General features: G+C 36.8%; 1 non-coding gene across 1 annotated transcript; it reads right to left on the reverse strand.

Annotated features, from left to right (window-relative positions):
• Positions 1–8,615: 8,615 nt before the first annotated feature.
• Positions 8,616–8,807, reverse strand: LOC121169609. The gene has a single exon (XR_005885898.1). It is a non-coding gene; the product is annotated as a U2 spliceosomal RNA (small nuclear RNA).
• Positions 8,808–144,179: the final 135,372 nt, after the last annotated feature.

Raw genomic sequence — 144,179 nt, forward strand, 5'->3', positions numbered from 1 at the left:
TTTCAACCTATTTCTGCAACGCTAAATAATCTTTGTTATGCTTTCTAACACTATAGATTAATTTTCTCTATTCTTAATGTTGATACTACATATCTATTGGCAGTTCCTACACTCAGGGACTTTTCAAGAATTAGCCAAGCAATTCTATAGGAGTACTGAACTCTCTGTTGCTGATAATTATATCTATTATATGGATTTCAAAATAGTTGAAACTCCATTTTCCTGTTGATGAACATTTATTTTTTATTTTACTACTATCCATAAAACTGTCTTAATCATGCTCATAAAATTCTGTGTGTGTAGCCATCATTCTTGGGAGAGTTATCATGATGGGAAATTCTAGGAAGCTGTGGAAAGTACATGTTTAACTTTCTGATTAACCGTTAAAGAGTTTTATTGATTAACTATAACATTCCAGTGATAATCAAAGATGCAGATAGTTCACAAACTTGACAGATATTAGAGTTTTCAGTTTTTGACATTCAGTCATTCTGATGGGTGTAAAACGCTGTTAAATTTAGTTTTGAATTTGCATTCCCTGATGACTGGAAATGCTGAACACATTTTTCTGAGCTTATTACCATGGTGTTTGTTCAAGTGTGCTCTGTCCTTCTTTCCTTTTTTGAATTCTTGGGCTGTCTGCCTTAACTTCTTTGAGGAATATTTTGTATATTATGGCATGAACCCATTGCACATATATATAATTATATTTATAATAATATGATCATATATAATATATATAATCATATAATATATATAATCATATAATATATGATCATATAGAGATGGAGATAGATAAATATATACCATAACCTCTTTCCTTGGATTTTCTTTCCTTTCTTTTTGTTTGAATTATATCTTCTGACATCAATGACTTCCTAATGTAATAGAATTCACTTATCAATAATTTTTAATTTATAAGAATGATTTCTGCATGCTAGTAAATCTTCGCATAATTTGTGAAGATTAGAAACAGTTTCCGTCTTCCTAATTCAATGTATGAACAACCTCAAACCTTTTTGTTAAAGATTCATTATACTCATTTCAAAAGCAAAAGTACACAGAGAAATAGGAAGAGAGCTGGGCCAAGTACAGGCAGGAGCCAGGAGCTTCAGCGATGTTTCCAAGCGGGTGAAGTGCTCTAAGAATTATTTTGCTTCATTTTTACTCTTTTTTTTTAGATCAATAAAGAAGTTTGAATATGTATATATTTATCTCATGTTGAAAACGTTAATATTAAATCAGTAACTGACAGACTTAATTTATTTCTTTTAAAATTTACTTTTTGAAATATTAAAATTATACATATTTATTGGTTATGACATTTTAATTCATGCTTATAATGTTTATTAATCAAATAATAGGCATTAACACTTCCCAGTTTGTGATTACATTGCTAATACAGCTAAGAAGCTCTTCTATTTGTTTATAAAACATATACTAAGTTACTGAGAGGACTAGCCATGCTACCATACTATGCAGTACTAGAAAACTATTCCTTCCAGCTAACTCCGCTATGCTATTCCTTTTCCAAATCCTGTGTATCTTCTTACTTATCTCAGATTGTAGTAATTACTATTCTATGTTCAGATTCAGATTTCTTAAGCTTCTGCATACGAGGGAGTACATGAAGCATTTGTCCTTTTGCACTTTATTTCACTTAGCATAGTATTTTCCAGTTGTATCCATTCTGCTGAAAACGATCAATAAGGTTCCATTGTGTACATGCATCTTAAGATATTCTATGTGAAAAACAATTTTTTGTGAGTAAAAGAAATTTACATTATTTTCAATTCGTGTTGCAATAAGTTGTGCTTTTTGCTGTTTTGCAGTGGCTAGAATCTCACAGGAGATATTAAGCACCACTGATGAGAACACAGATATTTGCCTCCTTGATCTCAAAGGACAAGACTTTCAACATTTCTCGTTCCATATACAACTGTATATTTTCATGTACATCTATGATCAGGTAAAAATGCATGATATTCATATGTTAGTGAATTTTTACCACTAATTTGTGTTGACCTTTTTTCATTTTTCTTTTCCTTTCCTGAAAGAACAGTAGGGCCTTTCTCAACTCTATTAATGCAGGAAATTTACTTTTTTAATTTGTTCTCATTGTTCTTCAGATTTGCTATTTTTCTTGTTCTCTATTTTGGTTCATTTGTTTTTGACTGTGGTTCCAAATTTATTTGAATATTTGACAGCAGCACAGAAAGATTCAAATGTTTCAACCTGACATTTTGAAACTATCCCAGTGGAAGGCGGAACAGACTGCGAACACTCCAAAGCTTCGGCATTATCTTAGGGTCAGGATCTGCTTCAAGCATCTCATGATCCAGAGCTGAGACTTGCGGAACACAGTTAATTCCCCATTTTCTCAATATCTTCCTCAGTGAACCCTCAAGTTGGCAAAGTGTTTTGCTCCTTTGTAGGGGAGTCTTCTGTAATATTCATTGTGCCTCTGTCTCTTCTTTTGCTCTTGGTCATTGTCCTTCTGGTTAGCTGATTCTTCTCCTAGGGGCAGGTTTCTAAGCTCTGTCACCCACAGGTCTACAGTTCGATTTTACTTATTGCAGTTGATACATGGCTCTTTGTTTGCAGTCAGTTGTGCCACTCCCTCCAGTGAATTCCAGGTCTGTGTTCTTATATTACATTTGCACCATGGTTTCCATAACCCAAGCTCCTGGCTTGTTACTCTTCATTTCCTGTGATACCGTGCTGAGGCTGCACCATTGTCTTTGCAACCTTCCTCTCACTTCCACTTGGAGTAGGTTCCAGGATTAGGGAGATACCAGGAATCTTCCATAGCTAGGCTGTTGGTGGTGTTGATCTTGCCGGAACCTGTTGGCCATTAGGTATGAGGGCCACATGGATCTATTTTGACCTGCGCAATGTTGAAGCTGGTATTATTTTCCTGTGGGACCAGTGCAATGCACTGAGCTCAGTGAGTTCTCGCTGAGCTCAGCCCATGCACAGCTCACTGTTGTCCCTTGCAGTCTTAACTTCTTTGCTTCAGTGTAAGAAATGGCGCCTGGTGTACCACTACTAGAGTTCTTGATCTTCTGGTTGTCAGGTTTGAGAGCTACTTAGACCTGTCTTGGATGGAACCTATAGAATGAAACGTTGTTGCAGTTCACTGAGTCAGAAATTAGTTCACTCCCAGCTCCATTCATGCACAATCCTGCCCCATAGCCCTTGCCTCCTTAAAGAAAATGGTGCCTGATTCAGCTCTAGGGTGCTGACTGGGCTATGAAAGCCATGCTGTTCCCACACTGCCTGTCTGGGACCTGGTGCTCTGTCTCTGCTTCTTGTCAGATCAAAGAGACCAGCAGGCCGGGAAATTCTTTGTCTGAGTTCACCTTTAGAGCTACTGGTAAATGTCTCTTCTCAGCTTGTTTCTGGTGGAATTCCAGCTGCCAGTACAGTTCAGATCTCTGCCTGCTGAATGCTGCTGGGGTATTAGTCACTGCAACACCACACCGTTGTTTTTGCTGCTTTCCTGTGACTGTCAGTCTCCAGAAACCCCTCTGCTGTTGTTCTGTCCTCTTCTATTTCCTGGAATGTGCCATCTCTGCTTCACACTGGCTAATATTTCTCCATCTGTTTCAATGTGTCCTTACACTATTCTGCCATCTTGACTCTCCCAAGAGTCTTAATTTTCTAAGCTGACTTTCTGGATAATCTGAGGCAGTGTTTCAGTTGGTTGATTCTCCCCACCTTATACTCAGTCAATGAATGAGCAACTCTTGCTTTGTATTTTAGTGTTTTTTTTTCAATTTTTAAAATTGTGGTAAAATACACATGATATAGTTATCACCATTTTAACCATCGTAAAAACTAAAATCCAATAGAATTAAGTATTGATCTCTTTCATATTCATGATAGTAATCATGCATGAAATCTGCACTTGAGCTTTGAAGCTTTGTGGCTTTATCTTCCAAATACTAGTTGGAAAACATTTTGTGGTTTTAAGGATCCATGTGATTAGATCAGGCCCTCAGGTCAACACTACTGTGTAGCATATAACAATCATGATGGTGAAAAATTACCATGTTACGTTTTATATAATTAGTTTGTATTTAGATCACTACAAAATCCTTCTGTCAAGCAGAATATTAGTATTTTATGATATGTTTGAAACTTTAAGTGTTACATATTATTCATGAAAATTCTAATGCCATGTAGTAGCATATTATATATGTGTATAAAATAAAATATAGCTATCTAAAATGGTATAAACTGACTCTATCATGGATGATTCCAAAGCTTATTTTATTAATCATTTTAGATCTCATTTTGCTAGCATTTAGGTGATGGTATAACAGAAATCAACTCTAGTTAATGTTATCATAGCATTTTGTTGTGGATGAGGTTTCCAAAAATCAGTTAAAATTAAAATTTGTTACACTAAATATACTCTAAGATCTAAGAATATATATGAATGCTTCCTTTTGCTTTTTATGAGACCTTAGTAAGAATACTCTTACATAATATTTCAATTAATCCAATATAGTGATATAGTCCTATGATCAATATAATTTCTCATCAAATCAGTTCTTCACAAAATCTACTCTGCAAAATAGACAATGAATAAGTGAAGATTTTCCTTGAAGGAGAAATTGTTAACTTATGGTTCTGGAGTATGAGGGTAACCTAGGAAATCAATGCTTTGCACAATTAATAAATTTGGACTGAATTCAGTGTAGAGGTGGACATGACAATGTATGTATAGGAAGTTCATAAAATTTCAATAAACAAATCTCTTTGCTAGCCAAAATTTAATTAGATTACCATGAAATACAAGCTAACTTTATATAGTACACCTTGAACTTGTAACAACCAACAGAAGTAGAAGAAAACAAAAGAAAACTACATGGCTTACCCAGGAGTTAAAATAAAATTGCCCATGAAGATTATGACTTAGCAATTTTAAAAATAGCAATGCTTTGAAGTAAAAGTAGGCACTACTTAAAAAATATTGGAAGCTAAAATAGTTAATGCACTGTAGCACACAGGAATTCACTGGGCTGACCATGATTTGTTAAAGTAACCATGTAGGCTTCCTTGTAGCTTATGGATTTGAGTGGCTTTTTCTTCAGGGAAGCTAATTTTCTGACTTGTAGCTCTTGAATGTCTCTGTCTTCCTGTATTTTGCAATAGCATTTCAAGCTGAGACTTCGGTTTTCGTATTTCATCTGCGAGGTATTCAATTTAAATTTTTCCAGATTTCTGTGACTGACTACCATACACTTTGCATGTCAGAACTGAAACTGAAAGCTACGAATGTCACTGCAAGTACTCAACAGAGATATCATGATAAATACCTAAGAAATACCCTTTCTTGGATGTAGTGCGGGAACAGGGAAAGTAGTCACTGTGAAACAAGTCCTTGGTCTCTTTCACAACAAAATAAATACCCACTGGGGAGAAACAAAAGACATTGTCAGAGCTTTATCCCAGAGAAGAAAGAGAATACCTCCTACTCCATCCTCGTTCTCTCTTCCTGTCTGACCTAAAGGCTAAAAACCGTCAAGAACCTTTCGAGTTTCGTAGACTGGAAATACAGCAGCCAGGAAATGGAATGGGAAAGCAATCTGTAACCCTTGTGGAATACTCACGAAGATCGCAGCCCAGAAACAGACCCACCAAAGCCTGAACTGCAATCGCAAGTTTAAAGAACCTCCTTCTCCTCCTTTCCCTAGCAAAACATCTTCAGGGGCACAGTATAAAAATAATGGGTTATATTTGAAAAAAACTGCAAGATGCTAAGTTTTTCTTAAGAGCATTGTTTAGCAGCAGACAGAGGAAGTTGAAGCTACTGGCACCTATAATACAGAAAACAGTAAGTGTAAGCTGATTGCTAGATAGATAAAAATAATGCCTAATCATAAAAACACGCTTGCTTCGGTTCCTGGCAATCAATTATAGTGCTCTACATTTAACCAAAAACAAAAATGCACATAGAAAGTGAAAACATACACATGGAAAACACACACACACACATGAAACACACTGACAAAAAGCAGACTTAGAGGACAAAAAAAATCATTGTAGCCCAATTCTGATACTAACACACAGGAAGTTTTAAATATTAAGATATATTAATTAATAAACATTATATTAATACACCTAAAGAAAAGCACATTTTTGGAAAACTTTTTTTTTAAAGAAGTAAAGGTGATTGATGAAGGAGAGACAGGGAAAAATATACCTAAAGTTGTACTATGAAATATGAGATAAAATATGAAATCTGTTGTTTTCATATAATAAAAGTTTAAAAAGAAATGTAGAAATAACAACTAGAACAAAGTAAGAAGGCTACATTTAGGAATGGATATATAATATTAGCAAAGATGAAAGCCTTTGTCAGGGCATTCAGATGGATGGAATTCTTGCAGAGATGGTCAGATTTCAAAAGACTAATCAAAAATTGGAGATAAGATTATCTGAATCTATTTAATTTTTTTAAGATTTATTTTATTTTTGTTGGAAAGTCAGATATACAGAGAGGAGGAGACAGAGAGGAAGATCTTCCATCTGATGATTCACTCTGCAAGTGGTGGCAATGGCTGGAGCTCTGCTGATCTAAAGCCATAATCCAGGAGCTTCTTCGGGGTCTCCTATGAGGGTGCAGGGTCCAAAAGCTTTGGGATGTCCTCAACTGCTTTCCCAGGCCACACGCAGGGAGCTGGAGGGGAAACAGCACTGCAGGGATCAGAACTTGTGCCCATATGGGATCCCGGTATATGCAAGGCTGGGACTCCAGCCACTAGGCCACTAGGCTGTGTCCTGAGTTAAAAATGAGTTAACAGTATGTAGATGGACAAATGATAGCATTTAAAAAAACCAAAGATTTTCTTTCATGCGTTAATGCCTATCAAAGAGCATGCACCATGAAAAAAGTACTAAACTTCACTTAGATAAAATAAATAAATAAATAAAAACTTGGAAAATTCACATCAGTCAGCTTCTTTCCTTAGCCCATGGAAAGCACCTAAGTGGGGAAGTCCCTGTGCCACAGAGGCTATGCATGGACTCAATACAAGACTCACATGGATATTTGTATGTATTCTGTTCAGCAGTTTCTGTTCAGATAATGTTATCATTTACCAATTTTGTATTAATTTTTCATTTGAGAGACAGCAATAGACAAACAAAATGTCCATCCTCTGGTTTACTCCCCCAGTGCCTGTAATGTCTGCATTTGGACCAGAAGTCAGAACCCAGGAACTCAACTAAGGCCTCTTTGAAGGTGGCAGGAGTACAATCACCTACATCGTTGTTGCTGCATCTGAGCATCTGTATTATCAGGAAGCTAGAGTTGGGGCTAGAGGGTGAGCCCAACAGACCTCGCTATTCAGCCAGGTAGGTGCTAAAGCCAGTATAGCCAGGACCATCCACAGTTCTGGTCCAAATGCTCACTGGTGGGAGCTACTGCTCATCAGAGGGGTTTCCACATTTTCCTTACTAGGCCCACTCCACATCCCAGATTTTGCACTTTCCAGGAGGTTCAGAAGTCTAACAAGATAGGACTTACCCCCTGTTTCAGTCCCTGCCAGCTGTGACAGCCCCTGCCAGCTGTGACAAAGCTGACCAGCCTGCACTTACTCTGGCACACGAATGCACCAGTGGATATGGTCACATAGCCCAGACTGCTCTTCCCATAATCAAGTTCACATGCAGGCCAATGGGTGTTGTAGACCTGCCCAGTCTGGTCTGCCCTTGATCTCAACTCTCATGCTCACCAGCCAGAGCAGTAGCCCAGAAGATAGATATAGATATAGATAGATATATAGATATACATATACATATACATATATAGCCCAGTGGATACTTACTGCAAGCACTGGGGAAACACCTCATATTCCTCTCAAAATCTGCCCTAAGACTGGTTCTTTCTCATGCCAGTTAGTGTCATGGCATAGCCTAATGAGACCCACTCCTTGCCCTGGCACACACTCGTGGGTACTGTCATCCAGCCCTGCTAGATAGGCCTCCCCAGTCATGGTTTTTATGTGCATTGGTGGGCAGTGGTCAGTGGTTAGTGCTAACGAACCCAACTCTGTTCTCTCATGTGTGTAGGTGCCAATGGTCTGACCCAGAAAGATCCTTTACTCTCCCTCCTTGAAACCTCTGGGTGTCAGCCCCTTGCTTACATGCAAGTACAATGGCCTTGTTGGAAGAATTCCCCCACAAGTCATTCTTCACCTGCAAGGAACTTCAGTAGTCCTGCTTCCACACATTGCATACCCCTTTCTGGATCAATCCACAGCCTTTGCACCCATGAGCACATGGGTTCCCCAGGACAGTTTTCAGGATGGGTGACTTGCTGGCCTGGTGTCCTGTCCACACATCCAGGACTCCAGATCCAGTCCTCTGGCACATGTGTCAGCTTGGACCCTACACCTATGCCCACTTGGGACTTAAGCATGTTAATGAATGCCCAAGCTTAATCCATCAGCTCACATTACTAGCATTCCAGCCTGGAACACTAACACCACACTCCATCTACTCCCAATGGCCTGGAACCCAAGCACATGTGGGAGTTCCCAGGCCTGCTGCACTTTGTTGTCCTCCAACCAGAGTCCCCAGGCCCTTCCAGGATACCTAGGTACTGGTGGAAAGAAAGTGCCTAGGTGCCAGCTTCCAAAGCAGTCTTGATCAATACAACTTGAGGAATCCAAACCTCTGATTTCAAAATGTATTATGAACCTATTTATATTCAAACTGTGGTATTGGCACAAAACAGATAGACCAATAGACTGACACTACACTTGATCTTAGCCAAAAGGCCAAGAAGCGATAGACCAATAGACTGAAATAGAGATCTACGAAATATACTCCAGTATTAAAATCATTTTATTTTGACAAACATATGAAGAACACATACGGTTAAAAAAAAAACTTAATGTTCAACAAATCGTGTTGGGAAAATGCAATATTCACTTCTAAAACACAAATAAGCGTTTAGCTTATATCATATAAAAAAGTCAACTCAGAATGTGAGAATTGAAACTCCTGAAATTATTCATCCCTTGTTCGCCCATACCAAAATGAACATTCATGGAAATGTCCACACCATTGATCTGATCAATGATTTCTTGAAATTTATATTATGGAAAAAACCATGAATTTACAAAAAAAAGTTTGGACAAAAATAAGGTGGCACTACCTTGTTGTGATATGGTGGTGCAGGATCTAGTATGAACACCAAGCAAGATAAAATATTTAGTTAGAAAAAGCCCCTATTTTAGCATCACAAATTCTGCTAAAATTGAAGCATTTAAGAATAGACAAGAACAAAGATAATAATTGAAATGAAGCCTGCAGAAACATGATTCATATGAACTTGTGAGGACAAAGTTAATCTTGTTCATTCCATAACTGAATAGTGCCAATGATGAGTAACACAAATAACAGACAAAACTGTTCACATCTCAATTGATTGTGGCTTAAAGATTCTAGGGAGTAAACTTTGAAGTGCAGACAACTTCTTACACAAGGTGCAAAGCTATTATGCCCAAACAGTTGCAGACATAAGCAGAGTGCTAACTGGGGATTTTGAACAAATGGAATTGAAATCCTGAAGCAGTTCTTCAAAGCAGGGGAAGAACATATGTAATGAAGTGGGGCTTTACATACCGTCCTGAACATAAAATAAGCAATGGCAACAAGGATAGAAGTGGTTCAGTAAAAGCTAAAGTACTAAAAACACAGAACATAACAACAGTCTTTTGCATGCCGAAGGCATTTTGTGTATTGACTTTCTAAAATACCGAATAATGACAACATCTGTTTATTGGGAGAAAATTTTGAGAACATTAGCCAAAGATTACGCAGAGAATCCTTCTCCAGCCAACCAACCTTCTGCTGATCTCATTAAAGCAAGGGCAATTCTGTCAGAGTCAATAAAAAATCATTAAGCTTCTATCTTATCCTTGTGATTTGGAAAATTCTTACTTCTTTTCAGTCCGTGCTGTTAAATAATTATTTAAAGGGCATTCATTTTTTTTTCAGAGTATAATGTAGAAAGTACTGCATTAAACTGGTACAGTTTAATTTCTAATATCCTTAATTAATTAAAGGTGGATAAAAATGCAGACATTTCTTACAAATGTGTATTGAATTTGAAGGTGGTCATGTTGATAAAGTATGCATTTTTCTTTTGATATTTCATCTTATGTTTCTACAAACTTTCAAAGTTTCCTCATGCATGCAGTCTTTAGAGACTACTGGGAAATCCTTAAGAAAAACCAGCTTATAATATAGGATGATTGAATCCCCGAGAATAAACTATCAACACAGTTTGGAAAGGGCCTTTAAGGTGACGGTACTGCTCAAAGATAGCCCAAAATATACCACTTCAGACTGAGAGCGCCTACTGAGTGGCAAATATGTGAAAGGGCTTTTTTGAATCTTCTCTGTATAAAGGACTGACTCCTTAGAAGATAATGATGTATTGTGAATTCTATCACTAGATATCTCAGCACCAGAAGAGATGGCCGTATTTTCACAGAAAGGAAGACTTGGATTGGCACTAGCAACAACCCAGAAGAATTTGATGCTCGGCTATTTTCTATTTTTGGAGTCTATTCATCTCAGGTAAAAAATATTTACTTTTCCTCTAAATTGCCTACATCCTTCAGTTCCCTCTCCTCTATGGATAAGTTTTACATACTATGCAATCTCACCTAAGCTACTGGGTACTCCCTCTTCTGTATTGGCTTTGTAGACATAATTATTTTCTATGCTCTTTCCCTTGCTAATCTACTATTTTGGGGGTCTTTCTCATTCTTACTGATCTCTTGCAATTTGTTCTAATTGTTTTCTTAAATCTAGAGCTTTACTTCTGCCAAAAATTGTTGATAATCTCATTTATGTGCACACACATGTTATTACAGTATCATTATTGTGGGGAGAGATTCCCAGACGGAAATGGGAGTGAAACCACAGAAGGTGGCTATTATCTAGGTTCTCTGTTTCATTCAGCCAAATTCTAGAAATATTATGCTTTACTACTTTTATCACAAAAACTGTAAACAACCTTAACTTCTCCTTTGCCTCCTTTTAATCTTATCTGTATATTTGATTGTCTACCTCTTCAAGGAAAATTTCTAATCCCTCCAATTTAGCACCGTCTACTAGTGTTAATGAAACACTGATGTTTCTGAGAAAATGTAACTGCAATTATATAATTATATCACCTCATCACCTGCAACCAAATCAATTATTTGTGTATATTATATAAAATAGTTTAGTTCACTCCCATGATATATCTTTCCCTGTTCATAAAAGTGGCCGTAGTCCTTGAAAGAGTGTAAAATGTACTTGAAATACTCTTAAATCAATACTCTCAGGGTAATAATGTGTTTTCAAAACAGAATGTGTCTATTTACTCCTGCATAACAAATCACTCAAAACAAAAGGTATCCCTATCTGACATACTTCAGAAATTAATGCACTCACATGCCATGTGATGACTCCTTTATTAGTATGTTTGATGCCTGGCTTGGGAGGATTGTTATACTCAAATCCAAGCCTGGAATCACTTTATCCATGCTGCTAATCCAAATAATTGGCATGGGTTTCCTTACAACATGGTAGTCTCAAACATGACAGAGTTTTCTTTTTAAACTGCCTTTATGTACTGCTGGACATGTATGCTGTTTTTACTATGTAATTCTTGTTTACATATGCCTTTACATTGTTTTATTTATTCATTGTGTTTTGCTTACTTTTAAAATTATTTCAAACATCAAGAAAGAGAGAGAGAGGGGGGGGGAGAGAGAGAGAGAAAGAGCGAGAGCGCAAGTGTAAGAATGAAGTCGAAACTGATCCAGGAAAATGCAGCAATCAGCAGATGGCAAGGCCCAGTCTTTTCAACACCCAGCTAATATGTGCTACAGGAACGGTTCCATAACCTGCCTCTAAAACCTCGCCCCTTCTGCTCCAGCAGGATGGCAAAAAGTCATCACATTTCAGTTAGATAATACTGGGGTCCAGAATTCAACACTAGAACTCAATGAAACACAGGATAATTAGTACAAAGGCAGTAGATTAATACATACCAAGAACAATTTTCCTTGGACATTTGTTGTTATATTTGATCATCTTTTGTATATCAGTTCTATGCCTACAATTTCAGGTTTTTTCTTTGGCAATGGAAATCAGGAAAATACATTCTCCCAATTCTCTTGCCAAAAATGTTCTAATGTGAGGATTTTGTATTGTGATTTAGAAGTTTGAAAAGAATGGTATTCTTTTCAAATGGCAGAGATACACAGGAAAACAAGAAAGGCAAAATTTGGCTTCATCAAAAATTCCTGAAAGATTACTCACTTTTTGGTATCACACCCACACTTAGTGCGCCTATTACTATTCTGACAACCAACAGTGTCCATCTTGGACATCTTTACTCCCAAGAAAATATTTTTCAAAGTTTTTACAACAAATCGTTTCCTGGTATTATGTGGCTTCCTGGTAAAATGCATGTGGTATTTTGGGTTTTGCTGATGAAAGTCTTGCTGATATAAGGACTTGCATTTATCCAATCATCTCAGTAAGCTTATGACATCTGTGCTATTTCCATTTGAGAAATGAAGAGTTTGAAATTTGCAAAACTTAGCTTATGTTAAACAGATGAACTCAAGGTCAGATATAAATCTTGACCCCATACATTTTAGCATAGTAAAATACTGTTCATGAAACTAATGTAATGGATGTGAGCAACATATGGGCACTCTATAGGAATGTCACACTATGGTCATTTTTTGTTAAAGAATAGAGGGCAAACAGCGCCATAATAATCTGAGAAACATTTTTAAAACTCACTTTAAAAATTCACTATCCCTCTCCAACAAAGTCACTCAGAATCTTCCCCTGGGAGGCAATGGTGTGAGATAAAGATAAGTGCATTTAAAATAAACTTTGCTTTAGATACTTTCTAGACAGTTCAAAATAGAACTGAAATTAGATTAAAAATCCACCAAGTAAATGGCTTAAACTAGGCCGGAATATTCTATCCACATTCTTGTTCCCCACTTGCTGCCCTTGCTCCTGGGTATGGTGACTTATCAAAATGTGATATGTGCCCAGTTCAAATTGGGTTCCTGCTTTGGGTTTTTAGTTAGAGAGAATCAGTGACCTGAACTAAACAGGGCTGATAGCAAAGGATTCTCACACAGCAGCTTTTCAATAAATGTTGTTGACAGCTTACTTATCTTGTAATATTGTCTAAGAAGCTACGCCTCTGACTTCTTCCCAGTAAATACCAAAAAGTCTGTGCAGTAGCTGCCATTACAATATTGCAGTTCACCAGAATGAATGTAGAAATTCAAGTTACATTTCATTCAATTGAAAATGAGCCTTAGAATCTTAATCAAATCCTTCTCAGACACTTCCAGAGACCCAAGCTTGATGTGTCAAGTTACTCTTCAAATAGTCACAGTCTGCGTCACCAGAGTCTGTGCTAGACAAAAACACTTACCCATGCAACCTATCTTCGTTTTGTTTTCTGCCAGATCTCTGATTCACTATTAGCAACCTGTTTGGTATCCACAAAACTCTATTTCCCTTAAGGTAGCCGCTTGTTATGAAACATAAGGGAATCAGAAACAATCACTCCTTAGATTCCTGCTTTTATATGCTACCTTAGACAACAATATTGTCTATTTTCTCTAATGGTCATTGGCTGATTCATTCACAAACAGACCCTTATAAAGTATATATATCGTCTATAGTATTTGTTGAGAAAGTATTAAGATTTGAGGGCAAATTATTTAATAAATCTGTCCGTTCTGATGTTTTTTATATTTTACGTATGTTGTGAAGATGGGATGGGAGAGCAAGACACTAATTTAGATAGAAAAAAACAGTAATTAGAATGCAATGAATAAATCTAATATGAATCTGTGGGAACATATTTCATTCAAAAGTGTTAACTCACTAAAAAGAGTATTTATCGTGTGCTGGCATTAAAATATATTATAAACATAAGTTTCTGCCTCCAAGAGTACATCTGGGGAGTGAGAAACAAAAATGTATGGCAATGCACACTCTGAGATGTATCTGCTCTCTTTATCAGAGGAGGTCAAACACAGGATTTGAACTGGGTTTTGAATGTTGAGGATTTTGTCAGACTGGGTAAATGGCTAGCACAGTCCCATGGAGGGAAAAACATGTACAATGCAACTGAGCTTTTTGCATTCTTCTTGGAACTGTGAGTGTTACACTGTAAAGTACAATTACCTGAGGCATTGCCTCAAATCAAAACAACTTTGGGGTTTGCAGGACTAATCTTACAGAAGTTTGCCAAATGACAATAAACAGCGGGACTCCATTCTTCACAATACAGTTGTTCCTCCAGGAGTAATATCCCACTCTTTTCTTCAAACATTGAGTTTGAAAGCTCTACTATTGCTGCCGCTACAGCAACCCAGATCTAAATATATGTTAATCTTATTGCTACTCTTCCTGCTTCAGGCCTGAAATCTAACTTGTTCTAGACTACTTCTTTGATATTGTTCCTAATGAGCTCATTAACAAAGTTCCTATCACATTTTTCCGATGGTGACATTCCTAGATTTCACCCATTAGTCAAGAAATTGTCATGAAGCTTTCGTAATATTTCTGCTCTTTTGAGCCTGGCATGGTAGCCTAGTGGCTAGAGTCCTCACCTTGTCTGTGCCGAGATCCCATATGGACGCCAGTTCATATCCCAGCTGTTTCACTTCCCATCCAGCTCCCTGCTTGTTTCCTGGGAAAGCATGCGAGGATGGCCCAAAGTCTCAGAACCCTACACTCATATGGGAAACCAGGAGCAGGCTCCTGTCTCCTGGCTTCAGACCAGCTCAGCTCTGGCTATTGCGCCCACTGGAGAGCAGTGGATGAAGGATCTTTGCTTCTCCTTCTCTCTGTAAATCTGATTTTCTAATAAAAAATAAATAAATCTTAAACAATTGTTTTTTTTATTTAAAAATATTTCTGATCTTTTCTTTTGTCCTGAAATTTTATAGTCTTTGTTACTTACTTGTTGTAAATATTGAGAAAGTAGGAGAACTTTCCATTCAAGAGAAGTAGAAATCATTGCTTAATTTTTTCACTGCTATTAATCAACAAGCCGTCTAGTCAGCTTTGAAAATTTGTTGGAGAGGAGCAGATGGGACGTGGTGGCTAACAGCTTCTTGGTGCTGCAGTTGGTGTCACAGTACTTGAGTCCGGACACTCCCATAGGAAACTTAAATTGAATTTTCAGCTTCTGTCTTCTACTTGTTGTAATCACAGATTCAAATCCATGATCCATCACTAAGTTGCTCTATAACCTCCCATAACCCAATCACCCACCCCTTGCCTTAATCTCATCATCCATAGAGTATGGAACACGATGATACTTTTTGCCTTTTTTTTGCAATCATATGACAAAATATTCACTTAAAAACTAGGCCAAAAGAGTTACTGACATATAATAACTTATGACTCTGTATCTTAGCTATTGTGAATTGAGCAACAATAAACATGGAGTTACAGTTAATTCTCTCATATGCTGATTTCATTTCATTTGAATATCTCCAGGTAATGGCATGGCTGGGTCATATGATAGAACTATTTTCTGATTTCTAAGTAAAATCCATGCTGTCTTCCATAATGGCTATACTAGTATATACTCTCACCAAGAGAGAAAGGTACCCTAGTGCCTTTCCCCCCACATCTTGATTAGCATTGTTATGTTATTATGATAGTAATACAAAGAAAACGGATTTAACAGAATTCATGGATACAATTCTAAGAATATTATGATACTTCCATTCCTGCTTCCTTCCTTCCCCCTTATTGTATTTTTTGGTTCCTTCACTTCACCTATTTGCCTTACTTCTCTTCCTCAATAACTAACTTTGGTGGTTGTGTAATTGTGCAATGTCTTTATTGATGCACCCTATGTTAAAAGATGCTAATTGTGCCACCTTCACTATCACAATGAACAAATGTTACCTTATTTCTTCAAGAAATTAAAATTCCACAGAGATTCAATATATAAACTCTGTGTTCATATCTATGCATGAGAAAAGACTAGACTACTGATGTTTAAAGAATACAAAAAAATGACTTGAATTTGCAACAACATAATTTATTTACGAAAAACAGGGACAACACTAAGAATCATCTTTAATCAACACAATGTTACAATGATCAGCTATTAATCTCAATTTCTTTGTATGAATTGTCCATGTAAATGCTACATATTTGCAAAGACAAATTATGGCGGAGAAATCTAATAGGCAAATTTTCTTCAAGATGATGGTAATATGATATAAATCAGTTATTCTATCTTTTTAAAAGATTTGATTAATTTTATTGGAAAGTCAGATTTATAGGAGAAGGTGAGAGAGAAACAGAGAGACCTTCCATTTGTGGGTTACTTCCCAAGTGGCCACAATGACCAAAGCTGAGCTGATCCATAGCAAGGAGCCAGGAGCATCTTCTGGGTATCCCACATGGGTGCAGGGTCCCAAGGCTTTGGGGCCATCCTCTACTACTTTCCTATGCCACCAGCAGGGGTCTGGATGAGAAGTGGAGCAGCTGGGATACAAACTGCCCATATGAGATCCAAACACATGCAAGGTGATGATTTAGCCCCTAAGCCATAGCACCAGGCCTAATAATTCTGGTTTAGAAAAATCCAATGGATTGAACCACGGAAAATGAAGAACCTGATTTTTGTTGAGCATCTACATATGCCAAGAACTCTACTGCACTCTTGGTGTTCTTTGTATATGTATTTTAATTTAACTGTCAGATGAGAAAACTGAAGTACAGTTTTAAATAAATGTTCTGGGCATGGCACAGTGGCCTAATGGCTAAAATCCTAGCCTTGAATGTGCCAGGATCACATATGGACGCCAGTTCTAATCCAGGCAGCTCCACTTCCATTTCAGCTCCCTGCTTATGGCCTGGGAAAGCAGTTGAGGATGGCCCACTAGGGACTCTGCCCAAGCTAAGGGAGAGAAACAATATGAAATTGCTTGATTTTGAGTGGTTTTCAAAAATACATTTGTCCTGAAAATGTCAGAAGTTTTTCTCTTTTTATAGTATTTATTTTTACTGGAAAGTCAGATATACAGAGAGGAGGAGAGACAGAGAGGAAGATCTTCTGTCCAATGATTCACTCCCCAAGCGGCCACAATGGCTGGAGCTGAGCCAAAGCCAGAAGCCAGGAGCCTGGAGCCTCCTGCAAGTCTCCCACGCGGGTGCAGGGTCCTAAGGATTTGGGCAGTTCTCGACTGCTTTCCCAGGACACAAGCAGGGAGCTGGATGGGAAGTGGAGCAACAGAGATTGGAAGCAGTGCCTCTGTGAGATTCCGGAGGCAAGGACTTCACCCGCTGAACTCCCGTGCCAGGCCCCAGAAAGATTCTTATGGTCATGATTCTGATTTTGTTCTTGTTCTAAGACTATTTTTATTTTATGTATGGGGCAGTGTCATCTGCAAACATAGATAATTTGATTTCCTCCTTTCCCATTTGAATCCCTTTGATTCATTTTTCTTGCCTAATAGCATTTGCAAGTACGTCCACTACTATATTAAATAGTAATGGTGATAGTGGACAGCCTTATCTGGTTCCAGATCTTAGTGGAAAGGCTTCCAGTCTTCCCCCATTCAATATGATGTTGGCCTTGGGTTTTTCATATATTGCTTTAATTATGTTATATATTGTTCCTTCTATGCCTACTTTATTTAGTGTTTTTAACATAAAGTGGTGTTGGATTTTGTCACATGCTATTTTTTTTTTAGTATATTGGGACTATCATATGATTTGTTTTCTTACGTGTTTTGTTATGTTGTATCACATATATAGCTTTACATATGTTGAACCCTCCCTGCATGCCTGCAATGAATCCCACGTGGTCTGGGTGAATGATCTGTCTGATGTGTTTTTGTATTCTGTTGGCTAGTATTTTGTTGAGGATCTTAGCATCGACGTTCATTAGGGATATCAGTCTATAGTTTTCTTTCTCTGTGGGATCTCTATCTGGTTTTGGTTTTAAGGTATTTTTGGCTTCATACAATGAATTTGGAAAAATTGCTTCCCCTTCTATTGTTTTGAAGAGTTTATGAAGGATTGGGGTCAGTTCTGCTTGGAATGCTTTGTAAAATTCTTTGGCAAAACCGTCTGTGCCTGGACTTTTCTTTGACTCATTAAAGACACAACTAATGCTAAAGTTTAGCAAAGTGGCAGGGTATAAGATAAATGAAAAGAAATCAACAGCCATAGTGCATGCAAACAACCCCAAAGCTGAAGAATTAACCAGCATGGTGCTCTTCAAAACAGAGCAGAAAATGAAATACCTAGGAAAAAACCTAACAAAGGATGTGGAAGACCTATACAAAGAAAACTACAAAACATTAAAACAAGACATAGAAAAAACTTCAAAAAAATGGAGAAAAATATCTTGTTCCTGGATGGGCAGAATAAACGTCATCCCAATGGCCATATTACCAAAAGCAATATATACATTCAGTGTGATTCCAATTAAAATACCAGGAATATACTTAACAGAGAGAGACAAGGGAGACAGAGAGAAGGATTTTGCATTGACTGGTTCAATCTCCAAAGGGCGACAACATCTGCAGCTGAGTCGATGGTAATCTAGGAGTATGAGCCTTCTGGGTCTCCCAGATAGGTTCAGGGACGCAAGGACCCAAGTCACTTCCTGCTGTTTCCTCAGGCCATAAGCAAGGAGCTACATGGGAAGTGAAGCAGCCAGGACACGAAGCAGTGCCCATATGGGATATCAGCACCTCAAATGGAAGCATAGTTTATCATATGTCAAGGTGTCAGCACTGTATGATCGTTTTTCTAAAGGCAACTGCCTTAAATATCGAAAGTTACTACGGGCAGATATAATTCATCTTGAATATCAGATACGGACTTGGCATATATTTAAAGATATCCCTTTTCAGAAATATATGTTATTTTTTTTAGTGATGCCTAATTAATCATTTTTACCCTGGACTGTGTTCACGTATAAATTTCCTTCTGTTTTGGTCTCTCCTTTGTAGCTAATCAAACAGATCTATTCTTTGTATTTGCACCTGGTTATCTATGACTAATTAGCAATCATCTAGGTGTGACTATGTGATCGATTAGTGCTGTTTAGCATTACAAGCTTCAATTTGCAAAATGTTCTCTTAGGATTGCAAATACACCGTAATTAATCACTTCTGAAAAGATACCTGACCTCTGTCTTTTCACTTCAATAGCCAAACTAAACTATATCTGCCTGAATTTAGTGGAGTACTTACAAATAATTAATTTTGTTAAAAGCACTTAATTATAGTTCACTAAAAATATCACATATGGGAAAATGGGGAATCATTTTGCAGCAAGTACAGTTATCTGCCTAAGCATATCTTTCTTAAGAAGAAAAAAAAATGTTAGGCTGCTGTAGCACCTTTCTAGCTTTTTATGAATAAAAAACGTATGTTGGCCGGTGCTTGTGCCTGGCTTCTGTTGATATGGGTGAGCTCATAGGGGCCTGAGGATGTGGGATTTGAGGGTTGGGGCTGGGACCTGGCACCCACAGGGGTGTGCAAGCACCTGGAATTCGTGCCCAGGAGATTTCAGCACCTTTTCAATTAAGGGAAGAGTTGGAGGGGTGAGGGAGGAGAGCCCTAGGTTAGCATACTTGCATGGTGTGCTGGTGGGCCTGACTTGGGGAACTGTGAACATGTTTGGATCTTGAGCAAGGAGTAGTGTCCTAGGCGAGCATGTATGCCAGCAGCTTGGGTCCCTGCTGAGCAGACAGAGTTCCAGACCAGCACTCTATCCAATGGGAAGACCGCACCTGAGAAGACCCATCTGCAGAAATCCTGCACTCCTAGGTACAGGGATTGTCAATGGCTCCGAGACAGAGGTATTAGGATGTGTGGTTTTGGGGCCACAGAAAGAATATATTGCAGGTGGGAAATGGCTTCTGGGGGACTTGCACCAATAAGACCACTGTACTTGCAGGTAATCAAGAGGGCTGAAACCAAGTAGTTTCTGACTTATCAGAAATAATAGTTTAATGGAGGGGGTTATGAGAGGAATTGTTTTACTGAAAAAAGAGAGGATAACACATTGAGAAAAGTTTTAATCCTTATCTATGTGTTTCTTCCAAAGTTTCTGACACTTTACCAGGTGCAGAAACACTGAGATGTTCTGATTTTGAAGATACTAGACTTTGTTGAAATGGAGTAGACAAATGGTACGTGAAGCTCATTGTAATACACTCTGAATTTGAGATTTTGCGGGAACAATAAGGGTTACAAAACAGGTTACTGTTGGTCTGATCATCAGACGCATCTCAATGTACGCTTGCCTTCACATAGATGCTGCATCACATGTGCTCAAAAGGCTTTTCACTTCTTCAGTCTGTGGCAAACACTTCTGGATGTGTATACAAGTCTAGAACTTTAGGATTTTGCCTTTATTTATCTTCCCACTTCCATTTACTTTAAGTGAAGCCATTTGAGTTATTCTTTCTCTGGGATATTCTGTACTATGTTTGGAATGTTTGTATATTTCCAATATTCATTTTAGGTTTAAATGTCTTTAGGAGATGACTAGGCAATGGAGGCAGAATGCTCCTAAATGGGATTTGCACCCATGTGGAAAAGGCTAAAGAGAGAAACCTCACCCCTTCTTCCATATCAGGATCCTAAAAGAGCACCATAATCTATGAACCAGAAAATGGGACTTCACCAAATACATCTTCTTTGGTCTTTGACTTCTAAGCTTTCATAACCAAGAAATAATAGTTTTTAAGCTAAGCTTTAATCCAACATGCAGTATTTTATTATAGAATCCTGAATGGACTAGAAGACCCTTGAAGTTGCATTCTGTACCTGCAGTCTGAAAGCTGTGCTCACAGTAACATATGCACTAGTGGTAATGGTTCCAGCCATGCAACTTCATTGCTGCTCTCCAAATAGAACCAGGGAAATCCAAAATCAAGACCTTAAAGCCAAGTGAACTTCTCCCTCATACTCTCAATGTGCTTCTATCCTTCGTTATGGTTACTCTCCCACACATTATACACCAAATTATGAAATATTTTTCAGGTAGTAAAGTATGTTGTATCTTAATTTAACAGGAAAAGAAAATGCTGGCCAGATAAATGAGTAAACAAACAGATTATTGGAGCATTCTCTCACACTGACTGCAATTAAGATTTAAATAAAAATACACATTTAAAATTTAAATTTAAGTAAGGTGAACAAAAATCATGTTTTTATGTATACATACTTAAGAGAATAATGATTCTTCCCTCTTCCTCTCACCCAGGTGGCTACCCCTCTCTTCCGTTCTTTCTTATTTCTTCCTTTAGTTTTGCAATGACATACATTAGTTCATTTGATCATCATAAGCCAACCCCCCCCATTGGATAAAGAACTCAAAAATAGCAAGTAGGAAAATGACTGTATGGACAAGGACTATAAATCTAAACAAATCACAAACGTCATTTCTTTCTCTGACACATTGTATTTTTGTACTCTGCATATTAGTTACCATGCTGTGATATGTGATGGGCAGATTATTCTATATGTGATACAAACTGTGGAAATTAATTTACAAATATATCAAGAGGGTAAAAACACTTCTATCATTTTGCATTACACTCAAGTGCAGAAGCTGACTCAAGATACTATAATAGAGAAAAAAAAGAAATTCTCTTTAGGCCACATTAGCTTTCATTCTTTTAGCTTTTATTGCTCATTTTTAATTTACATGAGGTACTTTTAAAGGATTCTTAAAATTCTTTTCCTTTTAAAAAAGATTTATTTTATTTGTATTGGAAAGTCAGACATACAGAGGAGGATTGACAGAGAGGATGATCTTCCATCTGGTGATTTACTCCCTAAGCAGCCGGAGCTGCCCGAGTTGTGCAGACATAAAGCCAGGAGCCTGAAGCCTCTTCCGGATCTCCCACATGGGTGCAGGGTCCCAAAGCTTTGGACCATCCTTGACTGCCCTCCAAAGCCACAAGCAGGGACCTGATGGGAAGCAAGACTGCGGGGATTAGAATCTGCTCCCATACGGGATCCTGGCGCATGCAAGGTGAAGACTTCAGCCACTATGCTACCATACCAGGTCTGATATTTTTAGTGTTATATCTCTCATATTCAGAAGCACTGGCCTCCAGAATTTCAGCTTCCATTGTTGAATAATCACTTGACATAATCCACGAAAAATAATAATAAAAATTGTATCTATCCTTCATCACATAAATGCTTCTAACTAGGCTATGAAGAGTGGAAAATGGAGAAGAGACAGAGAAACAGAGAGAAAGAGCTTTGCACACATTCAGGAAACAAAGTCAATGGTGGAAGCACACAAAGCCAATAACCTCATAAATATTAGTATCATATCTTACAGAATTACAATTCAATTTCACTACAGTGTGGACAAAACTTACGCTTTATTAATGGTAACTACTTATTTGGGAATTGAACCTGGGAAACAAAGTTTCCCAAGGAATTATTGTACTGATTTACCATCTCCACTAGTTGAACCTTATGCATGTGGGTGGAGGAGAAAGAATGAGACTCTTACTTTGTCCTATCCAGTCAGAAAACTGAAAAACAAAATCATAATAAAAGTGGTTCAATTCAGGCTTAAGTTAAAACCTCTTTAAATAAATGACACCTTCTCCATCATATTCTTAGAATTCTGAAAATCATTTATTCTTTCTTGTAATTTGAGGACTACAGAGTATCATTCTCAAAGCTAAACTTGATCAAAGAAACACAATAAAAAAAGTTAAAAGAGATTACATTGAGATTATAATATAAAATGATCAGTAGTAGATGGTACTGCAAGTTTCAATAACTCATGCCAATTCCTCATGTTATCTTTTTCTATTTCATATTTTCTTAGTGAATAAGTACCTACTCATTTGATTTTTGATGAACAAGGGGTTACACTATGTATGAAGACATCAGATTGAAAGATGACATCTAGTATTTGCCTTCAAAAAACTGTCAATCCAATGAAACGGTTAAAAATAAACTTAAAGAATGTTACTTGATATAGGAAATATGGTAAGAGAGACACAGAATCTGTTCTCTGAAAGCTCAGAGTAAGCTTTTGTAGTAGAGGAGCATAGGAATGGGCCCCTGAGAATATAGCCTTAAGTATAGCTTTAATTTGTGTGCTGGGTTTAGAGACATAAGCCTATGCATAGACTTTCCAGATGGTACCTACTAAGAAGATATTTGTTTGAAAGGAGTAAAGATTTCTTACACTGAAAGCATATTAAGTCCCAGATGAAGAAAATAAGAGCTAGAGAGAATCAAGATGGTGTAATGGGGTAAGCACACATTTAAACAGATGGAGAAACATCAGCCAGCCAGGGTGAAGCAGAAAGGGCACATTCCATGAAATAGGAGAGGACATGCCGATAGCAAAGGGGCACCGGGAGGCTGATGGATACAGGAAAGTAACAAAGAAAACAGCGTGGTGTTGTAGTGACCAAATACCCAGGTGGCATTCAGCCAGTGGCAATCTGAATTGTACCAGTGGCCAGAACTCCACCAGCAACCAGGTGGGAGGGAATCCAAGAGGTGAACCCAGATGAAGTACTGCCTGTACTGCCTGTGTGTTTGATTTTACCAGGAGCAGAGACAGAGCAGCAGAGCCCAGAACCCTAGTACAGCTTAGTCGGGTGCCATCTTTTATGGGGAGGCAAAAACTATGGGACAGGGCTGTGCATGTGCTGAGCTGGGAGTGAACTCATCCCTGACTCAGTGAATTGCAATGATATGGCATGCTACAGGTTTCACCCAAAATAGGTCCAGAGAGCCCCCAGACCTAATGGTCAGCAGATCAAGAATTCCAGCAGTAGCACATCAGACACGATTTTGTACAATGTGGCAAAGGCTTTGAAACCACAGGGACAGCAATGAGCTGAACGTGAGCTGAGCTGGGAGCAAAGTCATTGAGTTCAGGACATTACAGTGGGAAAAATGGATGGACAATGGTACAACAATAGCACAGGATCATGGAAGGTATAGTGGTGAGCTAGAAACCTGTGCTACAGAAAATATGGTGGAAGACGAACAGAGTCCTGATCTAAAACTTGCTGGAGGGAGGGGCACAAGTAACTGCAAACAAAGAATCATGTATCAACTGCAATAAGTAAAATCAAACTGTAGACCTGTGGATGACACAGCTTAAAAGCCTGCCCTAAAGAGAAGAATCTGCTAACCAGAAGTGCAATGACCAAGAGCAAAAAAGAGACAAGGACACAATGAATATTACAGAAGACTCCCCTGCAAAGGAGCAAAAGCCTTTCCCAACCTCAGAGCCAACTGAGGAAGCCATTGAAAAAATGGGAGAAACGGAATTCAAAATACTTGTTATAAAGCTTCTTATCAACAATAAGAAGCACATGCAAGAATTTAAGGAATATGTCACAACGGAAATAGCAACACTTAAAAAAAATCAATCCAAATTATTGGAAATGAAGGATGCAATAGAAAGCAAATTAAAAATTCAGTGTAGTATAAACCTGACCCCTAAATTAGCCAGTAATCCTATAGGAAGGTACTGTATGATCAAATGTTTAATCATATGAATAGAATGTAAATGTATCACTGAGCAGTGTTTTCTAGTGTATCAAAAAATCTTTTATTTCATTATTTTACTACACTGTGTATTGTTATAATGTGTTTAATAGGGAACATGGTTAAGTGAAAGGAAGATAAACCTGGATGTTACTACAAAACAATTTAGTGACTGTTTAAAAGATTCAAATTTTATCTGTCTCTTACAGTTTGGATCTCTGTATGTACATAGTGCTAACAAAGACCTTTTCCTTCACTATATGCAAACAGGGTAACTAAAACAAGCCCACTTTGAACCCTTGAAGGTATGTCAAGGTTAATGACAATAATTGTGTTTACATTTTATGGTACCTAGTACTGACAAAAATATCAGTGGAAAGTCTCAATAGTAGAATGAAAGAGGCATAAAAAAGAAACTGAGAATTGAAAGATATTTCATGTCACAGTGGTGAAACAACCTGGAAGCAGAGCTGGGTCAAGCTAAAAAGTGTATTCAAGAATTGAGAGACAGTATTAAATGGCCAAATATAATAGTTATGGGATTTCCAGAAGGTGCAGGAAGAGAAGTTGGGTTTAAAATGTATTTAACGAAATAATAAAAGAAAAATCTCCGTAATCTGAAAAAAAGAATTGGGAGAAAAATTCAGGAGGGGCACAGAACTCGCACCATGTTTCACCAAAAGTGATCTTCACCATTACACATGAAAATCAAGCTCTCATAAATCGAACAAAATGAAAAGATCCTTCAATGTACTGAAAAAAAAACAATTGATATATAAAGGAAATGCAATTAAATTCACACCTTATCTCTCACAGGAAACTCTAAGGCCAAAAGAGAATGAGCCAGCATATTCCAGATTCAAAAAAGCAGGAAATTGTTGGCCCAGAATGACATACTCAGCAAAGCTTTCCTTTGTCTTTGAAAACAAAATAAGATTCTTCCATAGTAAAGTTAAAAGTATACACTCCTTCCAAACCTGCCATACAAACGATACGCAAAGATGTTCTCTTAGGAGAGAAGAGGAATAGCACCCACCAAAAACCAAAGGCAAATGTGAAGAACATCCCAGTAAAAATAACAACGGAAGACTAAATTGATTAACAACCCATTGCTAAATGACAGGACCAAATTACTATTTATACTAACCCTGAATGTATATGGCTTAAATTCATCAATCAAATGCAATTTGCTTATAGACTGGATTACAAATAGAAAACCCATTATTAGTTACCTACAGGAGATACTTCACCAAGAAAGATCAGTGATAATTATATCTCATATTTTTATGCTTTTGTTTTTAGTTTCATTTCTTCAAAACACGTTTTTCTCATTAACTTCTTCACTGACTCATAGATCATGCAGAAGAATCATTTTCTTCAAGAAGGTTCTTGATATTCATTTTCAACTCTTCAATGACATATTAGTCATTCAGTAGCATGTTGTCTAACTTCATGGCAGTGTAAATTTCTGTTTTTCTTCCTGTTGTTGATTCTCTTTTGTTGCTTTTTGTTTAAGGTAATGTGTAGCAACTGTAAAATGGAGCTATCATATCCAGTGGCATGTTGTTTAACTTCATGGCATTGTAAATTTTTGGTTTTCTTGTTAATTTTGTTATGGTTTTTCACTTGGGGGGGTTATAGTGACTGTGCAGTGGAGACTGATATGTCCAGGTGTGAGGATTTGGTGTAGTGTGCATCTCTACTCACAGACCAAGGATGGACTCCCACTGAAAGTGTTGGGTGTGTCTCGACAGTGAGATTCTGGACTCTCTGCCCTTGTCCATACCTACAATGGTGGACTTATGACTGTTTATGAGGAACTATACTGTTGTAATGATATGGGAGAATTCACTGTGTGTCTGTGCATGCGGTGGGGGAAAGTTTGGGGAGGATGTAGCAGAAATCCCAGGGCCTATGGAATTGTATCATAAAATAATAATAATAATAATAATAATAAAATATGAAAAAATGAAAAAAGAATATATCCAGTAAAATATAAGCAACTCAGAAAATTCAACCCAAAACAATTCCATGGAAAAATGAACAAAAGCCTTTAACAGTTCTCAAATTAATAATAATAAAAAAGAAAAATGTGTGTATCAAAAAAGAAAAACTATAAAATATTAATGTATGCAATGTCATTATAAATATGAATCAGATGCCATAGATACAATGCACACCATCATCTTCCCTTCAGCTAGAAGGAACATTTGAAAACAAAAGATGGATAACACTGTTTTTCTGCTTATTTTTTATTCTTTCTTTGGCAGAATCTCTTGAAATCTTAACAACTATTGGGTACTCATAAACTGCCATTACTACCTTTTACAGCTTAATTCTATGGAATTTCCCAATTGCTTTTTTTCACTTTCTCCAGACTGGGGTTCCTTACAGTAGCTAGTCATTTCCCAATTGAGACATTTCACTATATATTTATTAGTTCTTCCTTTTAAAATTCAGCTTACTTTTATTTATGCTCAGTTAAAATAGCACATTCCAGTCTCTGCTAATTAACTTGGCTATAAACCTTGCTCCCTCTACCTTAACCAATGCCTTTTATACATTTAACATGGATTGTATTAACCAATTATTCCAAAACAAAGACTAAAATTTACCAATCATTATATATGAGGCAGCATACTAATTAGTTAAGCAACACTTATTGAATTGATGTGTAAACAAATGACCATGTTAATAAATAGAATTAAGAAATAAATAACTAAATTTTCATAAAACATCAAATTCACTAATTTCCAATTCCCAGCTTTTGGAATCTGCCTATATTACTACTGGTAATTATAGGAAACCATTAAAGTTGCTCCAGTAATAATGCCTAGATATTACACACAACAAAGGAATATCATACAATATGTAAATAATGATATTCAAAATGTATTGAATGATTATCCTGTGCAATGACTAATTTCATATATATATATATAATTTGGATAGCTGTAATCTCACCAATATTTTACAAAATTGCAATCCAAGACTTATATAGTTGAGAGGACATCCCCAAGGTTTGTATGTGTTGAAATTTAAAGCTGGAGACTGCAAAGCACTGTACTTACACTGCCTGTTCTTAAAGTTCCCCAGAAGAGTTTTCACCTGAGCATGTTTCTCTGATTTGCAACCATATTCTTGGAACCACTATAAGTTCTCCCATCAGAAGCCTTGAATAAGATCTGTTCTGCAAATAGGACTGTTAGAAGAAAAAACGAGGTACCTAGATGAACTCCAATTTCAGATATACAGCAATTATTTTTTAATATAACTATATTACAAGTGTTTAATGAAATTAAATTCTCTTATGTGGAAATCAATCAAATGTAACTGATCATTATAAACATTCATTTGCTAAATCTGGAAACCTTACTAAAATCTTCCTATTCCTCCATTTTTTATCTCTAGGGTGAGAAAAGGCTTTCAGCTCTCTTTTGCAAATTTTTATTTCTTATCTTAGTAGAGTTTGGGTAGCTATTTTTACTTGCTGTTTCTGCTTTGCTGGTCCATTCTAAATGAGTCTTCTACCTCTTCCACAGCACAGCACTTTTTTCTCTTAATTTCAGCTTATTTTTATACTACACATATGAATTTTTTCTCACCTTTCCTAGTCCTATCTCCCTCTCTCTCTCTCCCTCTCTCTCTTTTCAGTATATTTTCTCGCCTAATCTCTCAAGAATACATAACTAATCAGGACCAAAAGAAATTTGGAAATATCTCATTTTATTTAGCCTCTCTAACTAGAGAATATATATATATATTTATCCCTTTTCCCCTCAATTCTGAGAAGTTTCTGTCTCAATTCTGAGGATGTTTCTCTAGATAGTTGATTCTCAGTATATAGCTATCTTTTCTTAATGATTTCTCATCATTTTGGTAGTAATTTGCTTAGACATTGCATTTATCCCAAAAAAGGGGACAATTAGCAGGTCACTCATGTTGACAATTTTCCAAAACACCACTTTCAAGGGAGGGGAAGAACAAGCTAAGTACTAGTTTCTAAACAGTGGTGAATTTTGAGAAGCCAAGATTGTATAAATCTGCAGACCATAAAGCTAAACAGGTTATCAGGATTTCCCTAATGTCATCACTTTTGAGTCTCAAAAAGCAAAAGTGATTTTCTTGGTAGAGAGTGGCTGCTCAGTTGCTTTACATGCCTATCATGTTGTGTCATTGGCAAAGGTGCTGTGGTAGAATCTGGGCTCCAACATTTACTAGCTCTGTGATACTTGAGAAGCCATTTATTCATCTGGCACTTTCAATTATTGCTCTCTGAAACGGAGATCATAATATTAAGTCATCTACCTCTCAGCATTGTTTTAAAGACCAAATGTATTGATGTAGGTGACAGCCCTCTGTAGACTGTCAAGTGTTCTGTGAACATCCGCAAGTGTACTTTGTAGCCTCTCCTAATGCAATAAGAATTGATGCTGGTGATTTTGCAGCAGCAGTTGTCCTCTGGGTTAATGCAGAGTCAGTGACTCAGCCCTGGGTTGCAGCCCTCTCATCCAGATGTAAGTTACTGTAAACAAATGATGTAGCACAGCTACACCAATCAGCAGCAATCATTAAAAAGATTAGAGGGTTTTTTTTTCTTTCCTAATAATAATCTATTTGCTTTAACCTGCTGACCAAATTCCTGTCTCCGTAATTTTCTTCCTCCTCACTATTTCTTAATGGAGTTCAAAAGGTTAATTAGTTGTTTGCAAAATGCTAAAGTACTTATTGAAAGCAATCTTGCTAGACAATATCTAAATGTAGACCTTTGGTGAATGACATGATAGACAGTTGATATAAAGAGCTAAGGAACTTGACATTTTTGTTATTAACCTAAGAATAAAATGAAAAAATATTGAATGTTTTCTTTTGCAAAATATCTCATTATTATGAACAACGGTAAACGTTAACACTAAAAGACCCTTTTTGATGAGTCAGCCTAAAACCATCAAAACGCACGTGTGCGCACACACACACACATATTTAACAATGAAATAGAATATCACTTTGTCATTGAAATTAAAATAAGTTGATATATGGGTAAGGCAATAATTTGTATTGGCATAAGTAGCAAAATATATTAGGACCCTGGTACATTCCTCAAAACTAGAAAACATTTTCATATTTATGTATTGGCATATTATACTAGAATTTATCTCTTACAGATTGAGATTTCCCTTATTTAGTGGAAATCACTTAATCATTTGTAGGTATATGATTGAATTTTCATTGTATAGCCATTTAGAAGTACCATATGGCTCTTTTATTTCTGTTGATATTTGGATTTGTTTATTTTGAGATGCATTTGTTAGACACAAACTGGAGGTTTCGATAGCAGAAGTAATATGAGAGATGATTGCAAGCAAAATATTTCTGTAAACATAGGCAATTGTTCCCATGGAAATAAATATTTAATTAGAAGTAAAACCAAATATCCATAATGCAAAAGCAGGACTCAGCCTCTTTATTATCTCCCCTAGCACCAGGTGTCTTTACCTATACTTCATCAAAAGAAATCCTTTGACTTAAGTGAGTAATCCAGTTGGTCTTGCAAGGGTCTAATTACCAGACTCCAGGAGTTGTTTACTTCTTCAAAGGATAAGAATCTCAATGATCATTGTGTCCAGCAATGACTTCTGTAGGAGAACCCCAGGTCTGGCAAAGTGAACTGCTGCCTTCAGGTAACCGTTCCCAGACCAACTGAAGCCCACCTGTCTGTCATGAATTTCCCAAAGAGCCCAGCATCACTGATGAAAGGAAGCTCATAAGCCTCACTGTCCAACCAGGAACTTGAGCATGAGCTGATCATACACCTTTCAGTCCCCATTTCATTCTGTAAAAAACATTCAACCCAGCTCAGTGGAATGGTTCAATTGGCTAATCCTTCACCTTGCTGTACTAGAATCCCATATGGACCCTGGCTCACATCCAGGCTGGTCTACTTCCCATCCAGCTCCCTGCTTGTGGCTTGGGGAAGCAATGGAGAATGATCCAAAGCGATGGAACCTTGGACCTTATTCCACCTTGGGAGAGCTGGAAGAAGCTCCTGGATCCTGGCTTCAGATTGGCTCAGATCTGGCCTTTGCAGACATTTAGGGAGTGAACCAGCAGATCTCTCTGTGTGTCTCTCCTCTTTGTAAATCTTCCTTTCCAACACAAATAAATAAATCCTAAAGAAAAAGTACCCCCAACTCCTCAGGAAGCCTGGGAATTAAACAGTAATTGCCCAGCTCCTTGCTCTGGTTTTGCAATAAATTTCTTCTTTCTTCCACCATCCCAATATTAGTGAATGATTTTCTGTGCATTGAGTGGGTAGGCCCAGCTTGGGAGTTTTACAGCAATGCCTCCAAGTAGCTTGAGGTGTTTTTCAGAAACAGGAGATGACTTAAAAATTTTGCATTTCCTTTGCATGACAAATACATGCATATGCCTATGTACCTATCTGTGTGTTTAATGCATTTCAGCACCATTTTTGTTATGCACGTTTCTTGTCTATCACTTCATTTTTCTTAGCAGGAATAACTTGGTAATCTTACTTGATGGGAGGGAGGGACATAAGAAATTGAATAATATTGATATGGAATTCCATTCTGTTTCCATTCAAGGCCTAGAAAAATTCCACAAAAGAAACCCTACAATGAAATGGTAATATAGAAAGTGAAATTGAAAAATAAAATTATGCTGACTACAAATTCAGTTGTGCTTCCTGACAGCCACTGAAGACAGGACACATGGTTGGAACCAAAAAAAAAATCCTATTTTATAGAAGAAAGAAGGTGTTAACATTTTCTATAGATATAATTTTTCCAACCATAAATTCAAACATAAATGGATTATTCAGTACTTCAGATAGAGACACTGAACAATACAAAATAAATTGTCTTCAGTAATGATGATATTGGGGTAAAAAAAAAAAAAGTGTTTGGATATAGTTAGCTTATCCTCTAAAATGCCACGAGAAAGCACAATCGAAATAAACACACTTCCTGATCTGACAAATGGCCTGGCCCATGAAATCATAAGATTTTCTGTTGGTTTTTCCAATTTGAAGTTGCAGAAAGAAGACTCTCTCCTGTATATATATATACAGGGGGGGGGGGTTGAGAATAGGAGTGATAGTTTCTTCCAGATTCCTATGTTGGTTGAGGGAGCCCAAGGACTTGGGTCATCTTCCTTTGCTTTCCCAAGTCTGTTATCATGGAGCTAAACCAGAACTGGAGCAACTGGAGTCCATATGGGATACTGTTATCATAGGTGATGGCTATTACTCAGTATGCCACAGCATCAGCCCCAATCAGTTATAGAACTACCAAGTAGAATAGACATGGAAAGTATGGTCCTTAAGACGTATGTCTTAAAGGTGGTATTTTGACACAGAAGAAATCATTGATTATATTCCTCAGCTCAACTACGGCAACTATGCGATGAGGGAACTCAAGAAAACTGCAAATACTAGGGAACCAATTATACACTAGACAAGATGTACAGTAATAGGGAACACCTCATGGTCACTTAAAATCTTATAAATGAGGCATGTATAGCCTTGTCTACTGAAATCGAAAATTACACAGGCTGACCTTTTCCTGGGACCCAACAGAACAATAAGCCTACTTAAAACAGGTATCTGTTAAGCCAATGGCTAACAGCCAAATTCCTTGAATATACTGTAGGTTTTTACTGTCTTCCCTTTCTTTCTCCCATTTACTTTTTAAAGAAAAAAAAAAGATTTATTTATTTTTATTGCAAAGTCAGATATACAGCTCCCTGCTTGTGGCCTGGGAAAGCAGTCGAGGACAGCCCAAAGCCTTGGGACCCTGCACCTGCTTGGAGACCTACAGGAAGTTCCTGGCTCCTGGCTTCAGATCGACACTGCACTGGCTGTTACAGTCACTTGGGAAGTGAATCATCAGGTGGAAGATCTTCCTTAGAACCAGTGCCCATATGGGATGCCAGTGCATTCAAGGCGAGGGCTTGGGATGCTTGGCCACTGCACCAGACCCTCCCATTCGCTTTTCAAGGAAGAATTGCATATTCCACCAAAAACAGTTCTTGGAAAAGAAAATGCTAAAGATCTCTCTGTTGCTAAGTTTCATAGGTATGTTTGACTTACATCATCTGTCTACCACTTATTGAGTATTTGATGGCTGCTAGCCACGTGTCAGGCACTCCACTGAGGAATGGAGAGACAGATATGACATCATAGCATTTTAATGATAATAAGAGTCATACAGAAAAAAGTATGAGATAAAGTAAACATACATAATTAAACAATGGGAAAATGATAGGGCTGACCTCTTAGTAATATTTGGCTTCTGTAACACTCTGCCTCTTTGATTTTCTTCCTTCTTTACTAACTGCTTTCTCTATTCCCTTGCTGCAAACACCACCTTTGTTTATTTTCAGCTACCTGCTGTGAACAATGTTGATTTAAACTGGACAATTTTGGTTCTGTAGTGCTACCCTGGCATGATTATTAATATCACACTCTCCCATAACTTTCAAAAGAAACCAGATCTTGACCATTAATGATATTTTTCTAGATGAGCTGATATGGTGCCAAAATAGTAATTAGCATGTGAATATTTGTTCTTGTTTAAGACTTTTGTCACCTACCACAGAGCCTGTTGTGCACAGGCGTGCACACACACACACACAGATACACACACACACTCCAAAGTTCCATTCCCACACACATCACTTCCTCTTCTGCATAGCAGTCAACTAATTACTTCTAAATTTCCTTAAGTCCCTATCTGTAAGTTTTTTGTTGTGTCTGACTGAATCCAGAATAAAGCAAAACCTCCATTGCTTTGTACCCTTGTCTTTATTTATACTATATACTATCATTTTGTAAGTGAACTCCACCTTATTTCGCTAAATTTTAGAGATATTGTGCTGCATGCATATTCTCTCTGCTTGGGTTTTATTTCTATTATTCCCTTTCTTAACTGATTTTATTTTAGCTTTGGAATTTGAAAGACATACACTGAGAGAGAGATATTTCCCAATTACTAATTAGAAACTAATAAATTTCTCTCCCACCTAAATGCCCCCCAACAGCTGGGACTGTGCCAGACCGACATTAGGAATCCAGAATTCTATCTGCATCTCTACATGTGTGGCAGTTTCCCAAATATTTGCTCCTTCACTTGCTGTTCCCTAGGGTGCTCTTAACAGAGCCAAAAGAAATGAAGATTCAATCATATCTGACTGTTATTCCAATGCAGATGTCTTTTCCCAAGAGAAGTTTATATATCTTTTTGGATAAATAAATAAATATATATATATATATATATATATATACTTTTCATAATGATTATCAGAAAATAAATCATTTAATCTTTAAGTAATTTAAAAATTTCTTCTTTCATGTCTATTGTATCTTATACAACACAAACTCAGTGAGAATTCCGTTTTTAAAATCTTTTTAAAGCTTTCCTTACCAGTATCTAGCACCATGCAAGGCATACTTCAGATGCTCAATAAATATTGCATAGAACAAGAAGTGAAGGGAGTAAGGACCAGTGGGTAGATGAATAGAAAAGGGTGGCTTTATTTACTTCCTCACTACAATAAAACAGCTCTATTTCTTCCAACCATAGAACATACTCTAGATCATAGATTTGATACTACTTGTAAAATTTACATGAGCAAAAAAAAAAAGCCTGTTATGTGAAGCCACGTGATTATTTTCTTTCTTTTCAGAAGTTTGTTCTATATTAAATACTTGTTACTTCAAACTTCAAGACACATTTGAGTTTCACTTTGATAAATAAGGTTATTTGTGATTGTACAACTATCCCAATTGGTTTCAGATATGTGAATTCTATTTTACTGACTGTGAAAAGAGTAGCCATTGCTATAAATACAATGACCTTGATATCTATGAAGAGCGTGTCAAGAAACTTTTGCAAATATAACAATTCCTTATAATTTTCTGAGAAGATTCTGGTTTTTGTTTCAACGACTTGTTCCACGTCAATCAGAGTAAACTTTTATTCTTGGTTTCTCAACTAGTTAGGACCATCTGTATATCACTGGTAGAAGAGAAAAGAGTTGGATGCAGTAATGTGACAAAAGGAAAAATAAACCAACTATGATGGTTCCATGACAGGCATCATTCAATTCCACTGTTTTGAGCTTCTAGTGTTAGAAGACTGAAGAACTGTAGCATTTATTTTTATAGGAAAATTATTAAAGTGTTAGTAAAGGAGTGATAGAAACAGTAGATATACAATTCAATGTAAACTAAAAATCTATACACAAAGCCAGTTCAATTTCCAAATAACAACTTACAAAGACAATTTGGCATTTCTGTAGGGGAATTTAGACATATTCTAGCTTCCTAAATGTTGGCAATACATAAATGTAACATTCTTACTATAAACAATTATCTCTTTCTAGTTGTATATATCTTTTTAAAATATCATCTAGTCTCAGACGGTGGCCTACAGATATCTCATTGCCTTGAATGCGCCAGGATCACATATGGACGCCAGTTCTAATCCAGGCAGTTCCACTTCCCATCCAGCTCCCTGCTTGTGGCCTGGGAAAGCAGTCGAGGACGGCCCAAAGCCTTGGGACCCTGCACCCACGTGGGAGATCTGGAGGAGCTCCTGGCTCCTGGCTTTGTATCGGCACAGCTCTGGCCATTGTGGTCGTTAGGGGAGTGAATCATCGGATGGAAGATCTTCCTCTCTGTCTCTCCTCCTCTCTGTATATCTGACTTTCCAATATAAATAAAATAAATCTTTAAAACGTTTCTCCTAGTCTCACTTGAAGTAGACATAAATAAATGGAAGTCAGAGCAAAGAATAAGCAGCCAGACATGGTTGTATTTCCTGTGGTAACTCCAGTGAGCAGATTGCTTTGTGGATATGTGTAAGCCAAACCTTCAGAAACTTCTAAAGAAACTCTAAAGCATAAGCAGTTTAAACCAATGCAATTCATATTTTGGTTTATTAAAATTAAGTATGTCTTCATTTAACAGTAACAAGTTCTGAAATTTCGGGGATATTTTGATTGCAAAATCCAGTAAGGTAAAAAGAAAAAAAAATCTCATTCAGTTTTTCAATTAGAATTATCATATAAAACGTGAATTAAGAAGAGTCCACTAGATTTAGGTGAATATTAAAGGAGTTACTACTTAAACTGCAATGAAAAATTGTAAATTAGTTATTGTACCAAGCTATTGGGTGGTTTTCAAAGACCATTGAACTGGGATATAAAATGAGTTTCTACTTTCTATTATACCACACTGAAACAATGAAACCACAAAGTCAGAAAAGACTTTATTTTTATGTGATTTCCAAGCATGGCAATAGACACTGTTTTAGTGATAATTTATTTATTTGTTTAATAATTTGAGTCTCAGAGTGGCAGAGGAAGTCAGAGGCAAGAGAAAGACCATCCTTCTGCTGATTAATCCCACCCCCAAACCTGCTAATCCCACGACTGGCCCAGCCTCAAGCTAAAAGTCTAAAAGTGTTTCTAAGTCTCTCATGTGGTTGGCAGCAGTCAAGCATTTGAGCCATCGCCCACTGCTTCCCTGGAGCATGGGTTTCCCACTGGAGCCAGAAGTTTAGTTGACCATAGACCAGCCGGGCCTTGTGCCAGCACTCGGATACAGGATACAAGAGTCCCAAATAACGGATTAACACACTTCACCATAGTTATGGTCTACAACCCACATTTTCAGCTATATTTTTACTTCTCTGAACTTCACACTTTGATTAGTGTATTTATAATATAGATGTAGAGAGTTCATCCTCTCTTCTAAAATGTTATTTCCTTGGAAACTAAGGTAATATCAGGTTAATTTTTATATTCAGTACTAAAGCTTGCTGTGGTTCAACTGATGTTCATTATTTATTTACTCTTTTTTATTGAAGACGCTACATAAGAATTTATATAACCTCTTTCCAAAACATCCATCTCAATGTGATAACATTTAAATTTAACATCTGTGCATCCTGGTACATTAAAATTGTAAGTTAAGTAGGTATAATCTACGAATGAAATGGGACATGAATGAAGAAGACAGCAAAGAGTCATTAATCCGAGAGAATCAGTGCTCAAGCTGGCACAGAAAACCTGAGTTCAACAACAGCAAACGTCGCTCTCCAAGCACATGATCACTGATGCGTGTATTACAGCAATAAGAGTAGGGTTGGATCCTGATGTTGAAGTGGATTAAATGGACCTAAAACAGAGTCTATGAAAGATGAATTTGCCCAAAGTATCCTCTGTATGTGATGAATTTCGATCTATCTGGATGTTTAAAAAAGAAATGAAAAATCACCAAGTGGCTCTTTGTTCTTTAACTGCCATTCTGGCACCACATAGCAAACAAATGAACCTGAGATTCATTCGGAATGGTGTCTTCTTCTAGGAGTTTTTTTTTTTTTTTTTTTCTCACACAAGCACATTTTATGGCAAGCAAATACATTTTTGAAGTAATTTTTAAAATAGGTATGTGCTGTTAATTTTAGGTCTGTCTAATCACTGCTTATATGCATATAAAGATCCGGGAGTTTTGTTTTTCATTGAAGGTAAACACCAAGGAAGGTATTGACTGAAATTGATACTAGGGGAAGCCCAAGCATTGATTTGAAAAGAATGAGATTACATTTGGACTTAGGTTTGGCTAGTCCATTTAAAAAAAACCTCAAGTAAGGCTTAGCAAGTTAGAGCTTCACAGTTTCTGTGATGTTTACATAAATCATTTGATTTATTTTATTGGAAATTCAGATACACAGAGAGGAAGGAAGACAGAGAGGAAGACCTTCCATCCATTGATTTCACTCCCCAAGTGGCCACAATGGCTGGAACTGAGTTGATCCAAAGCCAGGAACCAGGAGATTCTTCAGGTCTCCCATATGGGAGCAGGTCTCCAAGGCTTTGGGCCGTCTTTGACAGCTTTCCCAGGCCATGAGCATGGAGCTGGTTGGGAAGCAGGGCTGCTGGATAACAGCTGGTGCCCATATGAGACCCTGGTGTGTGCAAGGCAAAGACTTTAGCCACTTGGCTACCGCACGAGGCCCTACATAAATCTTAATGTCTATTTCACACTAATGGCCAACCTAAAATGTTTAAAGAAATAAAATATCTACTTGTTTCCTGGAGAGAGTGGTTTTAGCATAGTTCTATATCACATTAGTGATTTATAACTATTTGGAGGTCATTGTTTTTTCCATTTCTCTCCAGGTTCCTCTGGGCATGGTCCCAGACTATGGAAACACAGTGTTATATGTGCCCTCTCACTGAATACAAGCTGTTGGCTATAGACTGTGCCAATGGTGGAGAGAATTACTGTAGATGCACTGTGCATTACTAAATGAATAAGTCTTAACACGTTTGATGTAATTAAGGAAGATGAATACAAAATTTCAAGGACACGATATATAAAGTCATTCTGCACTGTCTTAACTCAATATACAGAAATAGTAATGACTGCAGTCTGCATTGATTTGTGTTAGCACCTTTTTGTTTTGGGGCTGCAACTCATTGGAATGCAGTGCAGGTAAATCAGGAAGTTCTAGCATAGTCCTGGTCAGGAAAATACAAAGTATCCAGAGCGACAGAGATTCTCCCACACTAAATTCTGTATTACTGAGCTTCAGAGAGGAAACCCAGACACTCACTGCATACTCTGCTCAATATACTAAAAATTAAACGAGACATTGAAATTTGGAAATTATGTTAGTTGTTAATATTTCCGATCTTATGTAAGTATGGTAACAATCAAGAGAGTTAAATATGATTTTATTTCCTTTCACAAATGAGTAAGATGAAGCTTGCATAGTTAACGTGTATGAAACCAGAAAATGAGAGATACAAGGTTTGAATGGAAGTGCTTCTATCTTAAATCCCTTACTTAAAAAAAAATTCTTCAGTTTCTCAGCTAACTCCCTGCTAATGAGATAAATGATGGCAACACAAACTAGATCATGGAACTTAGAGGTAATGATTAATCTAGAAGGAGTTAATACTGGAAAGCAAAGTTGATTTTGTGCTATAGTTAAAGACTCATTGGCTATAGAAGCAAATTTGTATAACCTCCTGAGTGTTGAGAGTGGTTGCGTGAGGAGAGAATGGGACTGATTAAATCCTGCTGCCAAAAATGCAAACAGGTCAAAGCACAAATGCATGAAAGAAAGGTAAATTCATTATAATGAAATGACTGCTTCGAAGCAATAAATAGTTCAAATTAAATTTTCAGTACTAGAAATAAAATAGCATTTACATGTGGTATAAAAAAGTAACAGATGATTCAAGTGGTTAGAACATATATGAAGCAATAGTAACAAGGGACAATTGATCAGGAGTCTTGATTCTGGGTGACTAAGGGCAGGACAGCAGGACTTCTTTTTTTTTTAATATTTTTAATCGTTATCTGTTTCTGCATGCTGCAAGACACACATGGACAAGGCAACAGCACACACTGATATATGCAGAAGGCAGGAATGGGGGTGGACCATGTCAGGCTGGGCCTCAGCACCCAGCAGCAGGCATGAAAGAAGGGGCTGAAGTGGTCCTGGAAGGGGAATTTTGGAAACTCTCATGTTAGATGGCAGCTCTTGCTGATGAGTTTGAGAGCCAGGGCTGGGGAGTGGGTCAAATCAGAGATGATTGCAGCACTCATTGGTATGCATGCGTGTCAGGTATGGGAGTGGGCCAGGCTCGGTTAGGTCACAGCACTCACTCCTACACATAAAAACCAGTATGGTGTGCAAGCCAGACTAGGCTAGACCACAGTATCTGCTGGTTCACATGACAGCTGTCACTGTAGGTGGGCCATATTGGGCTGGGTTGTAGCACCCTCCTCAAGCACAAGATTTAGGACTTAGAGCATGCCTCATAAGGGAACTTTGGAGGTTCCACTACTGATCAGCTACTACTGCTCCTGAGTGGGAAAGTCAGCTCTGGGAAAGGAACGGGCTGGGTAAAGTCTGCATAAGTGTGGGCTGGATCTGGGAATGGGCTGGGCTGGGCTAGACAGCAGCACTTGCTGGCACGCATGAGAACCAGAAAAGGTGTGGGTCAGCCTGGGCTAGGCTATAGCACCCTCCAGTAAGAGCTGAGAGTGGATGCAGGCTGGCTGGGCTAATCTGCAGCACCTACCAGTGACTGTAGAACTGTGGGTGGGCCCTGCCAGGCTAGGTTGCAGCACTCTCTGGCACATGCAACATCCAGAGCTAAGAAAGGACCTAGTAGGGAAACTTTGGCATCTCTGCTTCTAGGCTGCAGCTCTCACTGATGAACATGGGAGTGAGGACTGGGGCGGGGAGGGGCCAGGTGAGGTGGGGTTGTAGCAACCATTGTAATTTGGATAGGTCTGGGCAGGGAGATGGGCCATACTGAGGTATACAGCAACACCACAAGAGCCCGATGGGACGCAGAATGCACTGGATTAGGCCACAATACGTTTGGACATTCACAAAAACACAGGCTGGGGCCAGACCTGGTGTTGGTCACCTTAATTAGGTGGCAGCATCTGCTGGTATGCATGAGGACAGGGCCTGTGGTGGGCTGGACTGGATTAGGCCACAAAACCATTTCATTTGAGAAATGGAACTGAGGACAAGACTAACCAAGGCAGCTATATCCACAAGTATGTGCATTGACTGGTGCAGGGATGGATCAAACCTGATCCTGAACTAAATGGCACACAAGAGTCAAGTCTGAGAACTTCCACTGGACTCAAACTCCATCCTCAGGGAAAATCACAAAATACGTGGTCTGACCTTGGAGTACAAGTATCAGGACTGGGCCTCCTCGCTTGCTGGGTGTCATGCATTAGAGAGCATACACATAAAAAACATGACAGTCAGCTCATCTAAGCCAACAGAGGACACTGAGTGCCTCATCAAATGGTGGAAACCAGAACAGGTTAACCAATTCTCCTGGACAGGTTTTACAGCAAATGTCTAGATCTGAAGACACATTGAAGCAGGCTTGGTCAGAGAATAGACCTTAGTAAGATTTTCCTAATCCTAGTGCAATGAGGCTTACAATATCTCAGAACTATCAGAACATCCTTTCCCACATGAATGGTCCTAAGACAGCATCAAATGACTGTCTCCATCCCTGGACATTGATGAAGTTTGTCAACAAGGGCTGCTCACCACCAGCACTGAGGGGACACAGGAGGACAAAAACTATTTAAAAGAACCACACTATTTATCTCACATGAAATATTTATCCACACATCAACTCTCCTCAACCTTATCAGAGCCCCACATGGGCATGCATCCTTTTCAATTACATAAACAATATTAAAAATAAAATAAAAATAAATCTAATTTTAAACATTAAATAAAAAGACTTAATTGATTGAACTACTTTTACCTGGAAGACATAGAGAAACCCAGAGAGAAGGAGATCTCCCATTCACTAGTTCGCTGCCCAAATAGTCACAGTGGCTGCAACAGGGCCAATTCAAATCCAGGAGCCAGGAGCTTCTTCTGCATCTCCCATGCGGATGCAGGAGCCCAAGTGTTTGGGACATTATCCATTGTTTCCCAGTTATGTTAGGTGGGAGCAGCCACGATGCAAACTGATATCTGCATGGGATGGCAACAAAGCAGGTGGCGGCTTTGCCAGCTATGGCACAGTGTAAGCCTGGTAGGGTAGCATTTTTAAATGACATAAAGAATGCAGAAATATCCACATAGATATATTGTAAACATCAACTGAAAATATAGAGAGGCCAAAATTGTACCACATCAGGTTAAGCTACCAATTGCAACAGCAGCATCCTATTCTGTTCCAGTGCCATCTATTCTAGATTTTTCTCCAGATGATGGGAGTTCTTTCTCTCTCTCACACACACACTTTCAGATAACTAACTAAATCATAAAAAACAAACAAACAAAACTATAAGAGTTAGCATTGTGCCACTCCGGGTCAAATCAGCATTTGTTACACTGACATCCAATATTAGAGAACCTGACGATCTGGTTCTGATGCAATTTCCTACTAATGCACCTGGGAAACTAGCAGAAGATTCCTCAAGTGCTTGTATCCCATATTGGAGACATTGATGGAGGTGCTGGCACCTGGGTTTGACACATCTCAGATCTAGGGTATGTAACTCTTTGGTTTGCTCTGTCTCTCACTGTCTTTCAATGAATATATATATACATATTCTAAAAATATAAATAAAATTTGTGCAAAGTGGTGAATTTAGATCAATGCTGCCCTAATCTCACTACTCTATTTCCCTATTGAAATAAACAAGGTGCTGTACAAATTGTAGCTGGCATTTATTATTGCTGAGTTTATCAAATACACAGATACTACTTGTTAAAAGTTGGAGAAAAATCCTACCAGATATAATGAAGAGTAGATTAAACTAATAGAAGGCATAATGGGCTACTTAATGTTATTCTTTCTGAGAAAGTACAAGACAACTTTGGATCTAGCAGGAAAGCAATAAACTCACCTTAAGCTGTCTTCATTCAGAAAAGGAAAGATAAACTAAGAATAATGTGTGAGTCTCTGCATGTACAAACAAGAAATATGTGAAACTTATCAGTTTCAGCAGAATGACTCAGAATTTGAAAAACTAAGAGATTCTGCACTGCATGGTGGCTGGTCTAGGCAGAGTTACAACATTGTCAATGGTTATTAGAGAGAATTGCCCCAAATGTTTGTAGTTGACTGACTACAAAAAGTAGTTCATTCATCTTTTCATTCAGAAAAGATGAGTGAACGTTATTGTCTTCCTACCTTTTATGCAGATGTTGTCTTTATCAAGAGTGTTCCATGAGTCAAGTACTTTGCAGAGGACAGTAAATGTCACTGTTCTCATGATTCCACTTCTAGCGGAGCAAGATAGACAGTAGACAAACAAGTGATGTCCAGCAATAGAAGTGCTATATTAAAAAAAAAAAAAAAGAACAACTGAATCAGTATGGCAGCATTACAAGAAAGTGGAAGGTCATGAGGTCAGGGACAAGGAAGTAATATTTTATAGGGCCTTGCAGGAAACTGTAAAGAATGGCTTTACTCTGAACCAACTAGGAAATAGCTGGAGCCATCTACATATAAGAATGACATAATCAGACATTTAAACCAACAAATTAGGCTTCCTAAATAGATTAACGCCTTGCCTGAAAAAAAAAAACTTCATTTTAGAAATAAGAAATGAGAGAATTGTCTTCAGAAAGAACTGAGTATTAAGTATGGAAAATATGGGATCCAATTAAATATATGAAATTGGATAGAAACAAATATTCTAAGTATGGTTATAAATTTGATGATAATTTTTCTGTGAAACAGATGTTCTCCACAGAAGAAAAGGGCATAGTTACAGACAAAATAAAAGACTGGGGAAACATAAATGAGCAAATGAACTTGGCTGTTTTTCTACAATGGATAATAACAACATTCTATTTATTCTTTTTTTTTTTTTACTTTAGTAAAAAGTTCAATATGCACTTAAGAATATTTTGAATGGCTTTGAGATAACCACTTCTGGAATTAAATGCAGAATGTCGCTCTTTTAAATCATTATAGAAAATAATAATAAAAGTACTCCATGTAAGTCTTATTAATATTTTTTTTAAAGAAATGTCCTGAGAAAATCGAACTTAAATGGTCTCACCACAAATAAGCATGAAACTACGTGAAATGATGGATATTAGTTTGATTGCTATAATCATTTACAATGTGTATATGTATCAAGTCATTAGATTGTATATTTTAAATGTATGTATTTTAGAATCTGGAAAGTTTAATTTTTTTTTAAATGATAAAAGGAGAAATTTTACTACTTCTGGTTTACACTCTGATGCCCACAACAGCCAGAACTGGGCCAGACAGAATCCAAAAGCCTGCAATTTCATCTTAATCTGCCTCTTGCATTGTGGGAACTAAATTATTTTAGTCATCAAACATTATCTCCTGGGTGCACATTATTAGGAAGCTAGAATTGGCAGCTGAGCTGGGACACAAACTCAAACACTCCAATATGGGATTTAGGCAGCTCAGGCATTATCCAACTTGGCTATGTTGATCACCTACCAATAAACTATTTGCATGTTGCCTTTGTCAGTTACACCTTTGTAAAGCTGTTGGGTAAATGTGTGTGGGGGGGAGGAGCTGTCACGATAAGATACAGTAAGAAATAGCAGAAAGTCAGGCACAGTGTTAACGTGACACATGAAAATGTATACTTTCCTATTTAAAGAAAAGTGTTCTTATAATTTCACTTGTTTGTCTTGAAATGGACTACTTTTGAGGGAAGCAATGACAATAATATATAGAAAGTCCCATCTCAATACACACAATATGAAGTTTTTTTTCATTACAAAATGTGCAAAACAATAAACATAAAAATTAGTCACATGACCCAGCACTTCAAAATAAAGAAAATCTATAGCAGTAACATGCATTATCATTCATGAGAAATGAGCAGTTGGAGGGCTGTATGTATTACTAGGGTATCAAAGAACATGAAATGCAGAAGTTCAGTAAACTGAATAAAGAAATACAGGAAACAAGAAAAAGAATGAAGGAAACTTACAAAAACACAAGTGTATTTCAGTACAGCAGTGGCAATACTGTTATCAGAATATTAAATATTTAAAAATCAAGGAAAAATTACAAAAAATAAGACTATAAAAATGGTTATATTTTGATTTAATAAGTGTATATATAAATTATCAGGAATTGTTTGTACTTCAAAATATGTCCAGAATATGAACAAGTATAATAGCCTACAATGCCAGCATCCTCATCCAAGCCACAGAAGTCTTCCCAGTTTACTCGGAAGCAACACACTGGCTTACAAGGGTTAACAAGATTCGGGCTTCCACTAATTTTTCTCTCTCTCCTACAGTTACTACATACAACCACAAAGGACAGTCTCGATCTCCTTCACTGGTGTTCTGTTCTTACCTTTCTGTCAATAAGACCTTTGTTAGTGCTTCCTGCTATTCGGGTTTCACCAAACTTGAGAATCTTCATTCACTATTACTCCCTTTACTATTCTCTAGGTTGTTACATAGCATTTGCCATTATCTAAATACTATACAACTTATACATTTATTAAGTTGATCATATGTTTGTGCATACACACTCACACACATTTTCTAGAATGCAAACTCCAGGACATTGTTTGTTTTATTCACTTGCATAGTTCACATACCAGGGCACTATCTGACATGCAGTAAGTGCTTTATTAATGTTTATTAATGAATAAAAACACACTAGTGTATATAAATGCACATTTATAATTTCATCTTACATATGCTTGCATGCTTCTATGTGAGCAATAAAAAACATTGCCAAGATATGCACCAAGTTCCCTGTACTCTTGAACTCAGTGAGGATTATGGATTATTTTTACTCTTTTTTTGTATCTTCTAGATTTTTCAATAATGTACATGGATAAGTGTTATTCATGTAAAAGGACAAATGCTATTGTTATCATTTAATCTTTATATTTATTTGAAAGGTAAGATGAGAAAACACTCATGCAAGAGAGGAAGAGAGATCTTACATTGTCTGTTTGAGTTTTCCAATGCCTGCAATAGTGAGAACTGGATCAAGCCAGCTGGAAGCTCCATCAGTTTCAATGCATCACTCATATATGGGATGAGGCCAAAGAGTGTTCTATGAGCATAAAAGGCTGCCATTGCATTCTACAAATGTGTAGCAATTGAAAATAGTTATTATTTTTGTTTTTGTTTTTTGTTTATTTGTTGGTCTACTTTAAAAATAAATGTCAAAAAAATCAGTCCTCTCTTTTTTGACTGCCCAATGAGGAATAATGACGTGCCTCTTTGCTAAGTGGATCCCTTGCTCCTATAGCGTGCTCCTACAGATCTGAATTCTTACCTCTGCCCCAGGATTTCCCATAAAGTAATGGGAACCCATGTCAGCACATCTGTTTTCCAGCACAATCAATGCCTGCACGGAATAAATACATTTGTTCATCTCTCTAATAGAGAGGAGAATATATGTTGAAGGGCACGGGGACAGAGAAAAAACCTAGTTTTCATTCCAACCAAGGAGCTCAGAATCAACATCTAAATTAAGCAATATATTAAAAAGAGAACAGGCCATATTAAAGCACAATTCAGAGATTGGCATTCAGCAAACATGAGCTCCAATCTGACTTTGCTATTCCTTAGCTGTGTTGACTTGTAAGTTTATACAATGACAGCATATAAATGGGGCTCATAATGCCTACCTCCTAGAAGGCAGTAAGACAAAGGAGGCAATTAACATGAAACAGTCTAAATTGCTCAATGCTATGCAATATAAAAAGATGCTATGAAAATTTTAAAGAAAGTTTAGATTTGCAGCTATTACATGCATGAATAAGAACGTTTCTCTTCAATTTGGCCAAGATGTTAACAGAGAAAAGGCTTTGATCATAACTCTTAACAAATCCATCTGGAACTAAAGAAATACAGGTTGTGAGCTATCTGACTGCCTGGAACTGCATTTTTATGTCAAAGTGATTTTTCCTGTGTGTGCTACACAGTAGGAGTGTAACAGTTATCTATTTTACTTAATCTTAATTTGAACAATTATATAAAATCAAAGCACAAAAACCTAACAATTTATTAAGGTGCCACAGAATTTATTTTCCTTATTAGATTTCTTTATATAGGATAAATGCCTTTGTTAAGTAGGTACAATATAAATTTTGGAATTAATGTTAAAAACATTTATCTGCTGTCATCTTTGTTAGATCTATTTGATAGGCCATTGAAATACTTCCTGTTTTTTTCCCTGAAAATATCATGTAATTATTATGTATGAGAATTTAAACTAAGGTGATACACAGTATATATCTCTAATCCTCACAAATAATTCAATTTATTTTAAGAAGTTATTTCTTTTAGGTAAATAGCTAATGAAGGAAACAGTTAACTGTTATTTTGTTTTGGACATGCTCAAAGTTTATAACTAATGGAAGCCAGGCTTAGCATGGTAGCTTAGTGGCTAGTGTCCTCTCCTTGCATGCCTGGGATCCCATATAGCCACCAGTTTGCATCCCAGCTGTTCCGCTTCTCTTCCAGCTCTCTGCTTATGGCCTGGGAGAGCAGTCAAGGACAGCCAAAAACCTTGGGACCCTGCACCCATGTGGGAGTCCCAGAAGAAACTCATTCCTGGCTTCGAATTGGATCAGCACCAACCATTGTGGCTACTTGGGGAGGAGATCAATGGATGGAAGGTTTTTCTCTATGTCTCTCCCTTCCTTTACATCTGAATTTCCAACAAAAATAAATAAATCCTAAAAAATAAAAATAAAAAATAAATGGAAGCCAAGTGACAATGCAAACACAGGAAACGGACCTATTTTAGAAAGATAGAAAACTGTAAAGAAAAGAAGGTGAAAAGAAAATAAATTAAGTCAGATAATTGCAGTTAATACATTTGGATGTAAGAAGTATAAAAGAAAAGATGATTAATGCTAAGTGAACCCGAGGTGAATGAAGATAAACAGTGCGCTGGGCTTAATGGCAATCGGACAAGAAGCAAACACAAAGAAATGAAACAAATGAGATAAAGTGTAGAAAGAGTCCACCACTAATAGGTACAAAACAGAAGATAGGTTAAAACCTTGTAAATACATTGTAAGACAAAGAATATTATTCATGAAATGAGGAAAAATTTTTGTATGCTTTTAAAAATGCAAATATCTTCAGTTTTATAACAATGGATGGGGGAGAAACAAAGAAGCTAAGCTCTGGTACTCTCTCCTCTCTGGTGCCGCACCAGAGCCACTTAACGCATTTGACAGGTTATTGAAACCCAGAGATCCATTCTGTGTCCAACCTTACAGGGCTGATTATTAACATTTAAGAGTAAAATTCCTACCCTACCCATCCTGCTGATGGGAGACCTCCCTCTCTATCTCCTTGTTAGTTCCTTTGAATAATAATTATTGAATAATAATAATAATTATTATTATTATATTAGGGCAGAAAACCTGGTAAATTTCCAGAGGATATCAAAAGCAAAAATCTGAGTATGAACAAAAATAAAATAACATCTAAGTTACCTAAAATAAAATGAATGTCTATGGCGTATTTATGCCGTACACACACGTGTGTGTGTGTGTGTGTTTGTGTGCCTGCATATGCCAACAGTTTCAGTACAGCATAGATAACTTTTTTTTTCAACGTCTTAAAAGATTGCAAACAAGGTCTTGGCTGGAGTATGACCATTTGGGGGTTTGGACACTCTCATATTGAAACACTTGGATTCCTTGCGGCTCTAAGCAAGACTGGTTGCAGTCTCTAAGTCTTTGTTCTTAGAAACTTCATGGTTCCTTACCACATGATATTCTCCAGTGGCAGCTACAATAGGTACATTTGACTTTTTTTTAAAAGAAAATATATTGCTCCAGTCTGTTAGAATGAAGGTTTATTGAGAGACATTCCATAATCTTTGCCACATGGTGCCTGTTATTTGCAAGTCATCACTCCCAGCTGCACTCAAGTGGAGGACATACCAAGAGGCAGGTACTTCTGATTGTCTTAGGTTTGTTGACCATATGAATCCTTGCTGCTGGCAAGCAAAAATAGCTATGAAATATGCTGCCATCATCTGTCTGTGAATGAGGCAGAATGTTACTTGCTGAATACAAAAACAAGCACACTTTTTTCTCTTTCTGTTGTTTACTTTCTATCTATTCTCTTTGAACAAAAAATAATAACCTCTCATTTTCAGCAATGTCTCTATACTAAAGCAGTGCTTGTTGGTCTTGACCACAGATCAAAGCTCAGAAGCCTTGGTAAAACTAATTGAAAAGCTGTGAGGTCTGTTTAATTAGCCACTATCCATTGATTTTATGATGTTTTCTTTTATCAAGCAACACATACAACATTACTACTTACTATGATGAATTTCTACTTGTATAATTTGTATATAACTTTACTTTTGCCCCATTCTGATTTCATCAAACATACAAAAGTAGAGATGACAATACTTCAGCAAATATGAAGCTATTTAAAGGAAACTAAACAGTTCCACAACTTAAGATACAAACATGCAGCTGTTATGTGCAAACATTTTATTTGCTTTCTAAATGAGGCATTTTAAAATTATTTTACACTAGTAAAAGATGTGGTAACTAAATGAAAGAACCTTAATTTTATTTTCAAGAGAGAAACAACCATTCTACACGAGGGAATAAGAAGCTGAAATCATGTAAGCTGACAAGGTTACAATAGTTGTTTCAAGGACAATGTTTTCAGTATATTCAAAAGTTTTACAGTAGTATAGTCCTTCATAAACAGTTGTAAGTCCATCATTATTCTGTGATTTAAGTGTATTCTCACATTGCAGGCATGGACAATGGCAGAGAGTCCAGCATCCCACTGTCAAGATATATTTAACAGTTTCTTTGGGAGTCCATTTTTTATTTGGATATAGAGATGCATATTGTATTGTATCCTCACATTTGGATATACTCTTGTAATAATATAGGAGAAATCAGTGGGGACAGAAGGGACTACGGGAGGGGGTAAGGGAGACCCCAGATCCTATGGAACTGTATCATAAAATAATAAAATTAAATGAAAATTAAAAATAATAATACTCAATGTAAGGTACTTAAATTTAGATTGGCTTATGGTGTTATGAATCTGTTTTTAGATGTAAATAGTATTTATTTATGATCATAACTACTTCATTTAAGTGAGATTGCTGCCGATAGAACAGGTATCAAAAAAGTAGGGTTTATCATTTTTTTCACTCTTAGTTTACAATACAACACAATACAAACTATGTCCTATCTTAATGTCACAATGCACTGTCTCTCATAATAAATAAAAATTAAGGTAAAACAAAACAAATAAATAGAAAAAAGAAGGAAAAAAAAAAGGTTTACTAAAATATGCATAAGACAAAAATCCCTTGTGGTTTCCTAGCTGGAAGAAACTGTTTTGATAAAATAGATGAACCATACCTTTATATCATGGTGATGAAAACCTGGGCGATACACCCTCTGAAATGACTGAACCAAACTTATATTTGATGTTCCCTTTGTATTTAACATGGATTTTGTTACATCCTGAAAAGGAGGCTAAGGAAGGATGAGTTCTGGCTTTTGAGAAGGTACTACTTTGCAGTGAATTTTACAGGATATCCATATACAAAAATCAGTAGATGTGAAGATAATAATAATAATACAGATGTGAAAGTGACAATGCCTTCATTACTTACTTAAAAGGGTCGTGGAATATAATTTCAGAATTGCAGAAGATGAAAAAGTCAGTGATAATAATTGGTGGTATATTGAATAGACACCAGTTAGACAGTATTCTGTTTTAAATTGGTTACCAGAAAGTTGTCTGTAATACAGAAATTCACTCCTTTTTTTAATTTCAATTGTTTATTTACAAAATTAAGGCTATGGCTAGCATGGGTGGTGTATAAGATAGTCCCCCACTCTCAAAGTGTACACTCTAATTGTGCCTTTGCAAAGCTTACTATACGAAGATGAAAAGGCAGTTGATCTGGGCATTGTGTAATGGAAATTGACCAAATGAGGGGCAGCAGAAACTTGTTTTCTACAGTGAAAAATGGCTAAGTCAAGATCTAGAGGCAGGTGCCACAGGTGAAAAAAATTAGAATGTATTTATACAGAATCAGCATTTTTTCTTGATTATAAAGTCACATTTTACTTTTTTTGCTTTTATTATAATAAACCTCCTTATGAGGTATCCAAGCTGCAATTCCACAACAACCAACATTACATTGGAAAATGGCTCTTAATAGACTTTCAAAGGTATTAATTAAATTGAAGACTAGATTGCTTAAAGTTATACACACACACAAAAGAATCCCAGAATCTCTCTATCTTTACAAGTGATTCTCAGATCATATCTATTAATTTGAAGTTTTTCTGTTTGAAATTTAAAATGAGAAAGGAAAAATACAAAACCTAGACTGAGCAAAATCTCTATTCAAAATATGTGCCAGGTCCCAGTCTTTATTAAAGTTCTTATAATTTGATTAGTTAAATATAACTATAATGAACTTACTTCAGATTTGATTAAAATCCTGGATTTTTTTTCTTTCCAATTATATAGGTTCACATTATCTCTCTTTTTTTAAGGATTTATTTATCTTTATTGGAAAGTCAGATATACAGAGAGGAGGAGAGACAGAGAGGAAGCTCTTCCTTCTGATGGTTCACTTCCCAGGTGAGCACAATGGCTGGAGCTGAGTCCATCCGAAGCCAGGAACCAGGAACTCTTCCAGGTCTCCCATGTGGGTGCAGGGTCCCAAGTTTTGGGGCCATTCTCAACTGCTTTCCCAGGCCACAAGTAGGGAGCTGGATGGGAAGCAGGGATTAGAAACAGTGACCAAATGGGATGCCAGTCGAGGACGGCCCAGGGCTTTGGGACCCTGCACCCACTTGGGAGACCCGAAAGAGGCTCCTGACTTCGGACCGGCATAGCATTGGCCGTTGTGCTCACTTGGGGAGTGAATCATCGGACAAAAGATCTTCCCCTCTGTCTCTTCTCCTCTCTGTATATCTGCCTTTCCAATAAAGATAAATAAATCCTTAAAAAAAAAATAAATAAAAATATAAAAAAAAATTTTTGTCTTCTCATCTTATTCCTATTAGACACGAGAAAGACCATATTCATTTCTTTAAGAGCATGTGTGGCCACAAAACAGGAAAAGTTACTTAAAAAATCTATGGATATCCTAATTATGTCATTTCATTACTCTCATGGCTGAATATGTTTTTGAGTATGGAATGAGTATGTAAATGGAATTATTTACATTGAACCTTCAGTGCCACAAAGTTTTAGGGTAGATTTGTCTTATGTGTTCTTCAATATATTTATTTTTTCTTTGGCATATCATTCTGAAGGATTCAAAATGTTATACGGATCAGTAATCTGTGAATGAAACTGAATGACTTTATCTTTAGAAGGCCTTAAAGTTATATTTCATTATCATTTTTTTTTAAATAGAAACTACTGGGCCCGGTGCGGTCCCGCAGTGGCTAAAGTCCTCACCTTGAACAAGCTGGGATCCCATATGGGCGCTGGTTCTGATCCTGGCAGCTCCACTTCCCATCCAGCTCCCTGCTTGTGGCCTGGGAAAGCAGTTGAGGATAGCAAGGATCCCAAGGCTTTAGGGTGTTATGCAGTGCAGCCAGTGATTGCTCCTTCACCTCTCCTTATATAGTCTCCCCCCACGGGAATGTTGGCCCCGGATGTTGGATGCAGATGAGTCCAATTAGTCTTTTTAGCTACAAGCCCAGTTCCTGTTCCTGCCCATCTCAGTGAGTGCCAATTAACTCTTTAACTCACAATACTTAGGTATTCGCTCCTGCCCACCTGTGACTCACCTATCGACTGAGAGGAGACAGTATTGCATTGTGGTGTAACCACTCCCCTCTCAAGCCCCTTTAAAAGGCCCCTGAAGCAGGGCCTCGGTCAGGTGTTTCCATTACTCTGGCACCTGGACTCTTGGCTGATCCAGGACAGGTAATCCCCTGACCATGATCCCTGTATACTGCTTTGATTGGACTTGTGATCTGCTATCTTAGTATGTTCTGTTATCATCAAGCTTCGTTAATAAAGACTCCTTAATAAAACATGTCTGGTGTGATCTCGCTCACACCCCGTAACACTGCTTTTTCAGGCTACAACCAGGGAGATGGAAGGAAAGTGAAGCAACTGGGATATGAACCACTGCGCACACGGGGTCCCAGTAAATGCAAGGAGAGGATTTTAGCCACTAGCCTAGCACATGGGAACCTCTTCTTTTTAAAATAAATTCTTATTTTTCATGATACAAATCTTTAGGCTCAGGAATTACTCTTCCCCCCTCCCAAACTCTTCCCCCACTGTTTTCCCCTATATTGTTACAATGGTTTAGTCCCTCAAAAACAGTCACAAGCCCATAATGCTGCTATTTAAATATATCTTGATATTGAAGTTTTGCAGAATGCTATAAAGTCCAGCATTCTTTTTTTTTTTTTTTAAGATTTATTTTTATTATTTTTTATTGGAAAGGCGGATATACAGAGAGGAGAGACAGAGAGGAAGATCTTCCATCCGATGATTCACTCCCCAAGTGAGCCGCAACGGGCCGATACTATGCCGATCCGAAGCCAGGAGCCTCCTCCGGGTTTCCCACGCGGGTGCAGGTTCCCAAAGCTTTGGGCCGTCCTCGACTGCTTTCCCAGGCCACAGGCAGGGAGCTGGAAGGGAAGCGGGGCTGCCGGGATTAGAACCGGCGCCCATATGGGATCCCGGGCGTGAAAGGCGAGGACTTAACCACTTGCGCCACCGCGCCGGGCCCAAGTCCAGCATTCTAATGTTAAGATATTTTTAACAGTTTCATTGACTCCATCTTTTATTCAAAAGCAGAGATGCACAATGCCATATACTTGCCTCCATTTTACAAATCATATATGTATATATATATACACACATGCTTACCTATATATCTATCGATCTTTCATTTTGCAGGAAGGTTGCATTATATCTGAGAGAACATATGATATTTGTCCTTTTGCAAATGGATTAGTTCATCAAGCATAATGGTCTCTATCTGGGACTATCTTGCTGCAAATGATAGAATTTCATTTGTTCTATATGCATCTAGGTTGTTTCCATGTCTTCGCTACTGTAGATTGTGCTGTTTGCAGATGACTTTCTCATATTCATATTGCATTTCCTTTGGATATATTCCCAGAAGTGGTATAGCTGGACCATATGGCATATCAATTTTCCATTGCCTTAACACTTTGTACAGACTTCAATGGTGGTTGTATTAACCTACACTCCCACCAACAGTGAAGTAGAGTACCTTTCTCCCCACAAGCACACCAGCAGAGGTTATTAGTAGAGTTCTGAATGTAGGCCAGTCTCACTGGAGTCAAGTGGGTTCTCAGTGTGGTTTTCATTTGTATCTCCCTTATAGCTGAGCATTTTTTCATGTCTATTAGCCGCTTAATTTTTTCTTTAGAAAAATGTCCAGTTGATTTGCCAATTTCTTCACAGGATTGTTTGTTTTGCTCTCTTTGAGTTTCTGAAGCACTTTCTAAATCCTAGGTGTTAGTCCCCTATCCTTTTTATAGTATGCAATGCTTCTCTTCCATTCCGTTGGTTACTCCTTCACTTTGTTGTTTCCTTTGCCGTACAGAAGCAGCTTAATGTAGTTCTATTTATTTGTTTTGGCTTGGAGCACCTATGCTTCTGGTGATTTTTCTAAGAATTCTTTCCCAGTCTTGGAGAGTGCTTTTTATGTTTTTCTCATAATTTGGTGGTTTCTGTGTTTTAATTTAGATCCTTGATCAATTTAGAGCTGATTTTTGCATAATGTGATCGCATCTGTTGAAGAGACGAGGTTTTCCCCATAGATTATTTTTAGTTCTTTTGTCAGAGATGAGTTTGCTACACATGTGTGGGCTCACGTCTGGGATTTCTATTCTGTCCCATTGATATTTTCTGTTTTTGTACCAGTACTAGCCTGTTTTTGTTTTTTTAAGATTTTTTTTTTTTTGAAAAGGCAGATATAAAGAAAGGAGGAGAGACAGAGAAGAATTTCTTTCATCCAATGATTCACTCCCCAAATGACCGTAATGGTCAGGGCTCAGCCAATCTGAAGCCAGGAGCCTCTTCTGGGTCTCCCAAGTGGGTGCAGGGTCCCAAGGCTTTGGCCCACCTCAACTATTTTCCAAGACCACAAACAGGGAGCTGATGGAAAGCAGGACCTCTGGGAGGCTTTGGTCACCAAATTACTGTTTTAATAACCATGTTAGTGAGCATAGACAGTTGGGAGTCTTTGACACGTATGCATAACATTCATAGATGTAAACAGATTAGTCTCTATCATTGACTGAAGCATCAAGATTAGAGTTTAAAAACAGTGAAAATAAAGCTACTCCACAGAAGATACAAACAGGAGACTATGAACATTAAAATAGGGTACACAGGCTGTAAATCAGTCAGTTGCATTACCAAGAGTTAATTGATGATTTTATCCTCCTGATTTAATTGAGAATTTATATTTGTCTTTAATGCAACTCAATTCTCAGCAAACACTGTAGAATTCTCAGCAGAAGTTATTGAAAACTGTGACTAATTGAGCAAGCAATATATTAGAAAGAAGGCTATTTCAGCAATATATGCTCATCACATTTTATTTACCTTATAATTTGAATGACTTTTGATTCTAGAAAAGCGCAATAGTAATCTAAAAATATCTTACCAGATTTTCTATTTATGTCATGTGAATTCCTTGGTAGAGACATACAACTTGGGTATAAAGGTACTCACTTTAATAACATCTAACTAATTGGGAATTAGGGCACTAATGAAAAAACTGCATGAACCATACGGCAGTGGTGAAGAAATCTTTGGCTTGTAATGTCCAAGTGAGTAACAATACAGAACCATTTCCCATCTGTCATACTCTATGAAGATTTGCAACAGCCTTTGCTCAGATGAGTTGTCACTGAAGTAGAGTAAGCACTCTATTTAAACATCAGCTGTCCTGACAGAACAGGACTATCTAATACCATGACATCCTCTGATCATTGCAAAAGCATGGCGATGGTTATGTCCAGCAGGCCAATTAATGCTCACAACTGCCAAAAACAGTCCCACCACCAAGTTCATATATTATTACTTGTAACATTACTTTAACTATAACCAAAGGCTGTTTCCCTCTTAACTCTTACCTCTGGATAGTATAATACTCTTTTAGTATTTCTTACATAAAGTGAAAAACTCCATGTAATTTACAATTGTTTCAGTTCTGTTGGTAGCCTCTTCGTTTTGTTGATAGTTTCCTTTGTTTTGCAGTAGCTTCTTAGCTTGATGAAATCTTATTTATTTATTTCTACTGTAATTACTTATATTTCTGGAGTCTATTTCAAGGATGCAAGGGAAAGTAAATCAAAATATGAAGTTCCTATCCTCCCATATTTATACCATGTCAGAAGCTAAGATAATGACTGCATAATAAAAAATAGGGCCTGGCGCAATAGCATAGTGGTTAAGGGCCTCGCCTTGTATGCCCTGCTTCCCATCCAGCTCCCTGTTTGTGGCCTGGAAAAGCAGTCAAGGACGGCCCAAAGATTTGGGACCCTGCACCCATGTGGAAGACCCGTAAGAAGCTCCTGGCTTCGGATTGACTCAGCTGCAGCCATTGTGGCCACTTGGGGAGTGAATCATCAGAGGGAAGATCTTCCACTCTGTCTCTCCTCCTCCTCTCTGTATATCTGACTTAAAATAAAAATAAATAAATCTTTTTAAAAAAGTGCTGTAATAATATGATAGAATACTATTCAACCATGAAAAATAAAAGCACCCCCCCCATTTTTTTTTTTTTACAAACAAATGGATTCATTTCGAGACCAGAATTATGCTGAGTGAAATAAGCCAGTGCCCAAAAGACAAATATCATGTTTTCTTTTGCTTGTGGCAACTCCATATGTAGAGTATAACAAATATAGAGTGAAATTGAAGTCTTGGAATTTGATCACTGTTTATATCCCTTGTTTATACTCTTGAGGAACAATAGGCTTTCTACTCACTACTTGTTGAAGTATTTATTTAGTGGAAGATTGTGATCACAACGCAAGTTGAAAGTATGTCATAGCGATAATTAAAAGAAAACTAAGAAGAGGGGAGGAAGGTGCAGAGTATCATTATAGTCTTAAAACTGCATATATGAAATGCATGCATTCTCTTTCATTTGAATAAATAAACACATGAAAAATTTAAAAGAGTGTAGTTTTGCAAAAATGATTAACACTTTGGTGAACTAAAACCTATTGGGTTCAGTTATGATTTTTTTCTTGTTATGGGCAGACTGTGAACACAATCACACTCATTCATTTATCCTTTATACCATTTATTCTTACACACTGCAGTAGAAGAATATGTGGTATCTAGAACTTCAAAGCCTAAAATATTTACCGTCTGGCTGTTTAAAAAAAAAAAGAAAAGAAAAGAAAAGAAACTGTAATCCCTGTTGTATTCTCCCAGTGAAATGTGAGTCTGTAGAATAAAGGAAGAAAATGTTGAAAATGCTACAGACACATCCAAGATGCAGTGTGAAATGAACATATCAGAGGAAAGTGACTAGCATAAAGATGGCTAATATAATGAATACGTTTATCTGCAGTTGCACTTGTAGATCAATTAAAAGCACCTGCAAAACAATTTTGGTAGTGGAACCTAGGCTCAAGATAATTCTGAAAGTTTATCTGTACAGTGTCTATTTCTTTTAAACAAACAACACTATTGCTGCAGTTTCTGTGTAGCTTAAATCCTCAAGGATTTATGTGTTTGAGACCTGTTCTTAAGTATGGTAGACATCAAGAATTGCTGGGAGTTTTAAGAGGAAAAGCCTGACAGAAAGTAGTTAGTTCATAGGAGTTGCTTCTTTGGGAAGATTTTGATTTAGTTTTCAGCAGACTCTGGTTAACTCTTGTGAGATGGTTATTATAAAGATCGTGACTGTGCCTTTTCCACTCCTTTGGTTCCTGCCTCTTAATGTAACTAGTATTTTCCTCTTGTTACCGCTCTTATCATGATGCTATTTGTTCTGTTGTGACACAACCAAAGAGTACTCTTATAAGAGGTTTAGCCAATGAAACCAGCAGACTTTGCTCTCTCACTCTCGAAAGCCTCTTTTTATACACTAACAGACGTGTGTATTATGTTATGACAAAGGAAACTGACTACAGCAAGTTTTCAGTGGCTTTTGAAATTCCTCTTTTTGAGCACTTAAGAGTAAACTTCAATCTTTTATAATGTGGTCTGTAAAATGTTTTTTGACGTGGCTGAGGTTTGCTTCACATTTTTTCTGGGACATTGGCAGCACATTTTGCCTATTCCAAGTCATGTAATCTTTCTTTCAGTTCCTCAAATGTATCAAGCTTTTCTTGCTACAGACTCTTAGCACCTGCTGGTACCTGTCTGCTACCTTCAGATCACAATAGCAATTATACCAATAGGAAAAGTTCTCTGAACCAACATTAAAAAAAAAGTACTCTCCATCATAATGAAAATTTTACTATATTACATTTATTACTTTATTTTCTGCTTTGTGTAATTCTTTTAATTTTTGTCTCTTACGCCTGATGTGATGACTCAGTGGCTAAAACTTCGGCTTGCACATGCCAGGATCCCATATGGGTGCTGGTTCATGTCCCAGCTATTGCACTTGCCATCCAGTTCCCTGATAGTGTGGCCTAAAAAAGCAGTAAAGGATTGCCCAAATCCTTGGAATCCTGTACCCATGTGGGAAACCTGGAAGAATCTCCTGGCTTCTGATCAGGTCAACTGCCGCTGATAACCAGACGATGAAAGCTTTTTCTGTCTCTCCTTCTTTCCATAAATCTGCCTTTTCAGGAAAAAAAAATGAATATTCAAACAAGAACTTTCGTCTCTACCTATGCCTTACACTTATTGTACCATTCTGGTCCTTTGGACTTGATTTTAATGTTTTGTAACTATTTTAATTATATAAAGGAAATAACTTTCATGTAATTAATTAATTAATTAATTAATTTGAAGGGTTTATTTATTTTTATTTGATAGATTTACAGAGCAAAGAAGATGCACAAAGATCTTAGATCCACCGGCTCACTCCCCAAGTGGCCAACAATGGCCAGAATTCAGCCAATCTGAAACATGGAGTCAACAAGCTTCTTCCAGGTCTCCCATGTGGGGTTCAGGGTCCCAAGCACTTGGGCCATCCTCAACTATTTCCCCAGGCCCAAAACAAGGAGCTGGATGGGAAATGGAGCAGCCAGAACATGAACCAGCACCAATATGTGATCCAAGTGCATACAAGCCCAGGGTGGGATGGGGGGAAGGGAAGATAGCCACTACGCCATCATGCCAGGCGCAAATATTTAATTTATTTTTCTTTGAAAGGCAGGACACCAACTGTTACTCATATGGGATGCTGGTGCTACAGACAGAAGCTTATGGTAAAACAAAAACTTAGGGGCCAGTATGGTGGTTCAACGTGCTAATCCTCTGTTTGCTATGTAGGTAAAGATTCTAGCCCTGGGTACCATACTTCCTATCCAACTCCCTGCATATGGCCTGGAAGGAGATTGGAGAATGGTTAGTACCCTTGGGCTTTGACAATCATGCAGGAGACCAGAGAGAAGCTCCTAGCTGCTGGCTTCGGATCAACTTGGGGAGTGAACCAACAGATGAAATATTTTTCTCTTTTTGACTCTTTCTGTAACTCGGTCTTTTAAATAAAAAAAAGTAAATAATTAAATGTGAAAATTTAGTAAAATGGAATTGCCAGTAAATTCATGTAATGTAAAATAAATTGAAAATTTTAAATTCCTTACCACAGAATACAAAGTAGTCTATCATCTTTTAATAACATATAAAAGATCAAATGTCGTATCTCTGTGCTCTGTTACTATTAATTAATCACAGCTGAGAATCCATGTTTATTTCCAAAATAATAGCAAAGAGAAGGAAATCAACAAAGAAGCACTTTGACAACGTGCAGACAACTTAGATTAATGTAAATAAAAGGATATCCATATTATAGGCTTTGCTCATAGAATAAAAAAGAATATTAGGTCATATGAATGTTCATATGGCATTGTCAAGATGAAGATTCTCAAGCTCAAACACTCATAAAAATGTTGTATCTCAAAAAAGGGAATTGTCTTCCAATTAGTACTTCAGGAAGAACTTCATTACACGAAGCTTTTTGGTAAGAATCTGACCCATCTCATTTGGCATTAGAGATATGAAACGTTACTGTGTGTGTGCCAAAATTTACTTGATAAAATGAGGTTTCTAGCATTTAAAACCCTTACTATTTTTTTAAATGAAGTCATCTTTTCAATACTTTTTCTTTTTCTTACTTTTGTGCAATATTTATAGCCTTCCTGCCAAGTGTCAAAGGTAAAGAAGGTGCATGGGCCACAGGTGGTAATTTTGAGGACCGTTTATATCGTTACAAAGAGTCAAATCCAGCAACTTAAAGATCATGATTATTGTGTGTAAAGAAGTATTCAGTTATTTTCTTATACTTGGGTGGGGGAGGAACAAAGAAAGCAAGAGACGGAGAGTGAGATCTGTCATCTGTCACTTACCTTTCAATGCCTATAAAAGCCACGGGCTGGATCAGTCTAGAACAGGAAGTTTGAAACTTCATCCTGATTCTCCATGTATGTGGCAGAAACTCAAACAAACGAGCCATCATCTGCTGCCTCAGGGAGGCCACTAGCAGAAACCAGAAGTGGAATATTTGCTATTCAGATTAAACTTCAACAACATGGATTGTAGGCGTCTCAAGGAGCAACTTAACCCACTGCTCCCTAATCCTTGCCCCATGAATTACACTTCTTTCATTTAGCACTTAACAAGTAGCACTTAATAACTCTGTTAAGGATCTACTACATAGTGAAGGTAATTCTGACTTTCTTTGCTCTGATAAATCACATGACCCTCATAACAACTAAATGGGTAATTGTATAATGACCCTATTTTTAGAAACATGACCAACCATTGAAGGACTACACAATTCTTCAAGGTTATATAATTTCTTGAATACAACACTCCAGTCGAGGTAACCAAGCTCTAGAGCTCCCAGTCCTGATGAATATATAGCTTCTCTAGAACATGCCTGGGATATGGGAGAGACTCAAGCAATGTCTGTTGAATGAAAGCAAGGAGTGTTCACTTGTCAAAGCAATATGCAATAGCTCTTAGAAGGAATTGATTCAGCTGAAATATCCATGGAGAGGGCTGAACTTTGGTTATTTTTATTGAAATTAAAGTTCTCAAATAGCATTTGCACCTAATATCACCATTTGGTATTTTTAGCAGTTTGCTCCACTTAATGTTGATATTATGTAATTCTGTTTATCATCCAAGCATTGAATGAATATTGGCCTAGCACCTATTCCATGTCAAAGACTGTTAAATGCTGAGGAAACAGGAGGCTCATAGAGATGTTTAAAGGTCCTACCAGTCTCTTCTTTTGAAGCAAAATGTTTAGATTCAATAATAACGTTTCTTGTCTTCAAATTAAAGTCAATTAAAAACAGTTCTATGCCCAAAGATTACAAAATGCACAACTCCCCTGCCATAATGTATTTCTTGATAAATGAGGATGTTTTTTTAAATATTCTCTTTTTAAAATATTTATTTCACTTATGTAAAAGGCAGAGTTACAAGGATAGAGAAGGAGAGACAGAAAGAGAGAGAGAGAGAGATCTTCCATCTGCTGGTTCACTCCCCAAATCACTAGGACAATCCGAAAGCCAGGAACCAGGAGTTCCTCCCAGGTCTCACAAATGGGTGAATGGGCCCAAGCAGTTGGGCTGTCCTGTGTTTCTTTCCCTGGTGCCTTAACAGAGAGCTAGATATGAAATGTAGCAGCCACGATTCAAATCAGTTTTCATATGGGATGCTGTAACTATATGCCATTGGCTTATTCTAATACTCCAGATCATGAATCCCAAATAAGGAAATTTTCTTCAGTCAGCAAACAAGATCTCCTTGACTTAAACACATAGAGCTCTATTGATCAATACATAGTAAGTATATATAAATTTAAAAGTTTATATTTGTGGGCCCAATGCGATGGCCTAGTGGCTAAAGTCCTCACCTTGAATGCACCCAGGATCCCATGCAGGTGCTGGTTCTAATCCCAGCAGCCCCACTTCCCATCCAGCTCCCTACTTCTGGCCTGGAAAAACAGTCGAGGACAGCCCAAAGCTTTAGGACCCTGCACCCACGTGGGAGACCTGGGGGAGGTTCCTGGTGCCTGGCTTCAGATCGGCACAGCACCGGCTGTTGTGGTTACTTGGGGAGTAAATGATGGGACGGAAGATCTTCCTCTCTGTCTCTCCTCCTCTCTGTATATCTGACTTTCCAATAAAAATAAATAAATGTTAAACAAAATAAAGTTTTATTTGCCTTTTATCAAGTTAAATGCACTGAAACTTCTGATATTTACTCTCATTAGGCATGTACTCAACTCCCCATAAGTATCTAATGGCTAATATATTAGATGGTGGAGGCACAGAACACTTCCATCAGTGTAGAAATTCTTTTGTAAAGAGAAGTTTTCAAGGATATTAATTGACATAATATTTTACAACATCACAAATGCTTTCAAAATATTCATCCTATTCTTCCTATGATCAAAAAATGTGCTTTTTACTTTAGAAGCAAAAACAATTTACAGTTTCAATATGAAATTCTGTGTAAAGAACTTTTCTAATATATAACTTGAAACATTATGAAACAGATCTTTGCAATTTGGAATTCGTGTCAGAAATCATTCAGTTCATATGCTATCTTTACATTCAAAGTATTTGTTGACTCAGGTTTCAAGAGAAATATCTTAAAATATTAGAAAATGTCTTAATCACAATGCCTAAACTTTAAGCAGAGTTTTCAAAGACATTCTATACCTGTCCAATATTACATCTTTGCTTAGACTTAGAAATATCAATGGTATTCACAGATGCATATATAGAATCTTACAAACAATTGACACCCTGGAGATAAATCAAGAAACTTTTACTTACAAAAAATATATTAATTAAAACAAAATGTTGATGAGGATGTTTATAAGGTCCTTATATTTTCTCTAAAATATTTGTTAGGATTCAATTTTATTTTGCACTTGTGTTAAGTGTAGCATCACAGGCATGTTCATATTATTCAAACCAACTCTGTTTCTAGGGCTCAATTTTTATAACCTTGAATAAACAGGTCTCTGTTATCTTTTCAGCATTGATGGAATACAAGATACTCTGTTTAATTAAGATAACCTTTGACATTATTTTAGACTATCTATTCAATCTGACAGCTGTTCCTTCACTACACTAATACATTTCTCACAACATATTATCAAGTAAGCCAGGTAGGCATTGATTTTATTCATAATGTCCTACAACATTTTAATTTTTATTATTCCAATTATTACATTTAGTATTTTGACATTTCTCTAACTTCTTAGCTCCCAAGGAAATATATTGCTTGATTTTAAAAATGAATAAATTCGTTTTTCTTTTTGATAGTTTATATAAACAGAACATTGAAATTGAAAGTTATGTATAGTTATTGACATATCAACATTTATATTCTCTTTATGGCTTAGTAGGCATTCATTGTACGAATAGAGGTTTTAAAAAATAGTTATATTGTAGTAAGAACACTTAACATGAGATGTGCTTTTTAATATTTTAAGTGTACAATTCAATATAGTTCATTATAGGCATGTGTGAAGCCAGTAAGGTAACACTGCTATAGCCAAGAGCGTGTCTGCTACTTCCACAGCCACAGGCAAGTTTCCTTGCTGTTAAAGCTCCTGTATGGCTAATGTTGCAAGGGCACCCAGGAAGGCCCAGGAGCTGGTATATTTTCTGCTAGTCAGGAGCCCTGAAGAGTGATGACATATTCTGCTAGTCAGGAAGTCCAGAAAATGAAACAAGTCTGTTATGTAGCTGCCAGGTTACCTGGCACTGTCGTCTGTAATACATACAAGATGTGGAAGATACAGTTGGATGCAGAACTTTTTGCTGTAGCTTTTCCTCTAGCACAAGAAGGCTTGCTTGCATATTTCCTGTGTATTCTCACCCACTGCTGTGAGTATAGAGAATTACGAATCCCCAAAAGACTGCAGTTTTTCTTTGGTCTATTCAAGTTACCACAGGGACTGCTGAAATGCTGGCTGGGAACAGTCCATCTAGCTAGGGCTCCAAATGTGTTCCAGCTTCTGACTGTCATGACAGCCAGGTTTAGCTGCAACAATTTCAGATTGCAAATCTCTCTATCCATATTATAGCTATCTTACTAAGCAGAAACATTGTACTCTGTATAATTTCAACTCCTTATCTGCACCCACTCCTTAACCCATGGCACTCACCATTTATGTTAGAGACCTCACAGAATGAGAATAATACAACAGTTATATGTAAGTGATTGGCTTATTTCACTTCACACCATGTCTTCAATGTTTTTCTTGGTTGTGACACACTGCAGGATTTTCTTGCCTTTAAGACTGAATAATGTTCCTTTTTGTATATCTTTATGACAATCTATGTGCAGGTCTCATAGTTTCTTAAATTATTAATTCATCCATGAACGTATAAGTTATTTCTACAGCTTTACTGTTGTGAATAATACTGCAATGAACATTCTATTTTAGATACCTCTGCAACAGCAAAATTTCAATTCTTTTGAGTAAATAACCCCAACTAGTACTTTTGGATAGTGTGAGATTTTTTGTGGCATCTCTGTAGTGTTTTCCAGTGTGCTAAAAACTTTTGCACTTCCACAGTAGGAACAGTATAATCGGTTCCAAGTTTTCCATACCCTTGCCAACATTTAAGCTTTTTTTAATTGTTTGAAAGACAGAGAGATAGAAACAGAGTGACAAAAATATCCAATTACTGACTCATTCTTCAAAAATTTGACAGCAGCCAGGCATGAGACATGCCAAAGCGAGGAGATGGGGACTGCATCTAGGTCTCTCACATGGGTGCCACTTACCCAGCCACTTGAGCCATCTCTTGTTTTCTCTCATCAAAAGTATAGCAGGAAACCCAGAACCAGGAGCAGAGCCAGGACTCCAATCTAGTCACATTTAAATGGGATGTCTTAACCAATATCCCGATCGCTCACTCCTTGCCAATATCTAACTTATTGAGAGAGAAGAAGAGGCCTTTCAATCCCCGGGATTCATTCCACAAATGCCTTCAACAGTCAAAGACAGATGAGTCAGAGACCCCAGCGTGAATCTCCTGCATGGGTAACAGGATCATCTTCTGACTCCCCACACATTAGCAGGAAGCTGGATCAGAAACAGCGAAGCATGGACTCAAATTATTACTGAAATAGAGGATATGGATGTCCCAAGTGGTGATTCCATGTGTTATACCACCATTCATGCAGCATCTTTAACTTTTATTCAGAAACAGCCATCCACCACAGTCTTAAGTTTCCCTAATGACTAGTTGCACTGTGTATTTTATATGCCTGTTAACCATTTACATGACTTCTTAGGAAAAATATCTGTTGAAAATTTTAGCTCATATTTTATTCAATATATATTCCATTTTTATGACTGGCTAGTATTCCTGTGTGTGTGTGTGTTTTTCACATTTTCTTTATTCGGTCACTAACCGATGGACATCTGGGTTGATTCCATACCTTTGCTATTGTAAACCAAGCTACAATATACAGAGGGATACAGATACCTCTTTGATATAATAACATCACTACTTCCAGTATGTAAATTTCAAAGATTGGTATGGCTGGGACAAATTGTAAATTTATTTTCTAATTTCTGACTAATCTTCGTAGAATTCTTTATGAATTTTTCTGATGATTGTACTGGTTTACACTTCCCCCAGTAGTGTATTTGGATAACATTTCCCCCATACTCTCATTGGCATTTATTATTTTTTGAATTTTGGATGATAGCACTTTCTTTTTTTTTACTTTTAAAATTTTTCATGATACAGTTCCATGGGCTCAGGGACTTCCCCCTCCACTGGTACTCCTGCCCCCCCCCATATTATTACAGGAGTATAGTCCTTCAGCAACGGTCCTTCAGGAAAGGTCCAGGATAATAGCCCCTTCCAAGCTCTGAGGTAAAACTTCACTGTGGTTTTGACTTCTATTTCCCTGAAAACTAGTAATCCTGGGCATTCTCTCATGTGTCTGTTAGCCTGCTCATGCCCTTCATCCATTCTGCCTCATCACATACTACACATGTAAGGCAAATGCCAAAGTTAGAAACTGTCAAGCAATGTCCATGTCTCCTATTTTTTTTTTCTGTTAATAAACACTACATCTCCTGTTTGCTCTGTGGAATTTCCAATCCTCTGAAGGTTATAAGTGATATTCAATGTATGGATCTTTTGTTTGCTTAAGGAAACTCTGCTATTCATAAGACTGTGATTTTTTTTAAAAAATTTAACAGTGCCTAGAAGCCTCTGGTCACAATACTTTCCTCAAATTAACTTGTTTTATGTGTGCTTCTGTTTATGGAGAGATTATTTAAAATATATTGTCAACTTATTAAAATTAAACTGAAGTCATTGACACTATATTGCATGCCCGGGCTTAGCTTAGGTATCGCAGACATTGTTTTTCCATAAAGCACAACACAGCCGTACGTGTCTAAGAACAGAAGACAGTAATTTAGCACTGCAATTAGGAAAGCATTTCCAACAGTGACATTACTAAGAAAAAAAAAAAAACACAGAAATGCAAAAAGCTGATGCAAAACGTATCACGAAGAGACCAATTGGATACTACTTAAAATGAAAACAAGGATTTGATTCCTGACTTAAACTGGAAATGTGCACATGAAGCAATTGAATTTTTTACCATTCTGCACATGTCTATGAGTCCCTGCAAGTACAAATCTTGGAATTACAGCTGAACTTCAGAATGTTAATGAATTTGTAAACAGAATAGATGACTAATAAGCATCAATTGTATTTTGGAAAAAGTTACATAATGCTTTTCTACAGTTCTGCTTATGCATGTTGTTATAAGTAGTGTCACATGTTAAAACCTGTTCTATATTTGCACATTTCTCCTATTTGAAATATATTTTGTTTAGATATATTTATTATGTTGTGTGAATAAAATTTTCATTAGAATTATGTTATGAATACTATACATTTTGCCAGTAAAAGAAAAAAATGTCTCTGCCTTGTCCTATTTAATTTTTTTCACCTGAATTTCATTTTATCTGTTTATATTTTTATTGAGCATGCATTTTTTTCATGTGCATATTCCTGCAGTAATTTTACTCATTTTTCCTTCAAATAGATGTTTATCATACTAGAGCCATGCCCTTAAAACAAATGATTTTTTTTAAATGGGAAATCTCTAAATTAGAAAAATTTACCTAAGTCATGCTCAATTTTATTTCGATTATTTTGGGAAGTTTTACAAAGAATTTGACATTCAAATCTCTTTTTCATTTTCCACACTTTGACTGAGTCAACTGCCTTCATTTTGAACATTTTGATCTTGCATGACTAAAAGCTTTATACCCATTTCTCTCCTATTCTCAGTCTTTGGAAACTATCATTCTCGTTACTGTTTCATTGCATTTTACTAATTTAGATAACTTTCATCTTCCTATATGCTTCATTAAAAACACACTTTCATGAGTTTTTATTTATTTATTTTTATTGGAAAATCAGATATACCGAGAGGAAGAGAGACAGAGAGGAAGATCTTCCATCTGCTGATTCACTCCCCAAGTGGCCACAATGGCCGGAGCTTAGCAGATTCGAAGCTAGGAACCAGGAACTTCCTCCAGGTCTCCCATGTGGGTGCAGGATTCGAAGGCTTTTGGGCCATCCTTGACTGCTTTCCCAGGCCACAAGCAGGGAGCTGGATTGGAAGCAGGGAGCTGCCAGAATACAAATCAGCACCCTTATTGGATTCCAGTGTGTTCAAAGCGAGGACTTTAGCTGCTAGGCTACTGTGCTGGGTCCACTCTTATATTTAATATTTCACTAGTGATCATTTAGAGTATATCAAAAAAGGAAGGGCTTAAATATGAGAAATGTAACTAAATAAAATAAATAAAATATTGAAATACAAAATAAAATACTGAAATGCAACACATTAAACATTCCTCAAATGTATAATACATAAGTATTCATCAATAAATACAACTCAGAAATTTGGTTGACATGTGACATGTTCAACTGCTCAAAATATATTCGGTTTCATATAAAGTAGTGGTATGTTTCTCAAACATATTAATTCAAACCTTAGTTGTGCTAAAATATTTTGAGATTTGCATTTTGTTGGATATTTAAAACATGACTAATTTTCCAATCTACGTAAAAATTGCCAAGTATTTGCTTTTCAACATTCTAAAAGTAAATTGCTTGTTTCAGTAAAGCATTGCTTTATTTAATAATTTTATTTAAGTTAAACTTTTCTACTTGTAAGAGCATTATGTATCTTACTCAATTATTGCCATAGATTTAATTTTCCAAGTCAAACTCAAATTATAAATTGTTTGGGGCAATCCATTTTCTTTCTTAGCTTCTACACATACAAAACTTATATTGTTGAGTCTTGACACACATTTCCAAGAGCAGATAACCCTTTACTCCAGTTTATGCCGTTACCATCAATTATATCAACTTTGAATGACAGAGGCGATTGGAGAGAAGCATACTATGATCTTGGACACCTCTCTGATCTTCTCATTCACTCCATGGAAATAAAGCTGATGATGTCTATGTATAATTTTACATGAATTGACTAGTATTTGTAAAGTATCTCACCTATTTGTCTTTTAAAACACATATATCCAAAAAAAAAAAACTTCTTCAAAAATGGCTAAATACTTCTGGAGTCCTCAGTTCTACTGCATTTGTTATTTCACTACAAGCATAATCTGAACATAGGTAAAATTCATGGAAAATTGATAGCTATTACATTGTATTATTTATCTACAGAATTCTTTAGAATTTATACATGGAACTTGAAAGTCAAAAAATGAAACAACAAATAATTTCTTTACATAATAAAATATTAGTACAGCATCTTACCACTTTTAAGAGAATATATGTAAATTATTAATTTATTCATTCAATAAACTGACTACAGAATGCCAAATTTGTGTCAGAATTGTTGCAGATGCACTGAATAAACATAAAAATCCCTGCCTTCATGTAACATAAATTACAGTGAAAAAAAGTACAACAGTAAACAGTAAATATCACGGATGTAAATTACACAGTTTATCAGAAGCAAATGCTATATGGGGAATATAAAGGATTACAAACAAAACTATGATTAAGGAAATGAGGTATAATTTAATTTTCATTTAAACTGATTTATTTGAAAACCAGATATAAGAAAGCGTTTCCATCTGCTGGTTCACTCCCTAAATGTCTGCAATGTATACAGCTGAGCTGATCCAAAGCAGAAAATCCCAAACTCCATGTGGTTGATACGAACCCAAATACTTGACACATCACTACTGTCTCTAGCATCTACATTGACAGGAAGCTAAAATCAAGAGTTGGAATCAAAAACCAAACTTAAGTACATGAATGTGTGTGAAGCCACAAATGAGTGATATGATCTCTCATATGCTTTAATAAAATCACTCTGACAAAGTCTCTGTTGTTTAGACTAAAGGGAATAAATGGTGGAAGCAAGAGCATCATTAAAGAGCTATTGCAGCTTGTCTGGGAGGAGACATAGGTGACCTGCACTAGAGAATTAGTTATCAAAGTGCCAAAAAGCAGCGGCATCCTGAGAATTTTTATAGTTGTAGTAAAGATTTTGCTGACATTAATAGTGGGATTGTGAAGAGAAAGATAAAGGATAAATTTGTATTAATTTTGTCTAAATGGAATCAAGCTGACACTGATTGAAATGGGAAAGACTGTAGATAGAGCAGTTTTTGGAAAGAGAAGGAGAGATTCAATTTTGGACAAATAATGTCTGAGTTATCCCAATGGAGATATAAGCAGGCAATTAGGTATAACTACATTGTGTGAGGAGAAGTGTGACCTGAAGTTGTACATTCAGTAATCAAAAGTGTGCTGAGAACTGTAACATTGAACAAGTTCTTATAAAAGCTTCTGAGTGCATAGACAAGAACCATAAGGAGTAGATGCTGAATTATTCCAAGTTTCAAAGTTTAGATAATGAACAGGAGAAGGTTAAACGAGACTAAAAATCATAGCTAGTGCTGGTGTTGTAGTGCGGCAAATTTAACTACACTTTAGACACCAGTATTGCATATTGGAGTACGGTTGGGATCGTGGCTACCCAATCCTTCCATCAAGCATGCTGCTTACCTGCCTGGGAAAAAGCAAATGATGCCTCAACTGCTTGAATTTCCGCCACCTGGATGGAAGCTTGGATGTAAATCCTGGCTTCTGACTTTTGTGTGGTCCAGCCTGGCTGTCAGAATCCCAGGATAAGTGGATGGAAAAATCTCTCTCTCTCTCTCTCTCTCTCTCTCTCTCTCTCTCTCTCTCTCTTTCTCTTCTTCCCTCCCTCCCTCTGTGTGTGTGTGCATGAATGTGTGTGTGTGTTTTAAACACATGTATATTAAACTGGATCACAGCCAATTAACACAAAAACTAAGTAGAGAATAGTGATTTCCTGCATTTTTAATGGTTAAAAATGTTTCTACAAATAAGCAGAAATGAAGTGTGTCAGAGACCGATGTTAGACCAAGCACATAAGGACTAGATTTAGCATGTGAAGCCCATTGGATTTATTGATTGGATTAGAAAAAGCAATGATCATTGGTGATCTTAAAAACAACAATGTCTGGGAAATTATGTGTATTAGTGGAGTGGGATTCCTTGAGAAAAATAGGGAGAGAAGCAGTGGACCTAGTGATTATAAAAGCTCTGTGAATGAGTCTTCTGAGTCTCAAAACAGGTAGAAGAAATTGGGATTGAAGCTAAAATTAAGAAACAAAAATAAACAGTTTCATTTGTTCATTAGTGAGATGGGAAAAATGCTATCATGTTTTTGGTTGTTGAAATTTGTTCACAAATTGATTTACTAGGGTACTGCACAATTTTCATGGAAAGTGAAATTAAAAGTTTATTTAGCTGCAAAACATGAAATTCACATATATGAGAGATTTTCAAAAGGTTCATTGAAAACAGAGTAATGAGGAGCTCAATGAGTTTCACAAATATTTTGCTTCGGGCCCAGGCGCGGTGGCGCAGTGGTTAAGGTCCTCGCCTTGCATGCCCAGGATCCCATATGGGCGCCGGTTCTATCCCGGCAGCCCCGCTTCCCTTCCAGCTCCCTGCCTGTGGCCCGGGAAGGCAGTCGAGGACGGCCCAAGGCTTTGGGACCCTGCACCCGCGTGGGAGACCCGAAAGAGGCTCCTGGCTTCGGCATAGTATTGGCCGTTGCGTTCACTTGGGGAGTGAATCATCGGACAGAAGATCTTCCTCTCTGCCTCTCCTCTCTGTATATCCACCTTTCCAATAAATAAATAATAAAAATAAATCTTTAAAAAAAACAAATATTTTGCCTCAAAATGAAAATTGTATAATCCCATTTCTCGTGTGTTTTTAGACTTTTCATACTCTAGGTGAGCTGCAGTATATTCCTCTATTTTACTAATACATTTCTAAGCACAATAATCTTGTTCCTGTAATTACACCTTAGATCCTAGAGTTTGAGCTCTTTCGAGCCAACCATTGATGCTTTCTTTTTCTCTCTCTCTTCAGTGTCAATGGAGTAGATTCTCAAGGCCTTCTTTAAGAAAGTAGGAAGGACAGGAGAGAAAGGAGAGATACAGAAACTTGATTACAGATGCAAGATATGGAATTGTTGAGTGATAAATCCAAGAGCTTTGAATATTTTATACAGCTTATTCTAAGTAAGATGCCACAAATGGGCTATTTTCAGAACTGCTTTGTGAATCTTGGGCTACATTTTTACAAATGGCTTAGTTTGGCTGAACAAATGTGTCTTCTGTACATATGCAAATAAGAACAAATATGCACGGGAACTTTTTATTGTAATAACAATTCAAAGTGACACAGCAGACAATTCAAAGTGACACAGCAGCATCTGGATGGAAATTTCTCCAGCTGCACAGCTCATTCTTTATTGCTGGTAAAATACCAATTTTGGCCATAGAAATGGGCCTGGGAAGAAGGTAGGGACTACTTCATCGAACACCACAGAATGAGTTAATCACTATGGCCTCTGACTCTGTGAGTGGGAAAAAGAGAACTTGATTTTGAGGTAGTAGATTGAAAAAGGCTTACTTGTGATATTCAAAAGAACTGGCTTTAAGCTCTGAATTTGTCTGTTACTGTCAGGCTCTCAATGTATAAATCATGTAAACTTTTGGAACCCTAGGATCTTCTACTGTAAGTTGTGGAGAAGATATTTATTTCACAGGATGATTTGGAGTATTGAAGAAAATAATGCATGAAGTAAACTTTTGTAGCGGTTCTGTTATAAAATGCATTCAGGACAGGGTAGTGGTATTTGTTATTCTTTCACTTGATCTTATCCAAAAGGCACATTTTCTTAATAAGCTCAAAAAAGGAGTACATTAAGATAGGATAAAGTAATCATATAGGCAGAGTTCCATGAACCAGATCTATTTCATGGAATTTCCATTGCACATTTTATATTCTGTATGTCACAAAATAAATGGAACATAATGTGAGTTGTTGTGGTGGTGAGTGGGAGCCAACTCTCTCTGTAACTGAGATGACAACACTTTAACTTAACTCTTGTTATGTAAGACTTTATATATCAGTTTTCTAGGGTTGCTATCACAAAATACCACAAACTGAATTCCTTAAACAATGGGAGTTCATTTTCTCAAATTCAGGGGTGTTAGAAGTCTTAAGATTCAAGTGTCAACGGGTTTTTTTTTTTAATATCTCTTTTTGACTGTTCCATGGTGAACTTCTCCTTTTATTTGCACACGATCGTAACAGTGTGTTTTTGTTCCTAATTTGTAAGGACACTAGTCGTATCAGAATCTTTAAAAAAAGATTTATTTATTTTTATTGGACGGGCACATTTGCAGAGATGGGGATCCAGAGAGAAACATTTTCCATCCACTGATTCATTCCCTAAGTGGCTGCAATAGTCATCAGAGTTGAGCCAATCCAATGCCAGAAGCCAGGAGCTTCTTCAGGTTTCCCAGATGGGTACAGGGTCCCAAGGCTTTGGGGCCATCTCCAAGAGTGCTTAGTGAGAGGGTTATAGGGAAGATTCTGATATGAATTGTTGCCTTTAGAAAACCAGTGAGTGTGCAATGTGAAAAGGGTTCGGTCTAAGGTTCCATTTGGATCACACTAAAGCATTTTGAAACTGTATATAATCAAATTTTTGATGACCCCTACATTCCCACTAGACAGTTTTTGTATGACTACTATCTCAAGGTAAATAATAAGTTTAATATAATTTGTGCACTAGCTATACTGAAAAAAAATCAGAATTTCATAAAACTGTAAGTTAGACAACTTTTTCAGAGTTCCATATGTGAGAATGCATACTGGATAAGATCACTGAATCACTTGCTAAATTATACAGCCTCATAAATTCTGTTACTATCATCAAAAATGGTATGTCAATATTTTGTGTTCTGAATCATTTCAAGTTGAGTCTTTCTATGTAGGTACAAGTTGGCTTATATCATGAAGAATATCTCTCTCTCTCTCTCTCTCACACACACACACAAGTGTAGCAACTTATCTCTGATTAAGACATTTCATGATTCGAGCTACTTTATCTTAGAATACATCTGATAGCTTAAATCACCCACATTGTAACTGCAAAGCAAGGATCACTGGGATTATTGTTCTTGTCTCCTTTTTGGATAGATTACTATGAAACTAGATCCAACATTTCATTGCAATTTGTCTCAAAGAGAGTTTCATATGCATAAATGTGTGTCACAAGATGCAGATTTATAGGGATGGAAAATAATATTTCAAAGAATTTTCTGTATGATACACTGCAACATTTTTTAACTTATACTGCACACACCGCATTTATTACGCTAATTGCTGTTCACATCAAAGAGATCATGAAACAGAAAGCTGAAGAAATTCAGTGTATATTAAAGAGTAAATCATGAGGCTCTCACCAGTAATACAGTAAAAAGATTAACCTGAAAATTTCACATTATCTAACTGCTCAGACCGGAAGAGATGATGAGAGTCACTATTTTGAAAGAAACTATACATATGAGATAAACGTAAGTGCAACTTCAAGAGATATTTAGGAATTAAAATGACAAAAACTGATGATAGTCTTGAAAGGGTTATATCTTGAGGTCTGGTTTGGAAAATCACAAGGATGCTAGTTTGATTGCTACCACAGAGGTAACAACCTGAGGATTTGGAAAGTTTGGATGAACAGATCAGCTCAGTTTTCTATACCCTTAGCTTGAAATGTGTGTTAGATTCCAAGTGAAAATTCAGGATGCAGTTGCAATGATACAATTGCTTATATTATGAGAAACATAATAAGATAGATTTATCAATAATGTACATATGCCTTTGTACCATAAAATATGAGAATTTCAGGGCAGAATGAGTTCACATAAAACAAGATATTTAAAAAAAAGGATGTTTTTTGTTTGCTGTTTAATAAAAACAATTCATCAGTAGGGAAGATAATAAAGGAAGGTAACAAAATAGCTAAAGAAATAGCAGAAATACAAGCAGAAAAATATGTCACAAATAATCCTTTAAAAATGAGAAAGAATTATCAAGAGAAAGCAATTTCTTCCAATGAGATATGAGGAAGAAAGACAGTCTAAAAAATGCCCCCCATGGGTCACAGGTAGCTTTAAATAAGAGCAGTTCCATGAAGGGATAATGGAATAAGAGGTTCAGAGGTTAGGAAAAATAGGACAGGAATCCAGATTACTAGCCCACGTCTTTGAGTTAGCTAATAAGAAGACAAATGGATTTGCAGGTAAGAGAAGAGAGAACAGAGCATCTGAGGAAAATACATTTTTATGAGAGAAACGGATAAAAAGCAAAATATTAATAGGCAAGAGCTGGTTAAAAAGAAAGCTATGTTCTTTCTCGGTTTTATTTCATAGAGAGGCAGACCCATAAATACAATCTTTATAAGATAGCTCCGTTCAAATGTCATCAATGGCTGTGTTTGCATAGGGACAGAAGCCAGAACACAAAAATGCAATGTAGTCTCCCTTGTGGGTGGCAAAACCTAGATTACCTAAGCCATCATTACTGCTTCCCAAGGTCTGTACTATCAGGAGACTCAATTTGGGCTGGAGCCAAGAATCAAACCAATTGCTAATTGGAAGTGTCTTAACCTCTGGGCTAAATGCATACTCCAAAACTCATTTTTCTGGGGGGGGGGGGATTTCCTGCTGGCAGGCCCCATGACCACAGAGGGAATGAGGTAACTTTGTTCTTTAAATTTGTATATTGTTGCTGATGTTATGTTGGGGCTTTTAATTGATCAGGATTTTACTCTGTTGGCTCTACCTTCAGACCAGAGAAGGTCTCCCCAAGAAGTCGTTGAACTTATCTGGACAATAAGATGCTGGACTCTATGCTGGGTATATGCTTGCAATGAAGGAATCTCAACTGAACTTGAACTGTGGTAATGCAACAAGGTGGAGGAATCCACAATCGGGGGAGGGTTATGGGAGGGGTGGGAAGAATCCCAGTACCTATAAAACTGTATCACATAATACAGTGTTATTAACAATAAAAAAATTTTTTGCACAATAAACAACATTGTTTTCAGTTTTATTCCAAGAAAGCACAAGTGTCAGAGATAGAGATATTAATTAAGAGTTTTATCAGTGTGATATAACATGCGAATTAGCATATGCAAGTCACAAGAAAAGGCAGATAAATTCGGAGAAGATGGAGGATGTCATGACTAGAAACCCTAATCTGGTGAAATATAACCACAGAGAGATTGGTTGCATTGTTTTGCTAGCAGAAGTGATTATGGCCAGAAAATGAGATGTTTCAATTACTGACTTGGAATGTAATTCAGGTGTTAGTGAATGATCAGGCCTGTGGATAACTATATGCCATGGGACACGATGGTAGTAAGAATACTATCAATTGAGAGTCTAGAGGAAAGGACAAATTGTTCAAATGAATGCTTGAATAAATCTGCTTAATCTTAAGGTTTGTGATAAATTGTCAAGGCATTTATGTCTTACTTCAAACACAGGGAATAACCAAATTGTCTGTACATGACTGCTTCGAGAAGGGAGAATAATTTATATGGAGAGATCACGTGATCTTGCAAAAAGTTCAATTTTCTCTACAATGGTGGGAAAATAATCATAAAGAAGAAATATATTAAACTTGGTGGTGAAAATAGCCTTTGTTCAATATAATTATGGTCCTTAATAATTGCAAAATGTGCCTAATCAAGAAATACATGAAACTCTTCTTGCAGGAATAAAAACAAATGAATTCACAGTTCTGAACAAATCGCAGAAATGAAAAAAAAAAAAGATTGCTGAAATATGTCTCCAGAATTAAATAATAGATTCACAACTACTGTCAATAAAATTAAGCATACTAGGTTTTTATTTGGCATGGCACAAAGTAACCATTCACACATAATTCCTACACAAGCATACACACACATGACTCATTTAGAATGCCTTTTGCTTTCATATTTCACATATTTCTGATAAGAGGTATGGATATTCCAAGCTGTGGGTGAACACATTGTACCACAATATCCTTCCCTTTCTTTACTTCTCCTATCAAAAGAATATAATGCATAAACCAACTTTCAGTATTATCAACATGTTCATTTTGTCTGCTTTCTGTCTTTAGAGGGTTTTTTTTTTCTTCCTTATCAACAGCCTTCTTTAGATCTCACTTAAAACCTAAAAGGCCATTATCTTCACCATTTTCCCCACTTGAACTGTTGCACAATTTTATCCTTTGCTAAAACTGTAAGTTATTTGAAGGAAAACTTTTATTTGATTCACTACACTATCAAGTTGCAGCAAAAGCAACCAATCGATATGAGGTATCTTTAAAATTTTCTTGGAAATATGGAAAAGCGATGACTAGATTTCAACCTCATACCAAAAATTGATTGTTTTTCACAAACTTTGGAATTCCTCTTGTGTAATTCAAATGGTTGATACTGTTATAATTTTCTATCCTAGGAGCAGCATTGCAGAGTAGAATACTGGGCTGTCTACTGCCATGTGGCTTCTGGTTCAAGTCCCAGTCACACCTGTTCTGATTCAGCGTCCTTCCACTGTGCTTGAAGGCAGTGGAAGATGCCCTAACGCTTGGAATTCTGCAAATACATGGATAACCTGGAGGAAGATCCTGATTTCTGGCTTTGATTTTGGCCCATCCCTGATGTTTGCATGATGAGTTTGTTCTGTTTGCATTAAAAGCCAATTTCTTTCTTAATAATACAAAGCAACAATATTGTCATGTTTATTATGTTTTCATGAGCATGGATATTACTGGGATATTATCAGGAGCATGTCAAGCCTAATTTCCAGGGATATGCTTCTGGCTCATTGGTTAAGGTGCTGATTTGGAGAGCCACCTCTCCTATCTAGTGCCAGCATTCCAAGTCATGACTCCACCCCCATCCACAGCTTCCTGCTGATGCACACCCAGGGAGGCTGCAGACGGGGTGGCACAGTCTGATTCCTCCCCGTCACGTGGAGACCTGAATTGAATTCCTGCTTTCTAGTTTCAGCATGACTCAGCCCTGGTTTATGTGGGTATGTGGAGAATAAAGCAACTGTATAGGAAAGGTTTGTCTATCATTATTTTTAAAAGATTTTATTGATTTTCATTGGAAAGGCAAATATACATAGAGGACAAGAGACAGAGGTAAGATCTTCTATCCACTACTTCACTGCCCAAGTAGCTCCAACAGCCAAGGCTGTGCAGATCCAAAACCAGGAGCCAGGAGCTGCTTCCAGGTGTCTCACACGGGTGCAGGGTCCCAAGGCTTTGGGCAGTTCTCCACTACTTTCCCAAGCTACAAACAGGGAGCTGGATGGGGAGCATGGCTGCCGAGAGATAAACTGGCACCCATATGGAATTCTGGTCATGTGAAAAGTGAAGACTTTAGCCGTTAGGCTACCACGCTGGACCCGTCTATCATTCTTTTTCTGTGTCTCTCTGCCATTCAAATAAATAATAGCTAAAAGATAAGCACAGATACATAGAACATGAAAAATACATTACTTTAGAAGTTATACATTTCAAAGCAGCTATAAAACTCACTGTCAATGTGTCCTTAACTTTTATTATTTAATTTGTATAATATGAATATGATGAAAGTTATATCAACATGAGAAAATCTGGGAGTGGAACGAGAAGGTGAAGCACAGGATATATTTACAGCGGAGATGCTGTTTCGTTTGACACTCTAAAGACAGCTACATGACATTAAGCACTTGCCCAAACCCATAGTATTGTTCAAAACAAAGAACAAACTTTAATATCAACTACGAATTTTAAATAATATTATATTACCATTGTTTCTTCAATTGTAATACACGACACAGAGACAGAATGCGTGATAACAGGCAACACCTTAAGCCGGAAGAGAGAGTTCATATAGATACTCTCTACCTCCTGCTACATTTTTTTTTTGCAAACCTAAAACTTTAAAAAATAAAATATAATTTCAAACACATAAGAGTACAATAAATAAACTCTAGCTTTTTTCTTGAGAAAGCAGAGTTATCCCCGAAAATGCCTAAACTAAATTTTCTTTGGGCCTGGCGCGGTGGCCTAGTGTCTGATGTCCTCGCCTTGAACGTACCCGGGATCCCATGTGGGCACTGGTTCTAATCCCGGCAGCTCCGCTTCCCTTCCAGCTCCCTGCCTGTGGCCTGGGAAAGCAGTCGAGGACGGCCCAAGGCTTTGGGACCCTGCACCCATGTGGGAGACCTGGAAGAGGCTCCTGGCTCCTGGCATAGTATCGGCCGTTGGGCTCACTTGGGGAGTGAATCATGGGGCGGAAGATCTTCCTCTCTGTCTCTCCTCTCTGTATATCCGCCTTTCCAATAAAAATAAAATAAGTCTTTTAAAAATAAATAAATAAATTTTCTTTCTGGGAATTATTCGAAGTCAGAGTGGATCTACTTTGACATAAATAACAATCTTGTGTGTAAGTTGGCATCCCTTTGGTCCTGAGGTGCTTTGCTGAACAATGAGCTCTGCAAGTGTTGTTGCAAATGAAAGACTAGAAAATAGGGTTATTTTGACATTTTAGTTTTTCAGCTTTATTTGTATTTCATGCCCTAATTAATGCAGCATGAGTATAATTATTATCCTAGAATAAGAACTCCTGAAGGGGCATAGACTTTTCCTTCTTGCTGACTTTTAAAAATCATAGAAAACATATGAATCACATGAATAATAGTGTGTACCTATCATTCAAACAATGATGCTACATTTCATGTATACTTACGTATAGTTTAGGGAGAATTTTCAAGTATATTTGTCTATACTTAACTACTTTGTCCACACTAAAAACTAAAACCAAAGCCAAAATATTTTTTGGCATTTTGTTTCTGCTTCTTCTTTTTTTTTCTTTTCTTTCTTTTTTTTTTTTTTTACAAAATTCCTTGTAACAACATGACAGTATATCAAAATCAGTAGTCAATTAGCCAACATTTGTGCACTTGTTTCTTAATACCAGGATTCAGTTTTATTGCAGGCTACCAACAGTCCCGTGTCAAATATAACATTTCCAGCATCTTTTGCAGCTGAGATGACAAAATGACCAAGCTGTTTCTTTTTTTATTTAATTTTTAAAATTCATCTTACAATTCCATAGGTTCAGGAATTCCCCCAATCTTTCCCCATTCCCTCTCCTATCTCACTGATTTCCTCTATGTTATTATAATAGTGACTAAGTCTTTCTAATGAGATATAAAGGGGAAAAAAACAGTGTTTAAAATAGGCACTGGGTAAGATCCAGTATTTTCTTTTCATATTATACTTATTAGTAACTGAGGGATATTAGGATACTAGCAGAAAGAAATGAGCTTTCAGAATACTGAATATTTATTTTTAAATGAGTCATTTATTTTTGTTTATTCGAAAGAGAAGCAGAGAAAGAAGGATGGATCATCTACTAGTTAACTCCCTGAATGCTTGCAAAAATCAGAATTAGGCAAAGCCAGGACGTGGAACACAGAGCTAAATATGGATCTCCCCCATGGAAGACAGCATCCCAATGACTTGAACCACACCTGTGGCTTATTATGGTATTCAATAATAGGAATATGTAATCATGAGTGGCGATAAAGCTCTAATCCACACACTCTGATGGAAAATGCAGATATACCAAGCAGATATCCCAGAAGATAACTGGCTGCCAGCAAAGACAGAGAGCATTTATTTTTTTCACAAAGCTATAGTCACACATGGCTAAAAAATGTATTTCTTTGCTTTTGATGAATTTGCCCCCACCAGAACTCATGTTAAATGTTAAATGCTCATATAATGATATTGATAAGACGACGATAGATTTAAGAGCTAAGTAGGTTTGAGGGGCTCTATCCTCATGACAAGAATAAACTAGTTCCCTTGAAAATAAATTTTCTTGAAAGTAGATTGCTATAAATCAAACTTATCACCTCCTCTTCATCTTGCACACCTCTCTTCCACATTTGAACACATGAGCCACAGCTTCCCTACATGAGTTGAACTGCCATGAAATCCTTACCAAATGTTGCTACCACACTCATTTCCTTATTAATTATGCAGTTTCATGTGTTCTGACACAGAAACAAAAAAATGGACTAATACACACATCCACTTGCTCTTCAATACATCTGTTTTATCAACAGTGAATTACAGTGTTCTCTTCTTGTGACAGTATTTTATATTTATGATACCTATAACTGCTAAATATTTATTTCTATTGTTCAATAGTTTGTGGGTATTGTATGGAGAGCAATGCTTCTCAAAATATAGTTTCTACACTTTGCAATGAAATATATTTGTGCTTGTTAAAAATGCATATTCCTTGGCCCAGTGCAACAGCCTTGTGGCTAAAATCCTTGCCTTGCACTCACTTGGATCCCATATGGGTGCTGTTTCTAATCCCGGCTGCCCTGCTTCCCATCCAGCTCCCTGTGTGTGGCCTGGGAAAGCAGTGGAGGACTGTGCAAAGCCTTGGGATCCTACACCCATGTGGAAGACACAGAAGAGGCATCTGTCTCTTGGCTTTGGATAAGATCAGTTCCATGTGTTTTACAAGATTCTAGAGCTTAGTTCTCTCTCCTTGTTCTTATATCAAAGCACTGATTACTTCTTCCTCATATTCTACTGTTAAGCAAAGAAATACCACCTCTATTTGAGTTCAGAAAAAATTAAGCTCAGAAAAATTAAGGTATTTGTCCACATTCACAGATCAAGTAAAAAGCAACAATAAGAATCAAATGCATATTTGATTCCAAAGCAACAACTCTTTTTTACCATACTTGTGTGACATGATAGTCAATGTAAACAATGATATAAGAACAAGGAGAGAGAACTAAGCTCTAGAATCTTGTAAAACACATGGTAAATTGGGATTGTGTTGCAATCTCATACTTAAGCTACACTTGAACACTGATAAAATTCTAACTCTAAAAGACACAATGGGTTCAGACAAGTCATCAGTTGCTTAGGCTTCTCTACTTTCATTTTCACCTATGCTGCCTGTTTTAGACAGTATATTCCAGAGTGGTGTTGAAATTTATAAAACAGTGTAATTCTAAGGTGGTTTTGCATGAACAAAATTAAAAATACTGTCCTGTCTTATTAAAGCAGGACTATGGAAAACTATCTTTTTGTAAATCTCTGTGATGCTTTTTTCCAGTGTGTGTGTAAAAATAGTGTTTTCTGTTGCTGATACGGCTTAACAGTTCATGTATTTATGTTTTTACATTGTATGATATAACATTTTTATTTTGATTGTGTATATACACAGTTTTTCAGGTAAAATGAATCCATTAGAATGAATTGAACCAGATGGCCATGCACATTATTAGCATAGAATACTGTTTTCCAGAAGATAAGGTCCAAATACCATCTAGTTGAACAGGAGAACAGATTTGTATAAGTCATTTTGGATAATTCGTAGTTTTCTCAAAGAGGTCAGAACATCAAAATGATTCTATTTCCTCTTTACCTTATCAAGCACGCCTTGTAACTCAAAGCTCACAAGTCAAACCTTGTGTTAATACCTCCCAACCCTTAACCAAAAGGAAGATGCTTTCTTGAGCAGATTAAATGTGAAATAACACTTCTTCTCACTCTTTGAGGTAATAATTTTTAGAGTTCATTGGCAGTTTACAAAAAAGGATTAAAAACTTTGCAGCCAAAATTTTTCAAAGAAGTACTTTTAGGCATGAAACTTTCCTCATAAGTGACTGCAAAATTTGTTTTCTAGAGTTGACATTTAAGCAGAACTTTCTCTTGATGGCTTTGTAAATGACATCTTAGCCTTCGAAAGATGAGAAGCTTAGCATAAATAGGTTTCAATTATTATACTATTCATTGAGAAACCTCCCACTATCTTGAATGAGCTATAGCATCTCACATTAGTAAACATGTGTACCAGTATACTTATATAAACATTCAGAATGGCAATTAACACAATGGAAATAATATCGGTAGTATAAATGTATGATAAGTATATATATGCATATATGTAATCATGATTAATTCATACAAAGCAATTATGAAATGATTCAGAAATAGGAACATTTCAAATAAAACGTTGAAGCTCTGTTTTTACTTTAGTAATTCAAGAGAGGTACAGATGCAGATAGTTGTACTTTATGGTGTATAATTTTTTCTTTCTTCATACGAATTAGTGGTACTTGCAATGTTTATCATATTAGTTAAACCAGGAGACACGGTATAAAGTCTATGCATTAAAGGAGTAGGAAGCTTCAGTCTACTGTATTGTGATATTGATTAAAAGACTAGAGTGGGGCCCGGCGCGGTGGCGCAGTGGTTAAAGGTCCTCGCCTTGCATGCCCAGGATCCCATATGGGTGCCGGTTCTGTCCCGGAAGCCCAGCTTCCCTTCCAGCTCCCTGCCTGTGGCCCGGGAAAGCAGTCAAGGACGGCCCAAAGCTTTGGGACCCTGCACCAGCACTAGAGACCAGGAAGAGGCTCCTGGCTTCAGATAGGCATAGCATTGGCCGTTGAGCTCACTTGGGGAGTGAATCGTCGGACGGAAGATCTTCCTCTCTGTCTCTCCTCTCTGTATATCCGCCTTTCCAATGAAAAAATAATAAAAATAAATCTTTAAAAAAATAAATAAAAGACTAGAGTGAATTATAGTAACATAAAAATGAAATCATGAGGGTAGGAAGGAGGTGTAGCAGGCGAATCTTTAGCCCCATATCGGCGACAGTTAGAGTCCTGGCTTCTTCACTTCCAGACCAGCTACCTGCTAATCAACTCAGCTCCAGTGACTGAGGCCATTTGGAAGATCTCCATCTCTCCTTCCCTCTGTAAATCTGCTTTCTAAACAAAACTAAATTTTTTTTTTAAAATAAGATACACATAGTTTAACTTTATAGTTTATTAAACTTAGACAAGTAGCACTACCTACCCTCACCATCTTAGAGCACTGATTTGCTGTCTACATCTAGCCATGGATGACTTTTATGGGTGTTATAAGCTCACATAAACCAAATCATGAAAGTAAGTTTTTAATGCCTAGATTTTTGGTGGATCACCCATTTTTTGGAAACTTTATCCATGTCATTATGGTATAAGTACTTCATGCATCTTACAAAAATATTAAGTAATACCACATTGCATGAGTGAACTACAGCTGTTTCACTTACACGCTATTGGATAGATTTAAGAAGAATTTGCAATTTAGGAATACTATGTAAAAAGCTTCCATAAGCGCTTTTACGCAAGCTTCTACATAATCAGTTTGAATTATGAAGATAAATATCTTTGGATGAAGCTGCTCTCAGATTGTTTTCCATGTTTTTTCCATAACTTTTTCATGACTATCAACAAAGAAATAATATTCTAATTGTCCTGTGTCCCTCATCAGCCCCTGATGTTTAACAGTATTTCAAATTTTAATTATTCTAAGGGTATGTAATTGTATCGCTGTTTGACTTTAGCACTTCTGTTAGGAATAAGAATAGTTAGAATCTTTTCTATGTGCTTATTTTGAACATTTGAAACTTTTTGTACAAAACAAATTCTAATATTTTGCCTATTTTAAAACATTGTTTGAAGTCTAACTTTCTACATTTTTACATAAGTATTTTTAATACAAGTCAATGGTATTTTGAGTAACTTAACCTTTGTGAGTCGATTTTCATTTCGTTAACAGTATTTTGAATAACACAGGCCTCAGTTTTGATGATGTTGAAGTTCTTGCCATTTTTATGTTTTTGTTTTGATTCATAATATTAGGTTTTGATTGCTTCACAACAAAATGTGACAAGCTTGGTGGCTTTAAATAGGACACATTTATTTTCTCTGATTCTGTGAGTCAGCAGTCTGAACCCAGATAACTTGAGCATTCTGCTCAGAGTGTTAGAGTTTAAAATGAAGAAGTCAGGCAGGGCTATGGTGTAGAGATTGAGTTGGGAAACAATCTACTAACTCATGCAGATTGTTAGCAACTTTTTTTTTCCTTTGCTATTATTACAGGATAAAGCAGCCTGGCTTGTTTGTGACTGTCACATGAAACTTTCTTTCAGTTGCCAGAGGCTGCCAATAGTTCCTAATAGACACCCACGGCTCCACATGAGCTTTCCTAATATGGATAGGTTTATCAGGATAAAAATAGGACCTGTAGAACAAGTCTGTTACAAGATGAAGTTTAATATAACATAATCAAATGAGTTATATTTCAACATCTTTGCCATATTTCAGATGATGAAGTAGTTATAAATCCTAGTCCAACTTAAACGGATGCTTTATACCAATATTTGAATACCAGGAGTTGTCATTAATGGAAGTCAGCATATCATCCACCCTGTTTGTCAAAAGGAGTTTTTGCTTTTCATGCCCACTTGAGAGAAACTTTGCCTAGTCCAATATGATTTATATTTTCCTATGTGGTTTTTCTACAGGTTATATGATTTAAGATGTAAATTTCAGTCACTGTGTTTGTGTGTCTGACAGGAACAAAGGATCAAGGTTTGATTTCATACAGTTAACTTTTCAAGTTTTTGTTATTGTTGTTGTAGGTGAAAACACTTTTCCCAACTAAATTACCTAGCTATCCTTTTTACAACATCAACTGGGCATGTAAGTGCAGATCTGTTTCTCAATTTTTTCTAACAGTCTCAAACTCTGCAAGACAAATGAAAACTTCCAAAAAATATGTCAGCCACTTACTCTCAATTCTTGCATAAATGATACAGTTAAAATGGCATGAAATGTTATGGAGGAGATCTTTTGACTATCAGTTGAGATGTAATTTAGGAAATAGTAATCCCGTATTGTACAGCTGGTGTTTGAGTTCCATATCTAGTCCTAAATCCAGATTCCTGATAATGGACACCTACAGAGACAGCAGGTGATGGCTCACATAGGAGAATTCCTGCCACCCATTTGTGAGACTCTAAAATCCTGGCCTTGGCTTTGGCCTGACCCAGATTCTGCTGTCATGACTAATTAGAGAATAAACCAATAGATGCGAAACTAAATACTTGAAAATTATGCAATTGATAGTGGATTAATATCCAAGATCTATGAGGAACTCAAGAAACCAAATAGCAACAAAGCAAACAATCCAGTTAAGAAACGGACCAAATATAAGAACAGGCAATTTTCAAAAGATGGAATACAAATGTCCAACAGAAATTCAAAAAGCAGAAAGTTGCTTTGGTTCTTTAGTCATCAGGGAGTCTACAAGTTAAAACAAAAAAACAAAAAATAAAACAACAACAACAACAACAACAAAAAAAAACAGTGAGATTCACTTTACCACAATTAAAATGGGTATACAGAAATGTACTTAAAGTCGTTGTTGGAAAAATGGACAAGTAAATGTTTATGCAAGACAATATGGAAGTTCTTCAGAAATCTTGAAATGGATCTACCATATAACAGCTATCTGACTCAAGAGAATTCATCCAAAATAAATGAAACTACAGCTTAAGACTGTTATTTGTCCACTTGTGTTTACTAAAAATCAATTCACAGTAGCTAGAATACAGAACTGAAGAGAATGTAGTATGTATACAAAACGGAGTAGTACTAAGTCATAAAATGAATACATCCCTATCTTTTGCAACAAAATGGATGTAACTGGAGACCATTATGCTTATTAAAATAAACTGTTCACCCAAAGACAAATACATATTTTCTATGGTCGGTGGTACCTAAAATAGAGAGTACAAAGTGTATTCTGTTTAAGCAAAGCTGACATTTTGAGGTTTGGTTATTGTTTATAGTCTTAGTTTATATTCTTGAAGAACAGTTTTTTTTTAAATCTCTTTTTTGTTGAATTATTTATCAAATGGAAGACTAAGCTTGTGGTTGTTAATGGAAATGAGTGTACGCCATCATAAATTTTTTAAAAAGAAGGATAAATGAAAACTTCAAAAGAATGGTATATAAACTAATATTCAAGGATATGAAAAGAACGCAAAACATGCACTTAGCTTGCAGGCCGATCGCTGTGATACAGGTGCTGTGCCAGCTCCTGACTCCTGCTGGTGGTATAGAAACTCAAAATACTACTGAAGATTATGATGATTTAAAAACAAAAGCCAAACTCTAAATGACAAGTATTGCATGCAATCAATTGTATTTGGAAAATAATTTTTAAAAAGAAATGTGTATTGATATAGCTGCAAATATAATTTTCTAAAATATTGTTTTATATATTTGTCAAGCTAATAGTTGCAAATGTTATTTTACCAAAGTTTTCTTTTTCCTTTTCTGCTTTTTAAATAGTATGGCTATTTTTTTTAAAAAGAATTATTTATTTTTATTGGAAAGGTGGATATACAGAGAGGAGGAGAAACAGAGAGGAAGATCTTCCATCCCATGGTTCGCTCCCCAAGTGGCCACAACGGTTGGAGCTGAGAAGATCCAAAGCCAGGAGCCTCCTGCTGGTCTCCCACATGGGTGCAGGATCCCAAGGCTTTGGGCTGTCCTCTACTGCTTTCCCAGGCCACAAGCAGGGAGCTGGATGGGAGCGGGGCCACTGGGATTAGAACTGGTGCCCATATGGGATCCAAGTATGTTCAAGGCAAGGACCTTAACTGCTACGATATCACGGGCCCTAGTATGACTATTTTAAATTTTGAATGTTATGGTACAAATCCATAGGGTCTGTATTTTCATACAGTTTTAATGATCTGTGTTTATTTTGTAATTTACTATACATAGGTGAGATGATCATTTTTATTTAATTATTTTATAGCCATTGTCTACATTGTCCCTAAATTCTTATCTTTCTACCTCTAAAATTTATTGTTAACTGCAGTGTAAATCTAAAATAGGTTACCACCAAATTTAACAAAAATCGAAGCAAGAAAAAGGGAGGATGAATTGGAGAGAGGAAGTTGAAGTTACTGTGTTCTTGGAACTGTATCTACAAATATCAGTGAATTCTTTAAAAGAGTAAATGAAAATTAAACTAAAAGTCATAAAATATTTGTCTGTTATAATTTTAATGTTTTGTCTCAATAGTATAGGGCTCTAGCCTGATTTTTATATGTGATATCTCCTTAGCCATCAAGGGAGTTAACATGGCTACATGATTTCCCAGGAGGTCACTGAAATCAGATCTCACTATACAATGTTCTTAGTATGGCTTTGCCATAGGGTAAGTCATACAAATATACAGTTTCCTTAACAGAGCATGTATCAGCATAATCCATTTTCACTTTTTCCTACTCCAACCCTGCACCCGCGTGGGAGACCTGGAAGAGGCTCTGGACATGTGTATTCTGATGGGCACAGCTTGGTCTGTTGCGGCCAATTGGGGAGTGAATAAACGAATAGATTTCTCTCTCTCTTCCTCTCTGTATATCTGACTTCCCAATAAAAATAAAATAAAATACATCTTTAAAAAGTCAATCTTATAATACCTTGTGTAATATTTCAGAATGCTCCTTAACATTTCTCACTCCATACATCCTGTGTTTCATTTAACAATAGGCGTTTCACAGCTTCCTACATTTAACTTCCCACTGTACACTGTCAAATGCGCATGCAGCGTTCTTACACATACTTGAGGAAGCTCTCTTGGCACATCTTCCCCTTTACTCTACTGACTTGCAGAACACAGCTATCTGCTGAAATTCCGACCTCAATATCCTTGAGTGAACATTGACTACCATGCTTCACTTGCACTATAGTTTACTGCACTGCGTTTGAAAAATTGTCCAGTCAGTGAGGCAGAAGTTTCTAGAAGTCACTTACATGATTACTTTTTCTTATCATCATGGTTTTCTACCTAGCATTGATTGAAAAGCATTTTCTCATAGAATTTTTGCAGTTTTTATTGCTTGTTTGGGGAGAGTTGGTTTTTTTTTTTTTTTCGTATCACCGCAAGAATGGATAGGTTTGAGTATCATTTAAAAAATGATGCATACCTGTATTTTTTTTATATGAGATCCGAAAAAATAGAAGAACCTAAATTTTCACAACAGGGAAAGATACAACTTTGTTTAAAGCTATATGTTTCATCCTGATCAATGTAATTAATTAAAAAAAAAGAAAAATTTTAAAAAGCTACATGGTCAAATTATCTTTTAAATTTAAAATATATGTTTATACTAATTTATTGTAGGAAATCTTTCTGCTTCACAGTTGAATTTACTTCTAATCCTGTTTAATACCCAGAATATTTTTTTTTCTGATTAGGAGTCATAAATGCTAAAAAAAGAGAGAGAGAGAGAGAGAGAAGAAGTTATAAATGCTGCTACCTTTTCAAACAATACCTTACAGAGTAAGCAAAATCACTTCTAAAATATCCTTAGGGTGATGTTACAAAATACTTTTGCAATGTTACTAAGACTTCTCATTTATATTAGTGATTCATTTATTTCTATGTTATTAGTAAAAAGGAAACTACCTTTATGTCATGTCAAAACATAAAGTGCATTAGTGTATCTCTCCACTTATACAGTTCTAAGGCCCAATCATGTAATATTTACCACAGAGAGCACCCAAAAATCCAAATGATTATCAGTACAAATTAACTTTTAAAAAGCACATAAAATGGAGAGATTGTTGATTTATTTCTTCCTTTGTCAGAAAATGAATTAGAGTAGCTGTGGTAAAAGTTGATTTTGCATTAGATAAAACTGGGAAAGATTAGAAACCAATGTTGTATGAGACATTAAAAATGGCACTCTGTCAAAAAACGACTTTACAGTGATTTGGCTGTAAAACATCCCCTCATCATCAATACATTAGAAGAAAGTTTAACATATGGTCAACTACAGCAGTCTGAAACTCGGGCTTATTAACAGTGGCATTCAAAAGATGCTTCATAGTAATTACTTTAGTACTCAACATTCTGTAATGCATGGGATTACAAGCATGTTGGGTACTCTGCTACTTCAGAATGCTCTATTTCCAAATATTATGTAGCTAACTGAAAATACAGAATTTGGACAATTCCCTCAGACAGTTGAGAATTTGTATCTAGGAGACAGTTCATGGATTTCACTGGCATGATTTAATGTTCCGATATAATAATGATAATTTGTTAGTTAATATTGTAATTTACAATGAAGGATTACATAATCATTTGAATCTTGTTATATGACCTGTAGCCATTGTTCTTTAGTCAGTTATTATCATGCAAAATATGTATCCCTTTATGTTCACCTAATATATATGGGAATTGAGGTCCAACACAGGTAAAAGATTGGGTAAAATTTATACAGGTTATGTGCAACAAATTGAAAATTGAAGCCCCAAACTGAATCTAACCACTTAATTTTGAATGACTTAGTGATATTATTATTCTGCAGCAATAATCATTAACATATGATTTCCAGATGCACAAATGTGCTCGTTTTAATCTTTATACCAAATCTCTGACACATCAAACAAAAACCTTAAATTAAAAATTAAGGTACAATAGTGCACAATCTATATATATATATATAATACTTTATATATATAAGATTTGCAAAATGCTCTTATCAGTAATTTAAGTTGCTCTTCTTAACATAATCTAGAAACTTTGGAGAAGCAAACAAGACAGAATGAAATGAAAACAGAACAGAAGGAAATATTTGCAAAGTAATCTGATCTGATAAGATTAATATCCAGGATATGTAAGGAACTCAGCAAATTTTAAAAACAAATCAAATAGCCCAGTTAAGAAATGGGTAAAGGATCTGAGCAGGCATTTTCAAAAGAAGAAACACGTAGACAGTTTTCTGGGACCAGTATTTAAGGTAACTAACTAGAGAGGCTTGAGCGAAAGGAAATGTGAAGAAATATTAAGGTGATAATCAGAGAAAAGCACAGAATTATTGCATTCCAAAATTGAAGGATTGCTATATAGAGGAAATAGAAGGAACTAATATATGATAGATACCTTCTAAGAATAAGAATTTTGTTACAAAACAAATTTCAAGGTAAATAGCTTAATCGATTTGGGTATAAATGGAATATTCCCCAACAAAATAAAACCATATGTATAAACATAGCCAACATCATATTAAGTGTGGAAAAGTTGGAAGCATTTCCACTAAGATCCACAACCAGACACGCTTCCCACAATTACTCTGCCATATAGTCCTAGAAGTTTTAGCCCGTACCATTAAGTAATACAAACAAATCAGAGGGATACATACTAAAACTGAGGGAGTTAGCTTATCCCTGTTGAAGATCCCATGATTCCTTAACCCACTGTTGTTGTGGGTTTAAACTCTTACAGCCATTGTGAAGGATCGTGAGGAGGTTTTGCAGCTATTTGAAAATACATCTTCCATATGCTCCAACCATCTTATTCCTAGGGATTTATCCAACTGGAATGAAATCAGCATATTAGAGCTATGTGTACCGCCATGTTTTTAGTAGCCCAATTCAGATAGCAATAGTAGTAAACCAACAGATGCCGACTAACTGATAACTGGATAAAGAAAATGTGCTATCTAAACACTATTCACTACTCAACCACAAAGAAGAACAAAATTCTGTATTTTGCAACAAACTGAATGAGACTTGAAACTAATATGCTTAATGAAATAAACCAGTTTCATAAAAGACAAACATAATATTTTCCATGATCTATAGTAATTAATAGCTAGTACAATAAATACATTCTAGATGAAACTAACATGTTGAGATTTGATTGTTACAGTTGATGTCTATACTTTTGAAGAATGGAATGCTTTTTTTTACTTATTATTTCTTTAAATCTTCATAGAGTGTTTAGCCTATGATTATATACAGTGTAATGAATGTATGCTATGGTAAAAATTAAAAAATGTAAATAGGCAAGGAGGAAGGTAAGTGGGGAACATGTGCAAGATGGAGGGTAAGTTGGAAAGTGTGATTGTACTCCTAAATATGTATTATGAAATATGTCAAATTTGCTATGTAAGTTAAAAAATTAAAATAAAAATTTAAATTAATTTTGTTAAGTATTTTTGATACTCAAAAAATTCCTTGAGAAAATTATTATATCTACAATACAGGTGAGGAAATTTAAAACCTAAGGTGAATGAAAAACTATTGAAATCTTCCCAGGCTTTAACAGAGGCTGATAAAAGCTCAGAAAACACCTATTCCTTTCACGACAATGTAGTATAAAAAGCAAAAAGTGATTTAGAGTTATAAAAAGTAGATTGAATGAATGTCAATATCAGATATTGTCTTTAGACTCTGACATCAAGTGAAGTTCAGCAGCTCTTTATTATCTCAACTTTTTTGTCAACCCAATTGAAGTGGGTTATTATTTTCTAACAAAACAATTAAATCAACTCCCAACCCACCACTAAGAGGATGGAACATATAATGGAAGAAAAAAGACCCTAGCTAGGAATTAGATTGCACTAGGATAAAAGGCTTTGAATTCCTACCTTTTGGTTGCTTTATCTTTGCCGTACAAACACAGCCACAAAGCTAGATATTACAGCACAATTTACCCTGCAATTGCTCAATCCCATTCATCTGAAACAAGGGAACAAGGATACTCATCATGCTACGGTTGTCTCTGAACAAAAAGTTTCTGGCTCAAGTTCATTCAGCCAACTCTCCAAGTGTGCCTTAGCCCCTCTTTTCATACCAGTACTCTCCACTCCACATCCTCTTCCTTTATTATCTCAGCACATCACACCAATGCCTGCATATTAGAATTAACCAATTTGCTTTTTAGTTTTTTCAATTTATAACTCACTATACATATAAGCCAGACTAACATTCACTTTGTAAGTCAACAAATGTGCCCTACCTATAAAATTTCATACCATAGTTTCTTGCTCTCAGGAAACCCTGAACTGTCTTTAGTGGATAGAATGCTTACAAGTCCAGACACACCCTCAGATGAACTCTAAAATACCAACCTATTCCAATATTTAATAACAATAGCTTTCACAACATTCTTTCTGGTACAGTGTCTAAATTCCTTATAATAGAAATTATTCCATTCTTCCTGTTCTATTCTAAGACTGAGACCAGCTGGTGAACATTCTGTGTGTAGCATCTCTTTATAAACCTAGAGGCCACTATTAAATCCCTTCTGCCCTTCTTTTGTAAATTCAACCATCTCCATTCCATTAACCTTTTTTCATACCCCTTATATTTCAATTCTTTAAGTGATCTTGGTAACAATTTCTGAAACTTCTCCAAGTTCACAAATCCCTTCTTCCATGAAACTCCAAATTGAATGTCAGGACTTTTTTTTGAACCCTTGGATAATATAGACATTTCCCATTGATTGATTTATTACCAATATTTAGTCATTTGAGAAACTCTAGTAATTTTCTATTTTAATGAATCATGGTTTACAAACAGTGTCTCCAAGCTTCTTGTGGGCTTGAAGACCTCGAATGAATCTATCTGAATTCTTAGCATCCTTAGCTCAATTAGGCTATTCTATTCTGACGCAGCTTTTCCTTTGCAGTGTCTAAAACACTTGGATGGAAAACTTACGTGAAGGGCAGCCTGATGGCTCAGTGCCTAAATCCTCCTCTTGCCAGTGCTTGCATCCCATATGGGTGCTGGTTCGTGTTTCAACTGCTCCACTTCCCATCCAGTTTCCTGATTATGGCCTGGGAATGCAGTGGAAGATGGTCAAAAGCCTTGGGACCCTGCATAAGCATGGGAGACCAAGAAGAGTCTCCTGATGCCTAGCTTTGGATTGGCTCCACTCCAGTGATTGTGGCCACTTAGGGAGTGAGCCACTAGATGGAAGACTTTTCTCTTTGTGTCTCATTCTCTCTCTAAATCTGCCATTCCAATAAAGATAAATAAATCTTTTAATAAAAATAAAGAAAATTTATGTGAACAAATTTTACTGTAGGAATAAAGGAAGGGAGGAAGGAAAAAGTAAAGATGGAAAGAAAGGAAGGAAGGAAAATGAAGGAAGTAGCAAAAGAAGGAATGAAAGAAGGAAAGAAGGAATTTTGCCTGAAAGGTGTATCCAAGTGAGCTCATGTCCAAGTTCCTGATTGGATATTGGAATGCATTACTTTCCTTTGATTAGTCCGTGATTGTGTGCTCTTTCAAGACCTTATGATAACCAAGTAGTCTCCAGCTGACCTGACGCTCACAGGTACATTATTCCCTGACCTGGAATTCCTGCAGAAACCACTTTAGGATAGCACCAGCCATCACGGTTCTCATCTATGGGGAAACAAATTACACCTTGAGTCCGGCGATTAGAACCTAGTGAGGCCAGATTAATTCCTTTTGAAACAGGGCAAGCAAGGACACTTTGGGATAAGGGAGATAGAAAAGAGACTGTGTCCTACTTTTATATTTTAAGGGTTCTGTTTTACTACCTATAACAGTTAGTCGCAAAACTACCTTGTTATTTAAATTTTCATTCCGACCTCAACTCTGCAGTATCACATGATCTGCTTCTCTTAGTTTAAGTTGCAAATTACACCAGGGACACCAATTGTCCTCAATCTTCTGTGTTGTTCATATCACTTGATATCTCATGATAAATCACTTAAGCCACTTATCAAATTTATTGTTCAGTTTCCCTCCCTATAGGTCAAGCTTCATCACCATCTCACTATTTATCCTCAAAACAGTATCTGGCAATAAGTTCACAATTTTAATGAATAAATTGATTATTATTTTATGATTTGGCCAGACGTTTTGGCCAACGACTCAATACACACAGAGAAACACACACACACACACACACACACACACACACACACACGTTGTTATCATAATTCTATCAATGTTCTTTCTTTTTTTTAAGTTGGTGGTTTTTTATTGTTACTTGAAAGAGAAACACACAGAGACAGAGAGAGAATGAGAAGGAGAGCTCTTTATTTGTTGTCTCTATCTGTTGTCTCAAATGCACAAAAGAGCTGGCGCTGATCCAGTCCTAAGCCAAGAGTTGACAACTCCAGCTTGGTCTCCCATGTGATTGCGTCAGACCCAAGAACTGATCCTGTGTTCATTGACAGGAAGCTGTGTTGATGCATGGCTTGGACTCAATCCAAGCTGCTCTGACTTGGAATATGTGCGTTCCACATGATGTTACAATAAATCAACACAATGGATGGAAGAAGCCTCGATTCTTGCCTCACATGACAGAATTTTCATGTGGATGGATCAGTGAGTAAAAAGTAGGAGTTAAATCAGAAAAGCCTTCAACTTCAGTGGTCAGGAACAGGTTTTCAAGCAAGGAAAGAGCTGAAAATCTGGGGGAAGTTGAGTCTTATAAGCACTATTGTTGAAGAAAAAAAAATGGACAGGCTGTGAATTATTAGAAGTTTGAGACAAAGCTCATCAAAGGGCCCATTTCAATGATAATCTTGTCTATCTTGCTGAAAACAAAACCAGCAGAAGAGTGTGACTGGCAACTTCTTGTTTCCACTTACGACAATGGGAAACTCATAGGGATACAGCTGAGCAAAGGTAGCTTTGAGAGACAAGCATGTTTCATTCTCTTAAAGAGACTGTCTTGCTTCCTTGTCACTTTGTGGTAAAACTGGAAATTTGATGAAGTGGGATCCACATTCTAAAAACTGCCTATCAGATGCTTTTATGGTAAAACTAGAAACTCAGAGTGGCCTTGTACTTTGATCTTGCTAAATACAGCCCTTGGAGAAAAAGGAGCACCTTCAAAAAAACTCCCCCTTTTTGATTCTTATTTTTAATTTAGATAAAATGACTAGATTTTATGATACATATTCAAACGCATAGGCATTCTATCCAGCTCTCTCCCTCTAGTCTCTCCCTATTTTACTCCCTGATTTTTTTCACCAAATTATTACGATTGGCATATCCCTTCACCTCACAACAATAAGCTTGTCTTTCTGAAACACCCCGCCCTTTTTTTTCCACCAAGGACCTGATTCTATCTGCCAGTTAGCCTACCTAGCTCTGTACAGTGTCTTTACCTCTGAATGTATGCATTTAATTGTAAAATACACAGTGAGCTTTTGCTGCCTCAAACCATGTAATAACTGTTTCCCATGTACAGAAAATCTGAGACTTTTCTTCTAGGTAATGAGGTTCAAAATGTACAAAAACAAATTCACAATGGCAGGTAACATGCTTTAGGAATGCTTAGGGAAGACAGTTTTCTAAGGTTAATGCCCCAAAGGACAAAATAATCTATTAAAATTTTTGTTTTTGATGTATCTGACAAAAATATTCAACTTGCTTAACTATGCTCAGACTACACACTGTGCTGTTATAGCCTTCACCCTATAAATAGGGCCAATTCCTTCTCTGAGCTGTAAGTTAACTTGTCATTTACAATATGACTTCATTGGCAGTGGATCTTGATTTTCTTTTTGTTTGTTAATCACCAGTTTATTGGGTCAAAATGTTGTTCTTTGATTGCCTTAAATTCAAGTTCATTTTGTATTTGCAAAGATGAAATCTCTCAATTTGTTCATTATCAGTATTCTCTTCTATGCAACTCTGAGAGACATGAATCATACTACAATGTTAGAATTTCTTGCTTAATACAACTGAGGCTTGCTTCTGAAAGACTCATGAAACTCAGTCAAAATCAGTAGGAGCTCAGTAGTATAAAGAAAAAATAAAGCCAATCTCAAAGCCAACAAGTAATCTCTATTCTCCTGCTTAGTGACTCAACTCATACTAGCTTCCCCATCACATTTATAATGTGCAAATCAAGCTTCCCTCGCCCAAGGGATGTCTAATAGCAATCTAATTAGTCTGTCCTTTAGGACACCACTAACATCACTACTGCGGCACTTCAACCCTCTGCTGACATGGAAAGCAACACTTGTCTCAGGATTCTGGAGCTGTGTGCATCTGATCTCTCAGGTCAACAATCATTAGACAATTAAGGCTGCACAGTATATCAAATCTCCTTTGACAAACATGTGAACTGCAACAAAACCATGTGAGCAAGAAGTAGGTCCCTGGAAATCTATGTTCAAACATTTCAAAAATTTTAAAAAACACACAATTTTGCAATATAAGTGGTTACTTAGAATAATTCAAATAAAGAGAAAAATAATTTATTTGGAACTAAATCATTTGCATTGCTTTTAATGTGATGCATTTTCCAGTATGACTTCTTCTGAAGCATCTGGATTTGAGGTCAGCATTTCTATGCAAAGTAATGTAATTAACATTCAAATGATTCCCCTTCATCTTTGGCCACACATATATCAAGCCGGAGCTACAGAAATGGGAATTGTCTTAGCAACCTTCAGAGTACTAAAATTTTAGTCTATTGAAGCTCAGGCTGTCTTTTTATCCATTGTTTTTTAATACAAGTTTGACGATTGTTAAAGACACAGGAATGGTTTAAATCTATGAATTTACATGTATATTATATATATATATATACACACATATATACACAAGCATAGTTAGAAATGTCTGTGGAAAAAGCAATTAAATGTTAAATTTGGTGCAAAACTAAAATCTACATTTTTAAAAGAATTCTTTATTTTTATTTGGAAGATTAACAGAGAAAGAAGGAGAGAGAGAGAAGCAGAGAGAGAAATCTTTCTTTCACTCCCCAAATGGCCACAACAGCCAGAGCTGGACCAGTCTGAATGGGCAAGCCAGGAGCTCTGGGTCTCCCACTTGAGCCATTCTCTGCTGCTGTCCGAGGGGAAAAGCAGGGAGCTGGATTTTGAAATGGAAAAACCAGGACTCAAGTCAATTTCTGCACGGGATGCTGGCATGTCGACAAGAGGATTTTTTTTAAATAACGCATTTTCCTGAACTATGTGAAGATTCGATATGCATGGATTTCATAAATTTTCTGCCCCAAATAAAATAATTTTAATTCTTTCCATGAACTTTTTTTTAAAGAAAATTTATTTATTGTTAATGGAAAGGCATATTTACAAAGAGAAGGAGATACAGAGGGAAAGATCTTCCATACATTGTTTCACTCCTCAAGTGGCCGCATGGGCTGGAACTGAGAAGATCCAAAGCCAGGAACCAGGAGCCTCTTCCAGGTCTCCCACGTGGATGCAGGGTCCCAAAGCTTTGGGGCTGTCCTCAACTGCTTTCCCAGGCCACAAGCAGGGAGCTGGATGGAAAGTGGAGCAACTGGGACACTAAATGGCACCCACATGGGAACCCAGCATATGCAAAGCTAAGATTTAACCACTGGCCATTGAGCCAGGCCCTGTGATTTTTTTTTTTAATTATCTGGATTTGTACCCACACAAGGAAAAAAATTTTTTTGCTAGCTCCTTGAGTGTCACATTTTTGCTACTTTTACCCTCCTCCATCTTGTCCCACTTGGCAAATGTCTGTACTGAATGAACAATCACATGCCCAGGAAATTACGTTCCACACCACAAACTTAGATTTGACCTCTGTGCCCTTCTTTGAACTGAAGTTGCATTTAAGCTTTTCTTCTGTCTGTGAAAAGCATCTGAGAACATACATTTTATTGGCTGCTGTGATTCCATACTTGATTCATTTTACTGTAAAACTGATAATAATTCTGTGTATTATGCAATTCACTACACCCCTTCATTCCTTTTCATATGTCTGAGCTTCAAGTGTCCCATGAACTGGGGCCAACATACAATCACAATTTCTTATTATGATATATATATATATATGATATGCTATGTTATAATATGTGATATATATTATATATATATAAATTTCATGACATATTTACTACCCAAACTTTCTTACATCATGCTCAGCCTTTCCTTAAAATAGCTCTGATAAAATAGTGCTTGCAATGCCTTCCAAAATAGTAATACTTAATCATCATAACCAACTGTGATAATGAAAGTTACTCTGAAAATGCATATTTTAGTAAGAGATTTTAAGAACATGGTAACACATCTGAGTTCACACTCCTGCCACCCTTGCTTCACTCTAAAATCTTAGTCTACTAATGAGGCTTCCATGGCATGCAGGGCAGCGCAGAACAGTGAAGGATCCTATGGGAGGGCAGCTAAGTCACAAGGTCGTTACAGCTCCTTGCAAAAATAACAGTATGCAGCACTCTTGCAGATGCTGCTACAGAAAATCCCCTCGTTTCCTTTAAAACCTAAGGTGAAAGTCAGCACATAATCTCAGCTAAGTGTATTGCTTCTCAAAATCATGAAATATGATCGTTCTTCATCCCCCTTCCAGCGCTCTGATTTAAGCCTGCAGTGGGGAAGCAGCGCACACGTTGCATTGATTTGTAATCTTGCTTCTGGCCTCTTTCCATAGAAATCAGGGTACCTGTCCAACTCTCAGGAGAGCAGGCTTGTTCAGCTCTCCAGACTACTCAGGATTCAAAGCAGTAGCTCAAAAGTGAAGATTAAAATTTCAGCATAGGCTATCCCCCAGAATTAGCATTCTGTTTCTGTCTGAGTGTAGGAATAACATGAGCTGAAACACAAGCCTGAAAATCAGGAACTGACACCAGCCAGAATACCCAGGAGCTTCATGAATACACACAGAATCACAATTCGGGACTGAAGCAAGGGGACTGACTAAGGTGAAGAGATTAATACTGCGGTGGAGTGGGACTGAGAGAACCATGATGTGTCGATGGAAAAAAGTCCAACTCAAATGGTTCTTTTCACAGGCACTTAACAAATTGCACTCTGCAGCGTGTGCTTTGGTGGCACTTGAGAACAGAATGCAGGTCAGGTGCTGAGCAACAGTGTGCCTGCACATACAGCTGACATTGTCCTGTGTGAGTGATGTCCCAGCATACGTACTAAAGAGCTGGATGCTGCGAAAATTGCAACACAACCCTTTCCGGAAAAATACTGCATGTTAGACAGTTAAATGCTGGGAAATATGCATACATATGTGTGTGTGTATATCCTTTCTAAAAATTTATTGAGTGAGATATATATTAGATCATTATTATCTTTATTCTGTGAACTCAAAATATTTCCAAGAATTGGACTACATGTCTTCTACCTTTTTAAAAGGTGTTTTATTTACTTGAAAGTTTAAAAACTGGAGAGGGAGAAACAGAGAGAGAGAGAAAGAGAGAGAGAGAGAGATCTTACATCTACAGCTCTACTCTGCACATGACCACAATAGCTAAGGCTGGGGCAGGATGTTAGAAGATCAGTTGGACCTCCCATGTTGGTGGCAAGCATCCAAGTGCTTGGAATATCCTCTTCTGCTTTCCAAGACACACAAGCAGAGAACTGAATTAGGATAGTATAGTCACAATGGAAGTCAATATAGAGAGTGCTGAAACAATGGAAAATTGAAATAACATATGACACTTCTGGGAATATATCCAGAAGAAATGAAACCTGCATATGAGAAAGTAATGTGTAATCCTATATTTGCAGCAGCATAATTTACAATAGTGAAGACATGGAAACAACCTAGATATAAGGCAACCTTACCACAAAATACAAGATCCATAGATATGTAGATAAACATGCATATGCACACATTCATCTAGTGGAACTGTGTAATGGAAACTAGCATGCTGAGAAGTGAAGATACATTTCAGTATGTGTTTCTACTCCCAAATAAAAGCAGGACTCCCAAATGAAGCTTTAAATGTATCTTTACAATAGGAAGCTGGACTTTCTATCATTGTCTGTATCTACAATGTCATGATATACTTAAACAGCACAATGATGGACTGGTGACTGTTGCTGAAAGACTATACTAGTGTAATATTAGGGAAGGAAACAGTGAGGTGAGGGAGGAATGGGCAGAGTGGAAGGGGAAATCTCTGATCCTATAGAACTCTATCATGAAAAATAAATAAATACATAGTGAAAAAGAAAAAGAAAAGAAAAGAAGAAATGGAGGAACCAGGACTCAAACTGGAGCTTAGGTCGAATGCAGACTTTGTAAGGCAGTTTAACAGAATGTACCATAGTGCCAAACCAAAAGTGTCTTTTCTAAAGTTCTGTTTACTTTTTATTTGCAAAACAGAAAGTGTGTGTGTGTGTGTGTGTGCGTGTGTGTGTGTGTGTAGAAGGGATTCACTCCCCTAAATGCCTGCTACAGTCAGAACTGGGCCAGACTGCAGCCAGAAGCTAGACTCCATTCTGTTTGCCTTTGTGGATGGAGGGGATCCACGTACCCAACAAATCACCTGCCAGATTCCACAGTGCACATTAGTGGGAAACTGCATTAGAATCTGAAGCAGAAATCAAATTCAGACACTCCAAAAGGGAATGAGAGTGTATCTCAGTGTGTTAAATCTGCTTGACACAAAACTGCTGTGTCAAGATACCCATTGATAATATTTGTTCTATCTTTATTCTTAAATTTTTATTTATCATTATTGGAAATGCAGATGTAAAGAGGAGAGACAGAAAGCTTCCATCATCTGATTCACTCCCCAAGTGGCCACGACAGAGTTGAGCTGATCTAAAACCAGAAGCTAGGAGCTTGTTCTGGATTTCCAATGTGGCTGCAAGGTCTGAAGGTTTTGGGCCATCCTCTACTGCTTAAGCAGGCTACAAGCAGGGAGCTGGATGGGAAGAGGAGCAGTCAGTACATAAACTGATACCCATATGCAATGCCACCATATGCAAAGTATGGATTTAGCCATTGAGCCACCACACTTGGCCCTTTATTCTATCTTTAATATGTATTATTTTAAAAGAATATTCCATGGAATACTACTCAGCTATTAAAAAAAATGAAATGCAGTTTTTTGTGGCCAAATGCGCCCAACTGGAAACCATTATGCTAAAGAAAATGAGTCAATCCAAAAAAGTCAGATACCACATGTTTGCCTTAATTTAAGCTAAAATGCTGTCAATTTGTAAAAGGGTACCTGTGAAATGTAGTATTACATTGCTAATTAATCCCATAATGTTGGAAATGGTTGTTGATGTTATGGTATGGTATTTAATTGGTCGGAACAATAATCTGCCAGCTATGTCTCCAGACCAGAGTTGGTCTCCTCAAGAAACTGTTGAATTCAGCTGGGCAACAAGATACTGGATACTATGCAAGGCACATGCTTGCTTTGAAAGAAACAAGACTAGATTTGAACTGTAATACTGAAATAAGGTGGAGCAATCCACCATGGGGGGAGGGCAAGAGGAGGGGAAAGGGGAACATCAGAGCCTATGAAACGTTATTATAAAATTAAATGCAATTTTAAAAATGTAGAAATACAATCTCAAACATAATATTTCTTCAGGACAAAGATATTTAGCCCAACAGTAAGAACCCAGTTAAAATATTAACATTCCATGAATGTGTGGTTCAATGCTAGATACTGCTCGTGATTCTGGCTTCCCAAATCATTGAAGGCAACGGTGATAGCTCAATTAATAGGGTTACTTCCACTCCAATGGGAGACCAGGACAGGGTTCCTGGCTCCTGGTTTCACCTCCCACTGCAAATCCTTTTTAGCTATTCATGAAATGAATCAGCAGAAGGGATCTCTGTGTGTTTTTCTGTCTCTAATCTGTTTCCATTTCTGTATCTCTCACTTCTTCCCTCTCAAATAAATTTCAAAAATTATGAGAGCACTAAGAATATGTATTCAGAAATAAGAAGAAAGGGAGCTAGATAACCTTGCTCAAATATTTACCAAATCTTATTCTTAAATTCATGTTTCAGAGCACAGCGCAATTTTTCACATGGCTAAACCCTCACTTTGCAAGCACCAGCATCCCATTTGGGTGCTGATTGTGTCAAAGCTGTTCTACTTCCCATCCAGCACCCTGCTTGTGGCCTGGGAGAACAGTAGAGTACAGCCCAAAGCCCTGGGAAGCTCTCCCCATGGTGAGACCCAGAAGAAGCTCCTGGCTCCTCGCTTAAGGTCTACTCAGCTCTGGCCATTGCAGCCAGTTTGGAAGTGAACTAGAGGGTAGAAGGACTTTCTCTCTGCATCTCCCTAAATCTGATCTGCCTTTCCAATGAATATAAATAAATCTTTTCTGTTATTATTATTCATGATTTAGAGTCTAATAGACCAGAGGAAATGTTTAGAATTTCTAAATGCTTGAAGAATCTCTGAGGAGAGGGATTGCTGTGCTTGTACAGACATGTTAAATAGAAAAGAAACACAATGTACATATAAATACTTATTACTAGAGATGTGTTATATGAGGTGGACGTTGGAAGGCAGCTTTGCTCACCACTCTACCACTAAGGCATGCTGAAGTGGATGCTGAAAGGCTGAAGACATAGTGAGATGGAGAAAATGCTAGCAAGGTTTGTGAGAAAATCCCCAGGAATATAGCTACCTTTTTTTTTTTTCAAATTCTCTACTACAATGTGTGCATGTTAAAATTTCTGAAAGGTAGAAAGAAGAAACATAAAATGAGCAATAAAGAGGTGAATCGGCAGTAAGGCAAGGGGCATGTGAGAAGAGCATGAGGGGAGAAGTGTTCAGCAGGTAGCTCTCTGTAGTGTCCAAATCTGCATATAACATACCCCATAAATCCAGGCACTTAACCTGAGTTTCACATGTCCTCCAGGCACCATCTGCCTCTTACAGGCATCGTTTCCTATCACTTCGCAAGGTAAGTGACATACACATTTGCACTCCCTTATCCCATAGCTCAAAATGAAACAAGATCTGTTTAACAGGAAACTGAATCTTATAAGCACAGTAAACTTCTTTCTGAAAATCTTGCTTATTTTAAAATAGCACACCTTTATCTTAAAAAAGAAAAAAACACTGTTAGCTTAACTTTATAATAAAGTGTCTTCTGGTTTAACAATGCAGTTCAGCAGTCTAACAATGGGATTTTATGATGCCTCAAAATGTATACAGCAACCAGAATTATCTCAGCCTGAATTTAGAAGTAAAGTTAAGCACCTTTTCAAAGTGATATTAACTTCAAGCCATTGATCCTTTTTATGAAATTCAATATTCTTTTGTTTTGTTTTGCATTTGGACTCCATTGTGCATTAGATGAACAGCTGTCGGTATTTTCCCCTAAACTCATGAAGATGAATTTCTTATTTATTTGAATTTCCATAATCCCTAAACTTTATATCCCTCTAACTGAAGAAGAAAGATTATTCCAGTTCCAGGAGTCAGGGTTGTGATTTGATTCAAACTAGAAGTAACAATTCTTTTTTCTTTCGTTCATTATGACTAGGGATAACAAAGGTGCAAGGTACATCCCATAACGCAGGCAGAGACACAGCTGCAGCTGATCCAATAGATTAAAAAGATCTAGCTGGTTTGGGAAAATAATAAAATTAGAGCTGCAAATTAAGTTTGAGAACTAAATCAATCTTTTGATTTCTGGATTCAAGTTAAAGGGCATGAGGAAAAGCTTTATAATCTTCTCCCCATGGTTGGCTGTTTCTAGTGAGGCATGCTGACTGAAGCATAATGCCACTCTTCCTTTATGAAAATGTCAAATTCTATTCAGCTGGAAATTTTCTTAAGTGCCTAAGAAGGTTTATACTGAACATACCTGACCGACTCTTGGGTTTATACCAATTAAATGACATTTTGGCAGGTTGAATCACACTTCCTCTGAAACAGTAGAAACACAGTTCTCTATATTCTTTTATACTGTCCCTAGATGACATAGAATAAAAAACATTTCTACCAGCCAAAAGACTACTTGATATTAAGAATTGGATTAAAACAAGATGTTTTGGGCAAATGCACTCAGCACTGAAAAAATTAATAAAAATTATAATGCCATAGCATTATAATGCCAAAAATGAGAGGTTAAGAACTCAGAGTCATGCTTGTAGAAAATACAGTCCATAGGGATGGCCAACAGCACAGCAGGTGCTTTGTACTTTCTTGCTTTATTTCTAATGAGAACAACAACAACAAAACTGTTTTAAAGAACAAGTAATAACCTTTCTCCAAAATGAAAACAAATTTCAGGAAATGAATCTCTTCTATTTCCAGGTCTGCCTCTTAATCAAATACTGGCACATTAAATAAGAACCAGTATATTGAATGCAACCCGAAGCAGGAAGGGTGTGAAGAGTTGGTTTCCATCAGTTTTTCAGAAGAGCAATCAAACCTGATAAGTTACCTCTTAGAATTTATTCTAAGACCAGATGCTAATTTCAAATCTCTAATAGTTTTATTTAAGATAGTATACACATTGAAATTTGCTGTGAGCCAAAAAACATGTCACACAAATTTAGTTTCACTGAAAATATAAATACATTTTTGAGTCTGTGTGCTTATATTTGTATTCTTACTAATTCATCTGTGTGTGTTTCTTGGTTTTGATAGTTTTTTTCTTAATTTACTTCAACTTAATTACAGCTTTGACAGTATTTCCAACAATAAATAGAACAAAGGTATTTGTGCTTAAGCCAAAGCAGAACAGAAAAAAATTCTGTTTTTTTAAAACGCTTCTCAATAATAATAATGTCTGGTATCTAGAGTAAATTCCTCATAAGAAACTTCATTCCTTTTTGTTACCTGACTCTGATTATTAAATTTAATTCATTGGACTTACACTTTTGTTTCTGAAAACTTTATTGAGTTATAATTCACAAACCCTAAAATTCAAACATTTTAGGCCATAGAATTCAGTAAGTTTCAGTATATGCATGGAGTAAGGCAACCACCATTAGGTAATTCCAGAATATTTTCACAACTCCAAATGAAATCCCTATTTTATTTTCCACTAGTCTATAATTACTAATTCATTTTCTATTTCAAATCATTTGCCTATTCTAAATCCTGAATAGTGATTAAATTTTGCAATGTGAAGTTCTTTGCATTTGTCTGGTTTATTTCAATGTATTTAAGATATTCTATTCATCTCTACTGTATGTGTTCATACTAGACATATTTGTGTGGCTAAATAATGTGTCATTAAATGACAGTCAGCATGTGGCATAGAATATTAGGCCACTGCCTGCAATCCTGGGTTCAATTTTAGAAGATAATTCATATCCCAGCCACTTCACTTTCACTCCAGCTTCCTGCTCATGGTCTGGAAAAGGCAGCAGAGGACAGCCCAAGTGTTTGGACACTTTAAATCCATATAGAGATTCATTTGAAGCTCCTGTCTCCTGGATCACGAGGGGCGTAAACAAGCAAATGGAGAATCTTTATCTCTCCCTTTCTTTGTAATTCTGACTTTCAAACAAAAAAAAGTTTAAAAGAATATACCATTGTGCAAAATATATAATGTATTTTAGAAAAGGTTGATGAAAAGTAGGATGCTTTCCTTTTTTGTCTATCATGAATAATAATTCTATGAACATTCACATATATTATTTTCTGTGGACATATACTTAGTTTTTTGAGTATTTACATAGAAGATTTCTGGGTCATACAATAACTCCATGGCTAACTTTCTGAGAAAATAACAAGATTCTCAGGGTTCTTCTGTCCAGCAAAGCCCAAGACGACCAAAGTGTGAAGTAATGGTGCTCTTCTGCAGCAGAAACACTGGACACAGACTCGTGGTGAAGAATGTCTATTTATTTGGGATAAGTCACAAGCTTATAGAGGAGAAGGGGGCAGACAGAAGGGCAGCCCCAACAGTACAACAACTTTGTTACTGGCTAACAGATATGTCTATCTCCCTGGACCTCCCAATGAAGTTAAAGGTCAGAAAGCACAGGAAATTGTTATCTCAGGGCAGATTCATTATCTGCTGAAAAGCAGCAGAATGTAACATTTGACTTCCTAGAGTTGCTTACAATTCTTACATTTTTATGACTTTTTTTGCTACTATTTACTTCAGCATATCTTTTTTCTTTTTAAGTTTTTTCTTATCTCTTTAAAAGGCAGAGTTATGGATAGGGGATGAGATAGATCTTCCATCAATTAAATCACTCCTCAACTAGCCACAATGGTTGTGACCAGGAGCCTGGAACTCCATTCAGGTTTCCCACATGGTAAAGGAACCCAAGGACTTCAGGCTTCCTCTAGTGCTTTCCTGGCACAATTAGCAAAGAGGATAGGAAGCAGAGCAGCTGGCACTAAAACCAGCACTCACATTGTGATATTGGTGTTTGGGGTGGCAGCTTAATTCATTACATCTCAAATGCTGATGCCCCTCAATATATTCAATAGATGATTGGATAAAGACACTAGTGTGTTTAACTCTATGGAATACTACACAGCCATTGAAAAGTAACCCTATTATGACCTCTACTTTCTGCTAACTCAGAACTTCCAAGGCAGACAGAGGTGAGAGAGCCTTTTTGGGCCACTCCCAGACATGCAACCATGTATTAGAATACAGAAATTCTGACATTTGTTCATCGATTCCCAGGAATATGCTAAAAGATTTTAATTTCATAATTTTTCTTTACATGTGTCTTCGATTTTCTTGCTTTTTCCAACTAGTATAGCCACTTTAGACATCTGCAATTTGAAGCAGTTCTTACTGATTATTTTTAAAAACCTATGAATATTACTATTTCATTTGAGAAACCTGAAACAAATATAATTTTTAAAATTCAACAATGGATATTTTAAAATAACCAACAGGTCAAATTATGACGCTTTTATATGTAAATGATTTTGGAGGTACTCTGGCATGAATCTTTCTGATATTCATAACCCCTAAAGCCATGAGGCTGAGTTGTTTGTTTTAGTACTAGAGATAGGGATAAGAGCATTCGAATAGGAAAAGTAAAATTAACATAAGGTACCATAATATCACCATCTTTCAATGGTTTCTCTTAAATACATGATCCTCAGAATATTAAAATATTATGCTTAACTTTCAGAGATCTGAAAATTAGTCATTATTTTTAGCGTATTTCCATTACTCTCCCTGCTTTTAAGAATCAGTTTTCAGATGTTCTTATTTCACCAGAAGTGATTCCTTTGCATATAATATAAACTTCAAATGTCTCCTCATTCTGCTATTGAGATTTTATATAAATTACAGAATCAGTATCATCATTTTTGTGTTTATTACAATATAATTTGACTACATTCTATGGATGAAGAGGATAATCTTTGAAAAGCAAAGGATATTCAGATAAAGTATTCAAAAACTGCGACCTTCAAGATTGACATATATATCAAACATAATCGTAAAGACAAAGCATCATGACCACCGTAAGAATGTTATTTTCAACGCTTTGTATTTATGTCATTGTGTTATCCAACATCAATTCCTCCTTCCATTGCATGATGTTACCTGGGATAGTTGATTTATTTCTGACAAGTGCAAAAGAAGTAATAGGATGCCACTTCTGACCTTTGGTTGCAAAATTACTGCAATTTATACCTTGAATATAGTCTTTCACTTTGTCTTGCATTACTTACCATAGTGGAAGCTTTCTGCCATGCCATGGGGCAATTCTTTGAGGAGTCCACATGCAATTGACCAAGGCCAGTAAAAAACTATTTAAGTGAGTTTGAAAGTGAATCTTCTCTCCTCCATCAAAAAGCTGGATAGGATCTTATTCTAGTACACAGCTTAATTACAGCCTCATGAGACGTTATGCCAAAAGCAAGGGTGTACAACCACTTCCAGATTCCTAATTAGAGGAATATAGGACATACTATCATTCTATTTTAAGCCACTGCATTTTGAATTCATTTAATACATAGAAATAGATAACACCAATGACCTTTGCAATTCACTCTGATTTTCTATGACAGCAAGTGAATTAATGTTCTTAAAAACATTGAGTTGAAACTCAGGCAACAATTAAATTTTTAAAAATCAGTTTCTGGGGTAAGCTTTCAGCACATTGGTTAAGATGATATTTAGGGCACTCATCTATATTGGAGGAACGCAGGTTGTTTGAATCCCAGCTCTGTTTTCCGTTTCAGCTTCCTGCTAATATACTCCCTGCGAGACAGTAGATGACGTGTTCAGCACTTGGTTGCCTGCCACCCATATGGGAGACCCAGACTGAGCTGGGGTTCCTGTCTTCAGCTTGTCCTAACTTTGGCTGTTCTTGGCATTTGGGAAGTTAATCAGCAGTTAGGAGAACTTACTCTCTTTCTTTTTCTCTAGTAAAGAAAGCAAATGAAACAAATGAAAAATCAATAAGCAATACTTTGCAGCAATTAAAAGTAATAAAGTAAAAGAAGCAACAGTTTTTCTATCCACAGCTCTATCTTAGTGTTCATTTGGATGCAATTTCCATACATTCTATGAAATAAAATCAAGAAAGGTGCAGCTTTCATGATCAGAGTAACACTCTACATAAAAAGAATTAAACACCAAACCTCTCTCTATGCACGATTTGAAATCATGGTTAAAAGTAACAATCTCCAAAACACAAAGCATTCACTAAAAATCAAATCATTCAGCGTTTTGATCTTGAGTTTCCTAGCACCCAGAACTAGGAGAAATAAATGTTGCTTAATCTGCCCATCTTTTATTTGGTTATAGCAGTTGAAACTGATTAAGGTAGAAACCTTCAGTAAATGGGAATCCAATCTCTATTATAATTCGGAATTGACTTCATCTGTAGCTGTCTCCTGGGATAATCAGTGATTTGTTTCTACATAGGAGAACGTAAACTTAATCATATGAAAAAAAAAAAATCTAGGTAAAGGTTCCTGACTGCAAAACCATCCTCAGAAGTTGGGGATATAAAAGCCAAGAAGTATCAAATGAAATATAAAATGATAGGCCTGGCGCAGTAGTCTAGTGGCTAAATTCTCACCTTACATGCATCAGGATCTCATGTGGGTGGGTGCCAGTTTTTGTCCCAGATGCTGTACATCCAGCTCCCTGCTTGTAGCCTGGGAAAGCAGTTGAGAACAGCCCAAAACCTTGGGACCCTGCGCCCTTGAGGGAGACCCTGAAGAAACTCCTGGCTCCTGGCTTTGGATCAGCTCAGTTCCAGCTGCTGTGGCCAGTTGGGGAATGAACCAGCGAACGGAAGATATTTCTCTCTGCCTTCTCTGTAAATCTGACTTTCCAACAAATAATAAATAAATCTTTAAAAAACACAAAATGACTACATCCATAACAGAAAAATTTATTTTTGTAAAATTATGCATTTACTGACTCAAAGAGTTAATATCTTTCTGCTGAATAACTTTAAGATTGGAACTATTTTACATAGTACATATGACCAGCACAGACATGCTGATACTGGCAAAGGAGATGTATTCTGCACTATATTTTTAAGATACTCAAAAGTATCTTCTTCATTTTCCTATGAAAATAGATCAATAATAACAATTTATAATAGCATTTATTCATAACAATGAGCAGATATTAATACTATTTTAAAAGAGATAGAGAATATTCTTCTCAGGTTTATATTTCTATAATAATTTCAGATACTGGAATTCATTGGTTTGTCCTGCAAATGACTGTATTATTAATATTGGCTAAAATGAGACATGAAATTATTTTCTCTAATTTACTGTCTGGTACGCTAGAATTAATGGTAAAGGCAAAGTATCATTTCAAGCAAAATGTGTTGTACTCTCCAGAGACTGTCTATCGGGATACTCATTTTATCACCATTTTCTAATCATGATTGCTTTTTTTTGCTTAGTTAAAAATAAACCAGCAAAAAATATATATAATGACCTGTCTAGAGACAAAATGCTGCTTTCTATTTCCATATTTAGTCATCTTGATACTCACTAAAACAAAAGGCACTGACACTCACCAATGTCAATAATTTCCTCTGGAATAATTTTCAGTAGAATCTTCCAAGTATTTCTTCATCAGGTTGCAACTTTAGAACAAATGGCAGGAAAAGACTGCGCTGGAAAGGGCCCAGTAAAGAAGGATGCCAACAGTCTCTTTGCCAGGTGTCTCTCTCATTCATTCTTTCCTTCGACTTCTATAGATATATTCACATTTTCCTTTGTTTCTTTCTAGGTCTAACTTTATTTTGAAAGATCTGATTAATAAACCCTGAAGTTCTGTATATTGGCAAGATTATGATATTTTCATTATTTCTTTGTATTCTAAGAGCATATCATTTTCAGGCATTAATATTTCTGATTTTAGATATTCTATAAATATGATATGTAAAATTAATGTGGCATTGTTATAAATTTGCTCCAAAATATTTGACTAAATTAGCACTGTGATTTATGTTATGAAAATTATGAAATGTTGCATAGAAATGTTATGCAAAGAATTGTCATTTCTTTTGTTGTCCTCCAGAGAGCTATCACAAAGGTTGGAAAATGTTAACAAAGCTTAGGATTATAGTTGCTGATATGCAGAAAATTATTACAGTTAGATGCCCTTTAAAAGAATGTGTTGTCCCAGCAGCAGCACTAGACTAAAATGATGAGAAGGGAAATTTATTAGAATACCTGACAAATTTTTATCTTACTTCCATATTCTAGTCTATACAGAGGGTATAAATCAAACAGAAAAGGCTCTCAGAGGTGCCCAGATCCAATTTCATTTTATAGATCAGTTTTCCTTTTACAAAGGCTGCAAAAAATGGGGAAGTATGTGCTCTCTGTTGGGGACAAAGAGGTCTTATAATATTTTTATTGGCTGTCAAATTCTTATCTCTGTCTGAGACATCCCCATGTTCTAGTAGTTTCCACCAGTTCCACCAAAATACCATCTTTCATTGAAAGAAGTAAACAAATGTGATGATACTACCAAGTTCTCAACCTTTCTGGAGAAGAAGAGACAAATGTCACAATCATGAAGGAAGTAGTGTTTATGTGCAAGAGATATTCAGTGTTTCACCACAGGTCTCCGTGTCATCTCCCTTACAAGCCATTGATAACTGCATGTTATCATCCTCTGGATGGCAAAAAGAATTCTGAGAAGAAAAAATGCCCATAGAAGATAGTTTTATTAGTCACATATATGTATAAATGTATTTCCCCAAATCAGAGATATGAAAATATGCATGGTTGAACACAGTGTCAAAACATTCTTTGCTGTTGAGCTATGCTACTTGATGACAATTCGTAATAGGTATTTCCAGTAAGTAACTGAAGTAAAACTGAATCCTTGGGCTGACTCTATTTTTTTGTAGCAATGACAAAACCAAGTGGGATATTAGAAAGAACTGTTACATGTTCAAATCTAAGTTAGTTGTTAATGTCTACAGCATGGTTAGCTCATCCACCAAATGTCACCTAATTGACATCAGAACATGTACTATAATGTATGTATAATGTGTATTTGATGTATAGAAAATGAATTCAAGATTTGAAAAGTAGCAAATCCAAGTAAACATTCCAAGAAAAAATGGTTATATATTTTTCAATGAAGGTCAACTAAAGAATGCATTTTTTAAATTTAAAAAGATTTAGTTCTTTATTTACTTGAAAAGTAAAGTGACAGAGGGAGTGTAGGGATACACAGAGAAATACAGATGCTCCATCTGCCGGCTTACTCCCTAAATGGCCCCAACAGCCAGGGATGGAATAGGCCAAAGTCAGGATCCAGGAACTTCATCTGGTCTACTATATGAACTTAAGTACTTGTACCATCATGTGCTGCTTTCTCAGGTGTATTAGCTGAGATTTGGATTGCAAGTGGAGTAACTGGTATTCAATGTGATAGATGGTACTAATATAGCAAATTGTAGCTTAATTAGCAATATCACAAGACTAGTCCTAATTGCATTGGTTTAATTACCAATTTCAGTGCTTATATCAGTGAATCTTGACTCAGGATATATAGTTTAGTATTCTGGGGAGCTTCCAAAAATACTGAAGTTTAAGCCTTACCTGAGGCAAGATAAAATCTAACCTGTGTAGAACAAAATTAAGGCGTTTCTAAAAAGTTTTATTTATCTTCATTGGCAATTCAGATTTACAGAGAGACGGCTGAGACAAAGGGGAAAAAAAAGAAAAACTTTTGATCCATTGGTTTTCTCACCAAATAGCTGCAAAGACCAGTGTTGAACTGATCCAACACCAGGAGCCTGAGCTTCTTCCTAGTCCCAAAGTCTTGAGCCATCCTTCGCTGCTTTCCCAGGTCATAAGCTGGGAGCTGGATGGGAAGTGGAGCAGCCAGGATATAAACCAGCACCCCATATGGAATGCTGTCATTTGAACATGAAGGATTAGCCAGTTGAGCCAATTAGATGGCCCTAACCCATGTTTATTTTTGAAAGACTACCTATTATTATGTTGGACAACTTTAAGGCAATAACATAATAAAGACAGATATACTCATAAATATAATTCTTAAACGTTTTAGCTGACCTTTCACATATTAATTACTGTGTCATTTTTATTTTTTTTTAAATATTTATTTTTATTATTTTTTCATTGGAAAGGCGGATATACAGAGAGGAGAGACAGAGAGGAAGATCTTCCGTCCGATGATTCACTCCCCAAGTGAGCGCAACGGGCCGATACTATGCCGATCCGAAGCCAGGAGCCTCTTCCGGGTCTCCCACGTGGGTGCAGGGTCCCAAAGCTTTGGGCCATCCTCCACTGCTTTCCCGGGCCACAGGCAGGGAGCTGGAAGGGAAGCGGGGCTGCTGGGATTAGAACCGGCGCCCATATGGGATCCCGGGCGTGCAAGGCGAGGACCTTTAACCACTTGCGCCACCGCGCCGGGCCCTACTGTGTCATTTTTAAAAAAGTGATGGAAACATTAATGGACAATGTTTTTTCATCAGGTTAAAATAAAAATATTTCAGAGAGCTTAATGAGTACAAGATAATCAACTTGTTTATGTCCTTTCTAGAGTTTGGAGGTATGTAAAAAATATTTCAATAACTAATTTTTATAAAAATTATAACATAAACAATTAAACAAAGATAAACAAAGCATGTTTTCTGATCTTAGGTCAAGTGGGGAAAGAAAAACACCAGAAGCACTGTGGGCTCTATAGAACCTCAAAATATTTTATTTATTTATTTGTATGGTCAACACACAAAGAAATAGAGACAAACAGATATCTCTTAGGTACTGCTTCACTGCTCAGATGCTGGGGCAATGCCAGGCCAAACCAAGAGACAGTAATGAAGTCTGGGTCTACAGGATATGAAGGCACAAGGCATTTTGACAACCAAGAGGCAATACGCCTGCATACGCAATCATGTTTCCAGGATGAAATAATGTTTCTGGTTTTGATGCTGATGTTCCCATCTATCCCTTTCATTTTTCTGTAACAAAGAATCAACTGTTGCAGGAGAGACCCATGTAAACTGCAACTTCCATTTTTAACACATGTTATATGGAGTTCTGCTTAAGTGATCTTACCAGGTGGCTTCAGCATGTTTGTGGAAATAAAATTTAAATGTAAGTACTCTTATTAACTCAGTAGTGGGGAATGACACAACTTTGAAGAGACCTGAATGAGATGTCTTATCTTTGCACATGAGTTTTTTTTTTTTTTTTTATGCTAGGGAAGAGATGCGAATATCAGCATTAAAAAAATTGGTAGCATTTTTACTTTGCATCATGTATGCCTAATGATTGTATAGTTTCTCATGGTAGCAAAAGAGCCATGTGGCTTTGAGGGCTTCACTTGGAGTATACTTCCCTGTCTTAAAGTGCTCCCACGCACTAACCAATCTCAGATAAATATCCTTAGTCCTCTTATCTGCCGGTTTTTGCTGTATGGATTGGCATTGCATGCTGGATAAAGTCACCATCTTTCATGCCGGCATCCCACATAAGCACCATTTCTGTTTCCTGGCTACACCACTTCTGATCTAACCCCTTGCTAATGGCCTAGAACAGCACGAAAGATAGCCCCTTTGTTTGGGCACGTGTCACCCATGTGAGGAACTGGAAAGAAACTCCTGACTTTGACCTGGCCCAGCACTGGCCATTGCTGCTTTTTGGGGTTGGAGGAGTTTGGGGAATGAAACGGAGATTGAAAGATTCTCTCTCTTACTCTCTCTCCCTCTTTCTCCCTCTCTCTTTCTCTCTTTTCTCTCTTTCTCTCCCTTGCTATCACTCTTCTTCTCTTGCTCTTTCAAAATGAGTAAGTAAATAAACAAGGGTGTCCTGCCAAAGATAACACATTTGGAAGCGCTAACTCTGCTGTGTTATAAATGAAACTGTTGTATCTTCCTCTCCAGTTAAATGATAATGATGCTTTACTGATTTCTGTGTCAAGGAAAGCCTTTGTGAAGCTCTTATGCACATGAAGTGAGGGACAACTATACACAGCATCAATAAACCAAATGATGAATGGCAGAACACACACAGTTGGCTTCATTTATAGGAAGTAATTCAGATAATTGTGATAATTAAATGTGCTATCTAAAATGTACACTAATTTTATAATAATCAAGCCAGACACTGGAGACTGAAAGACTGAAATCACTCCCAATTATCCTTTTTTTTTTTGCAATAACAGCAGCAACGAAATTATGATATAGAATGCCATTTCAGAGCCCAGCCTGATAGCCTAGTAGTTAAATCATCAAATTCTATGCATTGAGATACCATATGGATGCTGGTTCATACCCTGTCTGCTCCACTTCCCACCCTGCTCCCTGCTTATGGTCAAGGAAAGCTGTAGAGAATAACCCAAAGCCTTGGGACATGGAAGAAGCTCCCAGTTTCTGGCTTTGGACTGGCTCAGCTCTGGAGCTTCTGGAGCTTGTGGCCACTTGGGGAGTGAACCAGCAGATGGAAAATCTTACACTGTCTCTCCTCTGTTTAAATCTGCCTTTCTGAAACAAACAAACAAATAAATAAATAAATAGACTGAAAGTCATTTCATAGTAATGATACCTCAGCTACTGACTACCTACCTAGCAGTAACAACTGTGCTAACGACTCCATGCTGCAAATAGGCTCTATATTGATCTGTGAAGGAAACAAGCTCCTGTTAGGGATGGATTTTGCATATAAACCCTTTTTGTAGAACAGGTACAGATTAAAATTACATGTTTGCATTGCTATTAAAACACAACTTCACTTACATAACCACATAAGATACCAATACAAACAAATGCTGTCTTCAAAGCAAGATGACAAAGTATTATAAGTAATTTTTTGAGTAGAAATAAAGGTATGCTGAAATTTAAAATGAATGGATGAGGGTACATGGACTTTCAAAAGCTCTGCTTTTCCCCTTTGCTAAATGTATCTTTGTATCTTTTCTGCATAAAGTACAGGGGTTAGAGCAGGTGACATATAAGGCAAGGTATATTCTTAACACAAAGCAATTTAAAAAATGGAGTTTGGTCTGAGAAAGCAGTAGGAACTGTAAATATAGGATTACAGATCCCCTTCTTATATGCACATTTCATTTCTTTTAGGTATATCCCTAGGAGCAGGATACCTGGATCATGCAGCAGCACAATCTACAAGAGTAAAGCCATGGAAACAATCCAGATGCCCAACCAAAGAAAAGTGGTTAAAGAAAGTGTAATACATCTACTCCATAGAATATATCTCAGCTATTAAGAAGAATGGAATGATACCATTTGCAATTAGATGGTCCCAACTAGAGACCATTACGCTCAGTGAAATAGTCAAGTCCCAAAGAACAAAGACAATATGTTCTCTCTAATATAAGGAAACCATCATACAAAGTATAACTTCAGTAACCCATTTCATACTGTTTTATTTTTTGGCTGCATTCCATGTGTTTTGAATGATTTTGATTTCAGTTTCATTTCTTCCAAATATTTTCTTTTCTCAGAGCTGGCTCATGGTTTACATGGTGGTATCATTTTATCCAACAGATATTTTGTTGCTCATACATTGATTACTCAGTGGTGGATGTTATAGTTGTTTTTTTTTTTTTTGCTTGTTTGTTTGTTTTTATGGTGCTGTAATTTTGCTGTCATTGTTGTTCTGATTCATACCAGTTGTTGATCGTATTTCATGGCTTCTCATTTATGGGAATGTATAGTGATGGAGTTATAGAGACTACCATATCCAGATGTGGGGATACGATGCAACATGCATCCCTGCTTCCAAATCAAAGATGGACTCCCAGTGGAACTATTGGAAATGTGTACACAATGGGATGCTGGACTGTCTGACATTGTCTGTACCAGCAGTGTCGAGGCACACTTAAATAAGAGACTGATGGAATTATGATTCCTTATGGAGGACTATATTATTGTAGCAGCATGGGGAAAATCTGTTGGGGCTGGGAGTTTGAGGGGAGTAATCCCAGTCTCTATGAAATTGTACCATAAAATTCAAAACTTCAAAATAAAAATTTAACAAAATAAAGTGCAAAAAATAGTAGGAACTGATTTTTGGTTATTCTGGCTATTTGGTTGAATCTAAAATATATAATTGTTTGGCCATATGAATTTTCACAGAGATAATTTTTTTCTCATACTCACAGAGGTTCTTATTTCTCAACTCTGAATGTTTATAATCTAAATATCTGGAAAAACCAAAGCAAATATTCATGTCAACTACATGTGCAAATCTCATTAGAATTGATTCTATAGTTGTACATACAGTTATTCAAGAAAAGCTGTCTCATCAAACACACAACATACAAATATAACCCATGTAAAATTCATCTGAATTCACACACATGCACACACACATATACCAAAAATCCATCTGAATTCTTAAACCATTTTTAAATTCATACCGTGGAGTTAAACCACCTTAAAATGAGGTCATTATGAGTACAATACTTAATATGCTGGATCATAACCACATCTCACATAAAACCATATCTGTGTTGGGAATGATGGCTTGAGTTCTAGTTTCAAATCTGCTAGTTTACAGTGACCTTGAGCAAATTATTTGGCATCTAATGACTTCAGTTTTCTTCTCAAGACTAATTACAAGTTTATGGCAAGAAGTGCATGGTTTATTTTTGCCTTGATGGTGCATGACATATGATGGTGTGACATAGCTACACAGTATTGAAACAAAAATCTGGTAGCCCAGCACAATCAATATTACAAAACTCTGGCAACTTCGTCTGCATTCACTCCATATTTCAAAACATAATTTTCGCTATATACTCTAAGTATATCATAGGTCAAAATTTAAAAATGATAGTATTTTGTAAACAGACATATTAATCATATCTGCAGACTACATTCTTTCTAAACTCTCCAAACCCAGCCAGTAACTGGAGAAGTAGTTTTATGGATACCATTACACATTTGGATATAATCAGTATATCAGATGCAATAAAAACACAATAAAACAACTTATATTTAAGGCTAACATCAATGAAGCAGTCATGAATCGAAGCAATATATGACAACAAATTTCATAGGTGTTCAGCCAGCCAAAGGGATACAACAGGAAAATGTAAATCTGTATTTTTATCGCTTAGGAAAAAAAATTAGTGTTCACAAATAAGCCTTTCTGTTTGCACACAATCATGCAAATTTAGCTCAAGACAAGTCAGATGCAATGTGAATTTTACAAGTGGAAATCTACTGATCCTTATTATTAAACAATTATATGAACTTGATTATTCTTTTTAGCCCTTGTTTATACTCCTGTAGAACTGTGATCTTTATATTTTTCACTTATTGAATATTAGGGTTAGTGGTACATTAAGCCTGTGACTATAGAGTATGAACTGAAATTGTATTTTGCAAAAGTTAAAGAAAAAAGGGAGGGAGATTGTAAGGAAGGAGAAAATTTGGTCATTTTCTTCTAATTATACCTTTGAAATGTATGAACTTGTTCTTTTTATATTAATTTTTAAAGGTTTATTGGCTAATTGTTTGAAAAATAGAGAAGAAATGGGTACCAGTGTTTGGCATGAAATTAACCTACTAGGAAAAACTGAAATTGAGAGATATTGATGCATTTACTCTGACAATATAATGGGACTAGACAGTCTAAGACTCTGAAATCCTAACTCAAGATCAGCACCTTTTCTAGGACCTAGGCTATCATATTTGGATATTGGAGGAAATGCGCACGTGAATGTACAGTGGAATTAAAAGGCATCATTTGGTACATTAATCCCAGCTCTATGGAAGAAATTGTGTTCAATATTACTTTTCCTTTTAAAGTTTTATTGGGGACCAGTATTGTGTCATAGTAGGCTGAACTGCTGCTTGTGATGCTGCTATCCAATGTGAGTGTGTATCTGAATCCTGACTGTTTCACTTCTGTTCCAGCTGCCTGCTAATGTATCTAGGAAAGCAGTTTGGGTTCCTGATACCCATGTGATGGACCCTGATAATGTTATAGTCTTCTGGCTGCAGACTGACGTAGCCCTTATATAATACGTGTGGTTGCTTTTACTATGTTTTACTAAAAATAATAGTGCATAAATCTCATCAATTCCACATCTATTAATTCCTGTTCTAACCCAAACCAATAATCACTCCATAATAATAATAATGCCACTCCATCTCAGGCCCTTCACTTTCTCAACTTTTCAAATGCTCATAGTAAAACTGCCTCAGAACCAGAGCAGTGCTGGAATGTACAGATTCAGTTGCTGCAAGCCAGCTGAAAAGTAGTTGTGTTTGCATCCTGATTTTGATATGTTACCTTGTTGGTCTCAATTATTTCTTCTGGATTGTACCAAATACTAGCTTGAATTATCAAACTGACAAGTGGAAAATCATGCTTTTTTCATTAAAAAAAATCTATTTCCTTGGAGTCTAGTATTTTGCTCATTTCTTTCGGTTTGCCTTTCTCTAGATTATGATGCCACTCCTGAACTGCAATCATTTATATATAAGCATGGTCTCATTGCTTATATAGAGTCATATTTTGTAATATTCACTTTGGCCCAAAATGATTTGGGAAATTTTCTGTTATGGATGGAAAAATAAGTCATAAAAATGACCTACACAATATACCTAACTGTGTAACACATGTACAGAAAAGTAAGGATATTGGAAATCAGTATGATAGCACAGCAAGTCACCACCTGCAATGCTGGCATCACATATCAAAATGTTGATTCAAGTAAGTATCAGATGTTCCGCTTTCAACGAAACTTCCTGCTAATCTATCTGCGAAGGCAATGGAAGGTGTCCACTGTCTTGGACAATACTTGGGGATGACACACATTTGGGAAACCCAGGATGAAGTTCCTGACTTCTGGTCATGGCCTGATGCAGACTTGGCTTTGCAGTCATTTTGGAATTGAGGTTTGCTCACTTATGCTAGCTCATGTTCACTCTCTCTATAAAAGTCTCCATTGGGCCCAGCTCAGAAGCCTAGCAGGTAAAATACTTGCCTTACACAGGCCAGGACCCCATATGGGTTCTGATCCTAATCCCAGCAGCTCTGTTTCCATTCCAGCTGCCTGCCTGTGGCCTGGGAAAGTAGTTGAGGCTGGCCCAAAGCCTTCAGATCCTGCATCTGCGTGGGAGACCCAGAAGAGTTTTCTAGCTTATAGCTTCAGATCAGTCCAGCTTCAGACACTGTGGCCACTTGTGGAGTAAGATCTTTCTCTCTGTGTCTCCTCCTGTCTGTATATCTGGCTTTCCAATGAAACTAAATCTTTTTAAGCTCTGCACTATGCAGTTCCTCTAGAAGAATATATGCATACACATGCTTACCCTAGTATCTATTGATCTTATATTTTGCATAAAGGTTGCATTATTTCTGAGAGAACGTATGAAGTCTGTCCTTTTGGGATTGGTTTATTTCACTGAGCATAAGTCTCCAAGTGGGACTATTTGGTTGTAAATGGTAGAATTTTTTTTTTTCAATGGTTGAGTAGTATTCTATTGATCTATTTTAATAGTCACAAATACAGATAGAAAGTGCCAAAGCCAGAAGCCAGGAGCTTCATCTGCATCTTCCAGATGGGTGACAGGAAATGGCCCAAGTGCCTAGTCATTCCCTGCAGCTTTTCCTAGACTATTAACAAGAAGCTGGATCCGACATGCAGCAGCCATAACACAAACCACAACCCAGATGGGGTATTGGCACTGCCAAACCACTACTGGAGCTCCCTGCAGGTATTTTCTATGAGCCAGAAACAGAATAAACGGTGAACTCTTTAGGACACTTGAGTTAGTCAAGGAACTTATTGATTAACTACAGTGTTAGTCATCTGCTAACCAATGGATCCTATATCAACAATTTTCATGACTCCCAGTTTAATACGGGCAGAGCTTGTTCAGATCCATTTTTCCTCTCCTTTGCAGCATCAGAGTATTTATCAAGGTATCCCAAGTAATCACAAATATTTCTGCTGCCAGCAGTAAGGAAAGTAATTGAAGATAACACAGCTTCATTCATGAACTGGCAAACACTGCTAAAGTTCATTCAAGCATATTTAGAAGTGGACATTTTTCAAGAAACAGCCATTAAGTTCAAACCTAGGATAAGAATTGTGCTGGAGAAAAGCACATACCTGCTGTAGCAGACAAGCTTCCTGAGGTAGAATTTATGTTAATAAGATCACATATCATTTGTATTTGGGGAGATTCTGAATGTCGTTAATTCACCTTCAGATGAAGCCAAGTATAAAGGCTTCCATAGTACTCAGATCCAACTGCGTGGTTTGGTTTATTTTGTGAGTTTTTTGCACATGAAAATTTTACATTCCTTATGGCAAGGTGTGATTTCATTTATGTATATGATATGTAATGTTTCTAATGAATATTTTACAACTTGATGCAGCAAACAGACACACAAGTAGGAAACAGATCTAATTCCAATAAGGTATTCTGACAAATCTGAAATCCAACAAAGATAATTTTGGTATTTTTGGCATGTGAGAACAAATGTCACAGTTCATATTTGAGTTTTGTGTGTGGATATGTGATAAGCATTCTAGTTCTGCAACATAAAATAATTGCTTAGGAAAATTTTGTAATCCAGCTTTGCAAGATACCAACATATTCCTTTCAGAAATGCAGCACTGTACGTGAGAAACAAAAAACAGGTTCATACATCGTGTGCCTGCTTTCAGCATAGTTTAATGTTATCTTTCGGAGAAATAACAGCAACAGTTTTTTAGATGTAGTGAATAATGCCCTTAGAGATTAGAATGCCTTCCCACAAGTATACACACACACACATATATATATACATAATCTATTCTGTAGGAGTTTTTCAGGGCAGATAAAGTAAAAATTCTCAATATTACCATTGTTACAATGCTTCTTTTGATTATTAGAGTGATTCAGTTGTGGGTTTTTTTTTTCTTTTTCTTTTTTTTTTTTTTTTTTTTTTTTTTAGAAAATGCCTTCCTGGTAACTCTAATCCAAATTCTTATGCAGATAATTACGTATTCTGACTCATTCACAATTCCTTCTCTAACATTACTCCCACGAAAAGGACAAAAATCTTATACTGGCTCAGCTGCGGTTCTATTAAACTGAAAATAAAGCATCTTTAACTTGGAAATATCTCATGATAGTACAAAAATTATTACCTCCCTAGCCGGATTGTGTCTAAAATAAGGTCTCCTAGGCAACTGACTTAAGCCTAATAATGTCCAACTCATAAAAACAGGTACCAATTATTGATCTATATTTTTAACCAGGGTAAAAGCCAAATGGAAATGGTAATAACAGCAGCTATGATTACTTCATGTCGAGAAAATTATAGATCTATAGTTAAATGTGAAACTAAATCAGCTGCCTTGACACATGACCACTTTCCATTTACTTAATCTAAATTCATTTTGTAAAACAAAATAAAAGCTTGTCCAGATTTTTCTGTTTACCTCAAATTTAAAGTTTCAGTTTTAAATGACTTAACGTATTCAGCTGTTATTTTATATTTTACATTTTAGTTTTGCAATTGTATAAGATTTTTCTGAAAGCCAAGTGCATTAAAATATATTCTTAGTAATCTAAATAAAAGAGAAGTTAATTCTTTGCATAAAACATACCTTAATTTTTGGCAGCTCAAACATGTTTATCACTCATTGACTACTACTTAGAGTGCAGAATTGGAAAAAAAAAAAGCCTGAAAAATCTCTTCAATAGATGATCATGTATTGAAGTTGAACAATGTTGTGCAAAACACTCTGCTTCATCAAGCATTAAGAGGTTTCTGAAAGCTCCCCCACCCCTGCCCACCCACCGGGAGAATCAAACTGATTCAATTAGAAGTTAGTTGTGCCAGGCACAATGATTCAGTAGCTAAATTCTCCCCTTGCATGTACTGGGATCCCATATGGGTGCAGATTCTATCCTGGCTTTTGCACTTCCCAGCCAGCTCCCGCCCTGCTTGTGGCCAGGGAAAGCAGCAGAGGCTAAAGTAAAGCCTTGGAACGCTGCACCCACAGGGGAGATCCAGAGGAATTTCTTGCCTCCTGGCTTCAGAGCAGTGCCACTCCAGCTGTTGTGGCCACTTTGGGAATGAATTAGTGGACAGAAGATTTTTATCTCTGTCTGTCCTTTTTTCTGTAAATCTGCCTTTCCAATAAAAATAAAACTAAATTAAAGAAAAGGAAATTAGTATGTCAATGTTAGCCTCATCTAAAGTTCATTGCACGTCACAGGAATGTGAATTACTCTAAAAGCTAAGTCAATTTCAACTTTGAGTCTGTGTTACATGAATTTTACTTAGATTTGGAAGATTTTAACAATCCTAGAACTGACCCTAAATGAGTATGTTTTTAGTCTGATACATAAAAAGATCAAATTCTGTAACAACTCTGCTGATTGTTTTTATATATTTTTGCTCCATTCTTAAAATATGGTTTCTATAGACAAGCTAAAGGAAATAATTTAGAGATATATTTTATGAGAATGGCTGAGAGCACAGGCATTGTATAGATTCTGGATTCAAAGTATGATTTTGATTCAGACATTTTTTAAACTGTGAGACTGCAATCCTGAGTCTTTCACTGTTGTGTCAGGTAGATGCTTTAACATCAAAACAATATAGAAGTTTGTACAGTCTCAAGCAGGTGATACTTTATAATTCTTAGTTACTTTTATAGTGTTTATTTTCACCTCCACATTAACTTAAGAGATATGTGAACTTGAATTACAACTATAGATGAAACTTCTGAAACTCAAAACTTTAGGTAGTCTACAGATAAAATCAATAAATGTTGCCGGTACTTCAAAATTTTGACCCAAAACTAGTACTTTATGACATAACCATAGATCTGAAAGTCTACCTTCCATCTTTAGTAATGCCTTTTTATGAATTTCAGTTGAACATTTATACATTTCAAGCCTACCAAGAATCATTCATGTTTTACTCTAATCATTTCCAAAATATAGTTGTTTCCTTTCCATTTACCCTGTCTCATTCATTGCAATTAGATTTATTCATACCTAGTGTGTGATCAAGCAAGAAAGAAAATTCTGTCTACAGAATTTTAGCCAAATTATGGGATTTTTCTTGTTTCAGGCTGAAATATGCTTATTAGCCACACACATACACATTTTCTTTTATTCATTTGTTGGTGGGCGACATAGATTGATCTGGAGGACATAATAATGAATTTAATATGACACTCAATTAGGAACAAATGCTATTTGGTTCCTCTTTTATGCATCCAAAGTGTTAAAAAGGTATGACAATAAGCTACCAAATAATTTTTACTAGGATATGAGAGAAGAGGTATACGTGAAGTTGCTTCTCAATGGTATAAATGGTATCAACTTACATAAAGATTAATTCCAGAGATTTGAATGTAGTGAGCAATAGGTATTGCTTACTTAAAAAATTAAGAGGATAAATATTATACTAAGTGATTTTCACATATGTACACATTCACACAGGAACAGACATGAAGATTTTTTTAAAAAATTTGATTTATTTTTATTGCAGTGAGAATTACAGAGAGGAAGAGCTTCTGTCTGATGATTCATTCTTTAAGGGACCTCAATGACCAGAGCAGAGCTGATCAGAAGCCAGGAGCCTGGCGATTCTTCCAGGTCTTCCATGCATGTACAAAGTGCCAAGGCTTTGGGCCATCCTCAACTGCTTTCCCAGGTCACAAAGAGAACTGGATGGGAGATAGGGCCACCTGGATTAGAACCGGCACGCATCTGGGATCCCAGCATGTGCAAGGCAAAGATTTCACCCACTAAGCTACCATGCCAGACCCAAGTCTGGGTTCTTAGGTTATAACTCCACTATGGTCTCCACAACCCTAGTTCACCAGTCTCCACCTCCTGTGATGCCATGCTGAGGCTGCACCTTTGTCTGTACAACCTCTCTTCCACTTCCAATTGGAGCAGGACCCAGGATTAGGGAAACATCATGTGTCCTATGTTGTTGGTGGTGCTGATCTTGCTGGAACCTGTTGGCTGTTAGGTCTGAGGACCACAAAGACCTGTTTTGACCCATACAATGTCAAAGTTGATATTATTTTGCCTGTGGGACCAGTGCAATGCACTGAGCTCAGTGACTTCATTCACAGCTCAGCGCATGCTCAGCTCAGTGTTGCCCCTGCATTCTTAACGCCTTTGCCACACCGTACAAAATGGCACCTGATGCACCACCACTAGAGTTCTTGATCTGCTGGCTATCAAGTCTGAGGGCTACTAGGACCTATCTTGGGTGGAACCTGTTGGATGCCACATTTTTGCAGTTCACTGAGCCAAAAATGAATTTATTCTCCGCTCGGAGCATATGCAGTCCAGTTTCGTAGCATTAGCCTCTCTACACAAAACGGTGCACAATTCTGCTCTAGGGGGCTGACTGGGCTGTGAAATCCACCCTGTTCCTGCAATGCTCTTCTGCTCTCTCTGCTCCTGGCCAAATCGAACAGACCATCAGATAGGCAGTTCTTTGTCTGGATTTAACTCTTGAGCTCCCAGTGAACGTCCCTTCCCACTTTGCTGTTGATAGAGTTTCAGCTGCTGGTGCAGTTCAGATCTCTGCTTGCTGAATGCTGCTGGTGTATGGGTCGCTACAGTACCACATCTTTGTGTCTGCTGCTTTCCTGTGTCTGTCAATCTCCAGGTAGCCCTCAGCTGTCGTTCTGTCTTCTCGGTATTTCCTGGAATGTGCCCTCTCTGCTTCACACTGGCTAATGTTTCTCCTTTTGTTTAAATGTACCCTTATCCTATTCTGCCATCTTGAGTCTTCTAATAAAAAATAAGTTAAAAATGAAATTATGGAGTTTAAGTAAATGATAGCATATTCATTATAAAATAAATTTCAGATATATTTGTAATCTGATATATATGATAAAGAAATCTGAGTTTTGTATAATTTGATAATGTATGTGTGAAACTGCTGTCACTGTTGCCTTGATTTTGAGCAGGACCTAATAAAGTGTAACTATGAACGTCATTGTGTAGTTATTAATTTTCAGTACAAAAATAAACATGTCTGAACATGTGTTGTAATTACAAAAGCCAGGAATATAAGTGTACTGATGAAATGGTCCTTAAAAACATATTTACAGATCAAATCTCACTTAATAAATGAGAAACACGTAATTTTTCAAATACATTTTTCAATTTGACTTTTGAAGTTTTCTTGAACTCATTTTTTTCGAATATGTATTTTTTAAATTTTTTTATTTAATTAATTACATTGCATTATGTGACACAGTTTTATAGGCACTGGGATTTCCTCCACCCCTCCCCAAACCCTCCCCCCATGGTGGATTCCTCCACCTTATTGCATTACCACAGTTCAAGATCAGTTGAGATTCTTTCATTGCGAGCATATACCAAGCATAGAGTCCAGCGTCTAATTGTCCAGATAAGTTCAAGGGTTTCTTGGGGAGACCATCTCTGGTCTGAAGGTAGAGCCGGCAGAGTATCATCCCTCTCAATTAAAAGCCCTGACATAACATCAGCAACAATTTATGTTATGGAATTAAGTGACATAGTATTGAGTAACCAACATGTTAAAAAAAGAAAAAAAAAATACAAGTTCTTTACAACATCCTGTGACTCCTCATTGACATTTCAATTTTAGTTTATACATGACCAGGTTCTATACACCTTAAAATGGCTACAGATTACTATTAAGCTGCCTCATGTCTATTTACATTATAGTATTTAGCATTATATAGCGTTAAAGCATAATTTTGCTGGACTTGGCTTTTTTTTTCAGGTAGTCTAGACTGGCTTATAACTCGAACAGGACATTTATCAGCAATTGAAGTGCAGAACATTTTTTAGGAGGGGTGTGCAGAGAAATCTTCAATACCCTAGTGAGGAGTAACTAATCTTTGTGTCCCACTTAGTAAGGTATAAATGAATCCATGCTGACCATGTCCTGTCTGATTCTAAGCTTTCCTTGTTGTTCTCTATCTATTCTAGAGTTTTGTTTGTTTGTTTGTTTTGAGGGGTTTCTGGAGCTATCTTGATGGTCATTGCGGGAGGGGAGAGACCCAAATTTGGAACCAAGCTAGGACTAGAGAAAGCTCCCCTCCCTAGTCTCAAAGGAAGTTTACTGTTCTGTTTCTGCGGACTGCTCAGGGCTCCTGGCTGTTGTTCTGAAGGCCTTGGATCCTGCGAGGAAGGATTTGGATTTCTTTCATCCCGTGTGTTAGATCCAAGCGGGAGTGGATGACCTCAGAGTTCTCGGCCTCTTAAGGCACTCCAATTCCCCGTGGTCTCCTTAGTGATTGGGATGTAGTCCTTGGTGCTCATACTGATGGTCCTTGGTGAGAATCCATGAGTCTTCAGGGTGGGGATACAAGCCTCCACCCGTCCCCCTGCTCCACTCTGGGGTTCCCCCTCAACCTGCTCTGTGCATATGACCTCCTGTTAAGAGGTTGTCAGGACTGCTATTAATTCCCCTTATATGTCTTTGTAGTTTAGCTATTGTCTAATGCTGATTCAAGTCTGTTGTCTATGAGTTACCAGTTATGATCCTGGTAGGTTATATTTCGCGTATTCCTTACACAATCTAGGGAGATGGAAGATTTCTCTGCTCTCCCTCCCCACTATGGAGTATCATGGGGTATTAAAAATATATTACCTCAATGAAGTGAGATTGCACACAAAATTTATTTTCTTTTACCTGATTTGCACTTTTTTCATTACACCAATTATTTTTTATGCAGCCAATTTTACTAGCTTTCCACTAAGATAAAAGATAGGTTGTATTCCACAATATTATGTGTATTTCTATGGGAAAAAAAGGTGTTGCAGAAATAACATTTATTTTAATACTATGTAGAATATTGTTGACAATTTGAGTTCTTCTGACCATTGCCTATTTGTAGTGCTTAGTTTCTTTGTCTGTAAAATCAGCATATCTGGTGGAACTGTCATGAATGTTAAATAGTGTATTGAAGCACATTACACAGTGCCTCACAAACTGAAAAGTAGTGAACTATTCTAGATGTTACTATCAACGATGTCTAGCGTCCAATTATACATAATCTATCAGGTGGTGAATACAGTGTTGTGAAAGTACTGCATCTCACAGAACACAAATGGCGATATGGCACAGAATTCTCCATCATAAGTGATGATGATATAAATCATGTCTTAAACAATGTTTCTAAAAAATCATTCCTACAGTCAAATAAGTCATCTCCCAACAATTACTTTTTAGGAAAGAATCCTCAGAGTATGTGATGTGTGCAATTGCAGTTTTCGATGCGCTTGTACAAATATATGTGCTTATATTTAATATTAGTTGGCTTGTTTTGCTTTACAATAAAAAGTAGTTTTCAATACATTTTTATTTGAAAACAGTAGCTGCAATTTATAATATTGAATCACTTTGGGAAGTCAAACAGCACTGGGCTATGTTTCAGGAAATAGGATGTTAAAAAGGTCACGGTTTATAGCTAATATTTACTCCTCTGTAATTTTGAATAATAGATCACTATGAAACTTACCAAAAGTACAAAGCTACATTTTTTTCTGTTTACCATGCTGAATAGCAAAGAACTTGAAGATTAATTGAAATCCATTTAAAAATAAACCTACATTATATTCAATATAATTATAACTATGCCCAACTTTTTTTTATTTTGGCCGATACCCGGGGAATGCATTGTCAATGAATATACATATATACATTAAACAAAACATGACAGTTTCTCTTGATGCAAGCCTCAATATAATGAGTCCATAAAGCTACAAAATAATAAAAACTAGAAACGGATTTTATCTTACCTTGAATTATATTCAAAAAGCAATGAAAGGAAGGCATGCCTTTCAAAGAAGTGACATTGTGGCCAAACAAGTCAAGCTGCTGCTTGTACATGGTCGAGCAGATTGCAGTATCTAGCCCCTGGCTTCCCACGGCATAAATTTGACTATGGAAATTTGAGAAGTCCATAGTGGATGAAAGATATGTTTCTGTTTCTCTCTTCCTCTCCTTTTTCTCTCTTGCTCTCATTTTTATTCTCTTATTCTGCCTTCAAATAAATTTTAAAAATAAATTGATAAACAAATAAATAAATATATTCATCAAAAAATTAGAAGTTGTGTTTCACCTCCATAGTGATGGAAATAATATTGAATTTGGCTTTAGAAAATCTCAGTTAAATATTAACCATGAAAAATAAAATCTTAACCATGTCCATATAGCTCCATTCTATGGCTTACAATTCTACATTTTCAAAGTTTCGATTAGAATATCTCTTCCATCTTTACTGATAATGAATATTCATCACATCTCTTAAAGCCCTTGTAAAATAGTTGGTGTTCCCATGTTCCAAATCCATCAAGGACCTGGATGCACCCAGAAATCAGCACAATCTTAGAGGAAAACATAGCAAACACTCCACTAGACATAAGAATTGATAACGACTTCTTAGAAAAGTCAACAACAACAAAAACAGCCAAGATAAACAAATGGAACTACATTATAGCAAGGAAATGGTCAACCAAGTGAAGAAGTAACCAACATTGTGGGAGAAAATCTATGCACACTACAAAACAGATTGAGATTGAGACTAATATCCAGGATTTAGAAAGAACTTGAGATATTCACCAAGCAAAAAAGCAATGCTATTAAGAAATGGGCAACAGAAATGAGCAGGCTTTTGTTTTTCAAAAGAACAAATTCAAATGTCTAATAAACAAAGTGCTTATTCTCCCTAGTTACTAGGAAAATACTAATAAAAATCACATTGCAGTTCCACCTAACTCCAGTGAGACTGGCCTACAGCCGGACATCTGCTAACATCACCTGCTGACATGGATGTGGAGAGAGAGGTACACTACTCCAGTACTGGAAGGAGTGTAGGCTAGTGCAGTCACTATGAAAGACAGTATGGAGAGTGCTCAGACAACTGTAATTTAATCTACCGTCTGATTCAACCATCATTCCTGGGAATATATCCAGAGGAAGTGAAAAGCACATGTAAGAATCTATCTTGCAACCCTGTAATTTTAGCAGCAAAATCCACAACTGTGGATAATGACATAGAGGAGACAACTCAGATGTTTGTCAAAAGAAGATTATATAAATCTACCCTATGAGCTACTATTCAGCCATTAAAAAGAATAAAATTCTATCATTTACAACAAATAGTCTCAACTAGAGTGAAGATATATTGGCAGTAGTTTTCTTTACTCTAAAATAAAAGAAAGATCCTTTAATGAAACAACTGAATATTACTTGACAATATGATTTTCTACAATTGCCTATACCTACACTGTGATGATACACCTAAACAGCAGAATGTTGGACTTGTGACTGTTGCTGAAGAACTATACTATAGTAATAATATTGAGGAAAACAGCGGTACAGAGGGAGAATGGGAAGGGATGAACAAGTGGTGGGGAGAATCCCTATACCTACAAAACAATATCATGGAAAACAATAATAATAATAAATAATTAAATAGTTGCTAATCATATATTCTGTTTCCCAATGATGACAAGCTAAAAGTATAGCATCTTCATTCCACTTTTAGATCAATACTTCCTTATATTCATGTAAAGTATCCTATGAACTAACATATTAACCATTCCATTATTCCAGGGAAAAGGAAGCTATAGTCAATGGGTCAAAATTATTCTGCTTTATTTTTTGAAATAGTATTATCACAATATGATGATGTCAAATCACTTATGCAGTGCATATAACTTTATGTCTTAGAAGGACTAATGTATTTACTTTCTGTCTTTTTATAGAAGTTTGCTGATGTTGAAGTATTTGCCACATTATCGCAAATCTGCTCTGTGATCAACTTAAATGGCAATAGGATGAATATTTTTTTTTCCTCATTGCCTCGATCTTGATTAGTTCTTCACCAAAGTCCCAAATAAAATACTTTTCGACTCATCCACTCCCAGTATCAACACCAGAAATTGGTTCATTCTGTAATCTTTAACTCACAGGTTTCATTCCATGTTCATAACCACAGTTGCTGCTTACCAAGAGAATCACTCTAGACAAGAATTTCTGCAATATTTACACAAAATTAACACCATTCTACATGTGATAAAACATACATATTCCCAAAGAGATGAAAAGAGAAATACAAAATCATAATTTCAGGGAATTGTCAGGTTTTATGGATTAGAGAAGGAATAGATCACACTTTCAGAGAAATATGAGGTAGAAAGATGGAAAACAGAACAAAATATTGCGTAATGTTTGAAAATTTCATTAACAAATCCACTCATGATAAAAAAAAAGTGCTTCAAAAAAGTTGAACTCTGAAAGGATGGAACTGAAGTAGGAAATGTGTAGCAACACTGGAAGGTATTTTGTCCAAATGCAAGGATTGTCCCATATGTCTTTCTTTAAAAAAAAAAATTGTTCAGTAACTCATTAAATTGCCCAAATCTATCTTGTAGAGAATACGTTTCTAAAAACAATAACATTCTAGTTTGCTAGAATTGCTTTTGAAATTACACATTTAAATAAATAGATTTTATATTAAAATATGAAATGAAATCACAGATATGAATATAAAGCTGTAGGGGGTATATTTATATTTGGCAATCTGGTTACCAGAAGTAAAAGAAAAACAGCAATGATAAAACAGATCAGATTGGTTGGACTGAAACAACCTTTGTGACTTCTGTCTTAGCCTCTCTTAACCTGAGCTCTTTCCCCAGAGATTGCCAACAATAAGAGTGTGACATTCTGAATCATTTGCACTCAGATGAGTAAGTTTACTCAATTTTCTTAGAAAAGGATTTATTTCTTGATTTGTTTGAAAGTCATTTACTCTGAGGGATAGAGAGAGAGAGAGAGAGAGATCTTCCATACACAGGTGCCACTCCCCAGATGGCCACCAAAGCTGTGACTAGACAGGCAGAAACCAGAAAACTGGATCTTCTTCCTGATATCCCATGAGTGTGGCAGGGGCCAAATCACTTGGACTACCTTCTGTTCTTTTCCCAGGCCATTAGCAGAACATAGGATGGAAAGTGGATCAGCTGGAGTATGAGCTAGAACCCATATGAGACAATCAGCAGCCTTATCCACTATGCCACGTTGCCTGCTCCTCACTTAACTTTCAAAGCATGAGTTAGAATTTTGAAAGTGGAACAGAAGCTGTACAAGCAGCTTTCGTTATTTCAACAAGCTTTTAATTTTTTTTTTAACCGGCATTCCTTAAGTGTTTTCTATATACCCGTTGCAATGTGCTGGCAGAAAAGGAAATAATGGCCTTGGTGCAAAGTACAAATTCTAGGTTAGGATTATATAAAACTTTGGGAAAGTGTCAAGTAATCTTAAGTTTTACTTTCACTTGTCTGGCTCTTATAAGAATGATTTACTATTTAATGTAAATTGAAATGTATTAAAATAAAAGCAAAGGGAATCATAAGAACATCAGAACAACAAATATGCACCTGCGTGTGGGTAAACATCACCTTTACAGACCCAGGTTCTTCAACAGTAAAGGGGAAAACGGACATAAGAAGTGCTGCCAAAGGGTTAGCCCTACCCAAACTGAAAGTAAAATGTCACAAATTCATATAAAATACTTATTCTGAGTTAATGGTGCAATCGAGAATAGTCAGATTATAACTCTGTTAAGAAATGAACCACAGAGAAATCGCTTTTGTGTAGGGAAGAGGCCTCTTGCTTTCAATGTAGGATTGAGTAAAGGACAACTATAAGGGGGTGGGGCCAGGACAGATCTGAGGAACGTGTTGCTAAAAAGGAAAAGAAAGAAAATTTTCCAACTCTGAAAGAATTAATCATAATGCATAATTACTCTATGTGTATGTTGTAGAAGAGCATGCTGTCTACACTAAGTTGAGATAATCAATTACCATTAGTGAATCCTCTCAAGAGTTTATCAAGAAATCAAAGAACAGGTTCTTCAGAGATTCAGCCACTATTCTTTGACTGACTGATGCTTTGCACCTGAAAGTTTCCGAAAAGGAAGCATGAGATTGCCAACTTCACATAGCAACAACTGAGGTCTAAGGCTGAATTAAGTTAATTATGTTTTACTGCTTTTCTTCTTACTAGACTTTCCTTTTTAAGCTTTTATTGAAATATCAATTATATTCAATAGAACACATGAACCCTGAGTAGACATCTTAATGATTTTTTACAAAAACAAATATGATCAAGTAACCGAAAAGCATATTAAGACACAGTATATTGTGGTCTCCCCAGAAGCTTCTTCATTGCCCTTCCAAAGCATCTAATAAGTAACATAATTTAAATGTATAAAGAGTGCCTATGAACTGTTCCAGAATTTTGTCAGTACGTTAAGAAGAAGAATCATGTCACCAAAGATATATTGCAGAACAGATTCAGTTAGCAGCAAGCTTCTTTTTGCCATTTATCAGGAAGTGCTGCAACACAAGCTATAGCTCCCCTCTTTTTTTAAGTTAGGTGTAACCAGATACTTACATTGCAGACTGCAAAAATGTGAAGTTCTTCCTTTCTAACACCAGTCAACATCTTTGAGAGGACTATGAGAAGCTCAGATGTAATTTTCTACATCTCCTTGTTAGAAGCCAGAAGAAAAAATTCTCAAATACAAAATTATTTTGATATTGCACTACAGACTCAAATTTTCTAAAACTGTCATGAAAATGCCACTACAAGCTGCCTCGTCTCAAGTTCAACGTCTTGTCTTTCATCATGCTCTTTCTCTCTCTCACTGAGGATGTTAAACGCCTGTCTGCTTTAACCATACATTGCACCCTATAGTTTAATATTGGGGTGCATCATCCTTCAACTTAGATATTTTCATTTTTGTAATCAGATCATCTCACCCAGGAGTGTAATGAACTTGAAGGCAGACACAAAATGTTACAAATTATATGCTTCCGCTACTTTGACATCAAGTTTAGAGGTCCTGCTTCTCCATTCTCTTCACTCATTGCCATGTTTCCCTTCCAGACCCAAATAGACATTGTTATCCTTAATTTGAACCTTAGAAACTTGTTCTATCGATGACAAAGAATATGGTCTATCAACAAGTGGATGAGAAGACAATTCAATGAGTTCCTTTGAAAAAGTGAAGATACAGAAATACTACAACGGGCATCCCAGTAAAGGACTGATTACCCAGTCTGCATTCAGACGGGGTCTTGGCAGACAGTGAGTGTGGGTTTCCCATTTCGTCTCCCCTCCTCCCTCTTCTAGGGAAGTCTGGGTGGAGGATTTTTGGCTGCGGAGTAAATGACTCCTTCAGCCCAGTGAGCCTGACCTTGTAGGAGCAGCTGCACTGCTCCCTGACTTCAGTAAATTCCTGTTGATAAGGGGCAGGCAAGGACACATTGCACTAGGGGAGACAAACAGGAGATCAGCCCTGCTTTCACGATCTGTTTTCTACTTTCATTGCATATAAATTTATTTTCTTCTCATTCTATTTGGTACTGCTTACATGCATAGGTTAATATTTATGTAGCTGCCTCAATACTTTGACTTTATACACCAAAGCTAGGCTTGAAGAAGAATTTCATTCTTATGGAAAACCAGCTGTTTTGCTTATTTTAGTGTCAGAAATTCTTCTAATTTTTAGAATAATTAAGAGTAGAAAGCAATGATACAATTTGAAACTCCATACAATGTAGGTGACACAACTAAGAGATATAAGAATATTTTTTTCGAGTGCTCAGGATGTCCCAGATTTTCAAGAGTTTTGTCAAACAGCAAGCTGTGTAACTTCTTTATTTTTTAAGATTTATTTATTTTTATTGGAAAGGTAGATATATGGAAAGGAGGAGGAGTGACAGAGAGGAAGATCTTCCCACTGATGACTCACTCCCCAGGCGGCCGCAACGGTTGGAGCTGAGCCAATCCGAAGCCAGGAGCTTCTTCCAGGTTTCCTACTTGGGTGCAGAGTCCCAAACTTTTGGGTGGTCCTCGACTGCTTTCCCAGGCCACAGGCAGGGAGCTGGATGGGAAGCAGGGCTGCCGGGATTAGACCCTGCACCCATATGGGATCCCGGGTGTGTTCAAGGTAAGGACTTTAACCACTACACTATGGTGCCAGGCCCAAGATGTGTAACTTCTAAGATTAAACTGTTAATGATTTTTTAGTTGTTTCAATGCATTTAAAATGGATTTTTCAACAACCACTAAAATTAAAAGAGATATAGCTATTATTATCACCCTATTTCCATTCTTCCTAAATGTGGGAGGCATTACCAGCTTTCTCCAGTCACTTTCTCTATGGCTTTCTCTGCCTCAAACTTGTAAACAAGTTCAGACTTGTTTACAATTAGAAGACCAATGATCTTACGTCTAAATGTCTTTTACTTTCTCTTTGCTTTACTTTAAATTCCAACACTTGAATTTTTGTCATTTTTAATAACAGAAACACATAGGATATGTACATCAGGTGTAGATTTTAATTAACTTTCAGTGGTGGGAGGCAGATGAGCCATAGTTTGTCAATAGCATGTCAGATGCATGGGCCATAGGCATGCCTTTCATAAGTCCGTTTCTTAAGCTGACCAGTCAGTGAAAGAGTGGTTAATTTACTGACTTCACACAGTATGACAGACATTAAGACCAAATAACCACAGCTATAGAGGATTTTCTGACCGAGCAGCTGACACTGAAATGTAAAAGCATGATTGTTAAATAGATTATAACCAGGTACAACACAAGCATGAGTTCGGAAGGTGAAAGTCAGCAAAATCATTGAGAAGTTAGAAAAGTGCCCCAGGGCAAGCGATGACAACTATTTTAAAATCTAGGAACGTATCTGCCCCAAAATTCGTGTAAACAAATTCAAGGCCCAAAACAACAGAAGAAAGAGAGTTTTTGAATCTGTCATGGATTTACTCTTAGATATCACAGAACAAAGACCTTCAAGTTAAGGAGGAAGGTCCTTAAAGCTTATGAAAGGTGTTTAATCTTCTCATTAGCATTTCAAAGCATAAAGACAGAATGGCACAGGTAAGGTCTGTGCAAAGGGAGCTTTAAGCACTGCTTAGCTAAGTCGCTCCGTGTTTTTTCACTGCTCAGAGATCCAAAGTCACACTAAAACCCCTTTCCTTGTTTTTTTTTCCAAGTTTACATTTTATTCATTTGTAATTTTTGTCTGATGTTTTTATCCTTTGTGTAGTCTGCAACAGACAATTTATGTGTATTGTTTAGAAATTTATTGGACCTTTCTGATTGTAAAGTTTTTTATTAAAAAAAAATAATGAGAGTGTAAATTTCATCTTTCCCAAAGACAAAAATTTCCCATGCAGAAACTCACCTGTCATGAATGGAGCTCCAGCCCCACCATGATTATTGTGGCTGAACGTTGAGATTTCTGTTGTAATCAGTTGAAACTGACTCGTTTTGCTTGGTGAGTGGGAATCAAAAGTTATATTTACATATTGTTATGCCCAGATGGTGAGATCCCCAGAAATCACCAGGAGTCTGAAGTCGATCCAATGCACGAGGATGGTTTAATCAAGTTTGGCATGTCGGAGCTTGGGTTCTTGGTTAAGAGTTGGCAGCCAGCAGATGGACTGGACAGCCGGCCAGCCAGGACCAACACCATTTACTGGAGTGTGGCCCTGAACAGCACATTCATAGGGGTTTTTATAGGGACAGTCCACAATAGCATGAAAAGGGCCACTTCACAATATCCTGCGGGTGATAGGAAATAGCACACATTCCCTACCTATCTCGGCCGGACAGCCCATGACTCCAGCAACTAAGGTAAGCACCCACTTAATTACTTGGATCCACCTGAGTTAGGTGGACCTTGGTTTGTAAGAATCGGGGCCCATTGGTGCTAAAGGTCTCATATGCCATTTGGCCTGCAAGCTCACACAATTTCTTAGTAGCAGTGAGCCATGAGCAAATGATTGGGATTTTGATACTGAGGTTCTTCAAGTTATATACATGTTACACAATAGTTAGCTTAGCCTGTGATCTATAATCCGCAAACACTTGACTTATGTAACACTATTCCCCTAGCTCTCTTTCTAACGGCTTGCTCCATAGGACGCACTCACGTTTCCCAGAAGCTGGAAATGGAGGTGCCACGTAGCACTCCCGTGACTGGATACAAGAGGATGATAACTAGCACTCATCTTTTTCTTCTTACTTGGAGTCCAGGACTAGAAGAGGTATCAAAGAGGCCCTCTTTCAGCCTACTCTTCCTCAATCTTCTATCTATGACCATGTATGTATGTTTGTTTGTATATATGTATGTGTTTCTGTGTGTGTATTCTCATGTTCATTCTCTCCTAAAGTATCTCCTAGCATACTTTGTTTTTCTTGTGACAGCATGAGATATATAGTGTTAAGATGTGAGATGATAGTAATTGAATGACTTAGGCCTTGTGTAGTAATATTAGACTACATGAAAGGGTCACTGAAACACGACCTCTGAGACACTGTGACAGCTGATTTGATAATCAACATAAGTACTAAGGAACTAGTGCTTGGTAACCATTTGCAATGTACATGTGACAGATCAACGGAACATGCATGTTTTAGTTGAGATGATGTGGCGCAATGAAACATTTTATCAGGTTTCCCGGAATGGCAAACAATTTAAAATTTATGAATTTTGCACTTCTAGAAACTTCCATGTAGTATTTTCAGGTTACAACTGACTATAAGAAACAGAAATGTAGAAATACAGAGACTGATTTTACGTAGTAATATCAAAAGAACCAAAGCTGAAACTTTGAATAGTTTTAATTTTTTTTAAAATAACAAAATGGACTATTATAATCTTATACCTAGTAAAAAGCTTGATGGTGAACACAGAAAAATCAAAAGGTGCTGAGTAAGTGATACATCATGGGATTAGGAGATCCTAATATTACTTGCTGTGCTTATACATACTTTACATGTTTACAATACTAATGTTTTAATTTTATAAAGATGAAAAATAAAATCAGGAAGAGGAGAAGAGAAGAGGAGAAGAGAGGAGGATAGGAGAGAATAGGGGATGGGAGGAGAGGGGAGAAGGAGGAGGGAGGAGATATAAACTGCCACTTGTACTGCCCACATACCATCTCTACATAGTCCCAGCTACTCAGGTTCCAATCTAACCACCTGCTAATACATCCTGGGTGGAAGCAGACAATGGCTCAATGGCTCAAGTGCATGAGTCCTTGACAGCCGTGTGGGAGACCTGGAGGAAGTTTCTGGCTGCTGACTTCAGCTTGGAAAACCTTTGAATATTGTGACTATTTGAGGGAGAATCCAGTGAATATAAGATATATATCTCAGAAAGTAGATGGAAATTATTTCTTTTTTAAGAAAAAGAGAAAAGAGTAATGACATAAGAAAGCAACAAGTTGGTCATTTGTTTCCTTCTCTGATTTCACATAGCATAGCTCCTGTTACGGTTATTTGCAGGGAGATACTTTGATCCGAGGAGTTTGCACTTTAGAAATCACAAAACTATACGCAGATTTCCACCTATTTCTAGTTCTGAAGAAATAATCTGCTTCAATGCAAGCTACCAAAGAATTTTTTTAATATAGAAGCATACAGTTGTGAGTAAAATAAAGGAACAAATATCACTGCAAATGCTCTCAGCCATAAAAACAATGAAAACACTAGTGAAAAAAGAGAGGAATCAACATTTTCAGCTCCTTTATGCATTAACCAAGAACTTACAAAATTACAGGGCTGATTTATGAGGGAAATGTGTCCAAATCTAAGTAAGAAGGGTGAACTTAATGAAATTCTGATATGACCCATTCCCATCCTCTCCTTTTTAACAGTATCAGAGTAACCACGAAATCCACAACCTGAAGTCATCATAAAAGTCAGCAATATGGATACTGAATGTATGCACGCTGAACACAAATATTACTGAGGGTTGGAAGGCCAGGTTTGCAAATTCTTCAGCAATCCATTCCCAGAAATGTATTATTTATTGGAAACCGGTGGCATTTCCCTTGGGTAGTTTGCACTGAGGTTTATTTTGTTTGATTACACTCTGATTTAATACATGGAAAATAGTCTTTTCCCTAACGCCTCTAAGACCATTCATTGCAGGTGACTATCAGGCATTCATTGGATAAAAATTGGGGCAGAAATTAGGCTATCCTTGAAAATTAAAACAAAAAATATCTTGGAAACAATACATGTAAAATTTGATAGGTTATAACATATGAGGGGAAATTAAAATGCTAGTTGAAAACTGGGATTAAAAGATAAGTGTGTTGGGATGTCCCAAAATGTTTTTGAAATCCTTGCTGTTACACAAGCAGAGAGGTATATGTAAATGAAATTTGAGAAGAACCGAAACTATCACCTCTGGAACCAAGAAGCTCCTGATCTATGCTGATCCTATGCACCTGCCTCTCATTGAAATAATCCTTTCTCAGAATGTACCTCAATGCAGGCAGGCATTTCGAGGCTCAATGAGAGCAAAAATTCAAGCTGAAAGCAGAGTTCTGAACTGTCTAAATGGTGAAGACTAATTAAGCATGCAGAGCAGCTCAGCAAACACTGGGCGATTTATTGATTCTAGGCATTTAAGAAAGTCTGTTTTAATTCAGTAGATGATCATGAGGTAACTGAGCAGTGGGCCCAATGCACGCCTGAAAAGCAGTCGATATACAAAACGAGTGTCGTGATATCACTAAGGAAACAAACAACAGTAAAAAATACACACACACACACACACACACACACACACACATATATATATTATGCAAGGTGTAGATTCTAATTGTCAAGTTTCTCATGTTATTCTAAATATGAAATTTTTAGCAAACGTTTGAGACATGCAGAGAAACTTGAAGTATGACAAGTATTTAATGAGAGAATCCACATTTACTGAGAAAAATCAAATATTAGAATGTATACACACCAATTATAAATAAATGCTTTTAATTAGCTATGCTTAGGGGTAAATGAAATATATAAAACTTTTAAAAAGGCATGGAACATGACATGTGAAATAAATTTTTTTTAAAATGAGGGCCCTGCGGCACATAAGGTTAAGCCACCACTTGGGACTCCACATCCCATATGTCAGAATGAGTGGCTCCATCTTCCAACCCATCTTTACGCTTATGCATCTGGGAGCTGGCATGATTGTTCAAGTACTTAGGTTACTGCTACTAATTTGAGAGGCATAGTTGGAGGTTGTGGCTCCTGATTTCAGCATGAGTTATCCCTGATTGTGGCTAGCTTTGGGGAAATTGGGGAATGTACTAATGGAGCTCGCCCAGAGTGGTTCACATCACAGCAGCGTTTCTTTCCACTGTGAGTGCACACCAATCTGACTCAGCCCAGAGCGTGGGCCGCATCCGCACCTTCTGTGTATTTCCAGTATACTTCTGTCATTCTGGCAACAGTAAACAAGAGCAGCGATCGTGTGGAACCCATCCATGTAGTGGCCTCACTGTGACAAATGATGACATCTTGAGAAGCTGAGGGAAGACAGGAGCTCATGCTCTGTTGCTTGGTGTATTACATAGATTTCTTTCTTTGTTGCTGAGTTTTCTGAGTTCCTTCATCAGCCAAATAATTTGCAAATATTTTTTGCATTGCATTAGTTGTTTTTTTTTTCATTCTGTTGAGAATTTAATTTACTGCACAGGAGCTTTTTTCATTTTCTTAATTTGTTTTTCGTTCCTACAAAATAAAAATTGTGAGGTTTACAGACTTCCTGTGCACTTGATATTAAGTTTCCCTAATTGGTAGCAATTTATAATAATATATTTGTCACAAATTATAAATCAAACCCAACTTCCTCTATTATCAACATCACATATTAGCATACTTGAATATTCACCACGATTGCTGAAGTACACCTTGGCTCCCTGATTTTTAAGGCAGACTTTCTCTTATTCCACCCACCTTCCACGCTAAGCCTCTGATAAGCAGCATTCTGTGCTCACATTGAGATTGTTTCAGCTCCCGTACATGAGTAACAACTTGTTATTTGCCTTTCTGTGTTTTGGTTTTACTTCACCTAACCTGATGTTCTATACTTCATCCATTTTACTGAAAATAACAGGATTTCCCTTTCAATTATAACAAGGATGAGATGAAAGCTTATTGTGGATTTTGTGTGCATTTCCCTGATCGCTAACAACATTGAGCACTTTTCATAGATTTCTTAGACATTTGCATACTTTCTTTTAAGAAAGTTTATTCAGGTCCTTTGTTCATTTTGTAAATGGATTGCATAATTTTGGTTTGCTTTTTAGTTTTTTCGGTTTCTGAAGACTAAAACCCTTTGCTGTGTATGAGGCTTGCAGGTATCTTCACATTTTGTTGAATGTCTCTTCACTGTATTGATGGTTTCCTTTACTGTGCAAAAGCTTCTGAGTTTGACACCAATCATTGTTGCAAGAATTTGACACAGGGGTAGTGTAGTCTTCAAAAAGAATGCATTAGGAAATGTTAGACTAATTTAATTGTTTTTCACGATGTTTTGTCGCACAGAGAGGACTCTATGCACTTGTGTTAAATATGATTTTAACATTGGTGAATTCTGATGTACGTACTTTGAAAACAATCAACAAAACATCAAATTGTTCATAGCTATCTTTCATAATGCTTGCCATGTTGCACAACAATCACAATCATTTTCTTGTGTTATATCAAGATTAAATCATTTATGCTTTAAATAGATTCACATTTACACATTCATTCACTTGCAAAGACATTTGGTTATTTTTATTTGGGATTGTGGTCATTTGTATATTTCTAGCTTGGAAACATTAAAATAATTAAAACTGTTACTGTTCATGGCCACAATGCATTTGATTTTATAGTCACGATGAGCTAACAAATATGGAAATGTCTTGGGGCTAACATGTTGGCCTAGAAGGTTAAGCTACTGCTTGCAATGCATTGCGTATGTGTACCAGTTCAAATTCTAAGTGCTCCACTTCCAATATAATGCCTATCCAACATGGGATTAATAACCCAAGTATATCAGCTACTTTAAAAAATTCAATGAAATCATAAGGATATCTCATTTTGCTCCCTGGGAGTTAAAATTTCAAACAGAAAATAAATGTCAGTGTGCAAAATGTTGTTGCAACTATAGTTTTGTAAAGCATTTTTGCATCTTTATCCAATCAGTCTTAATGATTTGTGATTTGAATCAATTGATATAAGTGAAACTGCCATTTCTCTCTTCAGTTATGTTTTATACCCATTGCACATATTTCCACTAAAGTCTTTTTGCTTTTCAATTATTAAAGTTCTTATTCTATGAAATATTAAGCCTTTTTACTGTTGTGTATATTTGAAACCATGTTATCTCAAAACAAAAATACAAAAAGACTAGAAAGGAGGATGAGGGGAAAATGAGGACGGAGAGGAAACCAGGAAGGGAATATTATTATTATCTTAGAATTGTGTTTATAAATGATGTTAATCTACTAAAGCAAATTAACAAACTATGTCCCAAATTATGTGCCAAATTTATTTCTTCAAAATATAATGCCCAATGCATGTTTTTGAACATAATCTTTATCTTATATAGTAACTTTTGCATTTTAGAAGTTTTAGAATAATTTTTGATTTCTAGGAAATTTATATCAGAGGTTTAATATGTTTACATATGCTACCCACTTTTTTCTCTAAAATTAATGTCCTACAAAAATATGGCATCATAAACATGACTGAACCAACACTGACAAATTGTTACTAACAAATGCTCATACACTATTTCCATTTCCTTGTCTTTTACAGAATTCATTTTTCCATTGCATTATTTCCTGAAGATAATCCACTATTCTCAGTGATCAAATATTTAGACTGTCCTTAATGTATCAGTTTCCGATTTCATTGGTTTTGATGAGCTTGAAAGTTTTGGGCAGTACCGATCAGGTTAAGATTTTACCACATTAGACAAATTGACTATTTGTGATTATATGTGGGTTGTGTTTTAGGTTGTAAACCAGAGAGGTGAAACGCTGTTTTCATCACATTATGCTTGTGAAGTTACTCTCAACATGACCTATCACCAAGATAACTTGATTATCTGGTTGAAATTGTGTTCTTGGTGTTCACAGTAAGTCAAATTTTTCCTATGCCATACTGTAATTTTTGGAAGAATGTGGGAGCTTTGTGATATGATAGCCATCAGCTACAGACCCTGAGGATGACTACAGAGATGTCCAGCTTATACACAGGAGAGCTCACAGGATGCAGCTGCTCTGCTGCCAGTCAGTGGGTGTAAGCATCTTGTTCCACTTCAGATCAGGAGAAGAGAGGGATACTCAAGGCTCTTCATGGAATCACCAGCAAGTCACAGAAGGACAAAGACTAGTGGGACACCCTTCCTCAGACATGAAGGGACCTAAAAATTCCTACCCTGTCTGACAAGACATGGAAAGCCTCAGGAAGGTCAATCAAGCAGATCAACTAACCTGCTTCATTCATCTGCAGAGAACTCAGGGAGGGAAATAAGAACTTTGGCTTGAGGATGACTTCTTCCAACCAGCAAAGGAGCATGGCTTATTCCTTGTTGAGTACATATGAAAATCTGTCCTGAGACATCTATGTAGAGGTGAGCAGATGGGATTTATATCTCAGTTTTTGAAGGAAGTGAAACTTTCTTGAGGGTGTGTTTTTAGGTCAGCAGTAGATGGAAGCAATAATAGGTCCTTGAATTATAATCAGAGCATGCCCAATGCTGTCATGCCCTCATTGGTCGCCTTAAGTATAAGTGGCAAGGTTTGGTGAGGAGTTTCCTAACTTCCATGTTTGGTATTTGAGAATAATGAGGTTCATACTGAGAGATGACTCTCATGTTAATAGTGGATATGGTGAGTACTGAGTCAGGGCTGATGTAGCCGGGGAGTTTCTCTTTGTTTCTGGCAGTTCTGCAAGCACCAAGCAGAAACCATTGAAAGTATGGTTCCTGGATTCCATGCTGGAGTTCTGAGGCAATACTTGCTTTATTTCAGTGAACCAAAATAAGGAAGTGGAGCAGTGCTTTTCTGTGTCAGGCGTAAAGTGCAGATTCTAAGAAAAGGTAAGTAGAGCTCTCACTGGAGAATGTATCCCAGTCCAACCCTCTTACGGCACACAGTGTGGAAGAGAATGCAGCGTTTTCTACCCTCCATGAGGGAAAATGAAGGCTGAAACCTCAGACCCACCTCAACCTGACTGAGAGGAGCCCTCAGCCTGGCCAGTTATCAAGCTGAAGGGAAAACTTCTAATTCCAGAGGAATTGAGTGCAACTCGACTGTCCAGGAAGCAAGTCCTGAGTAGTGTCAGTGTAAATTGGCTTTGACAGCCAGAAGGTGGTGAGGCTTCCTCTACCTTTCTTTCGTCAGGAATGTAAAGTGAGCAATCTGAGCTGCTGTCAGGTTGCAAGGTGAGGATATAACGGAGAACAAGAGGCAGCTCCTCACCATAAATCAAAGCCACCTTGCAAATACCTATTCTTGTGTGCCTTCTGAGGGGTCTCATGCAGGGGTGTCAGGAGACGCCATCTCTTCCATCCCTTAACTTTCTTCTCCGGTGTCACAAGTGTGACCACACAGAGTGCAGCCCTATCTCCCACTAAGAACACTGGAGACCTTGGATCATAGGAATTGAAAGTGGCATCTCATGACTCTCCATGGACGTTGAGAAAGGGGACAAGCTTTGGTCTGAGGTGATGTTTCTTTTAGCAGATGAAGCCATGTCAGGTCAGTGCAAGGATAAAGGAGGGAAAGCTAGCAACTTGGGTTATGGTAGACTTCAGGAATTAGATCTTGAATGAAGTGAATTAAAGCCATGCCAACTGTGAGGCCAAGACAGCTGCCTGCGGGGGGGAGGGGGGTGAACTGCTCAGTGGGTGTCAAGATGGGGGGGCAGTTTCAATTTCCAGGAGAGGATCATCAGCTGAAGCTTCAGCCAGGCTAGAGCAATCAACTGTTGTGCACAGAGAGGCCTGACTGCTGCACAGTGACATCTCCATTCCTGCAACATAGTTGGCAGCTACTTTCACCCAAAGTGGAATCCCTCCAGGTAACACTTTACTATGAGGAAGCATTTATCTACAAATCAAAGTTTCACTTTTCATTTCCTCACATTCTCTCTCTCTCTCTCTTTCTCTCTCTCACACACACATTATAGATACATTGTGTTATTCTGAGTTTTCTCTCCCACATTTATTTGCTTTTTCATGTCTTAATGTCTTAAGGTTCAGAAATTGTCATTCTTTGTCCAAGATTGAGCTTATAGGCACTACCATTCAGACAGTCCTCTCATCTGATGTGCCTCTTGTAGACATTTAGAGATTCTGAAGTCAGACCGGCAAGCAGTAAAGGGTCTTCAACCAATGTTAGCCACATATACCTGGAACCCATGACTTCATGTTGCTTACCATATGAAACTGGTGGTCAGTGGTTATTTGTATTTCAGTAGTGGGACCTCTGTGTCGAACCAAAATCTTCATTAGAAGTAAAATCCTTGAACTTGAAGACCACAGGACCAGCTGATTAAGATGAGGATTGGAAGCCCCACTTAGCACTCTAGAGTCTACACGTCCTTTGAGAAATGGGTGCTAACACCCACACACACAATTTAGGTTCCTCCTGAACACAGTGGCT

This window comes from Ochotona curzoniae, unplaced genomic scaffold (genome assembly GCF_017591425.1).
Source record: "Ochotona curzoniae isolate NIBS_2020 unplaced genomic scaffold, NIBS_Ocur_1.0 scaffold_1852, whole genome shotgun sequence".
In the NCBI taxonomy this organism is placed as follows: domain Eukaryota; kingdom Metazoa; phylum Chordata; class Mammalia; order Lagomorpha; family Ochotonidae; genus Ochotona; species Ochotona curzoniae.